This window comes from Saccostrea echinata, unplaced genomic scaffold (genome assembly GCF_033153115.1).
Source record: "Saccostrea echinata isolate AGI-Se365-2 ecotype Australia unplaced genomic scaffold, CSIRO_AGI_Sech_v1 ptg000001l, whole genome shotgun sequence".
NCBI lineage: Eukaryota > Metazoa > Mollusca > Bivalvia > Ostreida > Ostreidae > Saccostrea > Saccostrea echinata.
In genome coordinates this window covers 3790619-3914502 of record NW_026889750.1, presented here as the reverse complement: position 1 = coordinate 3914502, position 123884 = coordinate 3790619, and the positions used below count along the sequence as shown (strand labels likewise).

At 33.6% G+C, this 123884-nt stretch overlaps 7 protein-coding genes and 1 long non-coding RNA gene across 10 annotated transcripts; 5 read left to right on the top strand and 3 right to left on the bottom strand.

Moving 5' to 3' along the window:
- Positions 1–14500: 14500 nt before the first annotated feature.
- Positions 14501–21921, bottom strand: LOC133181790 (putative nuclease HARBI1). Its single transcript, XM_061316389.1, has 6 exons — positions 21619–21921; positions 17176–17288; positions 16983–17094; positions 16348–16537; positions 16134–16267; positions 14501–14586 (listed from the first exon to the last, which is right to left on the bottom strand). The coding sequence occupies exons 1-6, from the start codon at positions 21881–21883 to the stop codon at positions 14501–14503; spliced, it is 900 nt and encodes a 299-aa protein (XP_061172373.1). The 5' UTR covers positions 21884–21921.
- Positions 21922–22343: 422 nt separating this feature from the next.
- Positions 22344–26795, top strand: LOC133180088 (uncharacterized). 2 transcript variants are annotated; one of them, XM_061314702.1, is made up of 6 exons: positions 22344–22409; positions 24785–24859; positions 24957–25013; positions 25159–25233; positions 25398–25536; positions 26313–26795. In XM_061314702.1, exons 1-5 carry the CDS (start codon positions 22359–22361, stop codon positions 25518–25520), a joined length of 381 nt encoding a protein of 126 aa, XP_061170686.1. In that variant the 5' UTR covers positions 22344–22358; the 3' UTR covers positions 25521–25536; positions 26313–26795. The 2 variants fall into 2 exon arrangements, with proteins under 2 accessions (XP_061170686.1, XP_061170738.1); XM_061314754.1 differs by lacking the exon at positions 24957–25013.
- Positions 26796–31595: 4800 nt separating this feature from the next.
- LOC133183462 (di-N-acetylchitobiase-like) lies at positions 31596–40619 on the top strand. 2 transcript variants are annotated; one of them, XM_061318429.1, is made up of 8 exons: positions 31596–31747; positions 34486–34636; positions 34774–34988; positions 35265–35439; positions 36378–36478; positions 37602–37790; positions 38129–38216; positions 39200–40619. In XM_061318429.1, the coding sequence occupies exons 1-8, from the start codon at positions 31610–31612 to the stop codon at positions 39490–39492; spliced, it is 1350 nt and encodes a 449-aa protein (XP_061174413.1). In that variant the 5' UTR covers positions 31596–31609; the 3' UTR covers positions 39493–40619. The 2 variants fall into 2 exon arrangements, with proteins under 2 accessions (XP_061174413.1, XP_061174409.1); XM_061318425.1 differs by lacking the exon at positions 31596–31747 and adding an exon at positions 31922–32147.
- Positions 40620–44557: 3938 nt separating this feature from the next.
- On the bottom strand, positions 44558–50530 carry LOC133183451 (hsp70-binding protein 1-like). The gene is made up of 6 exons (XM_061318413.1): positions 50328–50530; positions 49797–49962; positions 49312–49533; positions 49041–49196; positions 46902–47110; positions 44558–46340 (listed from the first exon to the last, which is right to left on the bottom strand). The coding sequence occupies exons 1-6, from the start codon at positions 50472–50474 to the stop codon at positions 46272–46274; spliced, it is 969 nt and encodes a 322-aa protein (XP_061174397.1). The 5' UTR covers positions 50475–50530; the 3' UTR covers positions 44558–46271.
- A 228-nt stretch (positions 50531–50758) lies between these two features.
- LOC133183443 (SET and MYND domain-containing protein 4-like) lies at positions 50759–58604 on the top strand. The gene is made up of 2 exons (XM_061318403.1): positions 50759–50807; positions 56220–58604. The coding sequence occupies exon 2, from the start codon at positions 56238–56240 to the stop codon at positions 58281–58283; it is 2046 nt and encodes a 681-aa protein (XP_061174387.1). The 5' UTR covers positions 50759–50807; positions 56220–56237; the 3' UTR covers positions 58284–58604.
- LOC133180007 (uncharacterized) lies at positions 53687–55564 on the top strand. The gene is made up of 4 exons (XR_009720254.1): positions 53687–53954; positions 54984–55055; positions 55236–55320; positions 55474–55564. It is a non-coding gene; the product is annotated as an uncharacterized LOC133180007 (long non-coding RNA).
- Positions 58605–62968: 4364 nt separating the features above from the next.
- On the bottom strand, positions 62969–70245 carry LOC133183431 (protein phosphatase inhibitor 2-like). Its single transcript, XM_061318394.1, has 4 exons — positions 69970–70245; positions 67986–68198; positions 67411–67499; positions 62969–66546 (listed from the first exon to the last, which is right to left on the bottom strand). The coding sequence occupies exons 1-4, from the start codon at positions 70062–70064 to the stop codon at positions 66347–66349; spliced, it is 597 nt and encodes a 198-aa protein (XP_061174378.1). The 5' UTR covers positions 70065–70245; the 3' UTR covers positions 62969–66346.
- A 199-nt stretch (positions 70246–70444) lies between these two features.
- LOC133183419 (deubiquitinating protein VCPIP1-like) lies at positions 70445–92760 on the top strand. The gene is made up of 17 exons (XM_061318383.1): positions 70445–70576; positions 74729–75626; positions 79673–79801; positions 80469–80599; positions 81871–81982; positions 83228–83437; positions 83697–83784; positions 84888–85031; positions 85266–85399; positions 85929–86098; positions 86582–86725; positions 87361–87468; positions 88181–88433; positions 88989–89108; positions 89405–89595; positions 90214–90747; positions 91754–92760. Exons 2-17 carry the CDS (start codon positions 74759–74761, stop codon positions 91952–91954), a joined length of 3537 nt encoding a protein of 1178 aa, XP_061174367.1. The 5' UTR covers positions 70445–70576; positions 74729–74758; the 3' UTR covers positions 91955–92760.
- Positions 92761–123884: the final 31124 nt, after the last annotated feature.

Genomic DNA, 123884 nt, shown 5'->3' with positions numbered 1-123884 from the left:
GACACTATATTTTAGCGCGTTTTTCTGGGGACCGGTAAAGTAAAGTCGTTCCAAAAAAAACATTAGAAAGATCTTTAAACCATTATTTTTTCCAACATTTTCTAGGATTTTTAGTCACAAGTCAAAATGGCGCTAAATGTCAAGCCAGATGACGTCACAGGACATTTCGAACAACATGAAATCGACTTGGTCATGGCTATTAATTTTCTTGTCTTTAGAAATCGAAAAAAGAAAAGGTCTTAGGAGACCTGAGAGGTAAGAAAACATATTGTTAATAATTTTACTATTTTACACTATATTTAGCTTTATCATTGTTGATGACGTCATGCTTGGTAACTGCTAGGAAGCGTTGCGTTTTGGTTACTGTTGGTAGTTACTCACTTCAGTCAGTTGCGAGTAGACGTGTTTTTCACAGAGCGACAAAAATCTCAAATATCACAATGAAAAGAGAAAGATCTTCCGAGAGAAAGAGCAAGAGTGTGTCTAAAAGGGTAATCTTTCAGAAAATAAAATTTTATTGGTCTTTAATGCTTCTTTTTGTGACCTAGATCTATTTACAATATTTTCAGAAAGATCAAAGGGGTATGGGAATGGCTGATTTATTAACTTTGACAAATTTATGCACCTAACATGCATTCTTTAGGCCTATTTCATTTGAGTAAACAACCGATCTCTTACAACATGTGTAAATACACCTACAAACAATAAAAAAAAATATAGCCATGGTGGAAAGGGGCGGGGGGTGGGGGCTTAAGAAAGCCATTTTAGTACAAAGATTGCTAGAATACAGTGGGGTGAGCAAACAAATCCTCAATGGAAGGGCTTGAGTGGAATAAACTAAAAATTCAAAACATCGATGTAAACATAGCAATGCTTTTGATGATTAAAAAAGAAGAGAAAATTCGGTTTTCAAAATAAAATTTTTCATTTAAAATTTAGGTAATTTTTGATGACAATCTTAATTATCTACTAAAAACTTTGCAAACTTACTTTAGGAAATGCATCATGCCGATAGTATAGGCCTTATACGGGTATATCGCTTTAATCATAATTAATTTTAAACCATCTGTATTTGATTTCCATGTACGTTGATGTAAACAAAGGGAGGGCACTCTCCAGCAACCGTATTGGAAAGGGGAGAGTACTTTAGCAATTTTCTTTTTGTTCCCCTTTGATATTTTTTTAAATGATCGTTTTAAACATCTTACTTGGACTTTTAATTTCAATGATTTATTTGACTGGCAGTTACTGTGTGAATTTTAAACAGTTCTTTCTCTTCGGCTTGATAAGACCATTTTACAATGTACACTTTCTCTTAGCCTTACTTATGCTTAAACTGCAACTTCTGTTTTAATAATGGGTACTTATTTTTACGACTGCAACTTTTTCATATACACTCTACACGGGCATAACCACAACATATTAAATAATTCACAATTGTATATTGAAAATTTTCTACAAAAATAAAAAAATAATTTATTTTTTTGTTTTTGTTTCTTTGTTTGTTTGTTTGTTTGTTTTTTTTTTTGTTTGCTTTTTTTTTTGTTTTGTTTGTTTGGTTTTTTTTTTGGTTTTTGTTTTGTTTTTTTTTAAATCTCAGAAATAATGGAATGTTCAAATTGCAATATTTTGACGAAAACGATACTTTTCATAAAGACGGATTATGATTTCATTTGGGCGGATTTTTTTTCCATTTTGGCGGAGAAAATAATTTCATTTGAGCTGAATATTTTGTTAGGGTGAAAAGTGGGGATTAACTGGCGCGATATATTGTGAAGAACATAGAGATATATTCATTTATAAATAAAACTATTTTATTTTCACAGGTCCATAGAACGCGGGAGGGGGGAGGGCACTTTTTTCTGAGTATAGTATTTTGATGTAGAAAATGTTCTTTGAGATGCTAGTTCCCCCCCCCCCCCATTCTTTCTGTAAGGTTGAGCACTGGCAAATTCAAGGATTTGGACAGGTTAGGGGTTTTTTTGGGGGGGGGGGGGGGGTGGAGGGAGTTGGCCACCTATTTTTTGGACAGTTTAGGGGGTTTTTTTTTGGGGGGGGGGATGAAACCGTTACCGTATTAATATATTCGTAGATAAAATAAGCAATGAAATACACGATAAAAGCAATGAAGAATCAGGTATAAATTACTTGACGTACGTTTAAAAGTTTTAAGAAAAAATATCACAGAGCCCTTTACTGATCGACTCTGTACACGCGGATTCAGATATCAGTTTTGGCTGTGTAATTTGTAGCCCACAACTTTTATGAAATTCTTCTGTGAGATCGCACCTTATGTTAAAAAAAACCTAATAAAATTTTCCATGAAGGCTCGAACTCATATTCGTACTAACGATAAGTTGCAGTTGTAATAAAGGGAGATCATTAGTCTTTATGTAGTTGTGCATTCATTTTATATCATGCAAAATAATTCGCCCAAATGAACTAAGAAATTTTCGCCCAAATAAAGAAATGACTTGAAAAACCCGCCCAAATGAAATGCACCCAAAGAAAAGTGGAAGGGGTTATTTTGCATTTCAGTGTTTTCATAAGTTTCGACTTCATATTCATTTAGCTGTTTTTAACTTCTGTAAAGGACAAAAATGCAAAATTTCAAAATTTTCAAATCCTTCTGAATAATAGATTTTTTTTTAATTTAGCGCCGTATAGACGCCTCTTCGGACGACAGTCGTCAGTGGTACGAGGTGATGCTTGCCCTGGCGGCCAAATCAGCTGTAAGTTATCTCTTTCTCTCTCTCTCTTTCTCTCTCCAGTGAATACTCTCTATAATATCTATAATTTTTCTCCAGTGCAAACAAGTCTTTACTTCTGCTGCTCACGAATGGAAAGAGCACATTAAAGACTGGGTAAGAGTCGAAACACGTGCATTTTATATACAGATGCAAAACATCCCAATGTATATCCGCATGTGTTCATGTCCAAAAAACAAATTTTTCTGTTAGTTGTATAAAATTTAATATTAAATTTATCAGAATTTTTCTTTTCTTTACTAGTATGAGTTGACCCATGCCATCAACAAGTCTGAGGAGCGTAGGGAGCTTCCTACCATACCTCAACCTACGCATCAGGTAAGTGTCCAACTCATATTCATAGTTTCCGAACATGCTTTTTACACTCATACAAAATACTAGTATATCAAATTTGGGGTGGGGTGGGGGAAGACTCTAACTTCCGTTTCTTGGACGGTTGTAAGTCATATTTAACAGAGGTTTACGATATGATTATCTCTTACAGATGGAGTGGTTGGCAAGAGTCAATTTTGAGCACAGATCCATGCGCCGTAACATACCACGACAGAGACGTCATATAGTATCCGCCAAGAAACAGGACTTGAATTCCTCTTTTTATGTCTGCTAGAGAGGAGACTGATATGGTAAGCTAAAGGCCCCTCTTGGCACTCACTACAATATGTACAGGTAGAATAGTTCATAATCACACACCTGTAATTAGGCCTATTTTTTTTTTTTTTAAATTACCCTTGGCAATTAAGTGTTAGCAATATAGCACACAAAAGGGTCACAGAGATGATATCCAAATTTTCATTGAATTTATTGACTACCAATTTTATGTTTGTAAATTGTATTTTCGGTTTCCAATAGCAAAACATAGACACTGTCATTCTTTCTATTTAGGGGTACCCATCTCTTATCCACAACTCCTCCTATACCACTGAATAAAATTGAATGATACTTTCACAGAATCTTTATTAAACAGTGCTATTGTGCACCTCCTATTTTACCTCTTGATCGGACACATATTTCGGGTTTCCAATAGCACAACATAGAACACTGTCATTCTTTCTATAATATTGAGGGGTAACCATCTCTTATCCGCAACTCCTCCTGACCTATACCACTGAATAAAATTTAATGATACTTTCACAGAATCTTTATTACGTAGTGCACCTCCTATTTTACTTCTTGATCGGACACTTATTTTGGGTCTCCCATAGCAAAACATGGACTTTGCCATTATAAACATATGGGTGGCGGGGGGTATCATTTTGTGTGCTCAGTGCTCACAGTACCTCTAGTTTACTTTTGTATAGGTATAATAAAACAGTTTAAAAGTATATCATTGAGGGAGTTAGCAAGATTGCAGTTCTCCAAGGCCAGGACTATTTCCCGAGGCGAGATTCCAGCTCCCCAAGGCTAGGCTCCGGGGCCACAGAACTTAGACGAGCTCACTTTCGATCTCAGTCTCACTTTTACCAAAGGAATTAATAGTGGAAAAGTGAGACTGAGATCAAAAGTTTTATGGCCCCGGGGCCAGGACTATTTCCCGAGAAAGCTAACTCCCTCAGTGATATACAGTGTACATTAACTGTATATTATATTACATCTAACGATTTAATTTATAGAATGAAAAATCAGACGAGGTACATTGTATAATAAAAATATTGATGCAATTGTCTTTTTCTTGTAGGATATATGTCTGCATGGGAGCAAATTGTTTGCAAATATCTGAAACATACTGACATACACCAGCATCAAAGTCCAATGTGCTCAGTTGATTTTGTAGAATTTCGTTTCTTTTTGGGGCCATGCTGTGTATGAATGTACTGTGTTATATATTGATACAACACAATTGTTGGATTGGTTTGTTAAAACATAACCACCTCAGTACCACTGTCGTCAGAATTGGTTCTCGCGCCGTTTCTGCACTGCGTTTTTATGGGCCCTTATAGTGTGATGTACATAGACAATGTTTTATATAGAATTCATTTGCTGCCTGCTTTAGCAGATGTCTTTATTTATTTGGGAAATTTTATTTGCTTTATAGGATGGATGGACGTATGGATCTTTTTTACTTAATGTAGTTTACTGACAAGAAAACTCTGGATCAATCAGATTATCTAACTCAAACACTATGATACACTAGTGTATATATGTGTATAGTAAATGCATGGTGTTTTTTTATGTTGAAATAAAATGCTCTTAAAAACATGAGTTTTTTAAATTTTATCTAGAGAGATTGTTGCCTCGAAACAGGCAGTGATTGAAAAAAATGTGTAATTTAGAGGGAATGACAGCTTATCAATTTCATCGTATTTGAATGAAATGAATAGTTGAGATAAATATAGTATCTTCCAAAATTTGTGGTTGGATGTGAGTTTTATCTAACGACTTGTGTGTTTTATCCCCTAGCCTTGGCGACTCGTCCTTCTTAGTGGGAGGGTAAGGGGGTAATAAGGATCTTCCTTCAAAATCCTTATCACCTTATAGGCAAAATGAAATATAATTTTAAAACTTTAAGATTGAATCAAAATAAAATTGGAATATTTAAAAAAAAGAGTGAGGATTAAAATAAGATTATTGATATTTGGAAACACAAGAAAATATATTGACTGATTGGTTGTATGTTGTTTTACGTCCCGTTCGAGAATTTCTCACTGATATAGAGACGTTCCCATATACCGGTGAAGGGCTTCAAATTTAGACCTTTACTCGGCATCCAGGACTATTGAGAAGTGAGGGATCTTTATCGCAGATAAGCACCAGGAAGGATAAACAGAGTATATTCTGATAACAGTACTTAGAGCTAAGTTCTCGTCAAAGAACAGTTACTTTTGCTGATTTTTTTTTATTGAAAGATTGAAATGGATATATGCCAAACATCCCGAGGAAAATTGGAGTGTCGAGTGAAGTTCTTTAATTGCAAGCTAATTAATTTTGCTTTTAAATAAAAATATAACTGTCCTACAATACATTTCATTGTAATGCTTGATGTACTGTCTAACTAAAACATACTTGGTCAATTTTTATTATTAGGTAAAAACAGTGAAAAAAAAAAACTTTCCTGTTTGACTGATGAGTGAATATTTTGAGACTCAAACAAAGCTCCGATGACTTTGTAGAACAATCAAAGACGCTTTTCAATACTGCTTAGCAGTACTTGTTTAGTGAGATAAGCTCACACTAAGTCCTTTACTCGCGACATTACCTGTCACCGTTATTTACTCTGACTTTAACACATGGTCATTTGTGAATTTCTTTCTAACGTCTTATATATATAGTATACAAGCCTGTTACTCGTTAGCATTGCTTAAACATTTACATAATATAAAGCAGAAATCAATGATCGTTTTGTCTACGTTGTTCAAAGGGACATAATTTGAGTTATCGAACTTTGAAACAAAACTTACATTATGCAAATTTCCAAATAAACATTCGATCACAAGGATAAATTGTATATAAAAGCTGTCTTTGGAGGGTGGTTGGTGGGGAATGTTACTAATACCCTGACAAGTAAAATAATTGTGCTTGTTTAAATACAAGTAGAATTGCACCATACTGCACTCTGCTGCAATACAATGCGATACATTGTGATGCCTGCCAAATTGCCTGATCAAAATTAACTTAGTCAATCTTTTTTCTTAATTAAATTTAAAACCTGATTGAATACACACACATTTTTTTATTCATTTTATGCTTTGAAAAAAAAAAGGTTTCAAAAACAGACTAGAGAGCATTTCTTTTATTCTCATATTCTTAAATATTTGTTTTCTTTCATATGAATCAAAATTAACAATCAGTAATTAAGTCCAAGGACTTTCGCAAACTTACGTGTTACTGGGATTTTTTTTTATCGAATGACTAGTTTGAGTATGCGCGAAAGATCCAAAAGAATTGCACCATACTGCACTCTGCTGAAATACAATGCGATACATTGTGATGCCTGCCAAATTGTCCAATCAAAATTAACTTAGTCAATTTTTTTTCTTAATTAAATTTAAAACCTGATTGAATACACACACATTTTTTTTTTTCATTTTATGCTTTGAAAAAAAAAGGCTTCAAAAACAGACTAGAGAGCATTTCTTTTATTCTCATATTCTTAAATATTTGTTTTCTTTCATATGAATCAAAATTAACAATCAGTAATTAAGTCCAAGGTCTTTCGCAAACTTACGTGTCACTGGGATTTTTTTATCGAATGACTAGTTTGAGTATGCGCAAAAGATCCAAAAGAAATGAACACTCCTCTTTGCCTGCATGATGAGTGGATTTTTTTGTTTACAAGAGAATTCATACTGTTTACCATAAGAATTTAGCTGCATTTTATTGCATTGCACTACAATGCAATGTCAATCAATAAAATGCAGTCCATTTTTGTTTTACATTATGGTATTGAAAATAAAATGTAAATTAACAATATTTTCTAATATATTTTTAATTTTTTAAAAAGTTCTGAAAAACAGACTGGATGGAATATTTTCATTCACATTTTCTTATATGATTGTTCTCTTTCATACGAATCTAAATTAACAAGGCAGTAATAATGCCGAAGGATTTTTCGACAAATTTTTTCATTGCTGTTTATTATTTTATGCAACGCTTAGTTTGGGTATATGAAAGATTGAAAAAGAGAGAAATCTCGTGTTTACTAATGAGTGTAAATTTTGAGAGTGATGCAGACAAGCACCAGGAAGGATAAAGAGAATATATTCTGATAACAGTACTTAGAGCCAAGTTCTCGTCAAAGAACAGTTATACTTTTGCTGATTTTTTTATTGAAAGACTGAAATGGATATATGCCAAACATCCCGAGGAAAATTGGAGTATCGAGTGAAGTTCTTTAATTGCAAGCTAATTAATTTTGCTTTTAAATAAAAATATAACTGTCCTACAATACATTTCATTGTAATGCTTGATGTACTGTCTATCTAAAATATGCTTGGTCAATTTTTATTATTAAGCAAAACAGTGAAAAAAATATAAACTTTCCTGTTTGACTAATGAGTCAATATTTTGAGACTCAAACAAAGCTCCGATGACTTTGTACACATGTAGAACAATCAAAGACGCTTTTCAATACTGCTTAGCAGTACTTGTTTAGTGAGATAAGCTCACACTAAGTCCTTTACTCGCGACATTACCTGTCACCGTTATTTACTCTGACTTTAACACATGGTCATTTGTGAATTTCTTTCTAACGTCTTATATATATAGTATACAAGCCTGTTACTCGTTAGCATTGCTTAAACATTTACATAATATAAAGCAGAAATCAATGATCGTTTTGTCTACGTTGTTCAAAGGGACATAATTTGAGTTATCAAACTTTGAAACAAAACTTACATTATGCAAATTTCCAAATAAACATTCGATCACAAGGACAAATTGTATATAAAAGCTGTCTTTGGAGGGTGGAGGGTGGGGAATGTTTCTAATACCCTGACAAGTAAAATAATTGTGCTTGTTTAAATACAAGTAGAATTGCACCATACTGCACTCTGCTGCAATACAATGCGATACATTGTGATGCCTGCCAAATTGTCCAATCAAAATTAACTTAGTCAATTTTTTTTCTTAATTAAATTTAAAACCTGACTGAATACACACACAGTTTTTTTCATTTTATGCTTTGAAAAAAAAAAGGCTTCAAAAACAGACTAGAGAGCATTTCTTTTATTCTCATATTCTTAAATATTTGTTTTCTTTCATATGAATCAAAATTAACAATCAGTAATTAAGTCCAAGGACTTTCGCAAACTTACGTGTCACTGGGATTTTTTTATCGAATGACTAGTTTGAGTATGCGCAAAAGATCCAAAAGAATTGCACCATACTCCACTCTGCCGTAATACAATGCGATACATTGTGATGCCTGCCAAATTGTCCAATCAAAATTAACTTAGTCAATTTTTTTTCTTAATTAAATTTAAAACCTGATTGAATACACACACAGTTTTTTTCATTTTATGCTTTGAAAAAAAAAGGCTTCAAAAACAGACTAGAGAGCATTTCTTTTATTCTCATATTCTTAAATATTTGTTTTCTTTCATATGAATCAAAATTAACAATCAGTAATTAAGTCCAAGGACTTTCGCAAACTTACGTGTTACTGGGATTTTTTTATCGAATGACTAGTTTGAGTATGCGCAAAAGATCCAAAAGAATTGCACCATACTCCACTCTGCCGTAATACAATGCGATACATTGTGATGCCTGCCAAATTGTCTGATCAAAATTAACTTAGTCAATTTTTTTTCTTAATTAAATTTAAAACCTGATTGAATACACACACAGTTTTTTTTATTTTATGCTTTGAAAAAAAAGGCTTCAAAAACAGACTAGAGAGCATTTCTTTTATTCTCATATTCTTAAATATTTGTTTTCTTTCATATGAATCAAAATTAACAATCAGTAATTAAGTCCAAGGACTTTCGCAAACTTACGTGTTACTGGGATTTTTTTATCGAATGACTAGTTTGAGTATGCGCAAAAGATCCAAAAGAATTGCACCATACTCCACTCTGCCGTAATACAATGCGATACATTGTGATGCCTGCCAAATTGTCCGATCAAAATTAACTTAGTCAATTTTTTTTCTTAATTAAATTTAAAACCTGATTGAATACACACACAGTTTTTTTTATTTTATGCTTTGAAAAAAAAGGCTTCAAAAACAGACTAGAGAGCATTTCTTTTATTCTCATATTCTTAAATATTTGTTTTCTTTCATATGAATCAAAATTAACAATCAGTAATTAAGTCCAAGGACTTTCGCAAACTTACGTGTCACTGGGATTCTTTTTATCGAATGACTAGTTTGAGTATGCGCAAAAGATCCAAAAGAATTGCACCATACTGCACTCTGCTGTAATACAATGCGATATATTGTGATGCCTGCCAAATTGTCTGATCAAAATTAACTTAGTGAATTTTTTTTCTTAATTAAATTTAAAACCTGATTGAATACACACACAGTTTTTTTCATTTTATGCTTTGAAAAAAAAAAGGCTTCAAAAACAGACTAGAGAGCATTTCTTTTATTCTCATATTCTTAAATATTTGTTTTCTTTCATATGAATCAAAATTAACAATCAGTAATTAAGTCCAAGGACTTTCGCAAACTTACGTGTCACTGGGATTCTTTTTATCGAATGACTAGTTTGAGTATGCACAAAAGATCCAAAAGAATTGCACCATACTCCACGCTGCCGTAATACAATGCGATACATTGTGATGCCTGCCAAATTGTCCAATCAAAATTAACTTAGTCAATTTTTTTTCTTAATTAAATTTAAAACCTGACTGAATACACACACAGTTTTTTTCATTTTATGCTTTGAAAAAAAAAAGGCTTCAAAAACAGACTAGAGAGCATTTCTTTTATTCTCATATTCTTAAATATTTGTTTTCTTTCATATGAATCAAAATTAACAATCAGTAATTAAGTCCAAGGACTTTCGCAAACTTACGTGTTACTGGGATTTTTTTTATCGAATGACTAGTTTGAGTATGCGCAAAAGATCCAAAAGAAATGAACACTCCTCTTTGCCTGCATGATGAGTGGATTTTTTTGTTTACAAGAGAATTCATACTGTTTACCATAAGAATTTAGCTGCATTTTATTGCATTGCACTACAATGCAATGTCAATCAATAAAATGCAGTCCATTTTTGTTTTACATTATGGTATTGAAAATAAAATGTAAATTAACAATATTTTCTAATATATTTTTAATTTTTTAAAAAGTTCTGAAAAACAGACTGGATGGAATATTTTCATTCACATTTTCTTATATGATTGTTCTCTTTCATACGAATCTGAATTAACAAGGCAGTAATAATGCCGAAGGATTTTTCGACAAATTTTTTCATTGCTGTTTATTATTTTATGCAACGCTTAGTTTGGGTATATGAAAGATTGAAAAAGAGAGAAATCTCGTGTTTACTAATGAGTGTAAATTTTGAGAGTGATGCAGACAAGCACCAGGAAGGATAAAGAGAATATATTCTGATAACAGTACTTAGAGCCAAGTTCTCGTCAAAGAACAGTTATACTTTTGCTGATTTTTTTATTGAAAGACTGAAATGGATATATGCCAAACATCCCGAGGAAAATTGGAGTATCGAGTGAAGTTCTTTAATTGCAAGCTAATTAATTTTGCTTTTAAATAAAAATATAACTGTCCTACAATACATTTCATTGTAATGCTTGATGTACTGTCTATCTAAAATATGCTTGGTCAATTTTTATTATTAAGCAAAACAGTGAAAAAAATATAAACTTTCCTGTTTGACTAATGAGTCAATATTTTGAGACTCAAACAAAGCTCCGATGACTTTGTAGAACAATCAAAGACGCTTTTCAATACTGCTTAGCAGTACTTGTTTAGTGAGATAAGCTCACACTAAGTCCTTTACTCGCGACATTACCTGTCACCGTTATTTACTCTGACTTTAACACATGGTCATTTGTGAATTTCTTTCTAACGTCTTATATATATAGTATACAAGCCTGTTACTCGTTAGCATTGCTTAAACATTTACATAAAATAAAGCAGGAATCAATGATCGTTTTGTCTACGTTGTTCAAAGGGACATAATTTGAGTTATCAAACTTTGAAACAAAACTTACATTATGCAAATTTCCAAATAAACATTCGATCACAAGGACAAATTGTATATAAAAGCTGTCTTTGGAGGGTGGATGGTGGGGAATGTTTCTAATACCCTGACAAGTAAAATAATTGTGCTTGTTTAAATACAAGTAGAATTGCACCATACTGCACTCTGCCGTAATACTATGCGATACATTGTGATGCCTGCCAAATTGTCTGATCAAAATTAACTTAGTCAATTTTTTTTCTTAATTAAATTTAAAACCTGACTGAATACACACACAGTTTTTTTCATTTTATGCTTTGAAAAAAAAAGGCTTCAAAAACAGACTAGAGAGCATTTCTTTTATTCTCATATTCTTAAATATTTGTTTTCTTTCATATGAATCAAAATTAACAATCAGTAATTAAGTCCAAGGACTTTCGCAAACTTACGTGTCACTGGGATTCTTTTTATCGAATGACTAGTTTGAGTATGCACAAAAGATCCAAAAGAATTGCACCATACTCCACTCTGCCGTAATACAATGCGATACATTGTGATGCCTGCCAAATTGTCCAATCAAAATTAACTTAGTCAATTTTTTTTCTTAATTAAATTTAAAACCTGATTGAATACACACACAGTTTTTTTTCATTTTATGCTTTGAAAAAAAAAGGCTTCAAAAACAGACTAGAGAGCATTTCTTTTATTCTCATATTCTTAAATATTTGTTTTCTTTCATATGAATCAAAATTAACAATCAGTAATTAAGTCCAAGGACTTTCGCAAACTTACGTGTTACTGGGATTTTTTTTATCGAATGACTAGTTTGAGTATGCGCAAAAGATCCAAAAGAAATGAACACTCCTCTTTGCCTGCATGATGAGTGGATTTTTTTGTTTACAAGAGAATTCATACTGTTTACCATAAGAATTTAGCTGCATTTTATTGCATTGCACTACAATGCAATGTCAATCAATAAAATGCAGTCCATTTTTGTTTTACATTATGGTATTGAAAATAAAATGTAAATTAACAATATTTTCTAATATATTTTTAATTTTTTAAAAAGTTCTGAAAAACAGACTGGATGGAATATTTTCATTCACATTTTCTTATATGATTGTTCTCTTTCATACGAATCTGAATTAACAAGGCAGTAATAATGCCGAAGGATTTTTCGACAAATTTTTTCATTGCTGTTTATTATTTTATGCAACGCTTAGTTTGGGTATATGAAAGATTGAAAAAGAGAGAAATCTCGTGTTTACTAATGAGTGTAAATTTTGAGAGTGATGCAGACAAGCACCAGGAAGGATAAAGAGAATATATTCTGATAACAGTACTTAGAGCTAAGTTCTCGTCAAAGAACAGTTATACTTTTGCTGATTTTTTTATTGAAAGACTGAAATGGATATGTGCCAAACATCCCGAGGAAAATTGGAGTGTCGAGTGAAGTTCTTTAATTGCAAGCTATTTAATTTTGCTTTTAAATAAAAATATAACTGTCCTACAATACATTTCATTGTAATGCTTGATGTACTGTCTATCTAAAATATGCTTGGTCAATTTTTATTATTAGGCAAAACAGTGAAAAAAATATAAACTTTCCTGTTTGACTAATGAGTCAATATTTTGAGACTCAAACAAAGCTCCGATGACTTTGTAAAACAATCAAAGACGCTTTTCAGTACTGATTAGCAGTAATTGTTTAGTGAGGTAAGCTCACACTAAGTCATTTACACGCGACGTTACCCGTAAAGCTCCAATTTTTGCGGTTAATTATCACAAAAGCGAAGATTAATTAAGAAGGTTGTGATTTTTTAAATCGCACTCATTTCTGTTTAAAATCTTTAAAATCTTTCAGAAAATTCTGGAAACACATTTTTATAGGAAACAGATTATAGCAATTTCCTGTTTACTGCCAATTTTATTTATAAAACCGGTTCTACCCTATAACCTTAGAATGGATCAACCTACACCACGTGTCTTGAATTTAAATCACAATAACATTAATAGGGGTGCAGCATGTGAAATGAAAAAAGTTATGACGTCTGGCTTGTACAAACTCATAAAATCATTATTACAGTGTGATAATATTCTATACAAAAAGAATCTTCTATACATATATTAAAGAATAAGCAATCAAATCTTTATATCCATATTGGCTTTTTTTATTTCTTTCAATATGCATAATTATATACATTTAATACTCAGTAATTCTACAAATCAAGGGGAGTCCGACCCCCCACCCCCACCCCCCACCCCCGAACTGCGCATGCTCTTTTTTCCCCTAAGCTGGGAACACAAATTCTCTGAATTAGCTTGTTTACATTTTGATCGTATAGATATTTGGGGATTTTCACAGCAAAACAAGAAACATGCCATTCTTTCTATAATATTAAGAATATCTATCTCTTGAAAATGTTGAAAATGAATAATCTGTCCTCGACTGACAAGAAAATAAATAATCTGTCCTTGACTAGTGCTATACTTGGTGCGTCGTTATAAATACGCTTATTAATTACAAATTATAAATACATAATATTGATATATAATTAAAACCCTCTCTACACTGCACACTAAAGAGTTCTGATTCTGTGAAATTTTTCTGCAATTAGAGTGATCTGCCCTTAGATCTAAACTCAAATAAACTGAAATTTACTATGTATTACACAATTTGTAATCAATTCAAGCATTCTTCACATATTAAAAGACCAAGATAAATTTATTGAACACTTTATTTCCATGATTTTCTCCACAGAAGTAATCAACAGTGATTTCTGTTCATTTGATACATTGTTGTCTTTGAACATTTTTCCTGGGAGTAAATGGCACGTACCATATATTGAAAATTAAATAAATAAGTGCAGTATTTACACCTTTATAGACTATAATTTTGTCAATGTCCAAAAAAAAAAACATTCACTGTTGTAGAGAGGGTCCTTAAAATCGAACACAGCGAGGAAAAATACGACGAATCAGATCAGGATTCGAACTCGGGCCCCTGGAACTCAGATACTCTACCAACTGAGCCATGTGGTAATCGGCGATTGAACCTGCCTGACCACCATATTACCCACCTCCTTAAAAGTGTTTGCATCAGAAGACACCAACCCGGGTTCTTCCTGAAAGGTCTTTCAATTGTCACTTCCATGGCATAGTCATGGCACCAAATGTAACCTGCGAGGAGGAAAATCGACGAATCAGACCAAAATTCGAACCCTGACTCCCTGAATCACAAGTCAGATACTCTTTCAATTGAGCAACATATGTAGGCTCTTCCCTGCATGGCAGGTTTTTCATCTTGCATTCCTGGGCATGGCAGGCACCAAATGTAACCAGCAAGCAGAAAAATGCGATGGATCAAACCCAGCCCCCTGAATCACTAGTCATGTGCTCCTACTGAGCAATCCGATAACCCGGGTTCGAATCCTGTTCTTAATATTTCCGTCGTATTTTTTGACCAGGGATGTGTCAACGAATATTCGAACATTCGAATATTCATTCGATGAGTTGATATTCGAATATGAATTTAAGATTCGAATATTCGGTGTTTTCGGATTTCATAAAAAGACGTACTGTGATTAATAAATTTTGATTAGAACAGTGCTGGAATTTATTACCCCTGTTTAATTTACTAGCGATCAATTTTGATCGCCATATTTCTTTCACTACTTTCTTATCTTGTATAGATCTACTACTTATTTATTTTGTTTTGAGTACGGTGTTAAAGAATTATACAATAATGCTTTATGTATAATATAAAACAAACTTTCATAGTTTTTATTAGTTAAATACGATCGGATCTAGAATCGAGGACAACAAAATAAAAACCTTCTTGAATGTCTAAAAGACTTGAAGAGTATACTTATCAAAACAAATTTAATTGATCATTCAAATGAATGTCCGCTGGAATTAGTCTGTAATTAATATTGTAAAGGACTCAATTTCAGAATAAATGTGTAAATTACTTGATTATCTCGGGTTGTACATAATCCTGAATTTTATATTCATTATCGGGAAATTAGTTAATTACCTAGGAAAATTGTCTATGGAAATGTTTGTTTATATTTCTAAAACATTGTATCAAAGATTATAATCATATCTCTGATTAGGCTGATAACTGTAATTAATTACACATATTGGAATCTGAACAGTATACGACTATCTTGCCTTTGGTAAGATGACTGGTTCCTCAGTTGGAGCTACTATAAATACACATGAATCATTTGTTAAAATTATGCTTTTCTACATTTAAATCAATTATTTATTTCAAACATTGACAAATATCAAATGGAATTCCTTATTGTACACCTACAAGTCTTCATAAAATTTTATTTCCAATATAGGAATACCTACACGCTAAACTTTTCACGAAAGTAGGATGATGCATATTAAAAATATACCAGATTTTATTTATTTTATCGAATATTCGAATACTTTCATTGAATATTCGAATATGAATTATTGACAAAATTGACATCCCTAATTTTTTCTCATCGTGAGTTGCCGTTTACATAACAATAATAACCCCCTTCCCTTTCTTACTTAATTACCCAAGTTTTAAAATAAAGTCCAGAGAAAAACCTTGTGAAGACGTTCGTAAAAAACTACATTTTTCAGCATTTTCTAGGATTTTAGTTACACATTAAAAGCTGCTAAATGTCAAGCCTGATGACGTCACAGGACCTTTCGAAAAACATGAAAACGACTTGGCCATGGCCATTCATTAATTTTCTTATCTATATAAAAATCATAAAAGAAAAGGTCCCATTACACGCAACGTGGTGGTCCGTGGGATTGTAGTGAATCACGTCCTGTCTGTCCATCGCAATATCCCCACGCTCTATCCCGATATTGTGCAAAACCACGCACGCAACAATGTAGGCCGCTGCTTGGTCTGGGCATGTTCTGAAAGTGTACATATAACAAAGTGAAAGCATGATATAAGAAGTTAAAATTCTTGACGCAGTTTAAACAAAATTCATTACCTAAGTGTTCCCTGAAGACAGGAAAAACGCCTTTTAAGGATGCCGAAACTCTGCTCGACTAGCACCCGTGTTCTACATAGGGATGCATTGAACCTCTGCTGGGCCTCTGTAGTTGGGCTGAGATATGGAGTCATCAGAAACCTGCGACATGGATACCCTGAGTCTCCTAGAAGGAGGCCTTTGTGCTCACCTGAAGTTAAAAAAGGGAATGATTATATACACATTGTACATGAATAGCCCCCCCCCCCTCCTACTTTTTTCCAAACATAATTTTTACTATTGAAAATGTTCATTGAAAGACCGGTTGCCCCCCCCCCCCTTTTTGTTGCAGTAAAGTCAAATAAGGGAAATAATGCAGTAATGTAGGAGAAAAATTTGGCACTGAAATAAGTTGGTACTGAAAGAAGATGGAACACCCCCCCCCCCCCCCCCCACACACACACACACACACGAAATAAGATTTTCGAGTTTGGAAAATCCACCACCACCCCTTTTTTTTGCTTCTCAAGTTTTTTTTTTCAGGTAAGTTGAATTATTTTTCTCTTTTCTCTGGCTGCCCCCCACCCCCCTTTCCAAAAACGATGCTACGTTCCTGAGCTATATAAAGATTGTAAAAGTGACAGTTGGAAATATACCCCTTTCAAATTGTCTGCATAGTGCTGATTCTCTCCAGATCCTACTGTCATGCACACTGCCCGGCCAATTGGCACAAATGCTGGTAATACGAAATTTTGCATCACACACCATCTATTTAATAAAATTACACGTGTTACTTAAAGTATTGAGGATAAAGGATACAAATTTGAAATCGAAATTTAATACGATTACCTGCACATTCAAAGAATGAAATCCCTTCCGATTCACAAAGTCTGGTTCGTTTTCTGAAGGGCCTTGTTTCTTCACAAACGTCCCATCTACACACCCCAAGACATTTGGGAACCCTAGATTGAAAATTTCTGACCATGTTTATTTGGATACTTCAGATTTAAAAAAAAAAGTAAATATCATCGATGTATTTATCAATTATTTAGCATGATCAATATTAATTTTGAAAGCACACAGACTTTATTTAATTACAGTTTTAGCATAAGGTGTGCTTTTACATGTACATGTATAGGAAGTTTGAAAGTTAAAAATATCATTTGATTTTTAGAATATAACACCCCAATCTACTACATGTAGTGCATTAATAAATAGAATTTTGAGTCTTTTTATAGAATAAAATAAGTTATGATGAAATAAAAGCAGCGTACTTTGTTACATCTGCTTACATGTAACTAATTGTGTGTCGTTCACAGAAATCGATTAAAATTTTCTGATATTGATGGCAATATTAATTGGTTAATAATAATTTCGTTAAGTTTATGAAGAATGATTTATAAAAATATTAATGTCTAGCAAATTTTTTAGAAATTGTTATAAAAAGGAGGATCCAACCCTGCCCTTCTCAAATCGTTCTTCTTCGCCTTATTTTTTTTTAAAGGGGGGGGGGGTTAAGGTTAACAGATAACAAAACAGTACCTGTATATGCCCAAAATAATCAACAATCTAAATCCACTATTGAGCTTTGAACAGTTGAATACTTTGAAATTATTTTTTTTCTACATGCTCACAATGCTTTTTGCAATAAAACATTAGATTTCATTACGATAAAACAGATTAAAAAACGTTCTATTTCAACGTTGAAATTGATTCAGATGCATGATGTGTAAAATACGGTAGTTGTTTGTTTGTTTTGTTTTGTTTGTTTGTTTTTTTTTTTTTTTTGGTTAAGTTTGTTCCGTTCATAAAAAAAGTTTTTAAAAAAGTCTGTTTTTCTACTTCCAAACGGATTTTTTTAATTTGATGTTTTTTTTGAAATACGTTGATAAAATATTTTTAAATAATTTTTATTATTCAGGGCCGTAGGAAGCAATTTCAGTTTTTTTTTTTCCGGGGGGGGGGGGGGGGGGGAGGTGGGCAACCATACATTTTCAGTTGGGGCACTATAATATCGGCAAAATTATTTGGGGTTCCTACGGCCATGTTGTTCATACAAACCAATTACGTCCAAGGTATGGAATACATGTACAAACATAAAAAAAGAGGCACATAATGATGTCAAAAGATTGTTTTGTGAAAGTTTATTTTAACATGAAAATTGAAACTATAAGTCATTTTTTTAGTTTTTCCCAAGTTAATCAGGTTATATCAAAAGCTGTCTTCTTTTTTTTTAACCTGTGCCCCCGACGCTTATCACTTGGACACAATAATCGTACATCATTTCTTAAAAGGGCGTAAACTGTTATCTCAAATGAAACACTAAGGAAATTGGTTTCTTTAAAATAGATTTCTAAGACCGCGATACGTTAACTGGCAAGACTGGAAATATACAGCTTACAGGTACGTCATTTCCATCTGTTACAGCTAAAATATTTGATGATCGAGACGACACTGATATGGGCTGTCCAAACTCAAAAACTTTCTGCTTATTTCTAAGATCTACCCCCCCCCCCCCTCCGGAAACAAATGTTCGTCCTCTTATTATTTCTTTTAAACAAAAACATTGGACAGATAACTCTGATTTATATATAAATGTCAAACTATTCCGAAATTGGCATTATTTGTCTTCTGGATCTATCACTAACACTGTGCGTACAAGAGTAGCTGAGGTGATTAAAATGAATTTTGAACTAGAATTTTAATCCATGTATTCTCAGACGCCTTCGCCAAATTATTATACATGTAATTACCCGCTCAAATGTTTTGACTCTAATAGGTAAAAATGACGTAAGCTGCATATTTCCAAACCATGACAGTTAATGTTCCGCGGTCTTAATGTCGGAATGAATTGGAAATTCGCGATCATATTGCCAGAGACATACTATCACCTGCTGGACATAGAAATATAGCCGTTAGTCACGTGTCATGTTTAAGCTTACTAAAATTCGAAATTTCAATCCTAGGAAAAACAGAATTCCTTGTAGCATTGCGCTTGATCTGAAATAATGATCTTTCTGGGTTCCTGGAATAAAAAAAAATCTCGCGAGAGATTTTATTGTCTGGTTTCCAACTCAGATTTACGGAAAGTTCTAAAATTAATTTTTTTTAAGTAGAGTTTGATCAAAGAGATGTTTGTACTGCGCTTGGCTCTTTTCTATATACACTGTATGCATATTTAACGCAGCTGGACTTTTCTGAGCAAAGTGAAATACAGCTGCATTACAATTTTGACGAAATCTGAAATTGAAACTGAATATTTTGCAAGACTTGAATATAGTTTTATGCAGTCATCTTCCTCCGTGACATCAGCTAATCTGACATCTTGAAGCTTTTCATACTTCGATGCAATGAAATGTACATACAATTATGTCTCAAGCAATAATTAAATAATACGCCCATCACATATTTATAATTTTTTGTATAAGGCGAATTAGGCGATGCAGGTAAGCAATATCCATTTATTTAATGTTCGAAACTCTACCGCTCTACTCGACTCTCTGCATAGGCTAAGTGGAATCTTGAAATTACAGAACATGACTGGTGTTTTTGCCTGTTACCACAGGACAAGATTAAAAACGTTTTTTTTTTCTTTAAAGGCAGAAAGTTGTGTGTATGTCCTTTTTTCCTCAAAGTCATATACAATTCAACGGAAGTCGAGATATCTGGGATGTCGAGATATCAGAGTTGAAACTTGACGTTCAAGATTTCAATGCTTAACATGGCTAAATTATTACATACACGAATTCAATAGCCAACTTAAAAAAAAATGATTCCTTACATTTTTCACGGTCATTAAAGTTTTGCACGAATCTCCATTTTTCTTTTGTTTGTTCGTTTGTTTGTTTGTTTGGTTTTTTTTTTTTTTGGGGGGGGGGGGGGTTGCTCAAAACATCATTTTATTTTTATCTTTCCAATAATGTACAGATTCCATAGTAGTGTTTGGTTCATGATTTTGAACTTTTTCATAATTCTGAATGACATCCAAAACCACTTGTTACATGTTATAGTACATTTTTTTCCATCACTGATTTATTTTCAATCGGTGTTGTTAACATTTATCAGAAGTTCAATAATAATTTCTTTACAGCCTTATCTACTAATTAATCTACTGTTTGTTCTGTTTCATACATATTTTTAAGCAAAAGGTCACTGTCGATTTAATTCTTATTTTCTTCAACTATGAGTATAGTGCTCTTCGAAAAAGTCCACATCTATTTAGCTGTATTCAATTCCTAAAAAAGTTGCAAGTTCATTTCAAACTGGCTTTTATCAGAACAATTCCATATTATTTTCAGGGACTACTATTTTTTTATGCATTTAATCCATTATTTCAATTTTTTTATTTAAGCAAAATTTAGATTTTTTTTGTGCCCCCTCCTCTGTTTTATAGTGTGTTAATTTAGTATAGCTGTGTGCCCCCTCCCCTCCTCTTTGGTGTTGTTTAATGTTTAAACGTAGGTTCAAGCATCCCATGTTACCGGTATTCATATTCAAACAACGATGAGGCCTTTTTTTTTAGTTTGAACTATTAGCGGTTGCCTTTTCATTCGTCGATTTTTTTTGCTTGTCAATTATCTCTGCATGCTTAACCCCCCCCCCCCAACCAACCAACTAACACTCATTTGGAATAAAATCGACGCTATACACCCTGAACCTGAATAATCGAGTATATCAATATGATTAACTGGGGATTAAAATCAAAATGGTTAAAACATTTTATATGGTGTTATTCAGAACAAAAAACCACTTATAAAATAAAAAAATGCTTATATATATGTGCACCGAGCTCTTTCTCTTTCTCTCTGAAAAAAAAAATATAAGCATGTAAATGTATATATCACCGGGGAAAATAAGTGTAAAACTTTCCGTCAACAATGAACCATAAAAATGCAAACGGAAAGTGCGCCATACTTTATTTACAATGCTAGCGTACTCCTAAATTGACGTCATAATTTAACTTCAACGTAAGAAATATGACGTCATATTTAGACCAGTACCTATGTAAAAATAATGAGCTATATCTGTGTCAAAATATAGATATTACTGTGTTAAATTACACGTAAGGTATATGGTTAATAAATGAAAAAGTAAAACATTTATTGAAAAACGACATTTTTGTCGGTTTGGCGTTGACACAGTAAACGACATTTATGTCGCTTTGGCGTTGAAAGGGTTAAGTCGACTTCTCAATGTACGATTGCCCAAGCATGGGATAGTCCAAGAGTTATTCCTCTTGTACATATTCTGAAAATGAAAGTAAGAAAGAGCAGACGCTGAGTGACTAGTTACCTGCGATCTTCAAAAATTCCTGTTTTGTTTGTCTGGCTGTTTGGTCCCTCGGAAACATGATGAAGTCTTGCCGAATGTCGTTGATGGCCTGGGTCACAGAACGGCAACATCTACCGACTGTGCACTCAGAAACATTTACACTGTCCCCGATCAATTTATGAAAAGCACCCGTAGCCAGAAAACGCAAACAGACCAACAGCTGCAACAGTGGAGGTAAGGCTTGATTTTTTGTGGTGTTTATTAGTTTGTGTTCAATCAGAGTCATCAAATAGACGATTGTAGGCCGCCGAAATCGAAATCGTTCGTAAAGTCCGTCGTCTGTGTACACTTCCATAGGATTTAGACGATCTTTTACTACCCTACGTTCGGGTCTTTCTCTCCTCAGCAAAAATCTTCTATATTTTCGTCGTCTTCTACGCCTGTCCGCCATTTTAATTCTGTTGAGGAAAACTCAAATTTTTTGTGGTGACGGTGACTTGAGGGTGAGGTTATGAATTTGAGGGAAAACCTCAGAGTTGAGGCTGAGTATTGAGTTGAGGGATGTTGGTGACGGCGGGGCCTGAGAGGTAAGAAACCATATTTTTAAATAATTTTAATATTTTAGCTTTGTCATCGTGATGACGTCCTGCTTGGTAACTGCTAGGAAGCGTTGCGTTTTGGTTACTGTTGTTAGGTACTCACTTCAATCAGTTGCGAGTAGACGTGCTTTTCACAGAGCGACAAAAATCTCAAATATCACAATGAAAAGAGAAAGGTCTTCCGAGAGAAAGAGCAAGAATGTTTCTAAAAGGGTAATCTTTCAGAAAATAAAATTTCATTGCTCTTTAATGCTTCTTTTTATGATCTAGAGCTATTTACAATATTTTCAAAGAGGTCAAAGGAGTACAGGAATGTCTGATTTATTAACTTTGACAAATTTATACACAAAACATGTATTCCTCAATTTGTTTGAGAAAATAATTTGGAGAAAACATGCAACCGATCTCTTAAAACACATATGTACACTATACACAATGTACACACCCACATGACAAACACAACAATGGCCGGGGAGGGGGGATGTTGTTAGGGATAAGAAAGTTATTTTAGTACAAGGACTTCAACATAATGGGATGAACAAACAAATCCTCAGTGGAAGGGCTTGAGCAGGATAAACAAAATGAAACTTCAAAACATCGATGTAAACATTGACAGAAAGCAATGCATATGCCAGGAAAAAAAATCGGAGGAAATTCGGTTAACAAAATAAAATGTTTCATTCAATAATGACAGTCTTTAATTCTACATTACATCTAATGAAAACTTTGTAAAGTTACTTTTTATAATGTATCTTTCTGACAATATTTGCCTAATAAATCATTGTAATCATTTAAAAATAGAAAATATCTATATCATCTGACCTCAATGTTGACGTCGGTAATTATAAACAAAGGGGAAAGCACTCTTCAGCAACCCTATTTACAAGTGGAGGATACTCCAGCAATTTTCTTTTTGTTCCCCTTTGACTTTTTTTTAGGTAATTGTTTTAAAAATCTGATGTGGACCAATGGCCGTAAGAACCGGGGGGCACTGGGGGCATGCCCCCCTTCCCCAATAATTTTGCCGATATCTTCAATTCAATTTTTTTTTATTGATTCACCAAACATGCAACCATGTTACATACAAAATGACGGAAAAATACAGTGTGTTTCCAGTTTGCTAAAACATACACTAAAGTACATACATACATGCAAGTGTACAAATCAGTGAAGTCAACTATGTTTACAACTTAAAGTTATACAATTAATCATTATGCAAACAGTATAATATGAACAGAGATAATACATTTTTTGCAAATCTTTATGTATAGGACAGTCATATATGAAATGTATTTCATTTTCTACAACAGTTTTACAATAGTGACAAAAACGAGATTCTTTTTGGATACAAGGCTTTGAATATCTGCCTATTTCAATTTCTAAAGGGTGTGCAGAAATTCTCAGTTTTGTTAATTTAGAATGTACAGATTTATTAACTGGAAATTTCTAGTAGTCTTGTAATATATATATATAGAATAGTGATATATAGAATAGTGTAGAAAACATAGAGCTCTACTATATGCTTGTGCCCCCCTCAATAATAACATCTGGTGACATTTTTTTAGCTTGTCAAGTTTTTGGTGGTTGATAGTGCCCCCTCCCCAACTGAAAAATGTGTGGCTGTGCCCCCCCCCCCCAACTGAAATTGCTTCCTACGGACCTGGAACCTTTTAATTTCAATGATTTATTTGACTGACAGTAACTGTGTGAAATTTGAACAGTTCTTTCTCCTCCGCTTGGTATGGCCATTTGACAATATGCATCTTTTTAAGCCTTTATTTTTGCTTAATTTTAAAACTGCAACACTTCTTTGAATACCATTAAAGTACTTATTTTTACGACTGCAACTTTTAACCATATACTCTACACCGGCATAACCACAATATGTTAAATCACATTGATTGTAATTCACATTCCTATATTGTAATTGAATTTATTTTGAATTTTCGACAGAAATAACATGTGATTGAGAAAAAAAAATCCAGAAACAATATGGCATGCCGTTCAAATCACAATATTTTGATGAAAACGATACTTTTGACTTAGGTGGATTATGAGGTTTGGGAGGTTTTTTTTCATTTTGGGCGGGGAAAATACTTTCATTTTGGGGGGAGTATCTTTTTTTAAAGGAGCGAAAAAGTGAAGGTAAAACTATTTTATTGCTAACATGTTTAATTCTTAGACAAAAAAATATAAGCAATGGAATACTTGATAAAAGTTTAAAGAATCAAATACAACGTATCATATTGACGTAAAAACCCCCGGAAGGGGGCGCGTGCCCCCCCCCCCCCCCTTCAATAATTACGTCTGATGGCTTTTTTCCCTTGTCAAGAAATTTTTGCTTGGTATAATGCTCCCCTAAATTGAATATGAATCCCCCCTTCCCCGCCAGTAAAATACATAGTCCTTTTTTCAAAACTGTAAACATTGTACATGCCACCGCATACGAGATAAAAGTTATGAGAAAATTCGATGTCTGTTAAATTAAAGCATATTTATGATAAATTATTAGTTATTTATCCAGCATTAGAAAAGCATTACAAAAATGTGCATAATTTTTAATCGATAGCTCTTTTTTTTCGTTTTAGCGCCGTATAGACACCTCTTCAAATGACAGTCGTCAGTGGTACGAGGTGATGCTTGCCCTGGCGGCCAAATCAGCTGTAAGTCCTCTCTCTCTCACACTCCCTCTCTCTCTCTCTCTTTCTCGATCGATCTCTCCAGTGAATACTCTCTATAATCCCTATAATTTCTCTCCAGTGCAAACAAGTCTTTACTTCTGCTGCTCACGAATGGAGAGAGCACATTAAAGACTGGGTAAGAGTCTGAGTGCTAGCATTTTCAACTGCAGTTACCATGTAATTACATGTACATGAAAATGTATATCAATAAGACTAATGCTTATTTTTCCGTTGGCTGTACATAAATTATCATTATGCTTTTAATATCATTTTTTTACTAGTATGAGTTGACCCATGCCATCAACAAGTCTGAGGAGCGTAGGGAGCTTCCTACCATACCTCAACCCACGCACCAGGTAAGTGTCCAACTCACATTTGCAGTGTTCTAACGTACATGTATAATACTTTTTAAACTCATACAAAATGTATGAAATTGGGTAGGGGGCTTTATCTTTCCTTACTTGGACGATTGTAAGTCATTAAATAACAGAGGTTTACGATATAAAAAAATCTCTTACAGATGGAGTGGTTGGCGAGAGTCAATTTTGAGCACAGATCCATGCGCCGTAACATACCACAACAGAGACGTCATAAAGTCTCCACCAAAAAACAAGACTTGAATTCCTCTTTTTATGTCTACTAAAGAGCAGACTGATATGGTAAGTAACCCCTCTTGGCACTCAATACAATATGTAGAATAGTTCACAATCACACACCTGTAATTAGGCCTGTTTTAAAATTACCCTTAGCGTTTAAGTGTTAGCAATACAGCACGCAAAAGGGTCACAGAGATGTCCCAAACTTGAAGATACCCAAACTCTTATTAAATTTATTGACTATCAATTTTAACATTTTGGAGAAAACAGAGCTCATATTTGTCCGTAATCAAAAATATTTGACGTTTTCCTGACTTTTCCCCCCACGATTTTGACTGCCAGGAAAACGTTTATTTGCACGTCAAATATCAAATTCTTGAAAAAAGCCTGGATATTTCGCACTAATCTCATGATAAATATTCTAGTATTTATGATATTACACAGTTAAAGTATACCATTGAGGGAGTTAGCAAGATTCCAGTTCCCCTAGGCTAGGACTATTTTCCGAGGTTTTATAATACAGATTTCTATATTCAAAAGTAAAATCTAGAGGTTTAATGATAACTGGAAATTAGCTCTCGAAGCAGGGATCAGCTTATTTGATTGACGCAACGCAAAACTCACAGCGATCTCTAGAGAATATTACGGATAACCCAAAATTAGTTTTCAAAACTGGAATTAGCTCACTTGACTAACGCACAGCAAAACGGGAATTAGTCCATTCACAGCGATTTCTAGAAAATTGTTCTCATCTAACGATCTAATTTTAAAGAAAAAAAAAAATCAAATGAGGTACAATAAATATAGATATTGATGTGTTTTTTTTTTCTTTTTTGTAGGATATGTCTGCATGGGCGCAAATTGTTTGCAAATATTTGAAACATACTGAAAGCCGCCATCATCACAGTACAAATGTGCTTTGAATTTGCACAATCTCGCTTCTTTTGGGGCATGTGTATGAATGTGCAGTTTGATACATACAACACAGTTGTTGCATTGTTTTGGCAAAATTATAACCATCTCAGTACCACTGTCGTCAGTTAGTGTTCACACCGTTTCTGCACTGCATTTTTATGATCCCTTATGTGTGATGTACATATAGACAATGTTTTATATATGTATAATTATAGAATTCATTTGCTGCATGCTTTAGCAGATGTCTTTATTTATTTGGCAAAGTTTTATTTGCTCTTAAAAGGATGGATGGAGAGAGAGAGAGAGAGAGAGAGAGATTAGATTAGATTTGATAGATAGATAGATAGATAGATAGATACTCAATCTAGTTTACTGACAAGGAAACTCTGGATCACTCACATTATTTTACTCATACACTATGTGTATATATGTATATAGTAAATGCATGATGTTTTTGATGTTGAAATAAAACATTAATTCTTCAAAAAATTGAGTTTGTTTTTTTTATTACCTCCGTTGATATCCTGAGAGCTTGTTGTCGGGAGCAGGCAGTAAATGAAAAAAGTATGGAAAATAGATGCATGCTCTGACAAGCAGCATGTTGAAATGATATGAATGAAAAGTTGAAATAAAAAATAAGAACTATAATTTCAATACTTGTGGCTTTAGGAAAAAGTAGATTCCCGTCCGTCTAATTCGAAAGTGAAGTTCTGGTATAATGAATTGCAAACGCAAACTGTACGCAGCGATCTATAAAACAGACTACGGCCTACTAGATCTCTTAGAAAGGGACCAGTCCCTTTTTTGATATATGAGAAGTTGTAATTTAAGATCCTACACATTTTCCCCATGATTTAATAATTACAAAATGTTGATAGTTTTTAAAATGAAATGATATATTTTAGGTGCTAGTTTCACAGTTACGTTATATTGGAAGGAATATGAGTTACAGAACATACGACAAGGCCAATGGTATCATTTCATCATCCAATTTGCACTCCCTGATTACGTTATTTGCATGTAAGAGTGCATCAGTACCAAAGAAAACATTTTCAGTTTGTGGGAGAATTTGACTTAACAGAGACCCATAGGCCACAAGGTTCACCTGGGTCACTACGCCCTACTGCTCTTCGTCAGCAGATTTTTTTCTTATATATCGCTTTTGTGGCCCCACCATACATGCGAGGTTATAATTTGTAGAAACTTTAATCTACACTATCTGAGGATACTTCATTATTAATACGGCTAATAATATCTTTGCCGTTCTTCAGTGGAAGATTTTTGGAATAAACAATATAGATAAATAAATAAAATAGGTGATTTTACAAAGGTGATTTAAAAAGTTTTATACCGGAATTTCATTATTCGAAACACTGGCCACATCATTGTGACTCCATGATTTCAACAAATTTTATCTACACAACTTGAGAATACTTCCATTTCAATATGACATGCCTTTGCTGCTCTTAAGAATAAGAATTTTGAAGATTTTTGCCAGTTATTAAATTCCTGTGTAAAACTTTGAAAATCACCCACATAAAAATCACCTATTTTAGCCCGACCCTTCCCTTGGGGGTCATGATTTGAACAAACTTTAACTATACTGCTTTAGGATGCTTTCATATATTAGTGATTATTCATGTCTTTGCTATTCTTAAGATATTAAAAGATTTTTCCCTATATATTTCTAAGTAAAACTTGATCTTCTATTTTGCCCCCATCCCAAATCATGATTTGACCAAACTTGAATCTACACTGCCTGAGGATGCTACCATATTAATATTCCTAAACTTGCTTATAAAATGCTGTTAAATTGCATAAAAGATTTTCCAAGATATTCCTATGTAAAACTTTGATTGCCCATTGTGGCCCCACTTACCCCCTTCCCACCCTGGGGTTTGTGATTTTCACAAATTTGAATCTACACTTTGTAATGAAGCTTTCATATAAGTCTCAACTGTTCGATCTCGCCCTGTAGTTCTTGAGGAGAAGATTTTTGAAAGATCTATGCCATCCATTTTCACTAATTCTTAATTATCTCCCCTTGATTGAGAGCATGATCCCTTCATTTCAATAAATTTGAATCCCCTTTACCCAAGGATGCTTTTTGGCAAGTTTGGTTGAAATTGGCTTCTTGGTTCCTGAGAAGACAATGAAACGTTAACAGACAGATAGACAGCCAGAGTGACACGGACAAATTCAATCAGAAAAGCTCACTTGAAATAACTTCACTCAGAAAAGCTCTCTCTCTCTTCTCTCTCTCTCTCTCTCTCTCTCTATATATATATATTAATATTGATATAAATTATAATTAGCATGGCCGTAGGAACCGGGGGGGGGGGGGCACGGGGGAGCCATGCCCCCATATAATTTTGCCGATATATAGATTACTGTAGAAAACATAGATACTATATGCTTGTGCCCCCTCAATAAAAATGTCTGATGACCTTTTTATGCCCCCGGATCGAAAGATCCCGGGGGAATATTGTTTTTGTTCTGTCTGTCTGTTTGTCAATTTGTCTGTCTGTCTGTTGTCAACTTTAACCTTGTCCATAACTTTTGATTGGTTGGAGCTATGACTTTCATATTTCACATGTATATTCCTTGTGACAAGCCCTTTCTTTGGGTACCATCATATTTGAACTTTTGACCTTGACCTTGGAGTTTGACCCACTTTTGCAAAATTTTAGGAGACTTTAACCTTGGCCATAACTTCTGAACAGTTGGTGCTTGGGGTTTTAAACTTCATATGTGTATTCTTTGTGACAAGGCCTTCCTTTGGGTACCAACAACTTTGGCCTTTTGACCTTGACCTTGGAGTTTGACATACTTTTGAAAAACTTTAACCTTGGCCATAACTTTTGAACAGTTGGTGTTTGGGGTTTCAAACTTCACATGTGTATTCCGTGTGACGAGACCTTCTTCTGGATATCAACCTCTTTGACCCTTTGACCTTGACTTAGGAGTTTGACCTACTTTTGAAATACTTTAACCTTGGCCATAACTTTTGAATGGTTGATGCTAGGGCTTTCATACTTCACATATGTAATCCTTGTGACAAAACCTTCCTTTGGATACCAACCACTTTGACCTTTTGATCTTGACCTAGGAGTTTGACCTACTTTTGAAAAACTTTAACCTTGGCCATAACTTTTGAATGGTTGATGCTAGGGCTTTCATACTTCACATATGTAATCCTTGTGACAAGACCTTCCTTTGGATACCAACCACTTTGACCTTGACATAGGAGTTTGACTTACTTTTGAAAAACTTTAACCTTGGCCATAACTTTTGAATGGTTGATGCTAGGGCTTTCATACTTCACATATGTAATCCTTGTGACAAGACCTTCCTTTGGATACCAACCACTTCGAAACTTTGACCTTGACATAGGAGTTTGACTTACTTTTGAAAAACTTTAACCTTGGCCATAACTTTTGAATGGTCGGTGCTAGGGCTTTAATACTTCACATATGTAATCCTTGTGACATCGCCTTCCTTTGGGTATCAACCACTTTGACCCTTTGACCTAGACATAGGAGTTTGACCTACCTGGTACTTTCGAAAAACTTTAACCTTGGCCATAACTTTTGAATGGTCGGTGCTAGGGCTTTCATACTTCACATATGTAATCCTTGTGACAAGACCTTCTTTTGAATACCAACAACTTTGATCTTGGCACTTTACTTTTAAAAATCTTTAACCTTCGCCATAACTTTTGAACAATTGCAGCTAGAGCTTTCAAATTTCACAGATATATTCTTCGAGACAAGACCTTTCTTTGAGTACCAACATTTTTTATCTTTTGGTCTGGATTTTGACTTGCATTTGAGAAACTTTAACTATTGCCATATGCTGCCATACAGGGGCATCAATGTTTCACAAACATATCTTTTTTTTTTTTTTTTGCTAGTCAAGAAATTTTTGGTAGTTCATAGTGCCCCCTCAACGGAAAATGTATGGTTGTGCCCCCCCCCCCCCCCCCCAACTGAAATTGCTTCCTATACGGGCCTGATTAGTATAGACGTCGACTCTCTCTTCGTGTCTTTGAGTGAAAATTCTCGAACTGGACGTAAAACAACAAACAATCAATCAATCAACACAAGCAGTAAAAACTCTACTTGTGCATAGGGGCTTGCTCCTGTCGTGTAAAAAATATTTATTACAAAAAGACACATATACGATATACTAAAACAACACGTGTTGTTTATAGCTTTAGTATATCGTATATGTGTTTTTAATAAATATTTTTACACGCCAGGTGGAAGCCCCTGTGTTGTTTTAGTATATAGTATAGGTGTCTTTTTGTAATAAATATTTTTTACACTCATACGTTAACATGTAACGGTGAAGGGCTTCAAATTTAGACCTTTAATCGACACGTAGGGCCATTGAGCAGTGCGGGTTCTTTATAGTGCCAACGCCCTACCGTGACACGGGGTCTTTAAAGTCCCATCCGAAGGACCCGCAACTTTCACTTCAAATTGCCGTGCGCTTGGCGAAGGAACAGTTGCTACCTATTTTTCATCGACTGAGGTCAGTCGCACACAGGCACTTCTTTCGTATACGGAGCACCCCTTACTTATTTTTACCACAAATAAGTAGGGGTGCACCGTATACGAAACAAGTGCCTGTGCAGTCGCGGCCGTGATTCGAACACACGACCTTCCGATCACGTTGCTTGTAGTGAAGAAAGAAAAATAAATCTGTCTCTGATCATCTTGAAAAGAAATGATCTGTCCTTGTTTGGCATATTACTAATTCTAATGTCGTTTTTTTTATTTAAAATCTATCTCCTGTGTATCACAGGATACAAAATTTAATTAAACCCTATACAGGCGACACATGAGTTCGAACTGTAAGGGATCACTTTGTCTGTCGTCTAATGATTATGAAATCAAACAGGGGGGTCGTTTTAAATTCCAAACATTCATCAAAATGTTTTTAAAGCACATTTTGTAATCAATTAAAAATTTGTCTTATATTCTCGTTTTACTTTATTATAACATAAAACAAAAGATAATTTATTTATTCTGCTTTTGTTTAAATATTATTATTCGTTATAAATTGTCGTATTTTTATTTGAAAAATGTTTTATTTTACAGAAAAAGGGAGATTACTTAAGGAAATTTGTTAAATTGTGCATGTTCTTCCGGATGTGACATCACAGAAGTTACTCAAGTTTGAAGAACATGAACTGAACTTACCGTCTAAGGGGAAAATGCGCTTTCCAAGTTTGCTGACACTTGTTTTCATTTTCATAATTTCATTTACGTGTTCAAAGACCAGAAAAGTAAAATCATGCGTGTGTTCCGACTCTAGTCTTTGTTCTAAAGAGATAAGGAAGTTCAGCAGGGAGGTATGTAACTTTGTTTTTTAAATGTTTTGGGAATCATCTGTGAATCTTTAAGATATTTTTTTAGACAAAATATTATTGGAATAGTCAGAGTTTCTGAAGACGAATAAATCTTGTACGAATTGAAGACAATCGGTGATTCCGGAAGTATGACTAAATGTCCCTAGCTTCTTGATTTGTGTACACTGTCACTACACTGAACTGTTTATAATTCTCTTCAAACTCGTATGATATCATAACTAAAACAATGAGGGTTTCATGGATAAAATTAACTTTATGTGTACATGTTTTACTGTTCATATCGGGGATTTCATCTGATTCTGCTGTGAAGTACAATATCCATCATGATTGTCCGTGTGACCCAGTTTATTGCAGAGTGCATAAATTTGAGTACAATGAAGAGGTTTGTTCTAATTATTTTTGTTTTCTTTTGAAGGGGAATGGTTTTAATGTCCATTCACTTTTTTTCGAGACCGCATGAAAAGAAAATGTAACCATACCTATGATTTAAACAAATATCACAATGCAGTGAAGATGTAGTCCTAAAACAGGTCCATGGCACAATTTCCTGTTTTAGCTTTATAGCTTGAATTAGCTATATAGTTTTATCAAACTATTCAGAATAGTTCGATAAATCTGTTTTAGTCTATTAAAATTGCAAGTATGTTACTACTTTGTACTATGGACTTTCAAAAAAGCAATCTGTTTCAAACATCGTTTTAAACATTGCTGCTTTTGAACGCTTGTAAGCAAAAGATATAATTCCACTGTATTGGTAACTGTGAGGCATGTACATCTATGATTACTTCACATTGTACTGAATTATTACCAATCAGTACATAATAAAATATGTTATAAAAAAAGAGTTGAAATGATCTTTCATGGGAAAATTAAAATTGCTCTTTATCTTGAATATCTTCAATACTCTGTGTTTGTACTGAAAGTTGTTGTAGCCCATATTGCATTGCCACTCATTCAACTGATTGGTCAGTCGGTAAAGTAAACAGATAGCTCATTTAACATGCAAATTTATGCTGAGGTCAGAAAATCTAGTGGTCTCCATCTGTTGAGAGACTCTGTATTTAAAGCCGAAAAAGGTTAGGGACTATATAAAGCAACTGATTTGTGACTAGTATTGCAAAATCGGACCATATTTACTATCAATTATCAAATTAATTCGGTGGCATACAATGGATTATAAGATCAATATTTTGAACTTTAATTAAAGGTTACAAGAAATAAAGTCAAACATGTAAATATTCAGATATCCTCTTAAATGAAAACGACATTCATTATGCACGTTTGTGTATATGGATATGGACAACCTGTCCCACTTCCATGCTGATATGGATACTTTTTGTGCCTCTATCTTGAAACTTGCATAATGCAGAGGTGTCTGAGAGAGAAATGAACTACAACTCTGCAAGGGAGATTGTTATAGTCCAAGCTACACTTTGCAAAAGTTGTTTCCCTTTGTGGGGTCAACCAAGAGGTCAATAGGGGAAAAAGCACTTTACACTACCAAATATTTGGGCATGCTGTGATTAATTGGCTGCCATTGTTAACATATATTTTCTTTCAGTGTATGGGTATAGCCCCATCCTGGGGCAATCAATATACAAGATCCAACAATTATTTTCAAGTCAAATGACAAAGTTACAAACCTTAAAGTTGCAAAGGCTAATGTGAGAATTTTATGGTTTTTCCCCAAAGATGGCAACCAAGGGAAATATATTTTACACATACATATACTGTAAACCAACTATTATTCGCGTCAACTTTTATTCCCGATTCGACGATTCATTTTCGCGATGGAGGAACATTCTCTACAAATAAAAAGCAGATTAAAATGGTTTGCAGCGATTAATATTCGTGAGTTAAAGTTGGTCGCGAAACTCACGGACATTTCTTGCACGCGAATAAAAGTTGGTTTACAGTAGGTGCTCCCCATCTAGTTTTGTAGATGATAAGTATACAGTTAAACACGCTTATAACAAATTGCCAACTTTGCTACATTATCAGCGTAATTCGTTATATCCCTTAAGATTATAATATTTTAAAGTCACAGGGAATGAAAAATCACTTCACTATAAGTGTCAATTCATTATAAGCTTGTTTTACTGTACATAGGTCTATCCTCTATACTATAGTTCAGAGGGGTAGACCTTATCATTTCATTATCTACAAAATTAGAAGGAGATTGATTGAACATGTTGAAGAAAAAAAAAGAATCGGTCATTCCTTTGATGGATAGTGGAGAATTAGTTACATAGAAATGTGTTGCTAAATTACATGAATCACATTGGTTTGAAATTATTTAATGAAATAGTTTAAATATTTTTGTGCTAAGAAAATTTACAAAAATTCTTTGCAGTTTGGTGACCAAAAGTATATTTATCAAATAGTAATTTAATACACTCTTACATGGAGATTATGACCAAATTTAGCTTGGTTTGTTTTATTTATGTAACAATGTAAGCAAAGTTTCATGTAATAATGTAACTTCCTTTGGTTTTATTGCAAAACTAGAAAAAGCCATATTTAAAAGGACATAATTGCTTTTTAAATAATGCTGGATGATTTTTTCACATGTATAGTCCTTTCAAAGGAAACTTTAGTTTCATTCACTGACTCTTGATTTATGAAGTAAAATTGTAGGTCATTAATCATTTAAAAAATGATTAAATATAGGAATTTTTTTTCTTGAAATATAGTCATTGTTTTTTTTAATCTCATTACAGAAAGTAGTTGTTGCAGAAGGCACATCAGACCATACAAAATGGCCTTGGTCCCAGATTACTACAGTCATTGCTACAAAGGATGTCCCGAATCGTACTGCTCAAAAGCTGATGTGCACTGCTCACAAAAATAAAGCCAACTTTGCATTTATTGGTAATTTCACTAAAATAAAATGTTAATTTGTTCAAAAATCCTTTAATTGAAAATTTCTAGTGAGTTGATTATTATATATATTGCAAAGCCTTGTAGTTGAAAACGTACGAAAACTGTTTTTAATATAATAATTTCAGAAAAGGTACCAGTTATAACAAATACTTCGGATCCCAGACTACAGAAGTGGCTGAATACGGTCGCTGCCAAGAGGGATCTGCTTTACGTAGATTATGTAGCACTAGATTTGCTAGATCTGTTGGGACAGTGTACTGCTGATAGCACCCATGTTCAGGAAGTACTGGGATTGTTGACATATATGGTTAAAAATTATTTTTTTCCTCACAGTGCTGAGGTAAGAATGTCAATTTTTTTGTTATTAAGGTTGTGATCATTGTAATTTAAATTTCTAGTCAGAGAGATGAGGAAGCATATAATTTAACATGTCAAAAATTACAGTATATTTTTAAAAGTTCTAAATTTTAATACATGATACATATCTTCTAAAATGCTATATTAGAGGTATTACACAAATATAGATTGAATATTTGCTATTTACACAAAACATTATAGAAGCACTTCTTATACATAAACCTACTGCTTTTTTAAACTGGTATAATTTCCTCTGTAGCTGCTATGTATTGTTCCATACAAACCTCCCTGTTACAATGGTGACTGTAGCTTAGCCAAGTATTTGACCGAGCATTGTGTTGCTTTTATCACCAGTCCTGAAAGCTTTTTCACATGTGATACCAATACAAACTGCATTGCCAAAGCCACTATGCCAATGACAAGCTTGGTGTATGGTAAGTATTTTGCCTTCATTAATGACGTTTGGTACAATATTGTGAAATGGAAAAAGTTGGTGAATTCTAATATTGCCTTCCTTTATAATGAAATGGAATAAGGTCAGGTGCTTAACATAAGGCTTGTCTGACTGACTCAGAGAAGTAAAAGATGTTCTAGTTTATTCGACATCAAAGTAGCCCAACTGGTCATGGAAAAAATATCTCTTAAGTTCAAATGAAGCAAAACTATTTTTGAAGGATATCTGAACATTTTATTCAATCATGTTTGCTTAAGTTTTTTGTTTTATCAATGTGTTAGATCAGGTTACACTTACATTTTTGATCCCAGTGAAAAATGAAATAATTATAAAAAGATTTGTCTAGAAAACTCTGCTTGTTTTATTGTACTATTTTACATATTAATATTTCACCAGTCTTGCCAGTACCGTTTGATTTTCTTGTAAAAGTTAACTGTATACCCTGAGTTATCCTTTCTGCCAGGTCATCATCTCTATGACAATTGTTTTAATTTAATAACAGAACTAAATTGTTATACAATACGATACATCTCCCTCTCTGATATTTTTCTTTAATTCAATCAAAAGAAATTAATAATATATACCGGTAATTTTTTTGCATCTCAAAAAGAGAACAAAAATCAAATGGGCAGTGCTTGAGATATGTCACAATGGCAAAAATTATGAAATATTAGGTTTTCTCCTTGATCACAGTGATTGCTATTATACATATTTTAAACATACCTAGTATTCAGGCAGAAAAGGTGTCAAATTTTGATAGTGTTCATACATGTATCTGTTATAAATGATAATTTATTTAAGTATTTTACTTATTTTTGTATAAATATTGATAGGTGTTTCATGAAGTTCATGAAATACTATGCCAACCAGGATTGAAAATCCATCTATTAGTTCAACAAGCTTTATTTATTCTTTCAGGTGTAGAAGAATACATTGATCATGGCATTTCTCCAGACAAGCTGTTGATTGGAATTCCTTGGCATGGCTATGATTACACCTGTAGTAATTCTACCATCCAGGTGTGTTCTGTTTTTTAAATCCAATGATTGATGTACATTCTTATTGATAGAAACAGGTTATGGTAATGTGATGTTTCTAGAAATGATATTTTTATCCTTTTTTAGAAGGGGTAGAGTTAGCTAGGAGTGAAACGGTTCACCGAGGTATCGATTCAACGCGGTATTTTTTCTCGGTTTGATACACGGTGCAAGATCTCTAATTTTCGGTACGGTTCATTTTTCGGTTGGGATCGTTATTCAGTCAGGTTTGGCATAAGGTAAAACACGTTACTCAGTATAAATAAGTATAGAAAACGTAAATTTTTGATGACTGATAGTCTGTAAAATAGTTTTCGACAGTCAAATAATTCTAATCAATTTCTTATAGTCAATTTGCTAATAAAAATTCATAGATAAAGGTACTAGATTTAGTAAAAGAAAGCATAAAACAAGGTATTTGTTTCCATCTATCAAAATGTATCGTATCGAAAATAACCATACCAAGACAAAAATTATACAATACGTATCGAACCGTGAAGGAGTTGTATCGTTTCACCCCTAGAGTTAGCCTCCTTCTTTTTTATGCCTTTGTAATGAAGTCGGAGGGGATATAGTAATGGACTTGTATGTGTGGGTGGGTGATTGAGTGTTTGCATGCGTAACAGTCAATTAAATTTTTTCAATTTTTAGAACTTTAAAAATTTGTTCTAGAAGATGTAAATATGGTTGTTTTAATCTCTATTTGGACACAAAATCAGTTCGCTATGTGCGTAAATTTGTTATTCAAAGTTTGTTATAACTGGAAAATTTCACAAGGAATTGTTTTTGCCATGGATTCCAAAAAAACTTCACTGTATACATGTATCTGTAAATTTGTTGTTATCCCTGTTCTTAAGAAAAAAGTTTTACTGTATGTGATTTTCTTTGAAAAATCAATCTTTGCCCTAAACCTTTAGAACAATATGAGACCAGTGTTTGATAGTATGCACTTTAGTTAGCTTTCTGACAGGCTTACCGACTTAGTGACCTTTAATTTGACCTATAAACTACTTTAAAAAAAAAGAAAGTTTTAAACTACAAGTTTTAAATCAAAGTTGGTCATAAATCCACCGTATGTAATTTTTTTTTGTTTTTGTATTTTTAGAAAAAGACTGGAGGTAAAGAAGCATTGACCTGTTATTTCGACAAGAAAAATGACAGCAGTACCTGTGATACATCTAAAAGGAAGAAAATCAGCCTAGCAGAGATAAAAGGCAACTATTCTGAACAGTATAGGAATGCCAAGGCACACCACTATCATCCTATTTATAGATCTGACTACATTAATATAATGGTAAGTGCTTCTGTAACATCCCATTATTTCCATTAGGCAAGTTTCAAAGTAAAACTTAGGTATAAAACTGTATTATTTGTACAGAATTAAGAATATGGTTTCTTTTTTTTATTTTTTTTGTTGTTGATAAATCTAGTTTATCCACTTGACCCAACTCTTGTCGTTTTTGAATTGAAAAAAAATACTCCAGGGTGAAATGGGAGGGAATAAGTTAAGTGTTTTTGTTACTAAAGTTGCATGGACTCGGCTTTGTGAAAATGATTATGAAAAGTAACTAGAGTGCTTATAAACAAAACTTGGGTACAGCCAAAATATCTTCAAAGGTTTCATTATTGTAGATAAATCATGTACAGCATCAGTTGTGGTACGAAGGGCATGATAGTCTACTAGACAAGTACATGTACATCAGATCCATGCAGTTTAAAGGTAAAATCAATGATCTTTCCCATCTTAAGTACATTTCCCTAAGTAATAAGCATCTGGGGTTTCTAACCAAAGGAGTTCATGACCCATCTTTGGTTCAGTTTAGGATATTGAATCCATCACCTCTATCTTCTCTGCCATTGCTCTGCTATTGTCACTGTGACACACACAGGATATGTATATTAATTTGTTAACAAGGACATGATCGTTCCAACTGAAATGCACTGATTCATCATGTATTTTGTTTGTTTTTTTTGTTTTTTATTTTTGCACATCAAAAAATTACACATAACAAAATGTCAGTGTTCTTTTTATGAACTTGCACAATTTGTGACATAATTTCTGAATTTTAAAATACATGTACCAGTATTTAGATTTTATGCATTGTATTAAAGTTCCTTTCCATTCTCAGCATGTTTAGAGGCAGATCCATTTTGATTAAAATCAGCCATTATAGTGTGCTACGTTTTGTTAAGGGAGTGGAACAAAATTTATTTTACCAAAAGAGCTGCTTTTAAAATGTCTGAGACAAAAAGAGTTTACAGAGTAATAAAAATTTATATTCCCTATTTAGCAAGAGTGGAAAGGTCATAAACAAAGATTGAAAAGGTCAGAGTTCATAGTAATTGACCATTCTGCAAAATTATTATTCAGAAACATAATTTAAGAAAGATGATACAGTTCTAATTTTTGACAAACATGATCTTTTGGGAAAAGATAAGTGCACAGTTTTCAAACATTTCTTCACACATATTTACAAATATGGCATAGAGTGATAGATGCTATTAATCCTATTTACACATAGAATGATTTTATTGAGAGCTACATACAGACATAAAAAGTGTTTACAAACATCTATTACTCACATTTAATGTTTATTGCTAATTTTAAAAGTGCGCAAAACATTAAATTATAGTTGGTAGCAATTTTCAGTGATAAGTACATGTCTTATTAATGTTCACAGGAAGTATTATTAATGTTTACAGGAATGGTCATTTGGACAGGAGATGACCTGTCCAGAAAAGGTGTGGAAGATGATACAGAATGGAATTGGATCCTCCACAGTTTATTCAGTGAAGGAGAGATACAGGAACACAATCTAAACATGGCCGGTACTGTGGCCGGTATTAGTGTGGGCTGTTTCATCCTGGGGAGTCTGTTGGGGTTTGCAGTGGGCTGTGGCCTTATGAGGAAGAGAATGCGAAATAAAGGTCTCCGCCTGCCGTTCCAGAGGGACGAAGAAGAGACAGACTTCCATGACGACGATAATGCTCTGTAAAATTGTTTAATTTGTATTTGTTGAAGAAATAACTATAATGTAAAAAGTTCCACTTTTCATCAGATTGTTAATGGGTAGGAAAAAATGCCATGTAATGATTATAAAAATTCTTGTATTCTTTTAAAGTCTATGGAAGCAGTGTTTTTAGGGGAAGACCTTTGACTGGTTTGGAACACATTGTTTAAAGTATAAGATCGTTTTTATTCTTCCCTTAAAATTATATTCACATTTTAATTACTGGTATGCATATCCAAGTACATGTATATATATTTGATATCAGTACTCGTCAACTATTATTTGCTATTGTATTATAGGGTTGGATACTATTAAGGATGAAACGGAATGATACCATAGTGGTATTTTTGAAATGATATGGTACTTCTTAGTGATACAATGTACCTCAATCTATCAATTTATTGATGGTACTAATGTGGTTTCAGTATGTAATATGCACAAAAACTTAACCATTTCCTTTTTTCAACTTTTTAAGAAATCAACAAATTCATAAAATTACATGTAAATTTACTGCTGTACAATTTGATTAAATTCACAATTAAAAGTATGATGTAAACCATGCTTTTCACAGTTGCCAAGAGGCACACTGTTTATGGTGACACTGTGTTATAAAATTTAAACTTGTCATTTATATATTTTCTGATCAAATGATTCAGTTTTTTTGAATTAATTTGAATGCATTAATTTAAATAATTAAACGAAGAGAATTAAATACCATCTGCATTATATTGAATCTGTTATTAAATGAAACAGTATTTTACCGATAATTTTGTAACAACTATTACAGATACAGAGAATCAGTGTCCAACCCATTAATTAATTAGATAAATATCAGAAACTTTTAGTAATTAGAATCTCATTCCTCTATAGAAATTCATCGAAGGCTCTTTAAATAGTCAACCATGTGTACATTCCATTTTTTTTTAATACATATTCATGCATGTTCATTTTGTATTTATTTATGCAATAATTCATGTGCAATGATGTCTACATATGTGTATGTGATAAATTCAATGTAATTTATATGTAGATATACAAAACTATTAGGTTGAAGTCCCACCCAGTATATTCAATTTCTTTGCGAGACTGCTGCAGAAAACCATAGCAATACATTTACAGTTTATATATATATATATATATATATATATATATATATATAAGCATGTTCTTTGAATAGTTGCTTTAATATGGTTGATATTTTTTGGCAGCTTTAGACAAACTCTTTTTTCTCAAAGAACATTTTTTTTTTTTTTAATTTACAAAATATTTTGGCTTTTGTAACTTGCGACATTTTAGAAAATTCATCATGACATGACATAGCACAGTTTTTCTTCAACTTTGGAAGTTCCTGACAAATCTCTGAAGCAGTCTTGCAATAACATGTACAGTGTGTATTGCATCACTAGTTGTCAACAAACATATCATATCATTTTTAAAAACCTATTTGAAAGTTTTAAATTTTGTCTTAAGTGTATTTTGATGTGACACAGTTTATAAGCAGTTTATGTTGTGTTGTTCTGCAATTGTTGTGTTTTTAATGATGTGTAGATTTTTATTTGGTCTTTGGTTGCAACATTTTATTTTTATCTTTCCATAAAGTCTGTATATAACTTTTTACAGTAGACCAGAATCATGTATATATGTCCCAAAGTACCATTCAGTAAACAAACATCACAGTAATTTGACCAAAAGCTCATCCCACATGTGAAAATGAGATTTCCTAGATTTTATGTTGAATGTTGAAGGTTAAACAAAAGAGGGGGAAGGTACATGTATTTAATGAAGTGTATGCATAAACTACTGTGAAATCACTAATTTTCATTGTTTTCTGGGTATGAAAAAACCCTTGAATTCATGTTCACCACAAAATGTAAAAATTTCATATACATAATTACTTAACACTTCCCCAAACCCAAAATCAAATTCCTCCGAACCTATATTTTTTCTTCAAACCGAGAAAATTTGACACCATGAAAATATGTGATTTCACTGTATACAAAGGACCATTTGAATGTATCAGACATTTCATTTTGAGAATCTAGTGCACAAGTACATTGTACAATGGTGCCAGCTAGATTTCCAGTAAAAATCAAATGAACAACTTTGCCTTTTTAATGACATATTACTTATTGTAAACAGCAGTGATATTTCATTTTCCCCCTTAAATGTATTTGTATTAGAATCTAAATTTTGTGAAAGAATTTGAGTGTAGATAAATCCATCTAGTGTATCCAGGTACGCTGAATTTTGTATGCAAATACTGTATATGCTTTTTAATACTGCTTATAATCAGTACCTATAATTTTTCTTCCTGAACATATCAAACTGTGGTACTCATTTTATATTGCAAATCATAATATTCGAATGGAGTGCATGTATTCTGATCATTTGATACAAAGCTACATGTATATATAAGCAGATTATTTTTTCTGAACCATATGGGAAAAAATGTGTTGCATTCATTTAAAGTTATATTCTCAACCATTGAATGTTTAATTAAAATCAAATAGAATTCAAAATACAACTTGGACCATTAAGATACATTTTAGACCATTAAGATACATTGCACATGTAGAAAGAGGTACATGAATAGATACATGTACATGCATTTTGTGTATTTGAAAAAGCTTTTTTAGTTTGAGAAGATTAATCTACAATCTACAACTGTCCTTTTCCATTATCTGAAGTTTTGATAACATATCAGTGCCATGATCTTTCAGATTTGATGATTTGCATGATTTTTTTTTTTTTTAAAACAATCAAGATTTTTTTTTGTAATGCTGATTTTTTTTTTGACTGCCTAATCAAATTTTGAAAAGAAATTGCCTTCTTGTTGTTTTTTGAAGATTAAAAGGTGTTGCATTTTCAGACTCTTTACTGAAATATATCCCTCTACAGTAAAACACGCTTATAACGAAGTGCTAGGGATCGAAGGACAATTTTGCTTTGTTATAAACGCAACTCGTTGAATTCACAATATATTTTCAGGTGAAGGTGAATGAATATCACTTTGCTGTAAGGGACAATTCATTATAAGCGTGTTTTACTGTACGAGTTTATGGAGACATGACACAGCTTTATAAAATCCAAATTGAATTTTACATGCTCTAATTATCCGGTCACTTGAAACAAATTAAGATTTCTCGATAAGCTTAACCTTCTATGCCATACATGTAGAAGGCATATTACAAATTCTAGTCAAAGATGTTCAAAAATACAAGAATTGATATCAGATTTGGCCATTTTTTTCGCAATGAAAAATCAGATTTGGCCTTTTTTTTGCAATAAAAAGTGAAATATTAATAAGCAAAGTATTAAGATATAAATCATATTAAAAAAATTGTGTGACATTTATGGAAGAAAAAGTTACCCATTTTATTTCCCATCAAGTTTGTTGTTTAACGCCCCTCAAGAGAATTTTTCACTCATGGAGATGCCACCACTTGTCAGTGGAGGGCTGCAAGTTTATACATTATGCTCGGCACTCAGGGCCATTGAGCAGTGAGGGATCTCTTTTGTGCCAAACCTACTGCGACACGGGACCTCGATTTATACAGTCTCATTCCAAGGACCGGTCTCCATGTCCCGCAGTGGATTCAAACCCACAACGTAAGGATCTGCTCCTTACTCCACAACTCTGGAGCAGACACTCTAACCACTGTGCCATGTGGGTGACTCCCCATCAAGAGCTTGATGCACATTCCCAAACATTGAAATTGAAACCACATATACAGGTATCTTTTGATGAAATTAAATACTGCAGGAGCAAACTACCAGACAAAAGTAGCATAAAAAGCACTGTTCACTAACTCTGCATAATAAAAGAATTAAAATCAGATCTCGCAAAGATTACAAAATTAAATCTATATACAAAAAGCAAATCGGGGATTACAAATAATAGTTTTCTCCTATAAAAACAAGAAAGCTGTCAATGTGACAGAAACGTGTTTTGTTTCTGTGAAAAGAACTGGTATTTCTCTCATGAATAGACAAATTTTCCATTTGCAAGAGTTATGCCACACTTTGAAGAAGGAAGGGCATAGTGCTTTGCTGCTGTCTGTCAGTCGGTCTGTCTTTCTGTCGGTACACCAACAGTTCCGTTCATTTTCTTCACAGAGGTTGCACATACTGAAATGAAATTTGGTATACAGATTTATCACAAGAATATCTAGGCCAAGTTCTGTTTTGGGTACAATTGAGCAATTTTTGACAGAGTTATGCCCTGTGGACTTAAGAAAATTCCAATTATTTACAGTTTTCGTTCATTTTCTTTGCAGAGGTTGGACATCCTGAAATGAAATTTGGTATACAGATTTATCATAAAAATGTCTAGGTCTGTTTCTATTTTGGGTGCGATCTGTCTCTCAGATACCCCTGCAATGGGCTCGTGTAAAGATTTTTGACATAAAATAAATTAGTAATATTCAGCATTATTTCAAATTACACTAATAGTTCTAGATCTTCTTAGTAAATACATGTATCAACCTTTAGGGACAAACATTAGTGCTGGCATTTAATTATAATGAAATTTAAAAAAACCCACAATATTTCTTGTGCTTATCACTGTGATATATGCGAGTCAAAGACACAGATGAATGTATGAGCTGATGGTAGAGAGTGGTGTAGCTTTCACCTGTCACTTCCATGGCATGGTACGTCACCAAATGCAACAGGAAAGGAAAATAATGCCAAGGACCAGGATTTGAACTCGTACCCCCTGAATCACTAGTCAAGTGCTCTACAGAGCTCTCTGGCCACTGGTGATCGAACCTGCCTGACCGTCACAAACTGAATAAGGGATATTAAAAATACATGTATATTCAATCCCTCATATGTTGAAAAACATTGCATTGAAAATCTTTCGTAATATAGTACAATGAAACAGTATTTTGTTACATAGTGATGCACAGAGTATGATTTGGAAAGGGAAGAGATGACCAATTACAATGTACATGCATCAAAAAATCATCTATTTTGTTTGTACTGTACTCTCTTGTAACAATATCTACTTTATTGGTACACCCATTTGTATAAATCAGACAAATGTATCTTTTTACAAAAATTTATTCACTGAAAAACAGTTTCGATGAAATAATCATTCATAAATAGATGTATATAACACTAGTAACAGGCTCATGATCGAGCTTCAGTTTCCTGTGCCAAAAGCATTCTTATAGCTTACCTATTAAAAAAGTTGATATATTGTGTTAGGATAAGAGCTTCACTAACCATTATAGGGATTTATCGTCTAGATAAATTGTTCAATGTTTGGAACCTTGGTGACATGGAATATATTTGGCAAAATGGGGTACAATCCAACCCAGCCATGACAGCTATCTCTCATTTTTTTTTTTGATTCCTCGCCTCTTTTTAGAGAGATGTTTTAGACACTAATTATAAGCAAAGTTTTTATCACTGGGGACGGAGACAATAGCAAATATGGTTATTTGCTATGAAATTATTATTTTTTGCTTCTTTGAAATATTGCGAGACCTACATTTTAGTATTGTTCAAATAAGACTGCAATGCTGCCATTTTGAAAAAGTAAGTACCCCAGTAGTGAAAATACATAACTATAAACCACTAATATTAGCAATTCATCAGCCTCTAATCTGTCTGCAATGACAGGATATTAGTTTTCATTATTGAGGAAATATTTTATAAAAATACACTAATAATATAGTGAAACTGGCCAAATCCAGAAGTTGTGTATTCCGAAATCTTGCCTAATATGATGCAAAATTCAAGTCCCTTTCAATAACTTCAATTTGTTAAAATTGAATTGTCTAATCCAGAATGCTGTCTAATCCAGCCAATTTCTCTAAAAACAGTGGTGTCTGGATTAGATATATTTTACTATTAAGAAGTTCGAGATGAGCCTCTCTAGCCAGTGATGGGGGGACAAATCCCTAAATGGTTTCAACATTAGCAAGTAAAATAAGGTCCCAAGACTATCAGATATTTCTTGCACATGAATAAAAGTTGGTCTACAGTATTCCAGACATACATATACCTATTTTAGCATTTCAGATCTGACAAGCCATTAAAAATTCTACAATACATTAACATATATATATATATACCACATAGATTGAAATATACACAATAAAATCACATTCACCAATACTGGATAAATTATTGTCTTTAAATAATTGCACTTCATTTCACTGACAAGCTCAAAATCTTACCCAATACTTTTTTTTCTTTGAGGACTGGGATTAAACATGATATAAAGATATAGGTATATTGAAATATGATGTGAACTGTTTGCCTTTAAATTGGGGGGGAACAAAGTTGTGATGCAGACACAACACAGTGTGTCCATTGCATATCAACCAGATTTCCTTGAAATGGAAACAATTCTAAAAAATCTTACTTCATCTGAAAATCATTAGCGGGTTATTCCTACCCAGTCAAGTAGAACAAGAATAGCTTCTTCCCAAGTTTACTATAAATTTCTGTAGGTTGAATAAAAGTGGTGACTACAGTCTATGATCGTATTACTGATTTGTGGTACATGCATTACCTCTTAACCCAAAAATCACCAAGATTTTTCTCCCATTATTCCAGTAGCAAGTATGACCGTAAGAGGTTGAACTTTTTCTTACTATGACTTTCAAAAATATGATGCATGCATAAACGAACAGATGCACAGGTGAACAACATGTATGTCCCCTTTTGCAAAGGAACCTGGAAAAGCAATCTGTCAATCCGAGTCTGGGTCATTTTTCCCCCTTTCATCTGGCCATTTTCTTTTCTGGTATTCACCTTTGAACTTCATCGTCATCAGTTGATATTATTTTCAGCAATTCCTTCGCATACTGACTTTCCTCCTACAAACAAATAAAAAATAAATAATAATAATTATCAGTCATTAAGGATCATTAAATTTGTTGCAGTGGGGTCACACACACATGCAAGTACAAATTTTGCTGGGAAGTTTAGCTGACACATTGCCACACCTGGGAAAGTACTCCTAGCAAAAAACATAAAATTAGTTTCTGGGAATGGCCTTCCCAAACTACAAGTGGGAGTTTCTGATGATGTTTCCACTCATCGAGGTTGGAATCTTTGGAGAAGATGATTCGTACTGTTCATATCAAGCTGGATATCACCTGGAATAATGGTAAGTATTTATATGTACAAGGAACACAATACAAAAGAAATTTGATATTTTAAAGCATAAAATTCTGGCCTCTGTAATTCATCACAATTTACAGACCAAATTTGTCTGTTTCATTCTCTGTGTTCCTCCAGGAAAACTAATTATGAAAACAACAAGGTAACAGGACACAAGAGTAATGCAAGCACTTAAACCATGAAAAGGTTAAAAAAAGGATCTTGAGACATACCCTGAATAAGCACCTTACAGTAAATTTAAAGTTGACATTTACCCTGAATTCATCCTTGTCCTTCAGAAACTGTATCCGTTCCCGTAACTTCTTTTCAAGCTCCAGCTCAGGTCTCTGGCACTCCTCTATTGCTCTCTGATGGTCCATTACTATAGACAGAAGGGCAGCTAGGTTGTGTTCATGAAATGAATTATGCTCTTCACTTAAAACTCCAACTAGCTGGTCAATCATTCCAGTATCACACATCACATCTATAAAATAGAATGTTTAAATTCAAGTATATAACATGTATGACAAATTCTGAGAAAAAAAGAAACATAAACTTGGAGGCAGTTGGAGTCCCTAAAAAAGTTACCTTTGACACCTGAAAATGAATGGTCACCCACTAGTTACGGACAACATGCTTAAGGAGTTTGAATATGAGTAAAAAAAACTCCCTAATTATATGACCTTGTAATATCAATTTTTAACCTACTAACTGAAAATCAGTAACAAGAAGCCCATGGGCCACATTGTTCACCTGAGCACATTGGCTAGGAAAAAGCAGAAATCAGTTCAGTATTGAGAAATTTTTAAATGTGGTTCCAACATTTGATCTTCTATTGAGGCCTTACCCTACCTCTAGGGACATGACTGGAAAACATTTGAAACTACTCTACCTGAGGATGCTTCTGAATTAATAAGACTGGCATTGTTGTTCTAGAGAAGAAAATTTTTACTGATACATATCCCTTATATTCTTTATTATAACTTTGATCCCCTGTTGTGGCCCCATCCAAAGCCAAGGGGTCATGATTTGAACAAATCTGAAACTACACTACCTGAGGATACTTCAATATCAATATGACTAATCATCACTTTGCTGTTCCTGAGAAAATTTTAAAGTTTTTCCCCTACAAATTCATACGTAAAACTTTGATCCCCCATTGTGGCCTCACCCTACCCCCAGGGGTCATGATTTGAACCAACCTAAATCTACATTACCTGAGGATGCTTCCATATCAATATGACTACAAAAGACTTTGCTGTCCTACATGTATGTAACTTTAATACCCTATTGTGGCCCCAACCAATCCCAAGGGGTCATGATTTGAACAAACCTGAATCTACACTACCTCAGGATGCTTCTGTGATAATACGACTAATCATGGCTTTGCTGTTCTTGAGAAGAAAATTTTTCCTACATTTAAAACCTCAAAGGGTTCATGATTTGAACAAATCTAAATCTACAATACCTGAGGATGCTTCCATATTAATGACTAAACAAGACTTTCCCATTCTTGGGAAGAATTTTAAAGATTTTTTCTTTTATATTCCTATGTAAAACTTTGATCCCCCATTGACTACACAAGACTTTGCTGTTCTTGAGGAGGAGATTTTTTTTATCATTTTTTTCTTATGTAAATCTTATAAAATCCCCTGTTGTGAACTCATCCAATCCCCAAGGGGTCATGATTAGAACAAACCTGAATCTACACTACCTGAGGATGCTTCCACATCAATATGACTAATTATCAAGGCTTTGCTGTTCTTGAGAAGAAAATTTTTCATGATTTTTTCTTATATATTCCAATGTCAAACTTTGATCCCCTGTTGTGGCCCCACCCTACCCCGGGGTCATGATTTGAAAGAACCTAAATCTACACTACCTGAGGATGTTTCCATATCAATATGACTATACAAGACTACTGTTCTTGAGAAGAAGATTTTTCAACATTTTTTTTTTTATATTCCTATGTAAATCTTTGATCCCTTATGGCCCAACCCTACCCCTGGGGATCATGACACATTTTATTTTGAGATCCATTTCAATCATTCTGTGAAGATGCCTGTCTAGCGGATTCAATGGCGAGTGGTTTCTTTGTTGAAGAGGAAGAAAATTTCAAACTATAACAAATTGATTTACATGTATCAAGCATGATTTTTTTATTCAATTGAAACACATTTTATTGATCTGAGGGATTAGGCACATTCTTTAAAATGGTAAAAATGCCCCAATCCCTATTGATGACTGTTCAGTCCCTTACCTTACCTTTTCAAGTATAGTCTATTTGTAAAAAACATTTGGTATACAAAACCATATAGCATGCTCTGTTTAATGAAAAGGGGGAAAAAATGCCTCATTTCATTTTCAAGATTTCATTTAGGAATAGTCTGAGTAAAATTGTCATTTACATCTACCTTTAAAATCTGGCCTCTTAGCACATAATGCCGATAGCATAAATGCTGCTTTAATTCTAAGTTTTTCTACATCTGTCTGCATGGCCCTCATCAGAACAGAGAAACCATCATGCTTTTCAAAAACTTTCTGGGCTTCAACATTGTCTCTTGCAAGGCCTGAAAAATGATTCAAAATCTAAAATTTGAGCTTCAAAAACTCAAATTCTTTAATTAGAAATTGCTTATGTTTTCCTACATCAATTGAAACATTACATTTCCTTGATAAACTTACATGATACGGCATACATAGCTTTGATTTTCACATTTGGATCTTCATCTTTATCCAGGATATCTAGCATTAGAGTTAGCCAATTTTCTTCTAATGCCTTTATCTGACAGAAAGGATGGTTCTGGACCAATATTGCTATTAAATCCAGGGTCCTCCACCTTATTTCTGGTGTCTTGTGTGTTAATAATATTTTTATCACAGGGTATCCACCAATCTTGTAGAAATCTGAACAAAAAGGTTTAAGCATGCAATAAATCTCCATCAATTAAAAAAAAACATAAATGCTATAAGCGTTAACATTTTAAAGTTCAAAAAATAAATATTTAATAAAATATCAAACAGTTATAAAATTTAATAATACAAATCCTCCATTGACTTGTTCTGAATAATTTTGAATTCTTTTCTGAACATTCAATATAAAACTTGTTGACTCAAAATAAGCATCTTTGAAAATTTAAAAATATGTATTCATTGTGGCAAATACAAACCAGAAGCAAAATCTATCGTTTCACACCATTCTGCTGTTTCCTCTAACGCTGCTATAATTTTCTTCTCTGTACTGTCTGGTGAAGTCAGAATTAGCAAGCAAGCCTTCATTCTTTCAACTGGGCTAACTGTCAAGTCAGTAATAGCATTCTCCAACCACTGCCGTCGCTGTAAAAGATATTAAATTCAACACAAACTTCAACACAAACTGAATCTTCTATATATTATACCTTTTTCTTAGATGAAGGATTTTAAAGATCATACATATCAACGCCAATCAACAGCAGTGACAGGATATTATTAACATTCATTCATAACTGAACATCCCTAACATTTGATATATCCGTGTAACATTTTCATAGATCTTTTCATAGCATCTAGTCGAACTAGGACACGAGGTCCTGTGTCACACAGTGTGTGAATTTGCATTAAAGACACCTCTGGTATCCAAAAAATGTTTAGCCGTTAAAATAATGTTGCGACTCATTTACATTACTTCACAACCCGAATAAAATATTGATGAGGAAACTTACATCTTCTGGCATCGGTTGCGCAACATTTTCTTGATCTTTTTTATCTTCACTCTGCACTTCCATGCACATTTGTAGCAGTGCTCGTACATCTTTGGGTGGCCTTTTTTCTTCAGGTGGCTCCCTGCCACCAGAACCTCCGCCTTCCATTCCTTACCACTAAAAATGTTATATTTTTTATACAATTATTACGCATCAAAACATCGAACACACCAGAACCTTCTGAATGCCGCTCTTTGGTTGTTGTGATTTTGTTTACATTTGTGATCTTTTAATCTTGGACAAGTAGCATATATTATAATCTACACTTTATCAATGTAATCCTTGAAAATTATATGACAATTCTTAAAAATCCCTTTCAATCATTTGGAAACTTTTCGTTAAATGCCTAATTACGACATTAACAAGCGAGGGTGTGGGTAAAAGAAGGAGCCTGGCAAAGTTAACGAAAGAGAAGAGTTTTTACTTTTTCATTTTGTTTAGGTAGTATATTTGTGAATTATCCCGTTTTAGATTCTTGTAGGTAATTGCAAATTCAGCAACTTGTTGATATACAATTAAAAATGGATACATGCACATGTGCACCTGGTTTCTTCATCCCTCAGCGTCATCAGTCTCAAGTTACACATGTCCAGTGTCATATTCAAAGTCATGTTGATTGCGTTAAATGATTTTAATACAATGTTTACATATTTCTGACAGTAATCAGAGAATGAAAATTGTCTAAAAACCCTTGCATTTGACAAAAAATAAAAACATAAGTGAATTGGAGTGCGGGACGGTTCGCCCCGAAAGACCATTCGCGCTGAGACGTTTCGCCCCCAGACGGTTCGCGCCTCAGATCAATTATCTTGACATGGAGAGTCTCCAAATGATAATTATAACACCTTAATTACAATACTGAATCAGACAATTATGATTGCTGAATAAACATAATTATATATCTGCACATGGATAATTATACCTTTAATTATGGTATAAGCCTATTTTCAACAATTTAAACAGTCATGAAAGTTTTTTTAGTAACTTTAGAACTTTTTTTTAATAGAGTCAATATTAACCTTATATGTAAATATTTATCTTAAAACATATCGTATTTGTATCGTTATAGATTAAATTCGGCGCGAAACGTCTCGGCGCGAAAGGTCTTCTGGGGCGAATGGTCTCGGCGCGAACCGTCAATAGGGGCGAAACGTCCCGTTACCGTGAATTGGGGGGGGGGGGGATGGCCCTTTCCCTTCTGTTCTTCCTCCCATCTCTTATCTCTTCTCTGCTGTCCTCTTTTCTCATACCTACCCTTCCTCTCTTTTCCCACCCCTCTTCTCCTGCATACCTCTTCACTCTTGGATGTCTCCTCCCTTCCCTCTGCCTTTTCGATCCCATCTCCTTATTTCCTTGCATGTTCACTTGAGAGATGAACAAAATAGAATAAGTTGTAATTAGTCCTTTCACGATAACTGTGGTACTGCTATCTTGCAGGGCAATTCAGTAACATTTGGTTAACTTTTTCTTGACAGGTAATAAAATGATGTTTATAAAACAATTGCTGTTAACGTCATTTTTCGTCAAACTATATCAATTTGCCCTGCAAAAGAGTAGTACTGCAGTTATCGTGAAACAGTCTATAACAGACACAGTCACACTCAAAATAGGACTGGGAAAGCTGCATATATAAGAACACTATAGCTATAGTATAATTTTTTAACCTTTAAAAAAAAGAACAGACAGTACATACATACATAGAATTAGCATTATTTTTTGGATGAACATTTTTTTTTCATATAATTTTTTTTTATTTCCCTTCATATGAACATATGCCTCTTTTAAAATTAGCCTTCAAGTGTTCATTGTTTTAGATGTGATGAAACAGAATAAGACTCGCTTATATTAGCATAAGAAAATATATAATCCACCTCCCTTTATTATGCTCTTTAGCTTGAACCAATTTATCAATGTTAACTACAGACTGATTTTTTTTCTCTCTAGGAATGTGCATACATAGTTACTGTAATATTACAAGTATATCAAATTAATACAACTACATAAGGCAACATTTCCATTTGATGTGAAAAGACTGCTAAATACATGTACAAGTTTGACTATGCTTACCCTTGCAGAAATAAATCCTGGAGGGTCAGGAGAAGTCAAGATATCCTGGGATTTTCCTGAGATATCTTGATATGTCCTGCTCTCCAAAATTTTTGCTCCTGACAATTGTCAAATCCTGAGATATCCTGATATCAGGCACAGGATTTTGTCAGGAAATATCAGGACTTCATGTTAACTCTTCACCAGAACAAGATTATCCCAGGATTTTTCGGGACTTTTACAAGAGATCAAGTCCTGACATAAGGAAATCTCAGGACTCTTGACATTTTCTGAACTAAAACCAACTGAATCAAATAAGTCCTGGGATATCTTGAGCTGAGGACTGTTAAATTTAAGTCCTAGAATATCCTGAAGTCAAGACTCAACATATAATAATATATGAGACATTCACAATATATTATATTTTTTCAATGTGTTGATGATCAGATAATTTTATCTTAATAAAAGCCATCTTAATTAATAAAGGACATTCCTTAGGTGAATACTGAATAGTGCACTTGAGGTACTAGGGGATTATAATCAGCACAACTCCCATGATTAAGTTTGCGAATACACTAGGCCTATTCAATAAAACAAATAGGCCTAAAACTATATCAGTGGTGGATCCAGAAATTTTAAAAAGGGGGGGGGGGCTGACCAGTTTGGAGTTGGGGTAGGGGCCCACAGCCACACCAAAAAAAATTATTTATTAAATCTTATGTATATTTTGGACACAAAAGGGGGACCCGGGTGCCCTGGCCCCCTTTCTAAATCCGCCAGTGTATATTATGGTTTACCCCTCAATAATAACATCTGAGGACTTGTTACCATTGAAATTGCTGTTTTGTTGAACCTATTTTGAATGTGGGAAAAAAATCAAAGCCTTAGCTCTGTAAATAATAACGTTTATGTATAGATACAGTGATATAAACAGACAAATAGACGTTTTTCTGCATATAATATAAACATTGGCACCATAATGTAAAATAATTATTTATTACAACAAAATAATTAAAAACTTCAAGTTCAGAAGTTTTTTTTACCGTAAATTAATTTTTACAATACTGTTACAGTAATATAAGTACAACATTTAGGCTATAGCTGCACTCTTCTACTAAAAACGAAAAGAACCTAAATCCCATATGGAATCAAAACGCGTACAAGTTACCAAACATTATCTGGTCAACTGAGCGCTTATCTTAAAGTGTGCACGGTGTGGGAAATCAAGCGGTTTAATGACAAAGAGTGACCCACTTCAATAATCCGCGTTTTTCAAATTGGATGAGGTCAAGATGTCCGCGGAGAGAATTTATTTGGATTTGCTTGAGATACTGTATTTGAATAGACACCGAACTACAGAAAATGAAGTGTGCCACTGAAGAATGCCAAGCTGAAGTAATGAAAAAGTGAAGACAACGGACAGTGAGGAAATAATGCACCCCTGGAGAAAAAACCTGGAATGTTTATACCCACAAAAGGGACAATGATGTGCACATATTCAGGGAATGAAGATGGGAATATTCATAGTTCATGACGTTGGTTGTAAGTTCAAACTTATTTAAACTTTAATATAATAGGTATCATGGTTCAAATATGATCATATAGAATATTTCACAATAAAATTGTATTCTTTTAAATTTCGAGTTAATTGCCAATTGAACACTTTCAGAAGTTTGGTGTTTATAAAACAAATGTGCTAAATAAGCAGGGTGTGATGATATGCATTATTAAGTGCATGCATGGGCACTGGAAGTTAATGTAATTTTTTTTTACATGCACATACTCTATATTTACATTAACTTCCAGTGCCCGTTAGCAGGTCCAGTACAATCAATACATTAAGCTATGTAGCTAAAATTACCTACCGTAGCTTTATTTACCTACCTCGGGTAGCTTTATTTAGCTATTTCAAGCAACTTTTCACAATTTTGCTTTTTATTTTAAAAATACAAAAAATCGCAAGTAAATGTCTACTTATATTTATTTTAGTTATTGTTTAAAAACCAATCTAAAGCAGAGATAGTTTTAACATTGCTGCGTTTGAACACTTTTAAGGAAAAGATGTATTTCCATTGTTTGAGTAACTATACACCACCTTGTGTGTGATGAGGCGTGGATAAGTATGATTACTTCACATTGTGCTCATGTTAACCAGAACTGGTTTTCTTTGTTATTTCAATCGAGAAGTAATGGTTAGGTCACAAATTAAAGCCCCGAAACTTTTAGAACTTTGATTGCAATTGTGCAGAAAAAGACACATTTCCAAGAGTGAATTTTTCACAAATTGTTTTCAGATGAGTTAAAAGTTGAAAATTATCACTGCATCAAAGTGCAATTTTCTGCACTTTCTGGAAAAATGCTAGTTTATGAAATAAGTTTGATTTAGTAGCTAAATAAAGCTACTTCAGGTAGGTAAATAAAGCTATGTAGGTAATTCAAGCTATGTAGCTAAATCTAGTGATTGTACCAGACCTGGTTAGTGCATGCATAATTTGTAATAATATTGTATTTGGACTCAGGAGCAATAGATAATATTGTAGGTAAACTCTATGATCTATCTTTCCCCCACAGAAACAAATAGCAAAAGCAGTAACATTTTGGAAGATGCGATGATGAAGACCTCTTGCCCATGGAATAAACTTGGTATATTTTTATTGATATTTTTTAATGAGTCAAATTTAAAAGATATTTTTAAGAAACTCAAAAAAATGCTGATAGAACCTATTAACAATTTCATTCTCATTCATTTTAAAAGAAGAAGCTGACTAGTCTTTTGTTTAAAAAGAAGAAATATGTCAACTACCTGTCATTTATATTTTTCAGTAAAGAGAAGCTGATGACTTCTAGTTTATTGGTGTTTTCACCAAAAAAAGGGGCCTTGTCGAGGAAAAGAGAACATTAAATGAAGGTAAAGTTATGTTTTAACACAAGTAGATATTGTAAGTGTAAAAAGCAAAAAAATACATAAAGTTGTATGTTTTTTTGTTGTTGTTTTTTTTTCATTTCGACATGAACATTAATGTGATTGTTTTAGAATAATAAAGCATCTTTACTTTTACAGGTCTAATAACAGAATGCATCCCTGGGGTCAATGTTACCACCATTCATTACATCATGAAAGACTTTTAAAGTTTCAAAGAAAAAAAATTTGATTAAAGAATAATTTGCCTAAATAATAACTCTTTGTCTTTTTAGACTAAAAGAGGGACATTGTCGATATTTAAAATGCATTTTGAGAACTTGAATCTGTTTTTGAAAGATCTGTTTTTGAAAGAAGTGACAAAATTCCAGAGTTCAGGATAGTAAGGGGGTTGTTGATCTCAGGAATATCTCAAGATATCTCAGGATTTTTACACTTCAAAGTCAAATTCCTGAGGCCAGGATGATGACAGGATTGTGATCCCAGGAAATCTCAAGACATCTCAGGATTTTTGTACTACCATGAAACAAGTGAAATATTCCTGAGGTCAGGATAATTGTGGTCCCAGGAATTCTCAAGATATCTCAGGATATTTTGCTTTACCAGGATGTCCTGTGAAATCCTGAGAAATCCTTGTTCCAATACCATCCTGACAATTCCTGAGGTTAGGAACCAGGATAATCCTGAGACTTCCTGGGATTTTTAACCAAGATATCTTGAGAAAATCTCAGGAAATCTTGGGATATCCTGGTCTATTTTCACAAGGGTGTATATCTTCTTTATCATTTAGGTTTATGTTGACCAAATTTGTCTTGTGGAGTGTTATATTTTGAATCTCCCTTAAAAAACAAGACTATACAATTACATGTAGTTAAATTTTATTTCAGATTGAGATGCTGTAAGTCATGCCAGTAGACATGGAGCATATCCAAAAAGCCATACGAGAGGACCTGCAGAAGAACAGACAATATGTAAAAACCATGGAGGATTTTTCACAGGTGAAAACCAATGAGAAGCGAGTGCATTTTGTTCTGTCCTTACCAGCTGTTCAGAAACATATACGTCTCGAAGAATATGATAATAGCAAAAATTCAGAAGAGGCTTGTCAACTCAGGACTCAAGGAAACCAATTCTTTCAGAAGAAAAATTATGTCAAGTCTTTAAAATTGTATACAGCAAGTGTATTGAAGGCCCCAGTGACAAATATGAATTGTTTTGACCAATCAAATTCTAATACAGAAAGCAATGACCTAGAACTAGCCAATGCTTTTGCAAACAGATCAGCAGTCTTGTTCCATCTTGACAACTACGATGCTTGTTTGCAAAATGCAGAACTTGCTTTCCGTTGTGGATACCCCAAAGTAAATCATTACAAGCTTCATGAGCGACAAGGAAAGTGTCATCGAAAATTGAACAACTTTACCAAGGCAAAGCAGTCATTTGAATCAGCTGTAAGGTCATTAGAGTTTTCCACTCTTGATGAGAAGAAGAGGGAGCATTTTACTCAGAACTTGCAAAGTTTGATTAAAGAGGTGAAAAGTGTAGACTATGATGTGGATTTGGAGAAAGAGCTAGAAGATGGCAGTAGGAAATCAATCCATTGTCATTTGGATGTGCCTCAAATTGATAAAAGGGCAAGAAATCCTGTGTTCATGTCAGCTAGTTCTAAAGTTGCCTTACGAGAAAGTGCTGAAATGGGACGAGGGCTGATGGCATCCACTGATATTAAAGTTGGAGAAATTATAGCAGTGGAGAAACCTTTCGCATCTGTAAATCTCTCGGAGAGAGAACAAGAATACTGTAGTCACTGCAGTACAAGAGTCGAGTGCCCCGTGCCTTGTCAACAGTGCTGTGATGTTGCTTTTTGTTCTCTTCAATGTCAGGAGGAAGCATGGTCAGACTATCACAGAATAGAATGTAAAATTATAAGACATGTTCAGAGTATGAAATCGAAGCTTGGACATCTAGCACTTCGAATGGTGATGAAAGCAGGGTTTTCATATCTGATGCAAGAACGAAGTAACTTTTGCAGTGGTGATGTGTCAGAGGTCTTAGGGTACAATAAAGATGGCTGTTATGACTCTGAGGATTATTATGCTTTGTACACTCTGGTGAACCATGGGGACAAAAGGACACCTGAGGACTTATTCAACAAAGCAGTTCAGACAGTGTATTTATTGAAGTGTCTTGAGTTAACTCCCTTCTTTAAGAATTGCCCTTCAGAGCAGGAGGAAGATGCAAGGTGTTATGTAGGAGGACACATTTTGAGACAGATACAGATGTTGCCCTGTAATGCCCATGAAATTTCAGAAATTCACTGGAAGCCAGGGGACCCCACTGTTACAAATACAGTGGAGGTAGGATCTGGAGCCTATGCTCTTCTCAGCCTCATCAACCATTCGTGTGATCCTTCAGTGGTTAGACACAATTATGGCAATGTCTGTGTTGTCAGAGCAATAAAGCCCATTCAAAAAGGGGAGGAAATCCTTGATAATTATGGAGCAATTTATCCCTTGACCACCAGGGCTGAACGACGGTCAAAACTAAGACCACAGTATTACTTTGATTGCAATTGTGATGCTTGTCAATTGGATCTTCCTCTATACTTTGATATTCCTGATGACACCCCTGTGTTCAAATGTGAAGAGTGCTCTGGGCCAGTTTTCATTTTGCCTAACAAACATCTCTCAGACTCTGAGTGTTCAAGCTGCCACAGAAAGCAAGACTTGACTCAAACTGTGAAGGAATTACAGGAATCAACCAACCAATATCACGTTGCATTGGAGCAGGTGCTTGCAGGAATTGACATGACAGTTGCATTAACGATGTTATTGAATCACCTTGAATTCCTGACGACTCACATTTCTCTGCCATGGAGAGACATCAATAATTGTCAAGAAGCAATAAAGCAATGCTTTGCCACACAAGCTAATTCTTATATCCTACCTTGAGTGAACATTTGCATGACAATATTTTATGATGAATGTTAAAGTGGACATTTTCTCAATACTCTGTCTGGATGTTCTACGTTTAGGCATTGATTTTTTCCTCTCATATGCATTGTTAACATCCCATGTCAGATAATGTTTATCACTTTCTCAGACTAATAAAAGTCTCTTTGTCATAAAAAGTTATGAGCAACTGTTGCTTCTAGTACACTGCAAAATATGTTAAAGTGAAATGATCAGGTTACTGTGTATGACTTGAATTTTTTTAGAAGGAATGTTTATTCATTTTGGTGCTTTAATGAATTAAATATTGATTAAAATTAATTACTTTGTTCATTTAATATCATTGGATTCTTAATAAAAAAAAATCCAAAGGAATTTCCTAATTCGCACTATCTACTTCCAATCAATTACTTGATATAAAAGTTGGAAAGATTAAACTTGTTAAAAAAAAGATGTGCTTTAAATGGAAATTAAGACAAAAGTTACATATTGTACATTATATGAAGCAGGAAACTCCGAAAGTGAAAAATGACCTATTTAGGATAGAGGATACCTGATTGTTATTGGATTCCAATTATTTACACAATTTAGATCTCAGCAATTTTCATCAGTGAAATGTACAATTTATCAGAATGAAAGCCATTAACAGCACTATTAGCAAATTGAGGTCAATGTACTATAGATTCGGAGGAAATTTACCAGCAAGATGGCTGGGTCGTGTCCATGTAATTTGATTCAGAAACCAACTTATTGCTTTGGACATAAAACCACTGGTACTTAAAGCATTGAGTTTATTAATTTAATGAATAGAATTTAAGGCGAAATGACCAATATGTTCTTAGAACTTTTAAATGGTAGAGCTAATGTAAATGAATGGGGATAAAAGTATAGCAATTGACACCCGAATACTTACTATAATGTGTCCATTATGAGGCCATTTTTAGCTCTACTGGTCAGAGACCAGAAGAGCTTATGCGATAGTAAGGTGTCCGTCGTCTGTCCGTCTGTAGACAATTTTTCAAAACACTGCTCCTCCTACAGTTTTGGTCTGATTTCAATGTAACTTGGCACATAATTAGACTACACTAAGATCATGACATAATTCTGTGTATCGGTTTTTGATTTCAATGAACGGTGTTGCCATGGTTACTAAAAATAGAAATTTCTGTGAAAAACTTTCAAAACGCTACTCCTCGTACAGTTTTATATAACTTGGCACACAAGAAGACTATAATAAGATACATGATTTTGTGTATCGGTTTTTGATTTCAATAAATGGTGTTGCCTTGGTTACTAAAAATAGAAATTCTGTGAAATACTTTTAAAACACTACTTGTCCTACAGTTTTGGTCTGATTTCAGTATAGCTTGGCATACAAGTAGATTACACTAAGATACATAATTCTATGCATTGGTTTTTTTCATTTCAATGAACGGTGTTGCCATGGTTACTAAAAATAGAGATTTCTTGGAAATACTTTCAAAACACTTCTCCTCCTACAGTTTTGATCTGATTTCAGTATAACTTGGCAAACAAGTAGACTACACTGAGATACATAATTCTTTTCATCGGTTTTGGATTTCGATGAACAGTGTTGCCATGGTTACTAAAAATAGAAATTTTCTTGAAATACTTTCAAAATGCTACTCCTCCTGCACTTTTTGTCTGATTTCAGTATAACTTGGCATACAAGTAGACTACACTGAGATACATAATTGTCTTATTGTTTTGATTATGTTGAATGATGTTGCCATGGTTACTTAAATAGAAATTTCTGTAAAATTGTTTTAAAAGGCTACTCCTCCTACAGTTTTAGTCTGATTGCAATAAGTCTTGCCACAAAAAAGAGACTAAACCAAAGATCATTATTCTATTTATTGCTGTTGCAAAGTTTCAAGTCCAAGTGCTACTTTTATCTTCCTTTATAAGTATAACCAGTAGAGCTACAGTCTCATCAATGACTTCTGGTTCCAGTTTGTGTCCCATTTATCTAGATGAAAATGTCTGCATAATGATCTTTCTCTTGTGGAGACTTATCACATTAAGTTTGGTTGATTATTCCCTTGCATATTCAGAGCTATTTTTGGACGAGTCTTGAGCATCAATATGTTTAACTCGTATAACTGCTCCATATTTAGTTATATATACATGTTGAAGAATTATTAAATTTTTAATCATTTCACTTTGGGATTTAAATGATATCTTGAGCTAAAACAAAAGGAAGATTGAGATTGAATATAAATATATTTTGTGTAATATGTTAAATGCATTGTATTTACTTATTGGGGGTGTAACATCTATTTAGAAATAATACCAGTAACTCAAGGAACAGGTTACATATTTGTGCAAACTACACACCATCTCTATTATGTAAATATATATATATATATATATATATATATATATATATATATATATATATATATATATATATATATATATATATATATATATATATATATACCAAAAATGTGGAGGGTTGGATTTTTCTATTGTCTTGGCCAAAGTAATTTTAACTTGTTTTTATTTAGAACATTTTGAACCAAATTTGGGTAGCAATGTCCTGTCTATTGATTAAAATCAAGTCAGATATCATCAGAGGGTAACCTATTCTGATCTCCATCACACACAAGTAAATCAGAATGATATTTTGAAATCAATACCAAGGTTCAGCTTGTCCTTGATTTATAACCTTGGAGGTGATAAATAAGAGACCCATGAGCCTTAAGGGTCACCAGAATATCATGAGTTTCTCTATAGTCAATGATTTGACCCACTGATCAGTCCATCATGGGATTTGGGACTCATGTGACAAGAATTTTACTATTTGGTGAGGCAATGTACCTGAATATCTAATAATTTGATATCCAGCTTTTAAAGGTGCTTGGACACAGATTTGAAGTTAATATTTTCTCAAATTTTCTGTATAATTTCATGACTTATATGTTGCTATAACATTTCATACTAAAATATAATAAAAATCTTATTTCATCTCGTAGTTATTGAAACTTCAAATTTCTGAACGCGTTTGATTGACACATCCTTGCACTTTCACAAATTTTAATTTTATTCTTAATACTTAAGAAAAGTGGCAATTTTGTTGTGTATTAATGAAAAATATAAAAACTTTAATCCAGAAAATTCAGAGTAGAAATATTCGAAAGCAAAACCCACTCACAGTATTGTCAGTCCGTGTTCAGTGGTGTGTGCAGACTTTAACAATTGAACACACCCGGTGAATCGTAAACATTAACAATAACAGAGCTCGTGCCCTGTTTACAAAAACAGTTTACGTTTCACGGGTGTATTCAATTTGTTAAACTCTGTACATAACACTGAGCACAAGCTGACGATATTAGTGAGGGGGTTTGCTTTCGCACATTTCTACTCTGAATTTTCTGGATTATAGATGTAATGTTTTTCATTAATACACAACAAAATCGCTTCTTTCCTTAAATATCAAGGATAGAGATAAAATTTGTGAAAGTGCAAGGATGTGTTAATCAAACGCGTCCAGGAATTCGCAGTTCCAATAATTTCCAGATAAATTAAGTTTTTAATTATAGTTTCGTGTGAAATGCTATTGCAATATACAAGTCGTCATATCATACAGAAAATTTGAGAAAATATTAACTTCAAATCTGTGTCTAAGCACCTTTAAAATTTCACCAAGTGAAAAACTATACCCTATGGCCAGAATCCTGAACCCTGGGGTCACAAATTTGCTTAAAAATTGTAATTACATCATTATATTAAATTTTGCAATTGAAAATTTTGTTCCTCAAAGTCTAGGAGTAAAGTTCAAAAATTTTTAATATAAAATGCATTTCTTTTCCCAATCCTGAAGCTTTAACCCTGAACTCAGGGGTAATGAATAACTGCAGTTTTAGTCAAATGTATCAACAATTTGAGACTTTTTGATGTCCAAGGAGAAAAGAAGATTTTTGAAGAAAAAATAAGCTTTGTTCACACCTCTCAGACCATGAAATTTTACAATTTTCTTCAAAGAATCTTTTTACAAAAATTGTTTCAGTTGATACAGAGAAGGTGCTGGAAATGTTCAAAAGTCCACAACCAATATCATAGACAAAGCATAACCAAGGACAAACACACAGCAATAGGTTATCCAAACGACTCAAGTGACCCTTTGTTTACATCTGTTGAGAATGACCGATTCTGATTATCTTCTTACTTCTGAAGTTTCCATCCTCACAATGTCAGGAGTCCTGTGTCAACTCATTATGATTATCTCTTCCAGCTTCACAGTTAAATCAATTAGGATGAGATTTTTTAAATGCAACTTGGTTACAACCTTTAACCTTGTAATTGGCAGATCAATACTTTATTTTGGATTTGACCTTTTCAAAACATCACATTTCATATACAATCAGGATAATATGCCATCAAAACCTTGAACTTTGTAATGAAACAAACTGATATCAGCTTTTGCAGATGTCCCTATATGATTAATTCATCATACTTCAAATTTCCAACACAAAAGTCACACACTACTTTGCTCCAAAGTACAGTTCCTGTCAACCTTATCATAAGTTACTTTATTACCATACCATCTCTGGTTGAAGAAGCACATCTGAACACTTAAAAAATCAACTTCTTCTTCAACACTATACTCTCCTGGTCGTCCCAAGGCCTGGTTTATTTAGATTATAAAACCATTAAAACTGTTCAGCCAGTTCTTCAATTTTATTACAAATAATACTTTTTTTTCTGATTTTAATATTAATGCACTCCTTTGCACCAGCAGCTAGCCTATTACACTTATTTGACAATTAATTGATAAATAAATCTATATCAAGTCTCACAATTCTCAAAATTTACAGGTATTTATAGAAATGGTATATACAAAATAACACTTTTAACTAAAGATCAATACAATGAATTTTTTTAAATAAATTTGCAGAAAAGGAACAAATAAAACATTCATAAAACTTTCATTAAAACAAAAAATTATTGTCTAATACCATACAAGTTGAATTTTTACCAAGACGCAAATTTAGCTATTTATCAGCAAAAATTGGTATATATTTATAGGGAGAAATAATTTTAGCGATTTTATAATGTCAAGGAAGATAGCTATAACAACCTATAGATAAGGAATAAATTGTTAGTGATATTCAATTTTAGAGATCTCAAATAATAATAATGCCAAAATTGAATCCTAGCTAAGAATATTCTGCTTATACGGTATAACAATGAACAAAATTCTTCATATATTTTTATTTGCATATCAACTGGTATATTATGAAAAAAAAAGAATGAAGTGTATCATTTTTTTGATTACCAAAAAAAAAAAAAAAAAAAAAATCCCCTCTTTAATAAACAGAATAACAAGACCAAGACCAAGTTAAGAATCACTTATACCTTTAAAGTACGCTCTCCTCGCTTTAACTGTATGATCTTTAACTTTTTACAAAAGTTACAGGTCAGAAACAAAATAAAAATGTGTGTCAGAAAAGATTTGCATAAATATTGCAATTTTTCTCTCACATTATGCTTTCTGGTAAATTAAAAGCACTGTTTAGGATCTGCTCCTGTGAAAGATTATACACATATTTCTATTGATAAAGTTGAGTAATTTTAATATTTTAGAGGGGAACGTTGTAGACTACTCCCCTATTTCAAATCACTGCTGGCTTTAATAAAGCCAAGAAACTTTACAAAATAGCACTTTAGAAAAGGACCTTGAATATGGTTGAACCATATGGAGGTGATGTATGTCCCATCTTCCAGTTTTTGAAGTTTTAAGGCTATACATAAAAAGCAACTTTACATCAATAAATAATGTTGAGCTTTTAAGAATATAAAAGGGGTGAGGTATCTTTTATCATGCCCAACTAGTGAAGTAGAAATATAAACAAAGCACTATAAAATATGGGAGAAATAAGACTCACAAATAGACTATGTGTCCCATATATTGAAGAAGAGACACATTTGAGGTCACTCTGTTTAAAAATTAAAACCCCATTGTAAATAATTTTCAGCAATATTTGTAAATTAGTCACTGAATCAAACTCTACTGTCTAAATGTTCAAAATTAATATTAATGGAGATACATGTAATAAAGCACTTAGTCTAATAACTATAATTTGAAAAGAAAAAAAGAAGCAAAATAACAAAAATATATCCATGTCTATGGCTTCTTTAAGAATTACAGGTATATTTGCAAAGCTTTTGAAACACACAACCTGTATATTAAAACAAAGCAACTGTGTCAAACTTATACTCTTAAAACTAAACTAAATCTGTATTAAGCTTAGGTGTAATGTTCAGGCAGAACTGTAGTAGGTATATATATACAATAGTCTTTATAGTATGCTAATAAAATTATGCATTTATTTAAGCAAACACATATACTTTTTCCCCAATCCTAGTAGATTATATACACCACTTTCCAGTCACAAATTTTCAACAAACCAATGATACACATTAAATGGACATAATTACAGTTGTAATCTTTTCATATAGCATGCTGTTTACAAAGCTATTTTAAATTTTCACCGCATATGTGAATCAAAAATGGGGGGAAAAAATTGTACGTAAAATCTTAGTACATGTACATTGATTGATTGATTGTTTTGGGCTTGCACTAAGATGGCAATATTTCAGCCATTAATTTTTTTCTGTGGTAAAATCTTAGTTTTTTAAAAAAGAGTAGTCATATTTCTGTAGTATTAGAGTGCATTTTGTGCAGGTCATTATAAATTTAATCTTTGATGTGCTTTGGCTAATGATTTTGTCTTGTGTTATAGAGATATATCTATACTCTTCCATGATGTCACGGTTCAAGACAATCAATTTACGAGACTGACTTTCAAAATATTAATAAAATACCTTGGTGTGCATTCAAGTTTTCATATATTAAGGCTGATGTGTCTCAGTCAATTGGTACATGTAGATGTATGATTAACAGTACTGTAAAGTCCAAAATAATCAATTAATATTAAATAACACTGCAGCATCTCAACCTCCTCCCCCTTTCTTATGTCTAACCCCATGTTACAATTATAAATCGTTACATTGTACTATATTCCACACATATACCCAACACTGCATTTGTGTAGAAGTTTACACAAAAACTAGCCATAAATAAATGATATCCTGAAGTAGAAATCACATTTGCATAATGTTTGACTGATCCTTAAATGAACTACAAAAACAAAACGAAAAAATAAAAAAAACAAACAAACAGAAAACTGCTCAACTAATGGAATCAAATAAAAGATGCAGAACAAATTAAGGGACTACAGATATGTATCACAACATGGGACAATATTTGCACTTTAAGTATTAAATACATTTAACTATGGCCACTAAGACATGTTTTCGGTGCTATATATACTCAATTTCATCCATACCTAATGAGATTCTCCAGACAAAAATACAGTTCTCAATACATTTCCACCCAGGAATGAAATATTATGGTGATGTACTAATTACAGTACAGTATTCTGATCTTATTATTTAAAATTTATTACACTAGATGAATCTTTTCAGAGCCAACATCACGTTAATATTACAAATGTGACAAAAATTGTAATAATTCATAATTTGTTACATGATTACACGATAATCAATTGAAATGGTCCTTGCTGCTGAGAAAAGTTAAGATGTCTCCCTTTCCTGAAAAACTGTCCAAAAACAACTGTTGGCAGAAATCTAGTGTACAGATGTCTAGAATTATCATTGTTGGCACAGTGATGCATGAATATGAAGTAAAATCCTTTACTATGGCAAGCAAAAAATATGAAAGCATATAATGGAAAAAATGATGGAAAAATGTTTTGCAAAATTTTCAGGTCTTTAAAATGCTGCTTGGGTACAAAACATGTGTTAACTAATTTGTACAAGGAAATGCACACGTTTCACAAGAAATCGTTGTCCATGTAGAATGACCTCTGTTATTGTACACTTTATCAAACCTTGCAATTCGAAAGGGGGAAATTTGCAAAAAAGCAGATTCTAATGGAAAATTATCAACCACTTGACTAAATATTAAGTACAACTGAGTTATGAAAAATAGGATCCATGGCATTAATTTTAAATTAACTAGATCCCTTTATATTGTTTTCTTCCATAGGCTGGATGACTTCACTATTGGTGGTTTCTTCCTTCGTCCCATTTTCTTCTGTGTCTTCTTCATCATCTTCTTCTTCCTCTTCTTCCATCAATTGTTTGGCGAGTTTAACAGCTTGAAATTCATTGTAGTGCAGTTTCCTTTTCTGCTCAAATTGTTTTCTTTTAGCTACAATTATAATAATTAAAGAATGTACACAAGTTTTTTTTTTTTTTGTGAATCAATAAAAAGGGACAGATTTATTTTTGCTTTTGAAAGGAATAATTGGTTTTCAATAATAGCTTTTACAGTTTTTATACATGAAAGATATCTGCTGCACATTGAAATAGACGAATTTCACATTTACGAAAGTTATTTCCCTTTGTGGGGTCAATCTGGGGTCAACTGGCTCAAGACATTGTTTTCCCTTTATAACATTATCAACTTTTGGGGGCAATACCTCGCAAAGTAAATCCGTTTGAATATGTTCATTATGTTTTTCATGTTGCCCCATACTAAGGCAATTCAGGAATGGGTCAAAATTGTCCGATTCCATTTTTTAACAGGTAAGTTACAAAGGATATAGTGACAAAAATGAGTGTTACGCCGACAACGGGAGATAGCTCTTAAGAATGTGAAATTTGTCTATTCTGAACAATCATGAGGTTTAAACTGCAGCATTTATGATTTATTACACATCATATTACCTACAAAGGAAAGTAAATTCTTATATTTTTTTCCCCCCTTAAAATATCAAGATATTCTTTTACACATTGTTCTATGACAAATGTACACTTATTACAGGGCAGGGTTGTCCTTAAGAATTAAAATAGCAGGGGACATTAAAAGAGTAGAAGGGGATCTCTGCTAACAGGGGACTGAGAGGAGGAATACCAAAGTAACCGTGAGGATTATGTCATTATAGGCGGGGAAATTTCCCGACCCCCGGTCTTAGGGACAACCCTGCAGGGGATCTATAAAGAATACCAATCACAGCTAATATGGGTCTCATCAGAAAAGAATCTACTGTTCATGCTTAATTTAACTCCTCACCCCTTTCCTCCTCAGTTTCATTCTCATCCTCAGAGGAAGAATCCTCCTCACTGAAAGATGTTGATCTAGGTCTATGTGTCTCAGCAAGTCTACAATAATGTAATGTAAGCCTTACAAGTTTTTATAATACCATTTACACAAAGCAGGTACAGTTTATATCAATGTTATGTATGCTTATCACTTATCACGTATCACTTAGTTATACACACTCACAATCCAAGTACCAGTATCTACAAGGAAACCTAATTGAAAAACAAATTGCATATGTTAACTAACTTAACTTGTATATACATGTACTTAATTGACACCTTGAGAAGATGCAATATGCAAAATGAAAACTAATTATAATAATAGTAAAATATCCATAATAATCAATAGCAACAACCTAACTCCTAACCCTCTCCACCCCCATCCACCCCTCTCCAACCCCCCTCCCACCCCAAAAAACTAAACACATAGATACACAATGGGATAAAAAGCGAATATGTGTTTAATCATATCAAAGAACCTCATTCACAAAGAATATTGGTTACAGTGCTGTTTTAATTGCCTTATTTGAAACAGATTATTGTTACCTGTTAGCAATGTCTTCCGGGAGGAGGTCTCCCATCGTCCCAGAACCACTCTTACTGGCTTTCTCTTCATCATCATCATCGTCTTCCACATCTGAATATTTGCTGTAGGGAGTTGGAGGCTCATCAATTTTCATGTGACCATAGTCTTTGTCAGGGGGATGGTGTGTGGCTAATATATTCATTTCATCCCACTTCATCTCTTTGTCTTTTTGCCTAAGAAGTACAATATTTGTATTAAAAAGAAAATCAAATTTGATGAACAAAAATTTTCAAACATTGCCATTTGTCAGACTCACTTATTGTGTAGTGGGAGTGGGATATCATAAAAATTCACATCATATATTTTTTTTCTCAATTAAATTTTTTTTCAATATTGGGATACTAACAATCTTCCTTACTTATGCCTAAATTTTGTTTTCTTGACAAAAAAAAAAAAAACAACAACAAACAAACAAACAAAAAAACAAAACAAAACAAATAAACAAAAACAAACAAACAAACAAACAAACAAAACATGATTTATATTCACTTTCCTCATTTCAAATTTGTTGATTTTTTTTTTTTTTTTTTTTTTTTGCGATCTATAGAACAATGGATTTACATTTGAATCATCCACAAATGATTAATTATTACATAGCCAACGTAGAGAATGTTTTTAAAAAATGCTGATATAATGGAAAATGATGGCTAAAAAGTAAATCTGCCAGAGTTTATGCTATCTGGTTGTGTGACTTCATACAAACAAATGAACAAATACCAAATGGACAACAGCAGTTATGTCAACTCTGTGATAGAGATAGACAGTTACTGCATGAGTAACAAGAGTCAGTGTATAACTACTACAAGTATTACAGATTTTTCCTCTGTATTCTGTAAACAGGGCTGATACCTTCAGAAATCAGACTTTTACTGTGAAGTAATGACCACAATGATAACATAAAAAAAAATTTAAAAATTTTGAGAATTATTTTATAATGAAAGCTTAAATGATAAGTATTCAAGTGTCACTCACCATATTTTAAATTTTCCTGTATTTTAATCATGTTAATAGATTTAAAAAAAAATGGAACAGTATTCCATATACAGTTTTCCAACTTTATCTGGAAAATGTCAATATTTCTTTTTTTATTTTTTAAATAGGAAAGTGGGTGGCCAGGGTGGGGGAGAAGTTGGCAGCTAAATTCTAATTTGAACTTAGGTTTAAAAGTATCCCTGTTCTTTCCAAATGGAAGTTTTAACTTTATGTCCAGAACTTAACATTTTTTTCAAAGGAGTGTGCAGTAAGGAGGTGAAAAGACTGTTAGGTATGTTAAGAATTTGGGATACATCCAGAAAACAGCTTTAATATATTCAATGATCATCATCATGCTTTACAAAATGTTATTTATGCAATAAACGGATGCATTATTTATGCAAACACATTAAAAATTCACATTAAGCATATATATCCTAATTTGAGTATTTCACTTATTCAACGTGTTCATAAAATCCTTAATTTGTTGATTGCTTGCATGTACTAATTGAACTATATTTCTCTCAATACAGGATCTAAAACTTATAAACCAAGATTCGTCAGTTTTGCATACATAAAATTATAGTGAATCTTACATGAATATGTACAGCATAAGTTAAGTTTTCCTTCCTATAAAAATTTTAACCATGGTTAACACAGGGCTATCATTTTTAAACAGAGCAAAGCTTACAAAGCCCAAATTAAGATTAACTACAGGATAGATGCTATTCTAGTTTGGTTGTCCAATGTTTCTCCAATATTCAAGTCCATACTCTAATTTACAATCACACAGTCACAGTACCAGTCTGAGTCATTACTCAACTGAAAGTGAGCAACTTAACTGTCAACTCTCTCTCGACAAATCTTACAACATAATTTTGACAACGAAGATAGATACTAAATATATATATCACATAACATTTATTTTGTATTAATCATAAGTGTAAAAAGGGAAAAACAAAACAAGCATACTCCTTCATTGCCTTGTGTTTTTCATGGTCAAAGCTCGAGGAAGACTTTAAAATTCCTTTCACGGGTTTCTTCGTGTCGGTCATATCAGTCGCCATTCTACCCTTTCCACTTATTCCATGTGTTATAAACGTCAATGGATAAATCCCAATGTACACCTCTAAGCTTTCTGCAGAAATTCAGGGAGTCACGAAGCAATATATGCAGATGATTTATTTATACTGAAGATTTCCACCAATCAAATTTTCAGTGTCAATCGATCTTTCGTGATGGAACAAGTTAACTTGTTCTGCAACCATGTAAATAATCTATCTTTCGCCATATCACTGTGAAACAAAAGCATTATATAATATGTTGACCAAATTATGCATCTAAGAGAGTGTATTTAATGCTAAACATCTATATTTTATCTGACTTTTTTCGGATGTAAAAAAAAAAATCGAATCATTTTTGACACGAAATGTCTTGGTTTGACATCCATCTTGAAAAAATGAAAGCGAAAGAAGAATTTTATGTGGTGAAATTTCAATGAATTACAATTAATGACAGGTCCAGGTACCAAAAATTACATTTTTCAACAGAATACCAAGGAGCAACAGATAAATGTAATGTAAGTGAAAATGGCAGATTTTCTTCTGCGTTTCTTTGACTTTATCATAAATTACATACAATATTTTCACTACAGACTTTCTAGAATATTTGCCGCTTGGGTTTCTTTGCTCAGTAGAAGTTTATGTTAAATAACAAACGACGAACACTGTATGTTTCATGGGACTAAAATTTCTTTAAAGTAAAAAATATAAATAAAAAGCTGTGAAGCATTAATCAAATTACAGTCCCAATTGCAAATTAAAAAGGTAGAATCTATACATAGCCATTTTTTATTATATTGTCCATGCCATCGTCTATCAAGAATCGATTTCAATGAGGTGTCACCTTTTTAATAGCATGTCTATAAATAGCCAACTTTTTTATGGTTGATGGACTGTGTCAGAGTGAATATGTTTATGTGCTGTGTACAGTCAGTGGTGAGACTGAAATTTTAAAATGACGATTTCTAGTCATAAAATAAAATTTTTATTATGACTAAAACTCATCATTTTTAAGAAAATGACAAAAACAGTCATAAAAATATAGAGTGTTTCTAGAATACTGAGTTACCTCTCTTTAAAAAATGATAGATCCACCAACCAAAAAAAAAAAAGGACAAAAAACATCGTAAACAAACTTCATTTCTCAAATACAGTTGACTACAATACTGGTTATGTTGACATTACAAATTTCCAAAGCAAAACTAAGAGTGGAAGAGTTAGTTGTCAATTTATTTGCATAAAATAGCAAAGAAGACGAAAATGATGATATTTCGTCTTTTTACCAAAATGGAGGGTCTGAGCGCACTGAAATATTTCGCTTGTTTTACGGGGTGCACTACTTTTTTATTGTTTTAACTTTTTGTCCAGATTTTTCTCTACAAGTATATAATATGTATTCTTCCAGATGGTGTACTGTATGTTTTTATAAGGGCTAAAAGCCATGTAAAAGTGGTGAATTAGTTCTACCAAAATTCAACATTTTACCGCTAAAATAATAACTTTACCTTCCATGTTAATGTTCTAACGCATGTGATCGGCAGCAATGAAACTCACGTAAACACTCTTCTTTCAGTGGTGAATTCAAAATTCGCTTTTATGTAACCAGGATAGAAGAATTATTAAGTTGAAAATGAAAATATGACGATAGTAAGTTATATTGACAAAAATGACGAAAATACCAAGTCAGTAAACATGACGATTATCCATCATTTTTCAGAATGACATTTTTTAGTCTCACCCCTGACTGGTGTAAACTGTACACTGTGTAAACTATAAGTCATATATATGTAGTTAAAAAATTTTGTAGTCACATATGTATATTTAACTTTCATTTTCTTTTAATTGCTAGTTCAGTATGTTAACTTGTTAAAATGTGTACATTATTATATATACTCTGCATTGGGCAGAAGTGATTTAATTAAATAATTAATAATATACTATCTTTCAGCACTGACTCTTGCTGTCCATCGTTCATTGCAGTTTAATATGATTTACACATGCGGTTCATCATACAATCTTTACGCTTTTCTCCATATATTATGTATCTGTTTATTCTACATGAGGCAAAAGTGGATTTCTTTTTAACATATCTTCTAGCACTGACTCTTGCTGCCTCATGTTGATGTGTCAGGTATATCTTATATGTTCAGATGTATATTGCATTTATAAAAGTGCAAATGTTTACATATTAAGTATTAATAAAATATGCAGATTTATATTGATTTAATAATGATAATACATGTCTACGTATGAAACTTTAAAATACTCTTTATTGTGTATTTTCTATAACTATATCTGTAATTATTATATGTCATATCATTTAATTATGTTTATGTCCATTTTGATTTGGTATGAATGGTTTTCATATCTTGTGAGTCCAGACTGCCCCCCTCCTAAAAATGGGGAGGGGAGGGGTTCTCAGTATATATTATACAGTATTATATATACATGCAAACAGTGCATGCACAATTTATATATATTCACAATAGATCAAATGGTACCATAAAGAGAATATTAAACTATTGGTGTTATGAACATACTTTGAATATTCTAATTTTGCCTTTAGTCAGGCTATCACCAAACTGCAGCAAATTATGTTCATGCTGTTACTGTAGCAGGAAAAAATACAGCTCATTCTTTAACAATTTTTGATAAAACTGCAATCTTATTTGTGTGTGTAGCTGAGTTAGTGAGGGGGCAATCCGGGTATCCCGATTGTATACCATGGTTCAGGTTGGTTCTGTTGTTAATTTGAAAAACCTGGGTTTCTTTATTTAGTTTTGATGTGACAATAAAGATGGTACATGTTTGAAGTTGTGCATCATTATATATTTTATTTAACTTTGTATCACATACAACAGTGACACAACATTTGAATTCATGATTTCCAAAGGGAAATGTGGCGATCAAACAGGTTTGATTGCCAGTAGCCAGATAGCTCAGTTGGTAGAGCACCTGACTGGAGATTCAGGGGGCCTGGGTTTGAATCCCAGTCTGGTCCGTCACATTTTTCTTCTTTCCTGTTACATTTGGTGTCGTGCCATGCCCTGGAAGTGACAGTTGAAAGACCTGCCAGGGAAGAGCCTGGGTTGGTGTCTTTGGGGGCCAAAGACCTTTAAGGAGGGAGGAATGTGGCCCTCAGATGGGTTTAATCGTCAGTGGCCAGATAGCTCAGTTGGTAGAACACCTGACTGGAGATTCAGGGGGCCCGGGTTCGAATCTCGGTCTGGTCCGTCACATTTTTCTCCTCTCCTGTTACAAAATGTTAATCAAAATGAAGGAAAAATTTATTTTTTTTCATATTAAATTTCTCCACCATGTTGACATTTACCGGTATATCTTTCTGCATTGTTATTAGTGATATCTAGGTTAAAGTAGTCAGTCTCTATTATTATTTGCTACTGAATTGCTGATAGACTTAATGAAATTCAATCTTCAAGCCCCCAACCCCACCTCCACCCCACCCCAAAGACTGTTGCATGTATTTTAATGTTTCTAGTCTAAGTCATGCCAGTGGAGAACTATGAAAGTCTGTTTTGGATATATGTCCATTAATGTCTCATATATCAAATCTTTCTTTTGCAACTTTCCATATTCATCCCATTAAATTGTAGAATTTAATATAATTTTATATGCAGTGTTATACGTCAGAGTTGACCATGGCTTTAATGTTTACTAAATAATTAATTTCCATAAAGGATTACAATTATTCTAAATGTTGTATACGGTACATATAACATGTAGAAGCAGTCTTCCTGAAGTATTTTGGAATATCCTGAATAGTGACTATCTTTTCCTGTCATTCATTTGAAATTAAAAATAAGTTTGATCATCCTAAAATCTTCATTCTTATGACAGAAATATATATATTTTTCATCAGTTATCAATTATCTTGCTTTGGATGTACATGTGATGATGAGGTTCTTTATAGAGAAAGAATATTGATTCTCTACCACCTCCCCCTCCCCTCCTCTGTTTTGCGTCAACGGTTGCATATGACCAGGTGTTAAGACCCTGTTTCAAGATCATTTAAAAAAAATCAAGATTACAGGGATATGAACTGTAATTTTTTCCTTGATCTGCAACTTTGTAATGCAGACATGCACTGTGATGCACATGACCATGTGTCATGATCCTAATTTAAGGTCATAAAGACAAGATTGGGGGGGGGGGGGGGGGTTGAAGTTTATATATTCTTGTCCAGGACATATTTATGTATTGTAAAGATTTAAGAAGCTCATACATAAAAAAAAACATCCTTGTTTATGTGTATGGGATTGATAGAAGGTGCAAGTCCCTTAAGCACAGACTTGCAATTAAACTCTCTAACTCGCTTCAAATATTCTGTTTTAACATACCACAAAGATGCTTTTTTGATGCCTCTACATCATGTGCATGATTAAAAAAAACATTAAGCAGAAGAGGCTACTTTTATGGCATTTAAAAATGTAGAATTAGGAATTCGAATTAAATATGAAAATCAATTTTTATAATGTTGTATTTCAGATTTACTATTGATGGAAGGTTAATTTCAAGAAACATTTGGGGAAGGAATGTTTTAAAAACATTTTCAAAAATGCATAACAATGTTAAATAAGTTTTTAAATTAAAATATACACATAGATATTTTATAATTCTGTGGTTATAATAATTTTTATATTTAATTACAGAGCAACACAGATTACTTAGAAGAAGTAAACATGAAAAAATCATCAGCTGATACGTCTTCAGACTCCTATAAAATGTTGTATGGGACATGTCCTGATGAACAGTGTAAAGCCAAACTCTATTTCCCATCTTATGATAAAAGCATTGAGTGTACTAGCTGTGGTCAGAGACATGAAAAATCAGCAATCAAAAATGTGGCTGAAGTTACAAATCCGAAGGTTGCTTTTCATAACATTCTGAAAAACCTTCTTCTTGGAAATGTGAAACCTAAAAAAGGTGCAGACAATGTGAAAGTGCTAGGTCTTTCTAATTATGTGTGTAAAATTGTGTCACCAATCTTGACAAGATATGGTATGGACAAGAACACAGGGGCAGCCAAACTGCTGACAGAGCTTGGACAACCAGCAATCCTGGACTGTGGGAAGATTTTAGGGGATAGGGCCTTTCTCATTGAGGAGGAGAATCTGGACATTATTGGTTATGGGAGGGACAGGACAGGAAGTGCCCAGTATCTTGCCGACACTCTTAATGTAATTAAGGAGGCTAACGATAATGAGAGTAGACTGGTTCCCATTCATGCCGATGGAGATGGTCACTGCCTTGTGCATGCTGTGTCAAGAGCTTTGGTTGGACGAGAACTATTTTGGTATGCTTTGAGAGTGAACCTCCTGAACCATTTTCAGTCAAACCTGACCACCTATAAGGATCTTTTTTGTGATTTTATTGATGTGGATGAGTGGGATTCAATCATTAAAGAATGTGACCCTGATTTTGTGCCTCAGGATGGGGAGCCTCTGGGTCTGAGGAATATCCATGTGTTTGGACTGGCAAATGTTTTGAGAAGACCTATTATCCTGTTAGATTCTATCAGTGGAATTCAGAGCTCAGGGGATTATTCTGGTAAGTATGAACCCCACAATTAAGGGAGAATGGTCTCTGCTGGATTTTTCTATAATTTTGACATTTTCCCCTCAGATGCTGGAGATAAACATGAAAATCAAACAAATTTAGTTTACCCTAATTTGACACAAATTATTATTGAAGATGGAAATGTTTGAAACATGGTAAAGAAAATATAGTGATTTATCAATAACTATTATAGCACTTGCCAATTATATAGGAACTCTTTGTTATTGGAGACACATTAAGTCTATAGGGCCTGGGGACAGCGAGATATGATAGACCATTGCAGGTCAAAGTCTTGGAACAATGAATTTTGTTATTAAAAAAAGAAGCATGAGTTAAGGGAATGTTAGCAAAAAAGGAGGCATTGATCACTCTGACAAAAAGTGAGCATATCTGTTACATTAGGTTGCATTATTTCTTTTCCTTTCAGTTGAAAATTGAACAAAAAAAAATTTCACAAGATTTGGACTACAGTAAAACACGCTTATAACCAAGTACCAGGGATGGACAATTTTGCTTTGTTATAAGTGTAATTTGTTGTGTCAGTTAACATGGTTAAGTTTACAATTTATATTTTAAAGTCACAGGAAATGAAAATCACTTCATTGTAAGTGTCAATTCATTGCAAGTGTGTTTGCTATAAGCTTGTTTTACTGTATATCAAACTTTTATAAAGAAGAGTGCACTCAACATGCTCAAGAAAAGTTACTCCAGGTCCTTGTGATAAAAACTGTTGTAGAGTTAATTCTCTTAGCTGATGTTCATTTCTTATTGAACATATTTTTAACTTCTTTCAAACTTTTTCCAAGGAGTAGCTCATGTTTGATAGCATGAGATATCCCCCCTTATTTAACCATATTGACAGCTAGTTACCAGAGCAGTTGGAAGGTATTTTCCCCTAGTGTTGTATATAAGGTAACCTTATTACAAGATAAACATTATAAAAATGAATGTTGCCTAATCCCAGCTGAAATATTGGCAGGTGTACACATCCACACAAGAAACAAAAGATGTTGAGAACCAGAGATCATTTTTCATAAATTTAAGAAAAAATTGTAAAACAAATTAACACAGTTATGATATTTCACACGGCTGGTAAAACTATTCAAGATATTTCTATTAAAGCTTTCATGCTGATACATATTGATACTATTCAACTGCATCAAAATTTTTGACCTTGACTTTCCCTTTGACCTTGACCTCACGTTTCTTATTTGTTTGTTTGTTTATTGTTGTTTAACGTCCCTCTCGAAAATTTTTCACTCAATATGGAGATTCCACCATTTGCCAGTGGAGTGCTGCAAATTTTGACCTATACTCGGCACTCAAGTCCCTTGAGCAATGAGGGATCTTTTTCGTGCCAGCACCTTCTGTGACACGGGACCTCAATTTATATGGTCTCATCGGAAGGACCGGTCTCCACATCCCACAGTTGGATTCGAACCCGCGACATAAGGATCAACTCCTTACTCCGTGATTCTAGAGCAAACGCTCTAACCACTGCGCCACGTGGGTGACTCACTTTCTTAAATTAGTGTTTAGCTCAGTTTCAAAGAAACTATTCAAGATAATTTTAAAAATCTTATATGGTAATACACATACATACTGATACAAACTATTCAACTTTATCAACATTTTTGACCTTGACCTTTCCTTTGACCTTGATACTACTCTCTTAAATTAGTGATTATCTCAGTTTCAAAGAAACTTAAAGATGTTTTTATCAAACCTTATATACTTATACATATTGATGAGAGCTGTTCAATTGCATCAGTATTTTTGACCTTGACCTTTCCTTTGATCTTGACTTCATATTTGTGCTTAACTGCCAAAGAAACTATTCAAGATATTTTTATCAATCTTTATATGCTTATACATATTGATGAGAGGTGTTTAATTGCCTCAATATTTTTGACCTTGACCTTTACTTTGACCTTGACTTGAAATTTGTGTTAAGCTAAATTTCAAAGAAACTATTCAAAGTATTTTGTCAAAATTCATATGCTTATGCATATTGATTAGAGCTGTTCAATTGCATCAACATTTTTTACCCTGACCTTTCCTTTTACATTTGACCTCACTTTTATTTTCAAATTTGTGTTCAGCTAAGTTTAAAAGAACCAAATGAAGTTATTTTTGTCAGACTTCATATGCAGATACATATTGAAGAGAGCTATTCGACTTCATGAACATTTTTCAACCTTGACCTAAGTTTCTTTTGATGACCTCACTTTTCTCAAATTTGTGTTTAACTCAGTTTCAAAAAAACTATTCAAGATTTTTTTTATGTAAGCTCATGCACTGATACATTATTTGGTGAGAATTAACTATGTCCATTTTTTTCCCCCTAGACTTTCCCAATGACCTGTGACTTTACTATTTATTTTGTATAAAACTCAGTTTTAAAGAAACTATTCAAGATATTTTCTTCAAACATTAATTCATATTTTCATGCTGCATAACTAATGAACCCTGTGTGGGGCATTCATGTCCTATGGACATATTTCTATTTTGTAATTGACAGGACTTTTTAATTTTGCTGTCAGAAGTTTTGGAAATTCATTTGTTGTGTTTTCTTGATCATTGCAAGAGATAGTCTGAATAATATGGCAAACAAACACAAAACATCATTTTCATTTTTTACTTTATGGGCATATTAACAGAAATTAAAATATAAGATTGTGAATGCTACATGTTTTAGATTTATGATCAGATGAGTTGGTGACATTTGTGTCTGAATTTGCTTGTAATGCATTCATCTTGTTTATACAGGTAATCTGTAATAAAAATTACTATTCAAATTTTCAAAAAGTTTACATCATGTAAATGCATAATGATCTGCCTTGCCTCATATAGTGTAATGTCAAATGAGGAAATATTTATTATATTCCATATATATATTATTTATTTTGTATGTGGTATTTAATTAATTTAAAAACTTGAAAAAACTATATTTTTTAAGCCTAAAATCGTATGTTTTTTTAGGTCTTTATATAGATGCAGGAAAAATAGAATAGTCTTTGAATGTGAATAAAACATAAGATCCAAAATTAAAATGAGGATTGGGAATTATCTGTATAGTAATTTGGCCTCAACTTTACATTTATATAACTTTTTGACTACATTACAAGGGAGACTTCATATAATTTTTTAGGCATTGAAGTGCAACTCATTAGGTCATGGTCACAATTAGAGATATCAAGGTCATATTTTGTATGCTTTAATCATAGACCCTGTACTTGGGCCTAACAATCTCAATTATGTTTACATGTGCTCCCTCTTGCTTGGAAATTACTTTTTCAAACATTTGAATGAGGAAATGATATACACTTAGCTATTTAAGTAAGTAAGTGTTCATTAAGTGATGTTGGTCTATTAAATATTTGACTTATCTTTCCTTTTTTCAAGAGCTTTATTTTTCCTGTTTCTCTTATTGTGTGAATCTATCTTCTTTGTCCTTGACATAGATAATTTTAATAGTGGAGCCATAAAAAAAAAGATACCTTAGTAACAATCAATTCCGTCAGTTCTGAGATAAACGTCCATCCACATTGTTTAGTTTACTTTGAGTAATTGGCATTGAAGTAGGTTAGCTATTTCTGCTGTTAAACTGTCTATTATAATTCTTGGCTTTCCTTTAAAAAAAGAAAAGATTTACTTGTAAGTGTTCTTGAATGTGCTGATACATGCTTAGCTGTAGATATATATACTATAGCATCTGCTTGACGTGTTCTGTGGCAAGATTTTGACACTTTAACAGTTTTAAGTCTCATCCACACCACCCATAAGACTCTTTACTGTGAATGCCTTTAAGTCAGTCTTATTAAAATACAAGAGACAAGAAAAGCTTAAAGAGGAATGGAATTTATCAATGATATTGATAATTATGAATAGATTCAGTCAAACCTTATCTCAAAGTTGAAAGGACCCAGAAATAACTTCTAGATATCAGTAGGTTATCATGGTTATAGACTCTGAGGTTAAAATAATGTAAAGAAAATAAGGTTGGGACTTCAACTCACTTGTTTATTTGTTTACAGGTGTGTTTTTACCTGGCCTGTTGCCCCCAGAAGAGTGTAAGAGCAAGGATGGTGTCCTGAACAAACCATTGTGTATTGCCTGGAGTAGCATGGGGAGGAACCATTATATACCACTGGTTGGCATCAAAGGTGAAGGGAGACTTCATTATTATGCAAATTATCTGAAAAAGTCAGCAATCAGGGTCACAAGCACTCAATCAACAAAATGTGTCTGATCTCAAAAAGTTCAGTATTCCCCTAGTTTTCTCTGTACTCTCACCTTCAGCTCAAAGGTCAAAACTTTAAAGGTCATGTCAAGGACTTGAAAAATTCAAATTCAGATTGTATGTTTATCTTGTGTATTGTTTTTGTTTTACCATCAAAACTATGCACAAAGTACCTTATCAAAATTGCTAATTTTTCATTTTCAGATATATACATATGTACTAGACTCTTGTTTCCCTGTCATAGTCCTAAAGCTGACTTTAGAATTATTCATGAGCTGTATTGTTCTATGACAGATTACATATATTAACCTTTGTTTTTGAAACTGTTTAATTATTAATGCATTCAGTAAGAATACTAGTAATATTCCCTTACCTTTGTTGATTCTACACTCTACCATACAGACTTTCCAAGTCTTTGACTGTGGTCATATTCCACTGATGTCACGTCAGGTAAAAAGTTTTTAATTTAAGCAGCATAGTAGAAATCTGTTTTAAGACAACAAGGCACAGAATACAGGTATTAAGTTTAAGACTGATCATCACAATTTCAAAGCAATACATAAATTTTACTGAAACATTTTTTCTTGCAGGAAAGGAGCAGCCCCTCCTGCCCCGTTATATGATCCAGAGAGCCTGGGGTCTGCCCTCTGTTCAAATTGATAAGTACATCGACTTCAACGAGAAAGGCTGCTGTGTCATAGGTGGAAATAAGTGTCTCTCAGTAAGTACTCAATATTCAGATTCTATGAGACAGTTGTATATTTTGTATATTTTTGGGAAACTTTTAATAGTAGACATATTTCTTATATCTCCTAAAGCTACATACTGTGATGGATATAGGAGTGTCTTATAACTTGCCTCTCATGTTCATAAATATTTTGTTACCCGGGCCAAATCAACTTCAAAACAAAGGTTTTCTTTTTTTTTCAAACCAGTGTATGTTACACATAACCAATCATAATATGTCCCACTTGTTAAAGTAGGAATCAGGTGCGGATCTAGTTGAAGTTAGGGAGAGGCACAAAAGTAGGCAGGGGGTCTGGGGGCCACCTTGAGGCCCCCAGTAAGTCCAGGGCGAAGCCCTGGTGGGGGCCAGGGGGCGAAGCTCCCAGAAGCTCCTGGATTCTAGATATTTTGTGGGTAAAAATGAGGTCTACCGAGTAGACTTTTTACATTTTCTCGACGAAACTATGATTTACGCTAACTTTGAAAGTTTTAGGAGGGGGATGTCCCCCCTTAAATCCGCCACTGGGAATTGATTTGATACTTTATTATTTCTGCATTTTTTGCTTCAGCCAAAGAAGTTCAGGATATTTTATACTTTTGAAAATTTCTGTCATAGACTTAAACCTGGATGCATTAAAATGTCCAATTTGCTACAAAAAGGGATTAAAATACTTTTGAAATTTACAGCAACATTTGTATTCATGAATATGAGAGAGATAATGGGTGCTGCATAGTTGTTTCTCCAGAGTAAATGCATTGTCCACATTTAATACCCGGATTTTAAATGCCCATTTTATATGCTGACATTTGAATCTATTTTGTATGCTACTATTTCTGATTGATTGATTTCTATCTTCTACCCAACCAAAAATGACACAGTTTAAATTACCATTCCTCAATAGGTCTATAAATAACACGGGTTGTTTGAATGCATGCAGACAAAGCTCTTATTGGTAGAAAATTTCAAAAAATGCATTGAGATTTAAGGTGACTGCCTTTTAACTTCAGCAATTTGAAAATGTGTCATTTGAAAAGAACTCTTTGAAAAATAAGTGATTGATGGTCTGTTAATTAGTGTGAAGCGCTGTCTTAATGGAGAATTTTTCCATACACAAAGATCTACAAATTGCCTGTGACATTTCATTTCTATTGACTTTGACAGTTTTGAACATAACGGTGCGTAATACTGACTGAATGAACATAATCATATTATTTTATTGATTAGATGTGCTGTTAATGCTTTAATTAACTTTTCATGATGGGCAGGATAAATACATCAGGACTCTTGTATCAGCCATGGAAAAAGTTTACATGGATAAATATGGAGTTCATCCTCAGCTTGTGGCAGACACTCATCAATACCTGTACAGAACTCTAGGTAATGTATATAATCCAGAATTGAGACCTGAAGCACACCTGTGGCATTTAAGGAATATTTTCTTTGCCTATATGTGCATTATAACCTTGTGAATTATGTGCATTGGGACATCTTGAAAATCTGTGTAAATATCAACCAGTTTAGGATTTATTGCACTGTAAAGGGTTTGAATAATCAATTTAATCTTAATGTGTGTTCTTTTACAATTTTAATTTTTTTTTTAAACAATATGTAATTGTGTTGTCAATTTTTTACAGCATGGATGTACATGTACCAATATCTGTATAAGGAAAATAGCATTGGAAATATAAAAAAATGGAGATCTGTATACATTTTTATGATATAAATTGGTAGAAAACACTGGATAATCCATGTTTACTTTATGACAAATGCAACAATATGTTTCCCTAATTACCTTAGTAACCTTAGTAAAGCATTATACATGTATGATGTAAAAACCATAAAGTATTTAAAAATATCTGACTAGGTAATCAATTTTTAGATCAATATGCAAGTGCTCCGTTTAATGTAAATTCAAGTTCATAAAATATGTGGCTCCCATTTCCAGGATGGGGCCTGAATATAACACAGGTTCAGTATTTTACACAGGATTATAAAATACATTTTTATAAACATAAATTTGGGACCATTAGAAGAATCAAACATTTGACATAGAAACCTACAGATAAAATCTTTAAATGTCTTGAAAAACAACAAATTATCAAATTTATGTGCAAGCATCCTCATTTAGTTCAAGTTTATCTAAGCAAGGTCATTAGCTTGAAGTTTGAGGCCAAATTAGGGGTATCTTATGCTTATATAAAAATCATTTTGCTGTAAGAGCAATGTGATGTAGGGGACCATGCACCTCTTGTTTTGACATGTTTCACTGTAAATATAAGTGAAGTTTACATAGGTATATTTATTACCTTCAGTAGGTGATATTTGATTGTCATTTTTATTAGGAATGCTGGTATAAGGTAACTGTCTTTATGATATACAGTATGTAGTTCGATCTTCATAGAATATTTCACCAATAGAGAAGTGTTTAACTCTAGGAAATGATTTTAAAAAAAATCCTTTTCAAGTTGAAGGGATTTTTGATCTAACAAAGCTGTGTAAATAGCCATATAAACTTGTAGATCAAAATAATTACAATGATGAAAATATGATATTGATTTTGTGCATCAAAGGTAACAGAATCAGAAAGAATAATTACCTTGTTCACCATTTTTAAATTAACAGGTATGGTGGGTGTTAGAATGGAAGAAGTCTTAAAAACAACCAGGGAAGCTATTCAGAAAAAGGCCTTATACCGGTGTCTGACTTGTGAGGCTATTATGGAGTATCAGTTACACGATGAGTGGTTCAGAAAAGGGGGAAGTCTCTACAACTTAGCAGAGCAGACGTATGGGAAATTGAGACCAGACAAGAAGTATTCCTTTCCACAGCAAGGTATGAAAACAAAAGGCTCACAGAAGACAAAATCCTATTATATCTTTTTTAATGACTGATGATGGATTTTGATGTCTTGGGACTTTCTTGTCGGGATTAAGGATATTCTTGACTTTAAAAAAATCAATGCAAAAGAAGTACTATTCTTTCAGAGCAGGAAATGTGAATAATATTGTTAAGTGTATCAGAGAGGGAGATTTTGGAGTTTGAGTTTGTTGTGAATTAGATGTTATTATCCAGCTGATTTTGTAAATTTCAGGAGCCATATGTAGTTATGATAAAGATCAGGATAAACTCGTACCAGAACTGACTAGATGTAAACCAAGCACCTGCTCATATTGTCAAGGGTAAGGAATTTCTGTGTATTTGTTAATCTTATTTATGCAGGGATGAGTTTTGTCACATGTAGAACTCATTTGAATCTAATCAAAATTTTCTTGTTTTGATGCATCAAATTACCTTTTGTCTCTCTTATTAATTGTTTCCCCAAACTTTTTGTGGTACTAACTTATATGGCATCTAAAAGTTTTTTTTTTCTTGTCTGTTATTTGATATCCTCATTTATTGCTCAAATAAAAAAAACCCCTAAAATTTGCACCTCTTTGAAGACAAATACATCACAATTTTATCTATGTAAACCTTAAACAATATACAGTGTATTATGCATGATACCTACAATGTTAATTGAGTTGGGCAGCAGGTTTTTTGAACTGATTTCTATACAAGTGCTGTCTGCCTGTGGTCTGGGGATGGTGAATTCAAGAGGGCTTGGAGGTTGCAGTTTGCAGTAAATTATCTAAAAGGGGAAATGGTTTAATTGATTTATCTTGTTACTAATTTTTTCCCAGTATAGTATACATTCATTTTGATTTCCTGCATTGATTTTTGTTCTATGATGAAACTCAGTCTCATTATTTTTAGAATCTTTTGTGAACTACCTAGGTTATGACTGTGACACACATAAAAATTTTCCTGTTGATTTTTTTTTATTCTATAGAGATTTAATTGTATTTATCCACCTCTTGAATTATTGCTGGCAGTTTGCCATTAATTCTTTTAATCTATCTTTTTTCCAAGAGTGTTTGATAATGTCAATGAAAGCATCACATTTAATGATTTTTTTTTCAATTTAGCTTCAGCTATCTTGCTTGATTGCATTTAAAATTTACCTTTTCAAATTTATTTAAATAATTTATTAACACTAATGTCGATATCTGTTATAGCCTAACTTTTTGTTATCTCGTTTTGTGGGTCATTCAAGGGCACTGAACTTTTATCTATTGATGAAATCCATGACCTATATACAGTACCTAATAGAAAATGTGTTAATAATTGATAAAAATTGCAGCCACTTTGGCTTGGTGTCTCTGGTAAATTGATGTATTGATAAAATTTCTTTTTCAGTATTTCAATTTACAGCAGTTCATGTACATTTCTGTCTCTGTTGCAGTGAAAATATTCGACTTGTGAACGGGGATGGTAGTATCTGTTATGAGAACGGAGACAGAACAAATACCCCCGCTGTATCCAGTCGCTGTATGTGTGGATTTAAACATTACTGGGATGGCAAGGAGTATGACAACTTACCAGAAATGTGAGTTTTAGAAACTTCAACAATACTTTTTAATCATATAGATATCTCTTGGAATATTTATAACAGGAACAAGTGAAATATGAGTTTGTATCAAGTTGCATGTACTTGTACATGTATGTTGCATATTTCAGAAGATATTTAAAACAGATATTTCTTCAATGTCTTGCATTTAAAAAACAAAACATTATCAGGAAACACACAGTTTATATTATACAAATCTTGATTTTCCTTTAGTTTTCCCATCTCCATGGACTGGAATGGAGAAACTGTAACAGAAAAAGTAGTGTGGTTCCAGCATGAATCAGATGTCACTCTCAATAGTAATGTGTTTGAAGTAGCTCAAAAATTAGTCCAGAAACACTTCCCAGGTAAAGTCACACCTGTGTAATACATTATTGATCTTTCCATGTGGATTTCACATTGCTTTACATCGAAAAAAAAATGTTTTTTTTTAGACAAAGTGTCTTCCTCTTCCCCAATTGTAAACAATTACATTTGGCTGTGTATTCTTTTTAGCAGTTTTTGCTGAAAGCAGCACCTAAATATTATTACATTTACTGTAACAGTATACCCTTGGCAATCACTTTGTGACTTAAAGGACATAATCTTGACTTTGAGATGTGATCTTGGGTCAAGACCATGATACACCTTTAGGTCATCATCAACAACATACATTTAGTACAAACAAGGAATTATTACCCAAAATTCTTAATATCATATTCCAGTGACCTTGACCTTGAGATGTAACTTTAAGACAAAATCATAACATTCATTGTAGGTCATGGACATCAGCATACATTGCACTAAAGTCTGAACCTATTCCAATAAATGGTGAAAATTATGGCCCAGATATGATTTTGTGACTTTTCATAGTTCAAATTTAAATTATCTGTATAGGAGAGTTTGGCAGTGAGCGCCTCGTACAAAGAGTGGTGGATACTATATTGCGTCACACTGCTCCAAAGGTCAAAGATCGGGAGGGAGGAAGTTCAGCAGTTGTGTCCCCTTACCAAGACACAGATTGGTCAGCAGAAGAACCATCCAAAATCATACTAACTGGACACAAGGTATGTACTGACCAGACACAATATGTACATGTAGCAGGAGATTCACTTTTCGTGGAAAGGGATTTCTGTATGATATATATGTATTAAGAAGGTAAAATATACTAAAATTGATATGAAACATACATATGTAAGGCCATCTTTAAAAAATTGTTTGTTTGCTCTCTCCCGACTGACTTGCTAAAAATGGCCCAACTAATTTTTTTTAAACTTCCAGGAAATGCTTTATTTTTTTTTTATTTATTTATTTGAGTCAGGAGAGGGTTTATTATTATTAAGTTACATTATTTTAAAAATGGCCTTAGTAAAAATGGAAAAATTCTTCAATAAGGCAGAGATCTGCATTCATCTGTAAAAGGTCGTTTTACTTTAAGCATACTTCAATTTGAGGTATTTAGGCTCGCAACTACATAATCTTGATTTTTGAGGAACAGTTGTTTTAATTCAATACATGTAAAAATGACATTTTTATCTTAATTTATATAGCAAAAGACTCTACACAAAGAGGAACTGACCGTAAGCCAAAAGGAGAAAATGGTTAAAAAGCAGATAGAAACGCAAGCTCCAAAACACCAGCAAAAAAAATCAAAGGAGATGTCTGCCTCAGCAAGTAAATCTAGTCCCTCTAAGGTAATTTATAAACATTTGCAACATAGAGCACATTTTCTTGAAGGAAATCTAACCATGTCATTTGTTAAGTGTAATGCTTGCAACATGAAATGCACACTGCCAAGTTTACTGAATGTGCTTCAATTACGTTCTCCCTTAGATAAATTAATTCTGGCATTTGATGTCTCTCCTTTGTGCAGTATAATGCAATATAATCTCACAAATGTCCTGGTGTATTATAGAAGAAATTCATCTTAAAAGGAGAGATCTACTGAGAATTAGTGTTTGTGCAAATGAGAATCTCATCTTTAGGGACAATGCTTTAGTTGCGTCTTGAAAAGTCCTGGTGTTTTTTGAAGTATTGATTGTATACACCTGCTAATTTAATTAGTGAAACATAAAACTTATATAGACAAGAACAGTGATAAAACATTTTCAGCTTTCATTAAGGGAGAACATCTGCTCTAATTAATTAAAACATACCATCAATGGAAAATTCCATCGTAAGCACCATGTGGGTAATGGTAACTTCATCTGAAAAACCTGTGCCCCCAAAAAACATTGTTTGATGAGGAATCATTTGTGTCCTTGAATTTCTTGTGTTTTGAATATGTGTATGGATTTTGTAAATCAGATTCAATGGTTTTTGTTTGCAGCCAAAACTGGAGCATGCACACAGTAAGGAGTCATCTCCAGTTCCCATGGAAATGGATAAATCCTCTGGTCAAAAGAAAGTCCGGGTAGCCACCTCTGATGGCCGACAGGTTCGTTTAAAATTGTATTGAAAAGGATACTGTAATGGAAGGTTTAATATATTGCTACATTTTATTATCTATGAAATGTACATCACAAAGTCAGAGTTGAAGGTTAGTTTTATATTACATTGTACAAATGTATCACCATAATAGTCTTGTTTACCAGTAATACTAGTATCTTTACTGACAGCTGTTTGCTCAGTAAACTGTTAACCAGCTGTGATTCCAAAGTGGGAGGGGGGAGGGGTTCTTCAGTGATTTTACTTTAATAATGTTATTTTTACCTAAATTATGTGTATCTTTATTCAAGTTCCTAGTACCTAAGTACCAAAAGATTATTATTTATCTAATATTTTCCATTGTTCATACATGTTATTTGACAATATATTCACAACATAGATGGAGGGCAGTTAAAGGAAGACACCAACATTTTTTGTGTGAACTTTTCAAAGATTAACATTATTGCTATGACCATTTCATATCTGTGTTTAACTACATTTAAACTGCAGAGTACCTATTTATTAATAGTTAGAGGAAAACACCCATGTATTGTTGGGTTACTTGGTGCATGGTCAAGGTCAACACTTTGAATCAACACCTGTTAACAAATGTTAATTTTCATACAGAAAACTTTCATTGCAACCTCTATTTCGTTGAAGTAATGGAATTTATTTTATTTAAAAAATGTTTTATTTTCTATTTTTGTATACATACATTGTAGGTTATGTTGACTGTAGAAGGACAAGTTAATTTTGAAGCTCTTCAGAACATGATCTACAAGGCTGTGAAAGTTCCTCCGGAGAGACAGAAAATACGGATCGGATTTCCTCCCAAGGAATTAAAGAGACCTTCAGACTCGGACATTAATGAGCCTATTCCACTCGCTCACGGAGACAAAATATCACTGGAAATCATTCCAATGGTACATTCTTTGTCTGACTCAGGAGCCGAGAGTTCACATCATGAGCATAAAGGTAATTTCGAATGTGTAACTAAAACTAACATTAAAATTTGTAGGTTACTTAAGCTCAAGGTTCTGTTTTCAAATAAAAAAAAATTGTTACATATTTTGAGCATGGAAATAAAAAAAAAATGGAATATTTGAGCTAGAAATTTTTGAGGTCATCTGTATAGTATAGTAAAACATGCTTAGAACAAAGTGAAGGTTGATCTTGTTTTGTTTTCAGTGTAATTCAGTATATCTGTTAGGTTCAGAATATATTTTGAAGCTGCAGGGAATGAAAATCACTTTGCTGTAAGCATCAATTCATCGTAATCATGTTTATTATACATGTTTTACTGTACTTCATAGTAGTGAAACACTTCAACAGCATCTTTAAAGATTGTGTATATGTAATGTATATGTAGGTCTAGTATCACATGGATTTTCCTTACGACTAATAAAGCAGCATCATATCAGCATAGCTGACTCAGCTTTGCTGTTTATTCACAGAAATGATTTTGTAGGCTGATACATTTATTTTGAAATGGAAAATGAGTCGTGAAATGTTTTTTCTGTTGCTCTATAGCTCTTAAACATTCCTCCTCTGCTCCCGTCAAACACAAACAAAAGTGGAGTAATTTTGAAGAGGACATCCACCATACTCCAGCATTTGAACCATTGCTTCAGAGTTTCCATGATCAAGCAGGTCAGAACACTGGAGATTGTAAATAATCAAAATTAAGATTGTATATATTTTTTCATATACGTGTAATATTTATTTTTCATTTACAGTCCCCATGTCCAGCAAAATCTGGACCTAATTAAAAAAAAAAACAACTACCCTCTCATATTTTCAAGTACTATAGTATATTTTCTTGAAACATTTTGTCTGACAGCTACTTTATTGAAGTTTACAAAGTATGATATAAATTTGGATTCTTTCTGTGTACAAATTGTGATGTGTGTCAATAAAGTGGCTTTTACTTTTTTTTCTCAAAATAGGTAGTAACAGCCTTGATGCTGCAGTTGCCTCTCTTACCATCATGGCTACTCTAAAAGGTCGCGACCTTTGGACCCATGTACAGACCATGCCTCATTTATTTTCTGTGGGTGGATTGTTCTACAAACAAGTAGAGCGTGACCTAGGACTAGTAGATGGCAAACACTGCACATTACCCACTCTACCTGGAAAAGTAAGTATTCTTACACTAGTAGATAAGACTCATTAAAATCATTTGTTTATTTACCAGTAAGACTTGTAAAGCACTCGCAAAAAGTATACAAGTCATCATTAGTGTAAATGTTTCTAAGGGGCAATGTTTTTTAGCTCACTTGAGCCAAAGGCTCAAGAGAGTTTTTCTGATCGAGGTTTCTGTTGTCCTCTCTCAGTTGGTTAACTTTTTTGAGTTCTTCTCTTAAAGCAGTACTGGCCCATTTTCAATCAAACTTGCCACAAAGCATCTTCGGGTAATGGGTATTTAAATTTGTTCAAATGAAGGACCACATCCTCATAGAAGGGGAGGAGATCAAGAAAAGGTAAAAATGAGGGTTGGTGTTTTAAAAAATCTTCTCAAGAAGCACTGGGCCAGAAAAATTTGAAATTTACATGAAAGTTTTCTTACAAAGTGTAGATTCACTACACTTTGGGAGGACAAAACCTTTGAATGTACCTTAATCAATAGGCATAAATAAATATTTGGGTGATGAATGGAGCAAAATCAGATTTTAACTGGAAAACCTGAAAGGAATAATGAGTGAAATGAAAGTTGTATAAAGTATATAATTTTGATGATGTTTGAATTTATTTGAAGGTATTCAGATATAATCAGGCAGAGAACAGATTGGAACTGTGTATGGAACCATATGGACACTTTCAAATTGAACCTGGTGTTGAGAGCAAAGCCGAAGAATCCAGACCTATATTTGGCTCCCAGAGTGAAGGGTCGTTTAGTGCATTTAGTGGAGCAGTTGGAAATAAGAGCAAACAGACTGCATTCACAGGGCAAGGACACTCACTGAAAACAATGCCTGACATTGAGAAAATGCCGGAAGACATCCCAGAAAACTTGCACCAACATGTACGTCACTCGCACACTCTCTGTAACCCAAATGTCCACCAAGAGTCAATTGCTGAAGAGCCAGAGGAGCAGATGGGAGTGGATCTAGAGAAAACCAGGGGTGCAGGGGGAAGTGTAGGGCAGGGGTACCAGAGAATAGGACCTGGATACAGTGTTATCAGTCATTCTGATGAGAACCAGACAAACAAGTCTGTTCAACAATTTAAAGATCTAGCAGAGAGCATTGAAAGAGCAATGAATGAGGACATATCTAAAATTGATGAAGAGGTAAAAAATGCTAGTTTGAAAAGCATCAAATTTCTTTTTAAAGTACATGTATCAAGATGATATTGAATACTTCGTTAGCTCTACTTGTCAGAGATTAGAAGAGCATATGTGATCGTAAGGTGTCCTTCATTTATCCATTTAGCTGTCTGTCTGTAAACAATTTTTCATAATGCTACTCCTCCTACAGTTTGATCCAATTTCAGTATAACTTGGCAAACAAGTAGTCTACACTAAGATACTTAATTCTGTTTATCAGTTTTTGATTTGGATGGACAATGTTGCCATGGTTATGAAAATAGAAATTTCTGTGAAATTCTTTTAAAATGCTACTCTTCCTACAGTTTTGGTCTGATTGTAATATTACTTGGCACACAACTACTCTGAGATAAATTATTCCCTTTGTTGCATTTTGATTTTGATGTACGGTGTTGCCATGGTTTCTAAAAGTAGAATTTCTGTAAATTAAAATTCTTTCAAAAACACTACTCCTCTTACAATTTAATCTGATTGCAATAAACTACTTTTTTCGTCCTTTGTTACAAGTACAAATCAGATGAGCTGCAGTCTCGACAGAGACTTCTGGTTTTATCATTACAAGGCTGGCAATCAGTTCTTTGCTTATGTAATAAATGGCCCGGGGCATTATTTGATGTAGAAAAAAACTATATGTACCTGTATATCGGAAGATTTAGAAGTCTGCATGAAGAATATGCAGTCAAACTTCATTATACTTGAACTCTATGGGACCAAGAAAAATCAGAGATATCTGAGGTTCCAAGACACTGAGGTTAAAAAAAAAAACCCACAAAGAAAAAGTGTTTGGTGGCTCCAGCTCACTTTGACATGTCCATAGTGATCAAGATATCTATGTTCAATTGTACCTGAATTACTCAATTGCAGTATGCCAAAATAAATTTTCATATACTTGAATAATGTTTGTTAGTTTGAAAAAAAAAAAAAAAGCACTGTAAATTTGATCGATATAAAAGTTGTCTGCTTGTTTTAGATGGAGAAACTTGATGAAGAAGAGAGAAAAAGCAGAACGTCTAGCTTCAGTTCTCCACAGAACACAGTTAGCCAAGAGGACAACATATTCTTTAATGAAGATAAAACAGAATCTACGTCAGAGGAAAAGATGGAGGTCACAGGAAGTGAGGAAGGGAGACCACCCATGCCAACCTCAGCAGATGACCAATCAATTTCATGAGTGATAAATTAAAAGTGAAAGTAAATTACTTGGTGGTTAAAACTCAGTGATAGAATCCTGTGTATCAAATTCAGAATTGACTAATTCTTTTGAAACTGTTTTAAAATGGTTTCAACAAAATTTGAGCAATTACACATAGACTCAATATTTTAAATGCTGCTCTAAGCTTTTGATGTTTACTGTATGTGTAATAAATTTCATAGCAAAGAGAGATCAAAAAATGAAATGCTACATGTATTTAGCATATATATGTAGATGTTTGAAATATTCACCATCTGCAATTTTTCTTTTCTTTGACCTGCTGTTTATATATATCTTTTTACTTCTGTACTTCAGAGCCAAGCACTGAATGTTATGTCAGTTTTAAAAGTTATAATAAACAATTTTAAGTGTGTAGACTACAAAAAGAATGTTGTTTTGCCAAATTTCATCTGTCTTACAAGAAAGAAAAAAATTTGAAATTGTTAAAACTGCTGATAAGGGACACGGGATAATTCATAACACATGGATTGTTGGTTGTATTTCACATGTATACAGTTTCCATTCACTTCTGTACCAAAAAAAAAAATCACCCCTGTAGTATGTATTTAGAAATAGAAAAACCAGACCATTGTATTTTTGTAGTATTGTAATGAGCAGCCCTGATATTAATTTTGCATACAGTTTATGCAGTAATTTGCCATAATAAAGTTGTCTTTCAGTTGACATCTTATAAACTGTATTAAATCAGTGTACAATAATCTACAAACTAATGCCTGTGATGTGGACTGGGAAAGCTAGTTGTAAATAAATCATTTGAAATTGTCTTTTTCTGTGATCTTCATTTCAAGAAACTAGTTGATGTACACATATGCATGTTAATTTTTTTTTCAATTTATTTTTAAATATTAGGGATGGCTATCAAATACAGAATTGCTAATTGGTTAACCGCAAGATGTTTTGACCGATTAACCGGTTAATTGTATCGAATACACATTTTTCTGACTTTTTTTCAAGTAAACTTTGTTCATATGCACAAGGAAACAAAAAGAAGAGACTCTAGTTATATTCTGTTTATGTTCGATCAGTACACATTAAAAGACTTTATTTCAATTTCAAAAGGCAAAGAAACAAAAATAAAGAAAACCTTGAAACATCCTTGAGTGAGATATCAAAGACATTGATAATTTTTTCAGACTAGAAGATACACAAGGCCATTCTGCATTGTCATCATAAGCAGAAACCGAGTCTGAACTATCACTTAAACAATGTGTGTTTAAAAATATAATTTGACTGATAATTGCAAAGGAAAGACAGGTGTGATACTCATTGTTATCAGTTCACAATACTCCAAGGTGATTTAATTAATATCACTGAAGAAATACAGGACAGGCTGGGTAATAACAGGGTGTTCAAACAGTAATAAGACTTCACAGAGTGACTGACCAATTAGATGTACCCCAACGATTTCAATCCAGAGAGCCTCAAGTAATTACCTCCCAATCAGCTGAAATAAATGTATAAAAACGTTATAACTTATCAACATTCAGAGGTTTTTTTTTACATTGTTAAGTGAATTTTAAGAAAATTTACACATATTTTAATTTTTTGACTAACCGATTACAGATTTTCTAACCGATTACATATACATTCGTTCCGACCGAGTAATCGGTTAACCGATTACAAATTGTTATCCCTAATAAATATAATACAATAGTAACAATACAATCAAATACATACAGAGTTCAATGATTTTAGCTACATAAATTTCACACAATGTATTACTGACCTCGTTTACAAAGAATATTTTACTCCGCCATCATTTCATACATATGTTTATATCTAGAAGAATTAGTAAATCCCAAATATCCGTAAAAATCTTATACATAAGAAGCAGTGACAAATGTTGTAAATGTAGCTATTTTATTGATAAATATTTAAAATAAATACAAAAAGATAAAAACAAAAAACAAGATGTGTTTGTGAAACACTGATGCCCCCGTATAGCAGCTTATGGCTAAGGTTAAAGTTTCTCAAATGCAAGTCAAACTCCAGGTCAAGAGATCAAAAATGTTGGCACCCAAAGAAAGGTCTGTCTCGAGGAATATACCTGTGAAATTTGAAAGCCCTAGTTCCAACTGTTCAAAAGTTATGGTTTTTTAAAAGTAAGTTAAACGTCAAGGTCAAGGTCAAATGGGCCCCCAGGGAAGGTCTTGTCACAAGTGATACACATGTTCGTGAAATCTGAAAGCCCTAGAATCAAATGTTCACATATCATGGCCAAGGTTAAAGTTATTTAAAAGTAAGTCAAACTCCAAGGTCAAGGTCAATGCCAAAATTGTTGGTATCCAAAGGAAAGTCTTGTCCCAAGGAATGCACATGTGAAGTATGAAAGCCGTAGAAATAAATGTTTAAATGTTATGGCCAAGGTTAAAGTTTTTCAAAAGTAGGTCAAACTCCTAGGTCAAGTTCAAAGGGTCAAAGTGGTTGGTATCCAAAGAAAGGACTTGTCACAAAGAATAGACATGTTAAATATGAAAGCCCTAGCACCAACTGTTCAAAAGTTATGGCCAAGCCTGAAAGTTAAAGTTTTTCAAAAGTAGGTCAAACTCCAAGGTCAAGGTCAAAAGGTCAAAATTGTTGGTATCCAATGGAAGGTCTTGTCACAAGGAATACATATGTGAAGTTTGAAACCCCAAGCACCAACTGTTCAAAAGTTATGGTCAAGGTTAAAGTCTCATAAAATTTTGCAAAAGTGGGCCAAACTCCAAGGCCAAGGTCAAATATGATGGTACCCAAAGAAAGGCTTTGTCACAAGAAATACACATGTAAAATATGAAAGTCATAGCTCCAACCAATCAAAAGTTATGGGCAAGGTTAAAGTTTTTGCGGACAAACAGACAGACAGACGGGCGGACAGGGCAAAAACTATATACACCCGAATCTTCGATACGGGGGCATAAAAAAGCAATGACAAGCGAAAAAATAAATTTACAGACTGGCATCATTCCTTTGTAATTCTTATATTTAATAAAAGAAATTTAAATAAAGATTTTTAATAAAAAAAATTGATTCATGTTAAAATTGGCATTTTCCTTTGGACTGAGTCAGAAGAGGTATTAAAATAATTTTGATATCTGATTTTATGATGTGAAAATAACTGAAAATGTTTCCCCGAGTTCCTCAAAAGGAAAATGAAAAGCCAAAAAATACAAGAAACGCTGCTTTTGCAAGCCGGAGCATATGTGCCCTCGAACCCAGCGGTCTAATATTTTATTTACTCTCTTTAAAGTTTGCAAAATTTTAAATTCTTAGAAATAAAATGACCCATTTAATTTCATGGCAAGGGGTTTTGGATATTTAAACACCAGAAACTTGTAGAAACATTTACACATCAGAATTATTTTATAGTTTTAAAAATACAATTGGTGGAGAAAAAACCCCCTAAAACTCCATTTTATTTTTATGGATACAGTTAAAATTTTGTCCAACCGATTACATTGTACCAATTTTTTTCAGAAGCCACACAAATAATAAGACTTCAATGCTTCAAAAGGATTGGTTGGACAGTCACTGGGGAAAATGAGATTTACTTCGTATGTTTCAATGGAATGGTCGCCATTTTGAAGAAGGGACACTTGTAACAATGTGTCGCCCCTTCCCCCTCATACATAGTTGTAACCATGCTATTTTATTGGAGGAGAAAATAGGCTCTGAGGAAAATCGCACTCTATTACTACATGTATTACTCAAAGCCCCCCCCCCCCCCCCCGAAAAATTGAATCTGATGTGGGATTTCCGTATAGTAGGAGAAGGTAAAAAAAACTTCTCACATTAAAGATAGAAAGAAGATGGGCGAACAAGGCGAGCGAAATGCCTATAGTTCACCAAACATGAAGGTGAAAAATTAAGTCTCAATTATTACAAATTTTTCTTTGATATTTCAATTAACATTTAAGTATACCTTATGTAAAATCTCCACAATTTTCAAAAATCGCACAAAGATTGAAATAATTTGGCTTTGAAATAACATACATACACTAAAGAGGGCAAAAAGGATTTTCTTATACTATTACAAAAAATTTCGATATGAGTAGATTTTCGCTCCATTTTTTTGAAAGTTTATTCTCGAAGTTTGCGTAAAAGTATACATTCTTTGGTTTACAAAAACAAAGGAACCATTATACCTTAAAAATACACTTTTATGACAATATTCGCATCTTTCCGAGAAATACTAGTATTGGTCAAGCGTCATATCTCAAACACGAGATTTTTAAATGCCACTATTCATCAGGTGTTGTGTAGCGTAGTGGTTTAAATTATTGCAATTGTTCAATACAGAGAACTATGTAAGGATATGTGTAACCTCGGTTAATATGTATATAATAGCATGAGGCGAAGAGGTAGTCTTATAATCCAATAATTGTAATTAAGGTCTTTCGTTTCCAACGGAAGACCTTCTACTGATTCTGATGATTAAGATTATTTAAGGTCTTCCGTTTCCAACGGAAGACCTTCTACTGATTGTGATGATTAAGATTATTCTTATTATTAAGGTCTTCCGTTTCCAACGGAAGACCTTCTACTGATTCTGATGGTTAAGATTATTCTTATTAAGGTCTTCCGTTCCAACGGAAGACCTTCTACTGATTCTGATGGTTAAGATTATTATTCTTTTTTTTCTCTTCTTTTTCCTAGACGCCAACTTTGAAACCTCATATCTCGCTCATTTCTCAACGGATTTTGCTCAAATTTGCAGAGTTTATAGACGTTACAAAACTCTATCAGAATGTTGTCAAACAGTTCAAAAAGTCACTTCCGCTTTTGAGTTATTGCCCTTTAAATGAAAATTTATTAGGCTTCATTTCCAGACAAAGGCTCCGAGACTACAAAAGCTGGAGCAGAAATTCTACCGAATTTAGATAATAGAAGGATTGAAGTTGTGCACATTGGTTTTTGTTTTTCGATTTCTGTATTCAAAATGGCGCTAATTAGGGGTCAAAATTTAGAACGCCTAAAAGAGCGAAAATTTAGACATATTTTCCTTTGTATCTTTAAAACTAAAAATATTTTGATAAGACATGTAGAATAAAAGTTGTGCACAATTTCAAGGCCTTTCATTTGACACCACTAAAAAGGGGCTGGCCCCTCAAATTAGGGATCTGGAGCCCTTTAAAGTTTTTGCTTTATAACTCAAAAACGGTAAATATTTCGAAATAACTGTCGTTAAAAAAGTTGTTCTTTAACATCTTATTGATTTCATGAAAATGTTATATTGTTCGAGTCTTGTGTTTTAAATGCGCCAGAAGCTTGACCCATTTACAGGTAACTGTTTTCATTCAGCAAGTAAACGAGAGCTCTTCATGCGTGTAACTAAATTAAACTTACTATAAATAATAAATCTGGCTACATTAGATGCTAATATTCTTTAGAATAAGGTTCTTGAAGTGTTTTGTGCTTTATTTCCAAGTTATTTTTTTGACAACTTTTCGTTTTATTTCATTTTTTTCAAAGTCGAATAAACCAGCCTACTAAAAAAGGGGGGAAAAGATAACCTTTTCTTCTTATCATATAAAAACAAACAATATACTGAGAAAATAAAACATAACTTTGAAGCATAGACTATTTACAGCCATTAAGTGTGCGCCTTTTACATTCACTTGTGTGTTTACAATTATGTAATATCTCCCTCGATAGCGCGTGGCAAAGGAGGTCACCGGGGATCAATCGGCGTGTGTGACCAGCGACCTAGTCATACACAAAACAAATCAGAGAATGGCCATTCCAAATTCATTTTGTAAACTAAGTCATGAGTGGATAAATGTGTTGAATCTTTCAGATTATTTCATAATATCTTTGATTAAATCGCTAGTGCATTTTATTTAATATTTTATTCGCTGAATTACAGGAAAGTTGCATAGTTATTTTTATAAACAATTTTTTTCTCGATATCGAGTTAATTGTCTGTTTTATTCGTAATAAAATTCAAAATATGTAACCTTAATTAATTCCTACTAGTAATGGAACTTTTAAAACTTAAATGTACATGTATGTAATCTAATATACGTTCTTTTGTCGACGCCCTTAAAATGTACAACTGTATATATACAGAGCGCCCCAAATACATGTATATGCATATCGAGCGTATGGAAATACAAAATCCCACATTCACACGCGCCTCCAAAATATGTAGAATGAGACATACATGCGTAACTGTATTTGAATATTACAAATTTATTAGACACCTAACCTTGAACAAATTATTTTTTTCTAATAAACTTGTTATTGTATGCAAACAAAATGATAAACATGTAATTATTTATAGGTTCCCATTATTTTTTCTGAAAATCAGAACACATTTATCAGCTCTCTTAAGGTTTTACGGATACATACAATGTACACGCATGCAAGTACAGAACATGCACGTTTTATAAGTGCATATGCAAGAGCGCCCCAAATATATGCATATCGAGCGTTTGAAATTCAGAAAAATTCTAAATCCCAAGTCTTTTTTTTCCCATTATCTTTGCAATAAAATATCGGTTAAACTGAAATGATTTTATTGATTTACAGCATATATTAAAGTAAATTATAGGTCCGCTGAGTTGATCATGAGTTGTTTTCATAACGGGTAGTCCTCCTGGCCAATCATCGTCACGGTTTGTAACATCGTAATTACACAGGTAAATACTAAGATGTCAATCCATATATTTTCCATAAGAAATGAATTACCGGGAGATGTCTCGTTTTCTCTGATCATATATTAATTGACAGCGTTTATGAACAGCTGTTAAAACACAGGCCTTTGTAAACCGGTAAATCACAAAAAAGAAAAATCCGAGACAAAAAACAGAAAATATAAATGTCTCTGGAAATAACATTGCATTTAGATAACTAAAATAAATTAATGTCCGCCGATTTTTGAATTAATCTGAACATTCATTGATGTGTACCTGTACAAGCAGTGTGTATATTTTTTATGAAGCCTTCGTCCAAACGAACAATATAATAAATCTTGAATGAATTAACTAACCCCTCAGTACACACACATTCGCCTACACCTGAAATCTAATCAAAATCAGATCTTTTTTACGGCCCGAAATTCTGATAGTCGCTGTATTTCTAATCTGATTGACTATACGTGTATAGTACAGGCAACGCGGATCCCGTATTTCCCGCGCCCCGTCGAGGTATAAACACAACGCGGGATTTGGCCAGGTGAGACAGGTAAACCGCGTTCCCTCCGCGGGAAATTCATCACCTACCTGTCCCCGCTGCGGTTAAATCATCGATCAACTAGTATCGTAAACAAACGGGAGTTATCTCCCCGAACAGGAATTTTGCGAAATTCCCTCTTTAAAAAAAACAAATTAAAATCCCACAGTGTATATATATTTATGAAAGTATTTTCTTTTATTTCGCAACAGGTGAAAATAATGAATGAACAAAAAAAATTGTAAAGCAGAATATATTTAATCGTTTTTTTAATTTTATTTATTATTTATTAATTTTGTTAAGTTATATATCAATACTAAAGCGACATCTTTTTTTAAATAGTATCAAGAAAACTATTTATAAGTTGAGTCATTTGAGAGTTTAACGTGACAAATTTTAATGTCGGAAATATAAGTTCTAATAACTTCTCTTTTCAAATTATATGCGAACTGCAATGTTACATACACGTGCTAAACAATAGTCAGTGCGAGTTCCGATTAACAGTTTTCAGCATTCCTATGAGGAAAAAAATATATCTATATACTGTTCATGTTTTTTTTTTTTTTTTTTTTTACCAAATTTAGAACAATATAATTCATTTAAATAATTTCAATTTACTGTATTAATGTGCAAGCATTTCCCTGAAATTGTCGAATGACCGGAAAGCTGTAATATTCGATGGTGAGCGTTTTGCAGTGAGTGGGCGCGTGAACGTTATAAAAGATATCAATAAAATATAACAATTTTTTTCCCCTCGATATTTACTTCTTTTGTAAACAGTGGTTTGTTTTTAATTTAAACATTTCTCCAATTACAGAAGATGGAATGTGCATGGTGATGAACTTCACAAAACAATTAAAACGGGGGGGGGGGGTATGTCACTAAAACTTATTATTCTCAATAATACTCAAAAAAAAAAAATCAATGCCAAGTTTACTTGAATATATTCTGTTTCTTTGTGTATTAAGTATTAGTTGCGATCATTTCCTGTGTATAGGGATTAGCAGAGCAAGAGCAGGAAACGGCATGCCCTAGGGGTTTCACACCTGTCCTAGAGTACCTGTGGTAAATTTCTCTGCATGTGCAAGGCGTTGTCTAGCCATACAACACACCAGTCCCTTCAACATTTCATTATTTTCATTTTCAAATGTAACTACAACCATGAAAGTTACGCGAGTCAATATATACTTTTTTTACCCTGAGTGTATATTAAAAGGAAAAAGATCAATCATACTTTCTAAACAAATTAATAGAGTTTGAATGAAATAAAATAGATCAAATCAAATTATGTTTTATTACTTTTTTTTAAATGCCGACGGGCTTGGTATTTATGTTTCTGTTTAATATATATGTACATAAGTAGAATGTAAAATTTAAAAAAAACGTACAGAATGTGCACGTGCAACGTTTTTCCTTCGGTCAGTTTATTGATTTATCGAGTCCATCGATTAAAACAAAATATTCATGATAGAATTTCAATGAAATGAATTGCTTCTGGATTATTTTTTTTTCCAGTTTCAATATGTCGTTTCTGTGAACAGATAATATACTGTAGCCGATTTATCAGTTTATTGTCCAGTTGTGGACTTTGACTAATTCTACGATCAAGTTTCTGAAAAACACCGAAATAGTGACAGCCACAGACACTATTTAAGGTCTTCTGTTTAAATAGCACGATTAAAGACAAAAATATCTACCGAAATAAGATATAATAACATATTTTGGTGACATGTGGTAGGTACATGTATATGATATTTTAGGCCCGATATCCAAGAGGGGTCCAGTGTTAACAAATGGAAGTGACTTACCTTCTCTATTTCATAATACCGCGGGTATGATTTTTTAATAAAACGTTAATTCTACGTTATTTTTATGGATTTTTCATATGGAATACATTGTAAATGTGTACTAGAAGATAAATTTATGGAAAAAGACGAATAAAAATATTCTTGGACCCCGGGGTGTATATTGGGGGGGGGGGGGTCCTGTCCACAAGCACCTGTGCAGCATTCAAGCTTAAAAGACCATTCAAACAATACAAATCATGAACAGTGCAAATCTTTTGAAATCAGAGGTAGAATCAAGTGCCATGGATCTGTCATGTTGTAAATTTTGAACTTACCGGTTGTCAGTATTTACTGCCACCCGGTAAATTCAAAATTTATAGCATGAGATATCCTTTTCATGCTAGCACTTACCCCGACACGAGACCTTATACGGTCTCATCCAAAGGACCGATCTCCACGTTTTACTACTTATCCAAACTGGGCATAAAACATTCTCAATGAATTTTTTAATCATTATGTTGAACTTAACAAATTATTCCGACTCGCTGTATGATCTGAAAAAACATGGCTGAACTTATCCATTCAGAAACTCACAGACTGGGATTGCTTTTAACCAGTTTGTGTTATGGCCTTGATGCAAGGTCATTTGGTCGAGTCAAGGTCACTGACAGAGAAACTGTAATTTCGCTACCGTATTTGTAATAGTGAAACATTGCTGGTATCATGCAGAGTGTGACATGGCCTTGACTCAAGTTCAAGGTCACTAAGGATAAGATGTTTTGACTGTATGTGTGGACTAAAAGAACATGACGTGTCACTGTGAACTTTTCAAGTCGGTAACACACAGATTGGGTTTTATGACGAGAGTGTGTCATGGTTTGACGCAAGACATTTGGAATGTTCAAGGTCACGTACATTCCTTTACAGTTTTTCCTAGCGAAATATTGTAAGTTGCTTCCCCTTACAAGATTGCTTACATGTATAACTTTAGAATGTGGCATGACCTTGACTCAAGGTCACTTCTTCCTTCCGCAGCTCCAACGGAAGACCTATTCGTTGCTTTGCAACGAGCTCGCTCTAGTTATTCTTTTTTTTTTTCCTAGACGCCAACTTTGAAGCTTCATATCTTCCTCATTTCTGAACGGATTTTGTTCAAATTTTCAGAGCTTTTAGACTTTGCAAAACACTCTCAGAATACTGTAATACAATTCGGAAATTACCTTCTGTTCACGAGTTATTCCCCTTTGATTGAAATTTTTATGCCTCTGGTTTCCAGACAAAGGCTCTGAGACTGTAATAATTGGAGCACAAAACCCTTTGAAATTGAAAAGAAGAAGCATTGAAGTTGTGCACATCGGTTTTTGTTTTTTGATTTTTGCATTAAAAATGGCGCTAGAGAGGGGTCAAAAGTTAGAACGCGGAAAAGAGCAAAAATTTTGACATATTTTCCTTTATATCTTTAAAACTAAAAATATTTTGTTAAAACATGTAGAATAAAAGTTGTGCATAATAGCAAGAGCTTTCATTTGATGTCATTTAAAAGGGGCTGGCCCCTAAAATTAGGGATCTAGAGCCCTTGAAAGTTTTCGCTTTATAACTCAAAAACGGTGAATATTTCGATATGGCTTTCGGAATTAAAGTTGTTCTTTAACACCTTATTGATCTCATACAAATGTTGTTTTGTTCGAGTATTGCGTAATATGTCGTAATATGTAGGTAAAAGCAAGTCCCGTAAACAGGTAAGCGTTTTCATTCGGCAAGTAAATCGGAACTCCTCATGTGTATAACTTTAACAAACTTGCAATAAATTATATACCCTACTGTATTTAATGCTAATTTTCTTCTAAATAAGGTTTTAAACGTGTTCTGTGGTTCACTCATAAATTATTCTTTACAACTTTCTTTTCTTTTTTAATTTAGATTTAAAGGGAACACGTCTTCAAATAAAGGAAGGAATTAAATGTATCTATATAACTATATAAGTAATATTAGACTTTAAGCATCGAATAATTAATGATCATTTACAGTACGCATTTCTCCATGTTCACCTAAATGTTTTTAGTTATGTAACACAACCCGCGATCCCACGTTGCCGAGGTCACCATCGACCAGCCACCTGCGGTCATAAACCATGTAAACAAAACAAATATCTGTGAAGACTGTGATCACATTTTAAATCCATCGTGTAGAAACAACAACTAATGAAACATTGTGTTTTTTAAATTTATATTGAATCTTTAAGATAACTTAATCTCATCTTTGATTTAATCTTAATTTCAAACACTAGTGCATAAAATCATTTCGAATTTTAATCGCTTTTACCGGCCTGTTCACTGTCGACACAGAAATACGATTTTAAAAAAACAAACAATGTATTTCTCTGTCCCGTGTAATTGTATTCTATTTCAATTGTAATTGAAAAGGTGCTAAGGCAAATAATTGCAATTAGTGATGGAAGTATTAAGTATTAATACTTGTGTAAAGTATAATTTTTACTATCAGTCTCTTAATTGTTTCTTCATTTAATTTTTCATTAAATATTAAACTACATGTATATACATCAAATAATACTTTTAAACATACAATAATTCACGCCTTCTTACAGCACAGTTTACATTCTGCTCTGTCGCTTTGTAACCCAGTCTTCGTGCACACGTGGCCGCAGAGAGCCGGGGTCATATCGGTATTAAAATACATTGTGTACTCATAGAGATTAATGAAAAATTGGGTTTAAAATCATTTCGAATCTTACATATTATTTTATTTTACTCTATCTCACGCTTATTTTTATCAATCCTTACCGCCCGTGCATTTATTCATTTCAAGTTTTACGCATTTTAATTGCCGACTTAACCATTAAGTTTGCAACAATTTATTTTTCTGTCTCGTGTTTTAAACTGCATGTACACATGCATGATAATTGTAAGTGGAGGTGACTTTTTCAATTCTCGGCATCCTCACATGTGATTTCGGAACCTTAATTGACATTGTGAGGATGAATTCTCGGGAAAATCGAAAAGTTTTACGGATACATACATACATACATACATGCATGCAAGTGTTTAAAATACAGAGAAATACAAAATCCCCGGTCTCTGTTTTACATTATCTTTGCAACAAAATATTGGTTAATCTGAAATCAATTTTATTGATCTATAGCTTATTTTGAAGTAAATTATCGGTCCACTGAGTTGATAATGAGTTGTTTTTATAACGAGTACATTTAGAGTATTCCGAATCACTTTTTACATTTTGACTGTAAACGATTTTATTAACAAGTTTATAAATGGTTGGTTGGTATTAAAGGAAAGCCAATTCAATGAAAAATCAAATCTACATTACACGGCGAGTCTATCTACGATACAGCGGCCTTGACAGGGGTTATATTTACATCACCGTTTTAGTGTATTGCAGGTCACTTCCGGGTATTTCGAATCACCAGGTAAATGGCTAAAAACAGTCAGATAACAACATTATAATTAATGAATTAGTTGGTATTGTTTACCAAAAGTATCAAAAAATAAAAAGAATTATTTTCTTGTTGAATGTTGTTGGTTTTTTTATTAAGTTATTAAAGCCCCCCCCCCCTTCTGTAGACAACACTATAAAACAGCGTTCTCAGAGGCGGATCATGCAGAAAAGCAAATACCAACAGAATATTTACTTTCTGAAATTACCTTATTGTAAATTGTTGTCCTGTAAATATAATCATGATAATTATGTAATTTTTTTTTACCTATGTGATTTTTTTAATGCAAATAATTAACATTGAACTGTCATAATTCTACGAGTAGGCTACCAAATAATGATATAATGATGATAAAAAAAATTGTGAAAAGGAATTAAACCAACTCATGTTTAGATTTCATGATTATCAAGAATGACGTATATCACTGCATACGTGTACTCGTACATATCAACATTGATCAACACTGATCAAGTGTATACCGGGACCCGGGATAGTCTTATTATAGCTCTTGCTTTGTCAAATCATTACTTTCATACCCCTTGCATTTAAGAAAAACAATGTTATAAAAAAAATAATAATATGACATATAACAAGTATACATGTAGCGTGTGCAATTTATTTGGCTAGGGGCATGTACACACGTGGTTCGAAACTATAGGGGGCTACAAATGCGGCCATAACTAGTATATTTTTGAGGTGTTATAAAAAAACAAATAATACTCACAAAAGCTAATAAAATTGCCGTTCTATCGATACCTTATATGCCATGTTTCATCCACCAACAACGCCACGACATCGATGAGAAATACCATGCAACGTTTCTACACGGGCATTTTCTTCGAAAAGGGTAGGAAGTTAATGAATTAAAATAATTAATTCTTTTAGTTAACGCATTATGTTTACCTCTTTATTTGTTGTATGCAATAAGTATAGACCTTACTAATAATGACTGTTTGGTTGTCACACCTGTGCATGTGTCGTGCGAGGTACAGCGGTAAGGTAAATTACCGAGAGTCGCGATATGCGGGGTGATTCGGAATACCCTAAATGATCTAACATGGGCCCACATAATACGACTAAATTCGTTTCATGAATGAACTGGTTCTTAACAAATATATTTACAGTATACAATATCTTTTCTTTAGATCTGTTTGTTTATTATTTTCAACCACAATCTGCAGTTACACGAAATCCATGCACAACGGCGCTACACCTGTCAATCAAAATCACTCGATATTGTGAACTCAGTCTGGTGTTACGGCAGCATTTCCGAAGTGATTCAAAATATTCTATCGGCTAATTCTAATTTTTCGCGTTGAATAATAATATTTTGGAACAAAGTTGGAATTAAGGCTGGAGCTGCATGCTGTGAATTTATCACACCTGCAGTCTGCAGTCTATGTATATGAAGCATCTGCTGAGTAATGAATCAGAGAGCATAATATGCGGAACAAGTTTGATTGAGATTTTTACTTTTCCTTTAAGATAAAATGATTAATAACATAATTTATGCATCTAATAGATACGTATCAATGTACATGTGTAGCTTTTTAAAAACAAGAATCTGTAATTGAAAATGTGAAAGTGAAGAGTTTAGGTAATAGTTCTTAACCAAAATTTAATGACAGTTCATTCCTTCCTAGTCTCTATATAACTTTTAATTACGGCCGAGCCCTCCCCCCTTCAGTTGATGTCTTATACATGCTTTTAAATTCTGTTTACGTATCAAGAAATTTCCACAGGTACTTGTGGACAGGATCCCCCCCCCCCCAAATTCAACCCCGATGTTTGTTGGACATTTTTTTCCACAAATTATATTTATTTCACTTATTCATCATGTGTACCGTAGGAAAAAATCGAGTACAAGTACCTGTGGAAATTTCTATTTGCCCCCCTCCCTCCAAAAAAACTGAAATTGCTTTCTACGGGCTTGACAACAGGTACTTGTGGATAGACCCCCCCCCCCCCCCGATATTCAACCCCGGGGCTTGTTGGACATTTTTTCCACAAATTATATTTATTGCACTTACTCATCATGTGTACCATATGAAAAAATCGTGAAAACCCCATTTGATAATCGTTCCACACAAAAAATGCCTCACTGTGTATAGTTAAAACATTAATTTTTCATATTTCTTGATGAAATTAACATTAAAAAAAGCAACACAAAATTAATACCGGATTACATATCACTTGAATTTATCATAAAGCAGAAAATCTGTTCTGCGGGCTTCAAGGCCAGCTCAGGAACCTAAAGATGTCCTCATTTTCCAAGTCCAGTACAGAACGTAAAATAGATGAAATAAATCACACGATCATTGGGATGAACTCAAAGAAAGAAGACTCTTGAGGAAAAGATATTTTGATTCGACTTATAGACTGAAATAAACCGATATTTTCTTTTTTGCCACTCTTTCCTGGTGCCCTGGGACTCTGAATGTAGGATAAGTATTTTTTTCACAGGTCCAATGTACGGATTGTACCGGGGGGGGGGCAGACCTTCTGAAAATAGTCTTTTGCTGTAGTTTTAATATGTAAATTTTGATTTAGTTGCTGCTTGCACCCTCCCCACTCTTTGTTTCTCTACGGTCATACATAGGCGAATCCCAGCAAAAATGTAATGACCCCCCCCTCCAACACACACTTTCTTTTAAATATGTATTGCGATAGGACTTAAAATAGGAAAACATTTTCTGCATATCTCTACAGCGAAAAATATAAAACAAACATTTTTTTTATATTTTCTTTTTAAAACAACATAGATAATTATGCATAGCTAATTAAATACTGAATTAAATATTTATCTTTGCAGACAATATGCTCTGGGTTATAGAACATGATGTGAAAGCGTATCGTAATGCACCTTGTAATCCTTTGGATTTTCAGATTTAAGGCCAATGCGAAAACCCAAAGACGCCGACATTTTTTTTATGCTACTGTAATCGAAGATCCGGGGGGCAAACAGTTTTTGTCCTGTCCACCTGTCTATTTGTCTGTTAGACTGTGTTAGCCTCTTTGTCCGCAAAAAACTATGCCTATAAAATTTGATTGGTTGGAACTACTGCTTTCATATTTCTTATGTGTATTCCTAGTAACAAGGACTTCCTTCAGGTACCAACATATTTGACCTCTTGACCTTGAACTTGGAGTTTGATCCTCTTTCGCAAAATTTTACCAAACTATAACCCTGGCCAAAACTTTTGAACAGTTGGTGCTATGGCTTTTATACTTCACATCTGTATCCCTTGTGATAAGTCTCCTCCTTGGGTATAAATATGTTTGACCATTTGACCTTGATCTTGGAGTTTGACCAACTTTTAAACAACTTTAGCCTTGACAATAACTTTTGAATGACTAGTACTAGGGCTTTTATATTACATAGGTAATTTTCTTGTGACAAGGCCTGTCATTGTATACCTTTAATTTTGACCATTTTACCTTGACCTTTGAGTATGTCCTACTTTTGAAAAACTTTAACCATGGTTTTAACTTTTGAACAGTTGGTGCTAAGGCTTTTTTAAAACCATATGTGTATTCCTTGTAACAATTAAGACCTTCCCTCAAGTACAAACACTTATGATCCCTTGACCTTGGAGTTTGACCTTTTAAAGAAATTAACCTTGGCAATAACTTTTAAACTGTTGCTGCTATACTAGTATATATTTCACAGTATATTCTTTGTTCAAGACCTTTATTTGGGTAATAACATTTTTTTATCTTTTGATCTTGACCATGGAGTTTGACTTGCATTTGAGAAACTTTAACTTTTGCCATAAGATGCCATATGGGGGCATCAGTGTTTCAAAAATCACACGTTGTTCAGTATCCAAATCGGGCATAAAACATTTACAATGATCCTTTAAAGCAGTGAGTTGAACCTAATAAATTACGACTATAGAAATTATGATAATTTATTTCGATGTATGGTCTAAAAAAACGTTTATTATACCTCTGTGAAAACTAGCTTACAAGTGAAAAATCACTAGTAAAATAGAATTTGATTGGCCGAGAAAGTCACGTGTCCATCATGTTTGCCCTGCAACAAAACGTCGTGTTTCACGATTGTGACGTCACAATTAAACGAGTGAGGAGTTAGATTGTTTATAGCGACGCTGCTAACTTCGTTCGCGCGGTAACAACAACTAAAAATTCACCCCAAAAAATCACCTTAATTAATGGAATTGCATACAGATAGTAGATTAAACGTTCTTTGTTAAAATGTTTGCACTTTTCAAAATTCGTTTATGGAAGTACAGCTAACATACGTCATGAGACGTCACAGTCTAGACGTTCCAAATGTCTCGTGCTGTTTGAAGAGGCGGATCTTAAAATTAAGTGAACAATGCACTCGCCCAACGGTCGCACCGTCAACATATTATCGTTGATTGATTGTGTCGATTTAAATGTGTAAAAATGTAATGGTGTTTGAATGTTACTGGTGTGATCACACAAACTTGTCACGTAGGAATTTTTTTTTAATGAAACGAGGCTATTGGTGTACCTGTAACTTACATCTCTTTCATATCGTTCTCATCAAATGCATGTTTGCTTTATTCATTGGATCTCCTTTGTAATTCCTGCATTTTCGTTAATTCGGTATTATAAACAATTTATTGCATAATAGAGCATAAAGATTTCTTCGCAAATGAAAAATCATATTTCCCTCTGGCGTTGCCTTCGGGGAGTATGATTTTTCATGGGCGAAGAAATCTTCATGTTGCCCTCGCGGAATATGATTTTTTATGGGCGAAGAAATCTTCATGTCTCCCTCACTATCATGCAATAAATGCAAACTGTGAACTTGTCAAGTCCGAAACACACAAAAGGGTATCGCTGATATCATACAGAGTGTATCATTGCCTTGATCAGGCCCATAGGAAGCAAATTCAGTTTTTTTTTTGGGGGGGGGGGGAGGAGGGGGCACAGCCATACATTTTCAGTTGACAGTTGAGGGGGCACTACTACCATAAATTTCCTGACAAGCAAAAAAAAAAAAGGTCACCAACTACCAAAAATTCCTTGACAAGCAAAAAAAAAAAAAAAAAAAAAAGAAGGTTATCAGACGTTTTTATTGAGGTGGCACAAGCTATAGTATCTATGTCTACTATTGTAATCTATATATCGGCAAAATTATTGGGGGGCACGCCCCCCTCGGTTCCTACGGCCATGTTGATTAAATTTAGGGTCACTAAGGAAAGAATGTTTTGACTGGATGAATGGTCTGAAAGAACATGTGTTAACTTGTCGAGTCGGTTACACATAGATGGGGTTTTCTTATAACCAGAGTGTGTCATGGTTTGATGCAAGGTCATTTGAACGAGTTCAAGGTCATCAACGGAGAAATAACATTCCTTAACTGTCTTTCTACTGGTGAGACATTGCAAGTTCTGTGGAATCATCATTGTTCGTGGGGGACCAATGTTCGTGGATTTCGTGGGTCACCCTTACCCACGAATTTACATCCCCACGAACGTTTATTTTGTAAACACATTGATTCATTGAACCACCGTATAAACAAGTTACCCACGAAATTACGTCCCCATGAACAAGCAAAATTTTGCTTGCCCACGAACATTGACCCCCACGAATTAAAATGATTCCACAGTACCCCTTACAAGATTGCTTATAACCTTAGAATGTGGCATGACCTTGACTCAAGGTCACTTCTTCCTGTTCGCAGCTCCAACGGAAGACCTACTCGTTGCTTTGCAACGAGCTCTGCTCTAGTTCTTTTTTTTTTTTCCTAGACGCCAACTTTGACGCTTCATATCTTCCTCATTTTTAAACAGATTTTGTTCAAATTTTCAGAGCTTTTAGACTTTACAAAACACTGTCAGAATACCGTAATACAATTCGGAAATTACCTTCTGTTCACGAGTTATTCCCCTTTGATTGAATTTTGCATGCCTCCGATTTCCAGACAAAGGCTCAGAAATGGTTATAATAGGAGCACAAAACCCTTTGAAATTGAAAAGAGGAAGCATTGAAGTTGTGCACATTGGTTTTTGTTTTTTGATTTTTGCATTAAAAATGGCGCTAGAGAGGGGTCAAAAGTTAGAACGCGGAAAACAGCAAAAAATTTGACATATTTTCCTTTATATCTTGAAAACTAGAAATATTTTGTTAAGACATGTAGAACAAAAGTTGTGCATACTTGCAAGGGCTTTCATATTATACTATTTAAAAGGGGCTGGCCCCTATGATTAGGGATCTTGGGCCCTTAAAAGTTTTTGCTTTATAACTCAAAAACGGTAAATATTTCGATCTGGATCTTGTGAACAAAATTGTTCTTTTACACCTTTTTGATCTAATGAAAAAGTTGTTTTGTTCGAGTATACCATGGGTATTGCGTAATACGTTTTAGAAAGCAGGCCAGGTAAACAGGTAACATTTTTCATTCGGCAAGGAAATCAGACCTCTTCATGTGTATAACTTAAAACAGACTTCCTATCAATAATATACCCTGCGGTATTTAATGTTAATTTTCTTTTTAATAAGGTTTAAAACGTGGTTTATGGTTCACTATTAAATTATTTATTACAACTAGTCTTTCTTTTCTTCTTTTTTAAATTAGATTAACAGTGTTCAAAAGCGGAGAATATTTAATCTATCTTTCTACGTTTATTATTACAACAAACTTTGTAAGTGATTTTAAACTGCATGCATTGAATAATTCACGATCATTAGCTGTATGCATATTACGGTCTCCATGTTCAGCTCGATGTTTAATTATGTAACCCAACGCGCGAATCCCACGCTGTTGATCGAGGTCACCAGTGTACTAGCCACCTGTGGCCATAAACAAAGCTAGTATTTGTGATCGCGTATAATGTCAATTTTGTACAAAGAGCTATTAATTAATGGAAAGTTATGTTTTTAATTATATCGAATCAGTAAGATTACTTTACCGATCTTTTATAATCTTAATTCCAAACACTGGTGCAAAAAATCATTTTGAATTTTAATCGCTGTTTTTGTCTGTTAACGCAACAATACATTTAAAAAAAGTATTGCTCTATCCCGTGTTGTTGTATTTTAATTCATCTGCAATTGTAATTGAATGGGGGCTTCGGTAAATAATTGTAATTACTATGCATGCTACGCACATATTATTTTTACCATCACTCTTGTGAATATCCATTTATTATTTATAGAATAAAATAAACATTAACATAAACTAGAGCCGAGCTCGTTGCAATGCAACGAATAGGTCTTCCGTCGGAGCAGACAGAACATAGCGACCTTGAGTCAAGGTCATGCAACATTTTAAGGTTATAAACAATCCTGTAAGGGGCATCAACTTGCAATGTTTCAACAGTAGAAAGACAGTAAAAGAATGTAAAATTCCCCTGTCAGTGAACTTGAACTTGTCCAAATAACCTTGCATCAAGCCATGACACATTCTGCAGTTGGTTAAGAGCAAACACCATCTGTATGTCACCGACATAAAAAATTCTCAGTCACGCATTCTTTCAGACTATTCATCCAAAACATCATATTCTAAGTGACCTCGAATTTGAGTCAAGGCCATTACACACTCTGGATGATATATTTATCATCCTTTCAGTGAAATGCAAATGCATGCAATTTTTTCTATTACAAAATTATAGACCTTTTTGTTTGTTTGTATGTTGTTTAACGTCCCTCTCGAGAATTTTTCAATCATATGGAGACGCCACCATTTGCCGATGGAGATCTGCAAATTTTGACCTATACCCGGCACTCATGGCCATTGAAGAGTGAGGGATCTTTTTCGTGCTAGCACCTACTGTCGGACGGGACCACAGTTTATACAGTCTCATCCGAAGGATCGGTCTCTGTGTCCCACAGTGGGATTCGAACCTGCGACGTAAGGATCAACTCCTTAATCCACGACTCTAGAGCAGACATTCTTACCACTGCGCTACGTGGGCGACTAGACCTTTTTGAATTTTACACTTATTATATCAGTGACCTTGAACTTGCCTAAATGACCTATGTTAAGGTCAAAAACAACCTTTGAACAAATTATGAGCTTCCAGTGATACTCAATGACAAAGATATTCCTGAAAAAGAATATTGCACTTTTCTGTCAGTGACCTTGAACTTGCCAGAAAGACCTTAAGATCAAGGTCAAAACACATCCTTAGATCATAAGCAATCTCTGTATCAAGTAAAAGCTTCCAGTGATTTTATATTACAAAGTTATAGCATGAAAAAAAAATAATATTTATCTGCCAGTGACCTTGAACTTGCCGGGAAAAACCTTTGTTCAAGGTTAGGACAAACCCATCTCTAGCAATCTGAGAAAAAGTTTCTTGTGTTCCTCCCACCCCTTATAAATTTATAATCCAGGCACGAATTTTGCCACTTCTTCTGCCAGTCTAGTGCTGTGTTATCTCAAACCGGTGGATCATAAGCAATCTTTGTTCCAAGTATGAGCTTCCAAAATTATAGCACATACAGTAATCTTACACTTTCATGTCAGTGACCTTGAACTTACAGGAATGACGTTGGATGAAGGTCGTGGCAAACCCTTTTGTCATAAGCAATTCCTGTATCAAGAATGAGCTTCCAGTGACTCTCTATTACAAATAAATGGGTCGGACAAAACTTTGCTATTTTTTTTCCAGTGACCTTTAACTTGCCGGAATGATGTTGGATCAAAACCATGACACACCCTCAGATCATTAGTAATCTTTGTACCAAGTATGACCTTCCAGTTTCTTCATAACAAAGTTATATCCTGGGCAAACTATCACGTACAGACGGACAGCTAGGCAGACGGACAGTGTGATTCCAAAAGACTCAAAACACCCCCACCCCAAACCCACACACTTCATTTGGGGGATATATAAATTCCTATGTTAAATTATGAACATTCTTTCCGGCCCAAACCTTCTCCCTGGAATCAAGCTTTGAAAATAACAAGATGTGTTTGTGAAACACTGATGCCCCCATATGGCAACTTATAGCAAATGTTAAACTTTCTCAAATGCAAACCAAATATGTTGATACCCAAAGTAAGGTCTTGTTTCGAGGAATATACCTGTGAAATATAAGAGCCCTAGCAGCAAACATTGAATAGATATGGAAAAGGTTAAGGTCAAGGTCAAATGGTCAAAATTAATGGTGCCTAAGGAAAGGCCTTCTCACATGAAATATACTGGTGAAATATGAAAGCTGAGGCACCAATCGTTCAAAAGTTATGACCTAGGTTTAAGTTTTTCAAAAGTAGGTCAAACTCCAAGGTCAAGGTCAATGGATTACAATTGTTGGTATCCAAAGGAAGGTTTTGTAACAAGGATTACATATGTGAATTTTGAAAGCCCTAGTACTAAAGGTTCAAAAGTCATGGCCAAGGTTAAAAGTTTTTTAAAAAGTAGGTCAGACTCCAAGGTCAAGGTCAAAGGGTCAAAGTTGTTGGTATCCAAAGGAAGGTCTTGCCACAAGGATTACATATGTCAAGTATGAAAGCCCTAGCACCAACGGTTCAAAAGTTATGGCCAAGGTTAAAGTTGGGTAAAATTTTGCAAAACTGGGTCAAACTCCAAGGTCATGGTAAAAAGGTCAAATATGGTGATACCCAAAGAAAGGTCTTGTCACAATATTTTTTTTTATTGGGATCACCCCCCCCCCCCACCTCTCGCCGTGGAAAAAAAATCCTTGATCTGCGCCTGGACCCCATATAATTTTTACTACATGTATCCGTTAAAAGAGGATGTGACCCTTCATTTGAACAAAACTTTACCAAAAATATTCTATGTTAATTTTCGTTGTTATGTCCCAATGGTTCTTGATAAAATAAAAATGAGAAAAATTTACAAGTAGCTTTAGAACGACAACGACGATAACGCTTATATACACCAAGAAAGCAAACAAAGATGAAGAATTATGAACAGAAAAGCTTACTTGGGCCTTTGGCTTGGGAGATGAGATCCTTATTAAAAATTGAAATTATTTTGTCATTTTTTTTACGATCGACGGGCCTGTATTTCAAAGAGAGAGAGAGAGAATTTCTAGCTAGGTCTTTGAATAACAGTGACATGTCAGAAAACCAGGTCCCTAGGAATGTACATGTATATAAAATAGGCAGTGCCTTTCTCTCGGAATTCATCACCTGCTTCTGTAAAGCTCCATCCTCACTTGTACTTACATAACCGACTGCGAAGGAAAACATTCTATTTATTTCGGGGATGGGGGTATACGTATAGTGATGAGAGGAAATTTATTCACCTATATGTTCATTAAACATGAAAGATTGCTTTTGAGTATTTGTACATGTTGTATACGATCGCACGACTTTCGTGTTAATTTATTAAAGTTAGATTATGTAAGCAAAGAACTAAACTAACATTTGTTCTATTCAGTCGTTTATATTTGTAAGAACCACTTTATTCTAAAAAACAAATAATCGTCCTATTATGGACGCCCATGATATATTAGACAGGATGTTTAATTAAAATATAATTCAGATATCGACATCCAGGAGAACAAACATTCTTTTTCAGTGGTGGATACAGGAATCTTGAAAAGGGGACCCGACTAGTTAGAATAATCTAACTGTGTCTCGGGACTGGCCCTCACCACAGTTAGGATGCCTCCAATATACCCGTAATGTAGCAGAATCGCTCCGGAACAATTTTTGAGAAAATTAATGAAGTTGAATTGAAAATAACAGTCAAATTAATCATAACAAGCCTTTTTGAGACAGTAAATGCCTTTCATTTAAAAATTTAATCCATATAATGGAAGAATTCAACACTTTTTCACCAACGTTTTTTACTCGTTTCAAATTTATACACAATGTTGACATTCGGAACTGTCGGGATTTTTCATAGTAAATGCACTGAGTTAGAGTTATCTCCCGTATTTTCTTTGCTACATAGACAATACACGGAACGCATTCTATCGTTAAACCGGGTCCGTAGGACATTTATCATTTTAACGATAGAACATTCTATCTAGGGGCCCGACCAGTTTTGGGTCGGAGTAGGGGCCCAAAGCCACATAAAAAATTGATTTATTAAATCTTGTGTATATTTTGGATACAAAAAGGAGGCAGGCCCCCTGAACCTCCTCTAAATCTGCCAGTGTTTTTTTTTCATTATTAGTCAGCCCGCGGGCTGACTATTTACGGTGGGATGAAACTGCAAGTGCGCTTGCGTAATTTGGAATTCTGGGGAAAAGATTTACACCTTACTCCAACCAGAGGGCGTGCTTCTTCACACACAATACAGTCTATAAATAGATCGAGGCCGTGAGTGTGCTTCGTTCTCGACGAAAAATTAAAGACATAGATTGTTCTAAGTAGGAAATTTGCGCTGTTTTATATAATTCTATGAAAATATTTCAGTGTTTCTTATAAAAGATGCGAAGTTTGTATGTTGAGCACATATAACAATTGGATATATATAAACCCTCAATTGCCGTTGCAAATCAAGGATTTGTGTGTACCTGATGCAAGACTCCCGCGATCAATACCTTGCATAAGACATGTACGGGGCTACAAAGGTTCCAAAACAGTGAAAAAATCTCTTTTCACTTTAATGATGAAAGTTATGAAAACATCAGAGATAGATTTTTATAATTTACATGATGATGAAAAAATGACCACAGTAGAACTGCGATAGTTGAGAGAAACTGCGCGGATTTATAGACAGGACCCCCCCCCCCCCCCTAACGAGAAAGAGTGAGAGAGATGAAATCCAGTATGTTAATTAATCTAGTTTTGGTTTGATGGTAGACATCATCAGTTACATTTTAGGGTATATACGCACTGCATGTATAAACATATTTTGAATTTCCAGTTTGAATTGTTTTCCATGGCTTTCACTACCTTATTCTGGAAGCAATTCTCTTCTTTCTTAATAACACTAAAATGGATGCTTAAACTAAGAAATTGATTTAAATATACATGTACTATGCACCCCCCCCCCCCCCATCATGCATTGCCTGGAACCTGCACGATTAAAAACTTTTATTTGATAATAATTAAAACAAGCTAACCCTTCTACCTTCTTTTTTTGTATCACTATCTATATCATTTATAGAATTTAACAATGAAAATGTACGAGGGTTGTTAAAAACGCGAACTTTTTAAACATAAACTACCTGACCAAAATTATTCATTTTTGCATAAAGTTGAGAAATTATTTTTTTGTAATTTTGGCTAAATATAATAAGGTTTCAATGCCATTTGCATTTTTAAACATCATTCAATGTGTTAAATATCGGTGGCCGGCGCACGGCAATTTCTTGACATTCAAAAATAGCATTGACAGCAATGTTTTCTTTATTACCAGGCTATACGGATATATAATGTGACAAAAATTATAGAAACTTTATGATCTAGAGTACTCGTGTGTAAAAAAAATCAATACTCTGACTTCATAAATAACAAAAATATTACGTTATATTCACAAACACTTATAATTAGATATTGCTAAAAATGGCAATGTCGAGCGATAATGCGGTGCACCAAATTATCACTATGTGTTGTGTGGAGCGGGGTTTGACTCCTGTTCATACGGAAAAAGAGCTGGGAACGAGGGAACGACACAAATACATGTATCGATCACAGGTTCGTACATAGTAAAAGAGGTTCAAATATGAATGGACTGGTTATCCGATGGAAGAAGCGTTTGGTTGACCAACAAAAAAGACGATAAACTGAAAAGGCTAGAGCTGGACGTCATGCATGGAGACCATCGTTAAATATTCGAGCAGTTAGGTTTATGATCGGGTTTGGGAATTTTTTTATTAAAAGAATTTAATCCTTGATTTATTCTTAACTGCAGTACACGTGTGAAATAAATAACTCGGTAACTAAAAGAAAATAAAATGCACCATCGAATTTATGCATAAACGATTTTTTAAAGACGCACGATTCCTGAACAAATTCAAAAACTCCACGAATTACGTTTTTACGTCGTCGGTGTTGCGCCGGCAGCTGTTTTGAATGATTCCTTTACCAAAATAAAAAAAAATCTATTTATAGATATTATTTACTGAAATTTCTGTGAATTATTTCAAAAATGTTGATTTTAATGCATGCCAATTTTTAACTTTATAATATTAGTGAAACAAAAAATATTGAAAATGTTCGCGTTTTTTTTGGGGACAACCCTCGTATACATCCGTCAACGTTCAATGACTGGGCTCTAACTGGCTTTGTTCATTTCTGAGACGAACTTTCTCTGATGTCCGCGCCCAAGAGAAATTAATTGGAGGTCATTATAATGATCACGATGTAGTCTAACTAAATTTATTCTATGCTTTATTATTTATACAACATTGTGTTCCAAGTAAGAAAACGATTAGGCGAATTTAATGTAGATTACAATGACTTTTAAGAAACACAACATGATGAATAAAACAAGTCATATACCATCACAAAGCATGAAAGAAACTTTCTGTATTCCAGTGGCTGACTCTCAGCTTTTTTTAAAAAGCTAACCTTGTAAAGACTTGCAGAATAAGCGAAATACTCCAGACATTTAATAAAAATCTCGAACCCGAACTAAAACGCGTTGACAAAGTCAAACCAGGCGGTCTTAGTTTTGATGGCATTTTTACAGTGATATGCGAAAAGTCTGATAATTGCTGTTAATTTTAAGAAATAAAAAAGTTCGTCATTTTTCAACCTCGTTCGGTATAATATAATTTACTGATAATTTTTTCCGTTAAGGAGGAACACTTGCACGAAGGATAAAAAAAAGCGGTATTCTGCATGTACATGTACACATCATTGCTATTGTGTACTCGGATTAAACCCAAAATCCTTCGTAACATTGTATTGGGTATAACTTTCACATGTTCTCAGGCGGATATTCATTTATTTTTATCTGTCTAAAGACAATAATTTCAGTTAATAGAGAAATGTTTTTATTTCATCGTTTTCCCCCATCCTTTTGATTTATACGTTTGCTTTGTACACAAAAGCGTGTGTTCATATACCGCTGTTTCTACGCGCTATCGATATGATCACGGAGAACATGATATTCTCCAGCAATTTACTTCTAATGAAACATGTTAGCTGAAAATATATATACCCGTTAGTATCTGAGTACCTGTTTAATTGCAATATCACCAACCGTAACGATCGCTGGCCAGGACTTGAATATAATTTATTACCGTTATTAAAACAACTCGTCAGCTGAGCGGACCTGTGATTTAAACAGGAAAATAGGGAAATTCCAGAGTTCGAAATGTATTTATTTTGGGCGCTCTTCCACATAAACAAATAAAACCGCATTTACACGTACTTACATGCATGTACCAGTAATTCATATCATGGGTTAATTCAGTTTATTAGATGAAATAAAACAAATGCATAAGATTAAACTTCCTAAACAACATGTTTTTAAAACAATCTATCTAACTGACGGTATAAAATAACAAAGAAAATAACGGGTTTGTGTTTGTATTTAATTTGGAATGAGAACAAATCTTAACCTGTCAAATCATTTATAAAACATACTTCGTTTTCCAGACACTAATTGCCATGCGTAATCTTCACATGCACTGACCAAGATGTCACAAGTTTGAAATGTATGGCTTCTCATTGCGTGAGTTTTGTCAACACATGTCGGAGTAGACTTATCTAAGCCAATTGATTCCCAAAGAAAACTGCATAGGATGTTTTTTTTTGTACACTTTTTAACGGGTAAAATTCATTTGACGCTCGATAGAATTTTCAAATATAAGTGAAATATTTAGGTTATTTGCGTCCGATTTAGTATTTTGTATGCAATAATATTGTAAGTTAGGAAGAAAATAATACAAACTCAAAAGTACATAATTTTATTTTCGATTTTCCTGACAATTAAAAATGTGACCTCTACGTACAATTATCGTGATAATTATATACATGCTGTTTAATGTTCATGAAAGAAATAGCAACTCGTTAAATAATAACATTAGAGAGATAAATAATTAAAACTGTTTCTTTAATACACAAACAAAGTGGTCTTTTCGGCATTCAAAATGCATTGAATTTGAAGTCAGTTAAGACTAGCTGATTAAAACGAGCGAGTGATAAACAGTAAGACGAAATCATATGAAAGATTCGAAATGATTTTAAAGTTATTTTCCACAAAGCGCAATTATCTCGATATCGAGAAATACAATGTTTATAAAAATAAATATGCAACTTTCTTGTAATTCAGCGAATAAAATATAAATTGAACTGTACTAGCGACTTAATCAAAGATATGAAATAATCTGAAAGATTCAACATTTTTATCCACTCATGACTTAGTTTACAAAATGTATTTGGAATGGCCATTCTATGGTTTGTTTTGTGTACGACCTTAGGTCGCTGGTTCACACGCCGATTGATCCCCGGTGACCTCCTTTGCCAGGCGCTATCGAGGGAGAGGTTACATAATTGTAAACACAGAAGGTGAATGTAAAAGGCGCACACTTAATGGCTGTGAATAGTCTATGTTTAAAGTTTTGTTTTATTTTCTAACTTTATTGTTTGTTTTTATATGATAAGAAGAAAAGGTTATCTTTTTTTCCCCTGTTTAGTAGACTGGTTTATCCAAATTTGAAAACAAACGAAATAAAAAGGGAAAGTTGTCAGTAAATAATTTGGAAATAAAGCTCAGAATACTTCAAGAACCTTATTCTAAAGAATATTAGCATCTAATGTAGCTAGGTTTATTATTTATAGTAAGTTTATTTTAATTACACGAATGAAGAACTCTTGTTTACTTGCTGAATGAAACACTTACCTGTATATGTGTTATGCTTCTAGCTCATTTACAACACAAGATTCAAACAAAACAACGTTTTCTTGAGATCAATAAGATGTTAAATAACAACTTTAATTACGACAGCTTTTTCGAAATATTTACCGTTTTTGAGTTATAAAGCAAAAACTTTAAAGGGCCACAGATCCCTAATTTTAGGGGCCAGCCCCTTTTTAGTGGTGTCAAATGAAAAGCCTTAAAATTGTGCACAACTTTTATTCTACATGTTTTATCAAAATATTTTTAGTTTTGAAGATAAAAAAGAAAATATGTGTAAATTTTCGGTCTTTTTCGCGTTCTAATTTTTGACCCCTCTCTAGCGCCATTTTGAATACAGAAATTGAAAAACAAAAACCGATGTGCACAACTTCAATGCTTCTATTATTTAAATTCGGTAAAATTTCTACTCCTGCTCTTGTAGTCTCTGAGCCTTTGTCTGGAAATGAAGCATAATAAATTTTCATTTAAAGGGAAATAACCCAAAAGTGGAAGTGGATTTTTGAAATGTTTGACAGCATTCTGATAGAGTTTTGTAACGTCTATAAACCCTGCAAATTTGAGCAAAATCCGTTGAGAAATGAGCGAGATATGAGGTCTCAAAGTTGGCGTCTAGGAAAAAAAAAAAGAATAATAAGAACTAGAGCGAGCTCGTTGCAAAGCAACGAATAGGTCTTCCGTTGGAGCTGCGGAAGGAAGAAGTGACCTTGAGTCAAGGCCATGCCACATTCTAAAGTTATACATGTAAGAAATCTTGTAAGGGGAAGCAACTTGCAATATTTCGCTAGGAAAAACTGTAAAGGAATGTACGTGACCTTGAACATTCCAAATGCCTTGCGTCAAACCATGACACACTCTCGTCATAAAACCCAATCTGTGTGTTACCGACTTGAAAAGTTCACAATGACACGTCATGTTCTTTTAGTCCATACATACAGTCAAAAAATCTTATCCTTAGTGACCTTGAACTTGAGTCAAGGCCATGTCACACTCTGCATGATACCAGCAATGTTTCACTAGTACAAATACGGTAGCGAAATGACAGTTTCTCTGTCAGTGACCTTGACTCGACCAAATGACCTTGCATCAAGGCCATAACACACACTGGTTAAAAGCAATCGCAGTCTGTGAGTTTCTGAATGGATAAGTACAGCCATGTTTTTTTCAGATCATACAGCGAGTCGGAATAATTTGTTAGGTTCAACATAATGATAAAAATTCATTGAGAATGTTTTATGCCCAGTTTGGATAAGTAGTAAAACGTGGAGATCGGTCCTTTGGATGAGACCGTATAAGGTCTCGTGTCGGGGTAAGTGCTAGCGTGAAAAGGATCTCTCATGCTATAAATTTTGAATTTACCGGGTGGCAGTAAATACTGACAACCGGTAAGTTCAAAATTTACAACATGACAGATCCATGGCACTTGATTCTACCTCTGATTTCAAAAGATTTGCACTGTTCCTGATTTGTATTGTTTGAATGGTCTTTTAAGCTTGAATGCTGCACAGGTGCTTGTGGACAGGACCCCCCCCCCCCCCCAATATACACCCCGGGGTCCAAGAATATTTTTATTCGTCTTTTTCCATAAATTAATCTTCTAGAACACATTTACAATGTATTCAATATGAAAAATCCATAAAAATAACGTAGAATTAACGTTTTATTAAAAAATCATACCCGCGGTATTATGAAATAGAGAAGGTAAGTCACTTCCATTTGTTAACACTTGACCCCTCTTGGATATCGGGCCTAAAATATCATATACATGTACCTACCACATGTCACCAAAATATGTAATTATATCTTGTTTCATCGTCGCAAGCCACGGGTTTTGTGTTCATTCTATTTCCACAAACCCGTGGCTGCCTCCTTCAAATTTCTCTCGTTCTCATGAATATTAATAACATACATTCAACCAATGGAATAACATCTGACGCTTCAAGTCAGAACCAATGAAAATGATCAGTCTATCTTGTATTTGGATGTAACCATAACCACGAGCTGTACATCAACTTCGGTTCGAATTTCCTTTCTTAACGAGTAACGCTATTCAGCGTTACCATACAACGTCTACATTCGAAACCCTGTATTTTAATGTAAAACCTTGTAAGTATTTTAGAATATACGTTACTCACATCTGTTCTTCAGGATCTATCGTATTTTTTTTTCAATAAATCTGCCACGCATAGCAAACATGATTTCATAATGGGCGCCGCCATTTATTGCTACAGAGTGATTTCATTGGTCAGGGTAAATCTGGCTTCACTTAATAAATATTCAATGATTCAGTCGCGAGAACGAGAGAATTTGGTAGGAGGCAGCCACGGGTTTGTGGAAATAGAATGGACACAAAACCCGTGGCTTGCGACGATGATCTTGTTTGGTAGATATTTTTGTCTTTAATCGTCCTATTTAAACGGAAGACCTTAAATAGTGTCTGTGGCTGTCACTATTTCGGTGTTTTTCAGAAACTTGATCGTAGAATTAGTCAAAGTCCACAACTTGACAATAAACTGATAAATCGGCTACAGTATATTATCTATTCACAGAAACGACATATTGAAACTGGGAAAAAAATAACCCAGAAGCAATTCATTTCATTGAAATTCTATCATGAATATTTTGTTTTAATCGATGGACTCGATAAATCAATAAACTGACCGAAGGAAAAACGTCGCACGTGCCGTAACATTCTGTACGTTTTTTTTTTTTTTTTAATTTTACATTCTACTTGCATAATACATGCACATGTACATGTGCATATATATTAAACAGAAACATAAATACCAAGCCCGTCGGCATTTAAAAAAAAGTAATGAAACATAATTTGATTTGATCTATTTTATTTCATTTAAACTCTATTAATTTGTTTTAAAAGTATGATTGATCTTTTTCCTTTTAATACATGTATACATTCAGGGTAAAAAAAAAGCATATATTGACTCGCGTAACTTTCATGGTTGTAGTTACATTTGAAAATGAAGAAATAATGAAATAATGAAACGTTGAAGGGACTGGTGTGTTGTATGGCTAGACAACGCCTTGCACATGCAGAGAAATTTACCACAGGTACTCTAGGACAGGTGTGAAACCCCTAGGGCATGCCGTTTCCTGCTCTTGCTCTGCTAATCCCTATACACAGGAAATGATCGCGACTAATACTTAATACACAAAGAAACAGAATATATTCAAGTAAACTTGGCATTGATTTTTTTGAGTATTATTGAGAATAATAAGTTTTAGTGATATACCCCCCCCCCCCCCCCCCCGTTTTAATTGTTTTGTGAAGTTCATCACCATGCACATTCCATCTTCTGTAATTGGAGAAATGTTTAAATTAAAAACAAACCACTGTTTACAAAAGAAGTAAATATCGAGGGAAAAAAATTGTTATATTTTATTGATATCTTTTATAACGTTCACGCGCCCACTCACTGCAAACGCTCGCCATCGAATATTACAGCTTTCCGGTCATTCGACAATTTCAGGGAAATGCTTGCACATTAATACAGTAAAGTGAAATTATTTAAATAAATTATATTGTTCTAAATTTGGTTTAAAAAAACATGAACGGTATATAGATATATTTTTTTCCTCATAGGAATGCTGAAAACTGTTAATCGGAACTCGCATTGATTATTGTTTAGCACGTGTATGTAACATTGCAGTTCGCATATAATTTGAAAAGAGAAGTTATTAGAACTTATATTTCCGACATTAAAATTTGTCACGTTAAACTCTCAAAT

Coding starts and splice junctions, on each gene's coding strand:
- LOC133181790 (XM_061316389.1), bottom strand. CDS start 21,883: ATGACTCTGATTGAACACAAACTAATAAACACCACAAAAAATCAAGCC. Junction 17,289..21,618: donor GGAATTTTTGAAGATCGCAG/GTAACTAGTCAC, acceptor TTTTCAATCTAG/GGTTCCCAAATGTCTTGGGG. Junction 16,268..16,347: donor TGTCTTCAGGGAACACTTAG/GTAATGAATTTT, acceptor GTACACTTTCAG/AACATGCCCAGACCAAGCAG.
- LOC133180088 (XM_061314702.1), top strand. CDS start 22,359: ATGAAAAGAGAAAGGTCTTCCGAGAGAAAGAGCAAGAATGTTTCTAAA. Junction 22,410..24,784: donor GCAAGAATGTTTCTAAAAGG/GTAATCTTTCAG, acceptor TTTTCGTTTTAG/CGCCGTATAGACACCTCTTC. Junction 25,014..25,158: donor GAGAGCACATTAAAGACTGG/GTAAGAGTCTGA, acceptor TTTTTTTACTAG/TATGAGTTGACCCATGCCAT.
- LOC133183462 (XM_061318425.1), top strand. CDS start 31,992: ATGAGGGTTTCATGGATAAAATTAACTTTATGTGTACATGTTTTACTG. Junction 32,148..34,485: donor AATTTGAGTACAATGAAGAG/GTTTGTTCTAAT, acceptor ATCTCATTACAG/AAAGTAGTTGTTGCAGAAGG. Junction 36,479..37,601: donor GTAGTAATTCTACCATCCAG/GTGTGTTCTGTT, acceptor TTGTATTTTTAG/AAAAAGACTGGAGGTAAAGA.
- LOC133183451 (XM_061318413.1), bottom strand. CDS start 50,474: ATGGAAGGCGGAGGTTCTGGTGGCAGGGAGCCACCTGAAGAAAAAAGG. Junction 47,111..49,040: donor TAAGAGGCCAGATTTTAAAG/GTAGATGTAAAT, acceptor TCTATTTTATAG/ATGTGATGTGTGATACTGGA. Junction 46,341..46,901: donor AGGACAAGGATGAATTCAGG/GTAAATGTCAAC, acceptor ATTTGTTTGTAG/GAGGAAAGTCAGTATGCGAA.
- LOC133183443 (XM_061318403.1), top strand. CDS start 56,238: ATGCCAGTAGACATGGAGCATATCCAAAAAGCCATACGAGAGGACCTG.
- LOC133183431 (XM_061318394.1), bottom strand. CDS start 70,064: ATGGCGACTGATATGACCGACACGAAGAAACCCGTGAAAGGAATTTTA. Junction 68,199..69,969: donor AAACACAAGGCAATGAAGGA/GTATGCTTGTTT, acceptor TGTACTTCTTAG/GCAAAAAGACAAAGAGATGA. Junction 66,547..67,410: donor TGAAACTGAGGAGGAAAGGG/GTGAGGAGTTAA, acceptor TTATAATTGTAG/CTAAAAGAAAACAATTTGAG.
- LOC133183419 (XM_061318383.1), top strand. CDS start 74,759: ATGAAAAAATCATCAGCTGATACGTCTTCAGACTCCTATAAAATGTTG. Junction 83,438..83,696: donor GTATTCCTTTCCACAGCAAG/GTATGAAAACAA, acceptor TGTAAATTTCAG/GAGCCATATGTAGTTATGAT. Junction 83,785..84,887: donor ACCTGCTCATATTGTCAAGG/GTAAGGAATTTC, acceptor TCTCTGTTGCAG/TGAAAATATTCGACTTGTGA.